Source organism: Polypterus senegalus, chromosome 3 (assembly GCF_016835505.1).
Source record: "Polypterus senegalus isolate Bchr_013 chromosome 3, ASM1683550v1, whole genome shotgun sequence".
Classification (NCBI taxonomy): Eukaryota; Metazoa; Chordata; class Cladistia; order Polypteriformes; family Polypteridae; genus Polypterus; species Polypterus senegalus.
In genome coordinates, this window is record NC_053156.1 from 27,830,183 (window position 1) to 27,952,078 (window position 121,896).

Below are 121,896 nucleotides of genomic sequence, written 5' to 3' on the forward strand. Positions count from 1 at the left end.
ACACCTGGAAATGCATCAACAAGTACCTGGAGCACTTCTGTGTGCCTTATATAAGGAGCCAGCAGACACTACTCTGTGAGCCAGAGTCGGGAAGTGGTGGATGAAACTTACCTGGAGGAGTGGAGAAGAGAAAAAGAGAATAAAAGGAAAAGAATTGTGTTGTGTGTGAGGGCCATGTTATACTTGTGGGGACGGGGAAGACGTTTCCCACGAGAGAATAAAGAAAAGATAAAAGCGTGTGCTTGTACTTGCTCCTCCTGCGTCTGTTGGTGCCCGCCTTGGTGGTCCACAAATGTCAAGACACGACCTGGAAGAACTGAGCCCCTGATGTGACTTTGCTGAGATCTCTGCTCAAAACTGAAAAGAGGACACTGTATTTTTTTTCTTCAGGAGAAAAATGTGACAAGCAGGAGACAAAAGAACCTGCCTCCATTTCATGTTGTTCTGAACCAAAGAGATATCAAGGAGATCTCTTGTTTAATTTTTCATTCCTAGGAGTCAACTCTCCTATCTTTTATCTGACAGACTTTCTGATCTCTGCTACTGTACGTCTACCTTAGTAGAATCTCAGGTTATGTTTCTTATTTCCAACGCTGATTTCAAAGGCCCATGGTCAGTCAGTCAATCAATTATTGTCCAACCCCGCTACAGGGTCACAGGGGTCTGCTGGAGCCAATCTCAGCCAATACAGAGTGCAAGGCAGGAAACAAACCCTGGGCAGGGCACCAGCCCACCACAGGGCATATATATATATATATCCATTCATCCATCCATCCATTATCCAACCCGCTATATTCTAACTACAGGGTCACAGTGGTCTGCTGGAGCCAATCCCAGCCAACACAGGGTGCAAGGCAGGAACAAACCCTGGGCAGGGTGCCAGCCCACCGCAGGGCGCACACACACACACACACTAGGGACAATTTAGGACCACCAATGCACCTAATCTGCATGTGTTTGGACTGTGGGAGGAAACCCACGCAGACTCAGGGAAAACACGCAAACTCCACGCAGGGAGGACCAGTGAAACGAACCCGGGTCTCCTAACTGCAAGGCAACAGCGCTACCACAGCGCCACTGTGCCGCCCCCAAAGGCCCATGGTGCTCGCTGAAATTCTTCAAATGACTGAGGACCCGAGGTTTATCCAGTGCCCCTTGTTCATATAAACTGATAGAGGCATGCGTTCCCTAAATAAAGTAAAAAAAAAAAGTGTCTATTGTCAAGAATTCCTTTGGTGTAAACCTTCACACAAAATAAGCACAGAATATGGGAAGGCTTTATGAAGTTTTTAGACCAATGCTAACCAAACTTTAATATACTGCAACTGGTCCACTATCAGTGCCAAAGCTTGGCATCTGTGACTGGAACTTCATGCTCACTGAGGCTGAAGCTGAGTATCTCGGGTCCTTTTCTCGTTGCCCCCCAGGTGGTTCCACTGTTACGTCAAATCGGGCCCTCAACGTCCCAACAGCACTCACTGGCATGGATCTCAAGATTCTAAATTCTCCAAAAATTTTGTGACAAAATAGTTGTGCAATTCGGGTGCGTGCTAACCTGTGTTATTTTTAAACCCCCTCAACCTCGTTTTAAAGCAGGCATTAACAATAATATTTGGTATGCAAGCTTCCCCTAAATTTTGTTCCTTTCAAGTGTAATTTAGCTGATATCCTGGCCTGGATCTGGTTACACTCGTCAAGCCGAGGGCTTGTATTGCAGGCTGCACAGAGCTCCTTGGGGATACCAGGCCGAATTTCCTTCTTGACAAGAAACAGGCCCTCTGTTAACCCTTTAGATGCTGAAACCTTGACGGAAGACTCGGGCACTGCTGTGGCCAATTTCAGTCCACGTGACCAACCTTCTGCTTCCATTAACTTCTCATCATCTGGAAAGAGTAAAAACTTGAGGTTTTTACCTGCTGACATCCTTACCCCCAGTGTGGCGGTGTGAACCTGATAGAGCACTCAACATTCTGATGCTAGAATCGCATGCTGTGCTTTGGTCTATTACTAGATCTGGAATTTGTCTGTTCATCTAACTGTCTGATACTTACTGTTACAGGGCCTTTCAATGATTAGTCCGTCCATTATGATACTCCTGCTTATCTACTGAAGGGTCATGGGGCAGTTGGGGCAGCCACTGGGCACAGGGCAGGAACAACACCTGGACATGGAGCCAGGCCATCGCAGGATAAAACATACACACACCCTCACATACACACACACACACGCACACACATACACCACAGTCAATTAAGTCATGCCAATCCATCTAACATGCATGTCTGTGGATGGTGGGAGGAAACCAAAGCACCAACAAGAAACCCATGCAGGCTCCATGCAGGAAACACCTGGGATGGAAACCTCAGTCTTCTTACTATGAGCCAGCAGTGTTACCACTGCATCACTGTGCCTCAGGGCCTTTAATGTCTGTCTGTCTATCTATTTGTTATATAGTGCCTTTCACATCTATCTATCTATCTATCTATCTATCTATCTATCTATCTATCTATCTATCTATCTATCTATCTATCTATCTATCTATCTATCTATCTATCTATCTTATCATAGAGTGCCTTTCACATCTATGTATCTTGTGCCCTCTTGTTCTTTCTACCACTGACAGAAGCAATAAGAACTGCCTGGTTCTGAACATAATGAAGACCAAGGAGATGATTGTGACTCTCTGCTGGTCTAAGCTTTGCCTGTTAACATCCGAGGGGAGGACACTGAAGTGTTGCAGACTTCTAAATATCTAAGTGTCTACCTTGATGACAGACTAGACTGGTCAGTGAACACAGATGTCCTTTACAGGAAGGTGCAGAGCAGGCTGTTTTTCCTTAGAAGACTTGGAACATTCAATGTATGTAGTGAAATGCTGTCTGTGTTCAATCATTTGGTTGTTGCCAGTATCCTCCTCTTTGCTGCCGCGTGTTGGGGAAGCAGATAAGAACACAAAGAGGCTGGGCAAGCTGGTGAAGAGGGCTGGCTCGGTGCTGGGTAGGACTGTGGATGCACTTGGACTTATGGTGGAATGATGCATGGGGTGGAAGGAACAGGCCATCGTTGACAATAGCAGACACACTCTACTATTTTTTATTTATTTATTTATTTATTTATGTTTTGTTCTCCTTGCTTTATCTAACAATTTGTAATAATTTCTTGTGATGTGCACAAGCTACTGGACACTTGAATTTCCCTGTTGGGATGAATAAAGTATCTATCTATCTATCTATCTATCTATCTATCTATCTATCTATCTATCTATCTATCTATCTATCTATCTATCATATAGTGCCTTTCATATCTATCTATCTATCTATCTATCTATCTATCTATCTATCTATCTATCTATCTATCTATCATATAGTGCCTTCATATCTATCTATCTATCTATCTATCTATCTATCTATCTATCATATAGTGCCTTTCATATCTATCTATCTATCTATCTATCTATCTATCTATCTATCTATCTATCTATCTGTCTATCTATCATAGAGTGCCTTTCATATCTATCTATCTATCTATCTATCTATCTATCTATCTATCTATCTATCTATCTATCTATCTATCTATTATATCTGCCTCATATCTATCTATCTATCTATCTATCTATCTATCTATCTATCTATCTATCTATTATATAGTGCCTTTCATATCTATCTATCTATCTATCTATCTATACAGTGTATGTATATATATATATATATATATATATATATATATATATATATATATATATATATATATATATATATATATATATATATATATATATATATAAATGAAGGTCTGTGATACGGTTTGCATATTTGTAGCTAGTGATTCACAAAGGGGGATAATGAGTCAAATATCTTATTATAGTTTTTATTTCCTAAGCTTTCGACAATCTGCCAGGAGTCATCATTAGACAGAAATTAGACATACAGAAATCAAAGGTAATATATAGCATGTGAGGGGTGGGGATGGAGGGAAAGACCCACTGTCTCTGATTTGCACACATACAAATTTGACCGGAACACACGTTTAACTGGAACACTGGGAAAGTAACATTCAGGCCCAATACCAAGAGTGCGAGAGAGATGACTGAATCGTGGCTCTCTAATGAAAATGCAATTAACAGACATGTGGGCTTGGACTCAGCTATGCAGGCTTAAAAAGAAGAGCACTCAAAAATAAATACAAAGTTTATTATCAATACAGTACCTTCTGAACTCCACTTTTTTAACTCCCCCCACCCTTACATCTCCCTTTTCTTGTGCTGTTGTGTCATTTTTGGAGCCTGCAGACCAAAACTGCACCCAGGACTCCAGATGAGGCCTCACCAGTGTGTCACAAAGCTTGAGCAGAACCTCCTGTGACTTGTACGCCACACATCAAGGCGCTATATAACCTGACATTCTGTTAGCCTTCTTAATGGTTTCTGCACACTGCCTGGCAGTTGACTTCTAGCTCCTTCTCATAAGGAGTACTCTCGATTTTCAGGCCTCCTGTTGTCCATTCAAACCTCACATTTTTAGATTCATCCTCCTTGGGCAGACATAGGGGATACATCAAGAAGTGCAGACATACTTTAGTAGTTCCAGGTCTGGAATCCTCTACCTATAGCTAACTACCTGAAAAATATGCATAAGTCCAGGGGTACAGGAATTCCGGCGGGTCTCAGATTATGATCAAGTTCTGCTCCTGCAGACTCTTGTAAACCAATTTTGGCCAAATTTACACTGAAAAGTTTTTCGTAATAGTAAATTACCTATAATTCATTTCAGACTTGTTACTAAAATTACTGTGAAGCAGTATTACTGTAGTTTAAATCATGTAGATGTCGCAGTATACATGTACAAGTGTATATATGTGAATTTGATATTGAGTTTGTGGAATATATTTTGTAAATTATATTGTATATTATGAGGGCGGCACGGTGGCGCAGTGGTAGCGCTGCTGCCTCGCAGTTAGGAGACCCGGGTTCGCTTCCCGGGTCCTCCTTGCATGGAGTTTGCATGTTCTCCCCGTGTCTGCGCTCCGGTTTCCTCCCACAATCCAAAGACATGCAGGTTAGGTGGATTGGCGATTCTAAATTGGCCCTATAGTGTGTGCTTGGTGTGTGGGTGTGTTTGTGTGTGTCCTGCGGTGGGTTGGCACCCTGCCCAGGATTGGTTCCTGCCTTGTGCCCTGTGTTGGCTGGGATTGGCTCCAGCAGACCCCCGTGACCCTGTATTCGGATTCAGCGGGTTAGAAAATGGATGGATATTGTATATTATAATGGTTGTGGTGCATGCCTAATATTGTGGCAGATAATATAATAAGGCAGATAATATTTTCTCTTCAAGTGTAACTTTATTTGATTTATTTTTGATCTTAGTGTCTTTGCGCGTTCAAGTATACAAAGTTGGGCTGAAAGGAAGGGCGCTGCGGTCACGTGACAAGGTCCATCGGTGGAGCGCAAACGCGCAGATTGATAGGCGTAATGGGCGCTAAACTGAAGAAAGGGAAAGGTGTTCTTTTAATAAGATGGACATGAGTGCGGTATCAGAGAGATTGTAATAAAGACTCATTAATTTCTGGTCAGAAGGTAAACAGGGTATATCTGAATTTTGTTATATCTACACCTGTGTAACTCATTTATTGTTTAATTGACAAGCTTTATTTTATTTTTTCACGGTGTTTAGAGCTGTAAAAGGGAGAAAGGCAAAGAAATACTCTTCACACATCAGTCGGAGCGTGGTGTCGTCTGTATCAGGAGAAAACTTTACAGGCGCTGCTACAAAACCCAAACTAAACGAATTTAAATTAAACTGATCTGTGGGGGTGTACTGTGTGTCGATGTTATACTTTAACACCCTACAGTCTCTGATAAGGACGCAATACCTCATGGAGCTGAGCAAGGCATAATGATGGCACGAAACTGACGATTGTACGATACGTGGCGTCTCTGCTAAAGAGTTGCTCCTCCGAGTGAATGCGGCTATTCCCATTCAGCAGCCCCCCCTGAGATGCATAGGCCTACTTACAATGCAGGGGATTACACTGCCAACTGAGCGGCTTACTGTGTGATTTTTATGTGCGGCCGCGGGCAACGCCACCCGTGACATCTGGTGACACGCGTGCACGAAAGCACAGCATGAGCGACAACTGTGACCAAGTACATCCTGAGCGGCTCCGGGCCTCGGCGTTCGTGACGGCTGTTCCGTATCCACCTGCGTCAAGACCGAGTCACTCCGTTTGTGAGTAAAAAACAGACTCGAAATCCACATGAATGTGCTGTTGTCGTCGTGTTTAAAAATATTTATTTTCTCTCGTGTCTCTCCACATTTTCCCATTTTTTTTGTTGTTGAGGCCAGATCTTGTTTTGTTGTGCTTTATTTCTTTGTTTTCTCTGTATGGGTTTTGAAGTAAATGGTAAAGTCTTACATTGTTATCACATGTTTGATTGATTAGCATACCACTGTAAGGTTCCGGTTTTCGAAAATATAACTTCTAAATATACAGTATATAATTTTATGTTAAAAACCTGATGTATGATGAGAAATACCTGCGTGCCAGATTTCAAAACCGTGGTTTAAAAAACAAAGCTGCTGTACATGAAGAACAAACAGCGATTGTGTCTTCCGGATATGGAGATTATTATTGTTATAACAACTGTGACGGCCGGCCAGCCGGCACACGTGGATGAGCATCCGGGCCGGGACCGAACATGGACCCTTACTCGCCTGGCAGGCCAGAGGACAGTGTTGTGCAAGTAGCATGAACTCGCTTCAAGTTCAGTTGACACAGATTAAAATGAATACATTCACCTTCATAGTTCACCCTTTAAATTTTGAACTCGTTCATGCTCAGTTCATTTTGTGTTTTTTAAGGAGTGAGAATAAATGACCCATGAATTTACTTTTTTCAATTTTTCATGCCTTATATTAGGCTATTACAGTGTTCTTGAATAAAATACAATAATTCTGAAAACTTTTTTTTTTATTTAAATACACTTTATTGAGTTATACCCAGCAGTAAACATGTATAGGCTAACCATATATGCCAATATCCTCCCAGTCAAAAAAGAAATTAAATAGATGCAAGTATACATATAAACTACCGTTCTATTTTCTATTTGTGTGACACAAATGGTGACTGTGGTGAACTAACCTGTTACACTGACGGTCAAATTACGCTGACGGTCAAAATTCGCGTCACATATTGCATGTCCAACGGGAATAAAAATATAAAGTGGCCTCGCGAAGTACAAGCGAAAGCGGAGCTTCACCGCGTGCTCCTGTCAGAGGGGGTGCAGCTTAAGCACAAACAGGCAGACGCAGACGGTGCTTATTTGATTTGACGTTATTTTTTCCGAATACAAATAAGGGGCAAAACATTTGTACAAAATACATATTTGTGAAAATGCACTATGTGTGCTTTTCGGTTCCACCCCGAAATTACAGGGTAAGGCAAAACGTTTCATCTGGACCTAAACCAGATCCAGAATGTCACCTAAAACTGAAGTAGCTCACGTTCAAGTTCTTCACTTGCAAATGCGTTACGTTAAGTTCACCGTTCTTAGAAAAATAAGCTTGTTCAATGAACATCCATCCATCCATCCCGCTATATCCTAACACTGGGTCACTGGGGTCTGCTGGAGCCAATCACAGCCAACACAGGGTGCAAGGCAGGAACAAACCCTGGGCAGGGCGCCAGCCCACTGCAGGACACACACACACACACCAAGCACACACTAGGGACAATTTAGGATCGCCAGTGCACCTAACCTTGATGTCTTTGGACTGTGGGAGGAAACCGGAGAACCCGGAGGAGAACATGCATATTCCACGCAGGGAGGACCCAGGAAGCAAACTCAGGTCTCCTCACTGCGAGGCAGCACCGCTACCACTGCGCCACCGTGCCACCATCGATGAATGTGCTCTTTTGAATTAGTTCATGCACAAACACTGCCAGAGGAAGACTCATCTTTCCCAATTACACTAGGTGGCAGCACCCCTGGGTTACCCACAAGGCATCAGGGGTACTGGAGTGATTTGGGTCAGCCCTGTTGGTTTCTGTGGGTGCCACCTAGGGGGGACACTGAAGGGATATGTAATCCCTACCCTTTTAAGCACACCTGAACCACAGCGTTGCAACACCGGAAGTGCTTCTTCCAGGCCTGGCATAAAAGGAGCAGTCTCTCTTCAGTCCTGGAGTCAGAATCGTGAGGAGGAGAACAACGGCCACCTACTGTGACGTGTGGAAGTGCTGCGGAGAGGAGAACAGGCACGACCAAGGAACAATGAAGTGTCTGCGGGCTGAATTGCACTTCAGACTGTGACTGGGATTGAAGTGTGGGAAACTCCTACATGGAACAGTTTCACACAAATAAAAATCCTCTTGTTTGGGCACCCTTGTGTCCGAGCCCCTGTGTCTGGTGCTTGGGATGCTGCAACGCCCCTTGGAGGTTACGTGGCATAACATCCCTTTCACGATTCCTTCCCAGGTTGATGGCTTTTCTTATTTTACCCTTGGGTTTAATTGTTTTTTTCATTTGCATATGTACGAGGGCCGCTCAAAAAGTTTCCGTACTATTATATTTTCGTTGGAAACGGCGAAGGCGGTAGGAGTAGTAATTGGGCATTAAAAAGTTGGTACAACGCTGGGAAAATCGCATCACAAATGACGGTGACCATGTAGAAAAGTGATGTGATTTGTTTTTGAAATTTGTAATAAATACAGTTAAAAAAAATAGTGGGAACTTTTTGAACGTCCCTCGTATTTTATTTATTTTGAAAACATCCATCCATCCATTATCCAACCCGCTATATCCTAACTAAAGGGTCACGGGGGTCTGCTGGAGCCAATCCCAGCCAACACAGGGCGCAAGGCAGGAAACAAACCCCGGGCAGGGTGTCAGCCCACCGCAGGGCACACACACACCAAGGACAATTTAGGACCGCCAATTTGGACTGTGGGAGGAAACCCACACAGACACGGGGAGAACATGCAAACTCCACAAAGCGAACCCGGCTCTCCTAACTGTGAGGCAGCAGCGCTACCCACTGCGCCACCGTGCCACCCATGTTGAAAACAGCTCTTGGTTAATTTTGTTTACTTGCGATAATGCGGTAGCCATCTTGTAGTTGTGGTTTCTACTGAACGTGGCCCCGGATGTTTTGTGAATTACGTCATCAGTATGATGGTTTGAAGATCAGCCGAGTTTTCTGTCTTAGAAAATAATACATACTAAACATCCTTTGGTTTGTGACTTCCTACCACAGCTTTTGGTTTACATTTTGGGTTTGATGATCTTTAGAATAATCTCCTGTTTATGAGTCCTTGGTTTTTCTACAACTCTTCTGCTGGTAATCCCATCAATTTTGGTTACATTTTGGTGTCAACCTTAACAGTTCTTAAATTTGCTTAATCCAGCTCAGCATCAGGCAGCTCCCAAATGTGGATGTGGCACCAAGTCCACATCAGGGCCAACTCAGGCACTCACCCACATTGATGCCAGGCCAGGTCCGAGGTGCCAGTTGTATCGACTGCACAGATCAGCAGTCATTTTGAGTAGAGATGGAATGACGAGATGGATTAAAAAAAAATATAACTAAGATTTTATACAAAGCACAGGACTTGAGACAAAAATTGTAAGTAGAAAACCACAATGAGAATGTCAGAAACCAAAAATAGTGAGAAGAACCAAAGCCAAAACAGGAGACGTGGATCCAGAAAAGAGTTCAGATCCAGAGAATGCTCCAAATCATTAGGTTTGGATTAACAAATATGAATGATGAATGCTCAGTGCCCACGGCCGTCTTAACATATGGGCACCATGGGCATTGGCCAGGGCTCCCAGGAGCAAAGGGGCCCACGATGTTTGTCCTGCCCAGGTGTGTTTCTCTTTTTGAGCACACTACTTTGCCCAGGGGCCTATGATGTTGGTAAGGTGGCCCTGTCAGTGCTACTGGCTTATGACTCGTCACGCTGAAGATGTCACTGGCAGGAGATGACGCTGAAGATAGCGTCACCCATAACGTAAAACCTGATGGCACCTCAGAAGAACAAATCTCATTTTAAAAATGCATTGTATTCAAAAGTCAATGTGACAACTGGATTTCTTGACCTCTACCACTCCTGAAGCAAAGTTTCAATTATTTTGTAGAACCCAAAGCTACAAAAATGTAAAATAAACACCAGATTGTGACACCAGTTCACACACATCTCTTTGGTGACGTGAGAGGAAAAACCAGCGCATCCAAAGGACACGGAGAGAGTGGAGAGTCCTTCCATTATGGCCTCCTGTCTGGTTATTGTTACAATACAATTTATTTTTGTAAAATCACACAAGAAGTGCTGCAATGGGCTTTAACAGGCCCTGCCTCTTGACAGCCCCCCAGCCTTGACCCTCTAAGAAGACAAGAAAAAACACCCAAAAAATGGAAGAAACCTTGGGAAAGGCAGTTCAAAGAGAGACCCCTTTCTAGGTAGGTTGGGCATGCAGTGGGTGTCAAAAAGAAGGGGGTCAATACAATCCAATACAACACACAGAACAGAACACAAGTAATCCTCAATACAATATAATGTTACAACTGCAGAGCAGAATTCAACAGTAGATGATATCACATAATACGATTTGGATTTATTTAGAGAGTCCTGGAGACCTCGGCTATCAAGCTCCCTCTCCCTATTGGCCATTCCACAGCTGAATCAGCGCTGGGTCAGCCAATCAGATGAATGGACCCCTCTTTCCCACGATTCCTGCGATCCTCCATCAGGGATGACTTTACCTTAGGCAGGCAGACAACTTGGCAGGTGGGCTTTGGAACCAAGTGCCACATTTGAGTACCGAGAAGAAAAACAGAATAGGGTGCAATCCAGCCAGGATGCCAGTGTACCGCCTCTGGTATGGGCATCTTTTGCCTGCCTTCTAGGCAAGATAGGATGATCTTCATCCTGTTTCTTCTGGTGGTATACCTTTTCCCGGCTGCAACGCCCTACCGTGCACATTGTCCATCACGATAGATAGATAGATAGATAGATAGATAGATAGATGATAGGCAGTATATGACAGACAGATAGATAGAGAGATAGACATCTCGACTAAGATGGAGACAGAGTTTTTGCCCGGGCTGGATGGCTTAATGTAAGAACCACCTGACTGGAAAGACAACCTTCCCAGAATGCTCTATAATCTTCAACCCAACTGGGATCAGTCAATAATAAATGTATTTGGGAGAATGTGGATTCCAGGAATAACTCATATCCCCACACCGGAGGCGGCTTTTGGGGTGTACGGGGCCTAGGGCTGACCAATCTCAAGTGGGGCCGGTTACGTCAAACGCTGTTACTTGTGTGTGTGGACTGTATAAACTTGTGAGCGAATTTAATAAAAATGTTAACATGCAATGACTTTCTCATTACAGTATTCAGCTAAATGTTTGCAAGATGACACGTGGACTTTATCAAAATATAACTGGAGAATACAACTCCTCTTGAACGGGACAGGCGGACCTCAAAAGCGGGGACCCTCTAGGCGCGGAACCTGGGGCCATCACCGCACTTGCCACCCTCATACGCCGCTCTTGCTCCACACAGAAGGTGTCAGTGTACCTCAAGGCTGATCCTTCTCTTCCCATAATGCCTGCTTCTCAGCCTCTGTCATTATTTTTGAGGCCCCTTCCTCTCCTCCTGTCTGGTTTTATTCCTGCCGTCTCCAAAGTCGACTCTCTCTGCGTGCCTGATACACTTTTTCTCCTCCTTATGCGTCTCACACTCGCACTTCCTCTTTTGTTGTGTCCCCAAAACCAAACTGACCAATCAGATTGCACAGAGGGACTGGGCACACAGACCTTAGTGTTTTCTTGTACAGTATAGTAGATTATTGATTTTCCAAAGCGTCTTAATCTGGCAGCCCTGGAAGCAGTGCAGCGTCCGGCTCTGCACAGGATGCCAGTCCATTCTGGGTCACACTCACACACACTCATATTCAATCACACAAAGCCAAATTGCTGTTTTCAGGCCACCCAGGCTACACAACATTGGGATGAGGTAAAAAATATAATATCCAAGGAAGTCTAATATAGACACGGAACTGGCAATCTTCACATAGACAATGGCTGGGCAAGACGCTCAAAAAGTTTCTGCACTTTTATATTTTTGTTGGAAACGGTGAAGGTGAGAGGAGTAGTAAATGGGCATTAAAAAGTTGGTATGGTGCTGGGAAAATTGCATCGCAAACAAAGGTGACCATGTAGAAAGTGATGTAATTTGTGTTTGAAATTCTTAATAAATAGAATTAAAAAAAGTACGGAAACCTTTTGAACGCCCCTTGAATTTGAAGCTGGCACGCTAAAGCTGTTCTAGCAGGACGCCTTCAAGTATGTTAAAGTGCAGCTCAGTCATCTGTAAATACTCCCAGTCCCCAGACCACATTTTGGTGGAGGCCCATCTACCTGGAGCTCCACTTGTGCCATTCCCTTAACATCACGTTCTACCAGGGAAGATATTACAGGAGGCCTTCAGAAAAACTAAAAAGAAACAAAAGAAAAAAACGCTTCTCGTTTAGCCCACAGGGCGCAGAGTTGGCAGCACGCGGCAGAGGCTCACAACCTTGAAGTGAAAGCAGCAGCAGCAACATGTGTTTTAGTTTGGAAATAAAAGAGAAGACTTGATGGGATGTTGTCGAAAAATCTGTGGCCCTTTGTTGTGCCTTTGCAGAGGTCCGTTGGAAATCTTTGCCGAGCAACATTTCAAAGGAATGTGAAGGCTCAGACAAGCATCTGTTTCTGTACACATTCAAGATGTGCTCTTTTCCAGAAGCACCACAAGGTCTTTGGCAGTCAGAGATGGGCACAGAATCCCATGAAATGAAGGGGAGGCCAGGCGGGAGGTGGGGGGCATAAGCTAAAACTCTCTCTGCTGTAGGGATCTCTGGCTTAGCCCTTCAGTGGCTCACATCATATCTCTCTAACAGGCAACAGTTTGTCACACTCGGCCGATATAAATCCTTCACCTCACCTGTGTCGCGTGGTGTCCCTCAGGGTTCAGTCCTTGGGCCACTACTCTTTCTACTTTATATCCTTCCTTTAGGTCAGATTATTCGCAGACATGGCCTTAACTTCCACTGCTATGCAGACGATATACAGTTGTATCTTAGTACAGACTTCCCTCCCAGCCCACTCAATGACTGCATCACTGATCTTAAGCTTTGGATGGAATAACTTAATGGCAATAAAACTCAAGTGTTACTGGTAGGTCCAAACTCCTATTTTCTAAGGCATCCAATTTCTCTGTTTCTGTTGATGTTACACTTGTCAAACCTGCTCCTGTTGTCAGAAATCTTGGTGTTTTGTTTGACTCATCACTTAACTTTGAGCTACACGTTAGGTCTCTCTCCGAAATGTCATCCTATCATCTCCGTAACATTGCCCACCTCCATCCATTTGTGTCCTTTAATGATGCTCAAACTCTGGTTCATTGTCTCATATTCTCTGGTTCACATGTCTCATATTGATTACTGTAATTCCCTCCTCATCAGCCTACCTTCAAAATCTATACAGAAACTCCAGTACATTCAGAGTCCTCTCCCACACAAAGCGTTCTGCTCACATCTCCCCTGTTCTCTCCCAGCTTCACTGGTTACCGGTTCCATCAAGGATTAAATTCAAGATTCTGCTTCTCGCCTTCAAAGCCCTACATAACCTTGCCCCCCTCTACCTCACTCAGCTCCTTACACTCCTTTTCGCTCTCTCAGGTCCTTGAGTAATAATCTCCTTACTGTCCCACGCACCAGACTCTCCACCCTGGGAGGCAGGTCCTTCACTGTTCGTCAACTCTGGAACTCTCTTCCTCAGTCTCCTCAAGATTGCTCCTCTTTCTCCACCTTTAAATCTCAACTGAAAACTTTCCTCTTCTATGAACTTTTGTCTTTTGTGTAATTGTTTTTTTTTAATTTGTTGGCTGGGATTGGCTCCAGCAGACCCCCGTGACCCTGTGTTAGGATATAGTGGGTTGGAAAATGACTGACTGACTGATGAATTTACTCTGTATGCAAAGTGACCTTGGGTTTGTGAAAGGCACTCTATAAATGCAACTTTTATATTTATTTATTAAACTTTTATTATTATTATTATTATTATTAAAACATGAGTCGGTCTTATGTGTGTCAGCAAACGATTCCAGACTAACAAAGTGTTATCTGAGCTCAGAGTTTCTTTTATTTTTCAGGTGCACTCACATATAATGTAAAGAGCACCTACTGCAATAGCCATGTCTGTCTACATGGAGCAACTCGGCTCCCAGTGGACCAAATTTGTTGAAATTGAGCACACTTATTCTTCAAGAAAACTTGTCAGGGTGGGTCAGTTTTCATTTAGATATTTCAGATATAGCACACTATGCATTTTCTAAAATTTTCAAATCTTCCACTGAAGAGAAAACTAAAGGGCTTTGGAGTGGTTGGGCAGGAACAGCTGACAGCCGATTAAAACACTTGGGCAGTAGATTTCACTCCAAGATTTTAACAGGTGGTGCAGTGGTAGCACTGCTGCCTTGCAGTAAGGAGACTCAGGTTCACTTCCCGGGTCCTCCCTGCGTGGAGTTTGCATGTTCTCCCCGTGTCTGCGTGGGTTTCCTCCCACAATCCAAAGACATGCAGGTTAGGTGCATTGGCGATTCGAAATTGTCCCTAGTGTGTGTGCTTGGTGTGTGTGTGTGAGTGCCCTGCGGAGGACTGGCACCCTGCCCAGGGTTTGTTTCCTGCCTTGCGCCCTGTGTTGGGTGGGATTGACTCCAGCAGACCCCCATGACCCTGTGTTAGGATATAGTGGGTTGGAAAATGACTGACTGACTGACTTTAACATGGAGATATACGCATACATGTACAGCAGCAAAAGGAAAAACGATTAACTCTTTTTAGGTCCTGACATTGTATTACTAGTACATATATATGCAGCTGTTTTTGTAAATCAGAAGGTACGTTTGCAGGCGTTCGAACCTGGCATGCTACAGTTAGCACAGACTGGAGAGACTGGCATACGGGCCGTGAAACACGGAAGTAAAAATGGACGCTTCCGGCCTGTGCGCACCACATAGTAAGTAGCTCCATTTTCAATTTTAAGTATTTGGCAGCGATTTTTTAAAAATAGTCACTGCAGTGGACTGGCACCCTGCCCGGGGTTTGTTTCCTGCCTTGCGCCCAGTGTTGGTTGGGATTGGCTCCAGCAGACTGCTGTGACCCTGTAGTTAGGATATAGCGGGTTGGATAATGAATGGATGTATAACACTTTTGTTCTTTATTTAATTTTGCCTAATACAATTTCTTGAATTTGTTAGTTTTCGCATACCCCTTTGGGTATAGAGTGCAGGGTCAGCCATCGTATAGTGACCCAGGACCAATTGAAGGTTAAGGGCCTTGCTCAAGGGCCCAGCAGAGTAGGATCTCTTTTGGCAGTGATGGGGATTCAAACCGGCAAGGATACCAGTGGAGATCCTTAGCCTCAGAGCCACCACTACACCCAAATAATAGTGATATATATATATATATATATATATATATATATATATATATATATATATATATATATATATATTTTTTTTTCCATTTTTGGGCTTCCTAGACACCCCAGAGTTAGAAAAGCTCACAAAATAATTTTGCCCATAAAAACCGAGAATCCAGTACCGAAAGGGTTAATACTCAAATTACTCACAAAGAAAAACAGATAACATGTTACATATTCGTCAACCAGTATTATTAGTGGTAAAGCTGCAATATTGAGGTCGGTCACTAGATGTCACTATTGTTAATAAACGGTCCTACTGAGTAGCGTTTTACAAAGTGAAGGAAAATGCCAGCGAAACTACAGTACTATAAAAGTTATCAATAAATGAAATATGCATAATTTATAGTGCCTTATAACGATGAAAGTTCTCACAGATATATTAACATTACTTTCCAATTCTTTACTTATTTAACTTAAACAAGGAGATTGCGTACTGGCTCTAAAGGAGTAGTAAACGTAATGTAGGAGTAAAGTTGGACAGTTTAACATCTGTGGCAGAGCGACGGGCACTAAGCAAACTCCTGTCAATCATGAAGAATCCACTGCATTCACTTAACAGTGTCATCTCCAGACAGAGGAGCAGCTTCAGTGGCAGTCCTCTGACAGACTGAGGAGATCGTTCCTCCCTCACACTATGCGACTCTTCAATTCCATCTGGGGGAGTAAATGCTAACATTACTCAAAGTTATTGTCTGATTTTACATGCATTTTTATTACTATTTATCTTAATATTGTTTTTTTGTATAAGTATACTGCTGCTGGATTATGTGAATTTCCCCTTGGGATTAATAAAGTACCTATCTATCTATCTATCTATCTATCTATCTATCTATCTATCTATCTATCTATCTATCTATCTATCTATCTATCTATCTATCTATCTATGTAAAGAAGTGGTTCTCAAACTCTGGTCCTGGAGGGGTCTCAGTGGCTGCAGGTTTTCATTCCAACCCTTTTCTTAATTAGTGACCTGTTTTTGCTCCTAATTAACTTCTTTAGAATTAATTTTAATTGGCTTGCCCTTGAAGACTCAGGCCCCTTGTTTCTTTTTCCTTAATTAGCAGCCAAACAATAATGAGATACATAACATGAGCAGCCAACTTTGTCCATCATATAATATCTGAAAATAAAGAAAAGTGAAGGTCTCAGGAATGTTGATCTGCTGAGGTCCCCAAAACATTTGACGAGCGCTCTTTGAAAAGAGAAAACCAACAATTTCAGAAATGTCTACTATTGCACAATGTGAACAGCAACAAACCATGGAATTAAAGAACAAGTTTAATTAATGACAAGACTCGGTGCCTCATTAAGCAACTGGTTGGAGTGAAATTGGTTGGACTTTGAGGCCCTGACTTAGTTGGTCTTCTGTTGACTCACTCACTTCACATTTCATTTCTGTTTAAGGAAAGAAATGAAGCAATTCAGAGGAATGATGAAGAAGTTCAGCGGAACAAATCTTAAAAAACAAGTCAATTAAAATAAATTCAAAAGAAGTTAATTAGCAGCAAAAACAAGGCACTAATTAAGAAAAGGGTTAGAATGAAAACCTGCAGCCACTGTGGCCCTCCAGGACTGGAGTTTGAGACCACTGCTCTAAAGTAAACACATATATGAAGCAACAAAAAGTCAAGACAACATCAAACCCTTTTTAATTAAATAAAGGTTAGGGTTAGGAGCCTGCACTGATATGATGCGTTATCACATCCACCACCCGACAAACCACCTCAGGATCCCAAATTAGGACCTGAGTGCAGCTGGGCTGCTCCACTTGTTCAGTGAACCCGATTGTCTTCCAGCATCGCAGGCTGTCTCTCTGTCTCCTCATCCTTCCTAATCCCCTGGGAGTCTTCACCTGCCAACTCGAGCCTTCCTGGACTTGACCAACAATTAAATGGAAATTTTAGTTTTTTCTTCTATTTAAATTAGAATCTGCTCAAGAATGGATAGATAGGCACTATATGATAGATAGATAGATAGATAGATAGATATGAATGGCACTATATGATAATGAAGAAAGGTAAGCGCACTCCACCACCCCGTGGTCTGGCATGGAATTGCTCTCATTTAGACCCTTTAGCTGCCTCCCATGTCATGTGTGTGACAATAGATAGATAGATAGATAGATAGATAGATAGATAGATAGATAGATAGATAGATAGATAGATAGATAGATAGATAGATAGTTTTTGCCCAGACTGAACACTTTAATTTAAAGAGTGTTGGACTGGAGACATAACCCACCCAGAATGCCCTGTAATCTTTGTCCCGACTGGGATCAGTTGGTAATAAATGGACTAACTGAATCACTGAAAAAAATGTCACACAGTCACTCCCTGTCTTTATGCTTCCATACACAGCAAATTGTATAAGCAGTGTCCCGCACGTGCACTTAGGGGTCACCTGCCCTGGATCTGTCAGGGTGATGGTACCACTCCAGGGCGAGAGGGTGCACTCATGCTAACTACCTCTGCTTTTCCACCCACAGCTCCAAAAAGCCACTGAGTGACCTGGCCATGGCGCCCAGAGCTGGCCCCGCCCCCTTCTGGGCGGGTCCTTATAAAACCGGACTGTTCCTGTCAGCTTCTATGCTTTACCTTTACTTTTTGCTTTATCCTTGTATATACCATGATAGTGAAAAATTAACTTTGACCTGAAAAATACCAAACTCATCCTTTATATGAAAGGGGACAATATTTATAACCATTTAAGAAGCACTAACATGGGGCAGCCTTTCTTTTGTGTAGAGAGCATTGCCTATTGAATTCCAGGAGTCACATCAGCCTGATTATTTTCAGTCGTATTACCAAATGACCTCTCAGGCTGGTGAAGTGACCCTCGTGACCACAACACTTAACTGGGACCCTTGTGATTTACAGCCACATCGCCTTTGCTTTCACAAGTCCACAGTACACAAAGCTCACGCGCCCATTCCGCACATGGTGTGCCCCCTATCCACCCCTCACAGCCCCCCCACCTGGCAGCATGTCTCCCTACCCCCCACCACTTCAGCTATGCTGCCAAATAAAATCCAATCAGTACAATTATTTCCTTCCTGGCTGTGGAGAAGAAAGAGGCAGCTTGGGCAACTGGAAATAAAATCAGCTCTCTTGGTTTTTTTTTTGTTTTTTTCTCTTCAGGCCACCAACCTGTATAGCGTGACAGGAATTAAATAGCATGAATTTAATGAAAGAATGAAGCTTGGTGGTAAAGTCCTGTGTATCTGCACAACACGATTTCTAAGAAATGACTTGATGAAGCCAATGTTGTCTGCTCATTACGTCTGTCCATTTTCTGGATCTGCATTTCCAGCTTCAGAGTTGAAGAGAACTGGAGTCCAGAAGATCATCTGGTGTTAGGTGGACACCAGCTATGGAGGGGATGTCAGTACATTACAGGAAAACGTAATGCACAGGAGGCAAATTAAAGAATAAATGAACATGCCCATCCCTGGGAGGTGGCACCATGTCCAGAGCTGCTTCTCTTCTTGTGCCCGGTGTTGCTGGGATAGTCAGCTGGTTAAAGGAAAGATGGTGGCATTGATGTCTTTAGGATGATGAAGAAAACTGAAGAGCCCAGATAAGGGCCTGGTTTTACTGAGCACAGCTTCAAGATGGAATTTTGATTTTGAGAGGAGTTATATACTCGTGCTGCACACTGTGCAATTTTGCCACCCATAAAACAAATAAACACCATTTTCTATAGTAATATAGTAATTGCATTTGTGTTTACTGCTGCATAAGTGCTGTAGAAAACAAGCAACCTTTCACTTATATATTATTAGGACATTAGAACAATCTGGATGAGAACAAGCCATTCATCCCAACACAGCTCACCAGTCCTGTCCACTTAATTCTTATAAACTAACATCAAGTTGAGTTTTCAAAGTCCCTGAAGTCCTCCTGTCTGCCACACTACTTGGTCACTTATTCCAAGTGTCTGTGGTTCTTTGTGTAAAGAAAAACTTCCTAATGTTTGTGTGAAATTTACCCATCACAGCTTTCCAACTGTGTCCTTGTGTTCTTGATGAACTCATTTTAAAATCACTGTCTTGATCCACTGGACTAATTCCCTATAATTTTAAACACTTCAGTCAGGTCTCCTCTTCATCTTCTTTTGCTTAAACTGTAAAGGCTCAGCTCTTTTAATCTTTCTCTTATAACTCTTCCCCTGTAGCCCCTGAATCAGCCTCGTCGCTCTTCTCTGGACCTTTTCTTGTGCTGTTATGTCCTTTTCGTAGCCTGGAGACCAAAACTGCACCCAGGACTCCAGATGAGGCCTCACCAGTGTGTTATAAAGGCTTGAGCAGAACCTCCTGTGACTTGCATTCCACACATCAAGGCGCTATATAACCTGACAGTCTGTTAGCCTTCTTAATGGCTTCTGAACACTGTCTGGCAGTTGATAGTGTCGAGTCCACTACGACTCCTAAATCCTCCTCATAAGGCGATCTTTCGATTTTCAGACCTCCCATTAGCTTTCTGTTATGAATACCCTCCTAATCAATCTTTATTTTATTTAGCATTGTTCTATAGTACCTTCATTACAGATCACTGTATAATGAAAATCTGGAGTGTGATTCTTCACAAAATGTCATAGCTGGTTTTCATAGCAGTGGATTGCATGGTAGCACAATGCTAAACACTGCTGTCTCACAGATCCAGTGTCATGAAATCGAGTTTTCCCCAACATCAAACAAATGTGAAGTTTCTATTCAAGCAAGCCAGGGTCTTCCCCTCCATGTCCAGCAGAGCCTCACCTTAACGCAGCTAGGCTTAGCTTGAGCAAGTTCATAAAAGGGGAGCTGGAAAAACAACTACAAATATCTTTAAAAATATACCAAAAACCCAACTAGAGAAGGGATGACCATAAACCTTTGGCTTATAGGAAAATGCGTAAATTAAGAAATGCAAGATTTATTAATGTTATGTCAGTGAACTGACAAGGTCATTTTTGAGAGAACCAGGAGAGGCCTGAACAGGCAAAAAAGTCTCAGAACTTGGAGATCAAAAGAACAAGATCATAACTAGAGTGTGAGACAAAACTGAGGTCAAAAACAAAGTAAGTGTTCAAACCAAAATATAAGTAACTGGCAAAGGTTTAAAAGAGTTTGGATGAGGAAATGTACATACAGTTAAACGTTTACACTGTAGCACCAATTACCAATGGGTCACAAGCTCTGAGGCCATGCAACTGGCAACATGAGATGTGAGCCTAACGACGAGTTAGGAAAATGGAGGTGATCATCAAGAATTCAAAATGGAAGACAAAACAAGCCAAAAAAATACACATCTCTCTATTATAAAAGAAAATCTTGAGACGAGACTATTGCCAAGAGATTTTTTCAAGTCCCGCCCTCCTCTCAACCATTTCTGGTTAACGGCCCACGCCCATGGCCCTCTCACCTCTCATTCATGTGAATGCTTTTGTCAGACACAGTTCCAGGAACTGTGCTCTCAGCTCTTATAAAATTTTTACGTTTTCCTCACTTTAAGTTCCCAAGAAAAGAAGACTTACAGTTAGGTCCATAAATATTTGGACAGAGACGACTTTTTTCTCATTTTGGTTCTGTTCATTACCACAATGAATTTTAAATGAAACAACTCAGATGCAGTTCAAGGGCAGACTTTCAGCTTTAATTCAGTGGGGTGAATAAAACGATTACATAAAAATGTGTGGTAACTAAAGTATTTTTTTAACACAATCCCTTCATTTCAGGGGCTCAGAAGTAATTGGCCAATTGACTCAAAGGCTATTTCATGGGCAGGTGTGTTCAAGTCCGTCGTTATGTCATATCAGTTAAGCAGATAAAAGGCCTGGAGTTGATTTGAGGTGTGGTGTTTGCATGTTGAAGATTTTGCTGTGAACAGACAACATGCGGTCAAAGGAGCTCTCCATGCAGGTGAAAGAAGCCATCATCCGAGAAGTTGATACAATATTACGAGTGGCAAAATCTACAGTTTGGTACATCCTGAGAAAGAAAGCAAGCACTGGTGAACTCAGCAACGCAAAAAGACCTGGAGGTCCACAGAAGACAACAGTGGTGGATGATCACAGAATCATTTCCATGGTGAAGAGAAACCCCTTCACAACAGCCAACCAAGTGAACAACACTCTCCAGGGGGCGATCGATATCCAAGTCTACCATAAAGAGAAGACTCCATGAAAGTAAATACAGAGGGTGCACTGCAAGGTGCAAGCCACTCATAAGCCTCAAGAATAGAAAGGCTAGATTGGACTTTGCTAAAGAACATCTAAAAAAGCCAGCACAGTTCTGGAAAAACATTCTTTGGACAGATGAAACCAAGATCAACCTCTACCAGAATGATGGCAAGAAAAAGTATGGAGAAGGCGTGGAACAGCTCATTATCCAAAGCATACCACATCATCTGTAAAACATGGTGGAGGCAGTGTGATGGCTGCCAGTGACACTGGGACACTCGTGTTTATTGATGATGTGACACAGGACAGAAGCAGCCGAATGAATTCTGAGGTGTTCAGAGACATACTGTCTGCTCAAATCCAGCTAAATGACGTCAAATTGATTGGACGGTGTTTCATGATACAGATGGACAATGACCCAAAACATACAGCCAAAGCAACCCAGGAGTTTATTAAAGCAAAGAAGTGAGCAGGCATTTCACTTGTTGAAGACTAAACTTCGTACGGAAAGGCCCACCAAACAAACAGCAACTGAAAGCCGCTGCAGTAAAGGTCTGGCAGAGCATTAAAAAGGAGGAAACCCAGCATCTGGTGATGTCCAGGAGTTCAAGACTTCAGGCTGTCATTGCCAGCAAAGGGTTTTCAACCAAGTATTAGAAATGAACATTTTATTTCCAGTTATTTAATTTGTCCAATTACTTTTGAGCCCCTGAAATGAAGGGATTGTGTTAAAAAAATACTTCAGTTGCCTTACATTTTTGTTCAACCCACTGAATTAAAGCGGAAAGTCTGCACTTCAACTGCATCTGAGTTGTTTCATTTGAAATTCATTGTGGTAATGTACAGAACCAAAATGAGAAAAAAGTCGTCTCTGTCCAAATATTTATGGACCTAACTGTATTATGTCTAAATCTTATTGAAGAATTTCATCCCGAAGGTTTAACAACAGAAGAAATGAGTACACAGGCTATGCTAGCACTAAGAAACGATGAAGTCAAATGACATCAAATTGGTTAAATGCGTATCAATAGACTTCGCTGAAACAGTTGGTGGTGATCATGTGGAACATGAAAACATCAACTTATAATATCCCGTAGAATATCTACAGCCGTTAACACCATCCGGTTTCCATCGGCCGAATTACCACTCAAAGAAGGACGTATTGTAATGTTTTTGTGTAAATTATGTCTGAGTGATGGGCTATGCAATGGGACAAGATTAGTTGTATTCAAAATTGGTGGAATAATTCTGACATGTAAAATTTTAACAGGCAACAAGAAAGGTAATGTAGTACATCTCCCGTGGATAATATTAGACAAGAGAGATGATCTTGAAATGCCATTCGTATTAAAACGTTTACAGTTTCCCATTAGAATAACTTTTGCTATGACAATTAAGAAATCACAGGGACAAACATTTGAAAAAGTCAGTTTATTTATTAGAGAGAAAGAAATAATATTCACTCACAGGCAGTTAGTTATACGTTGCGTTGTTACGATGTTAATCCAAATACAGAATCAAAATTCAATGCGATATTTACACAGTTAATTCTAAAAATTGTTTTTACTGACATTTTACAGTAAAAGTGTAAGCTTCAGAAGTATGTGTGTATTAATTTCAAAGCCAAACTGAATGAAAACGTATAACGCAATGAATACCTTTAACATAACATGAAACATAATTTTCTTTCAATTTATTACGTTTTACTATTTTTTACTATGGTTAATTACTACCATTATGTAAAACAGTTAGTTCAATTAGGCATATGTAGCAATTCCCATGAAAATAACAATCTGTTTAAATTGTACATCCGCTTCCCCATACGTGACTGGCAGAGTCGCAAAGTGGCTAGTGAATAGTGCCCACACGGGAGTTGGCAAGCGAAGTGAGCAGGGGGCAGAGCCCACTAGTCTCCAAAAATATTAAAAGAAACAAACTAACACCAAACTAACTGATTTAGAAAGCCTCCAAAATGAACTACTGTATGTGCCAAAAATTATACAAATTTATTACAAAACTTATAACAATGAACAAAAATAGTAAAATATAATGAAAGGCTCAAAACACCAAGAAAGGCGTAAAGTAGTTGCCTAAAAGGCAATCCTAAGAAAGTGAGTCCCAAAATGCAAGCCACAAATTAGAATCATTTAAATGAAGCACAATAAATCAAGTAAACCAGAATACATAATACTCACAGAAACTCCTGTAAATGAATGATTCCCAGTTCCTGAGCCTTCTCAGTTAATTTACATAGCATGAGGGAGGGTTTGGAATGTGGTGATGTTAGGACAGACCCACCTTTTGGGGACCAGGAGCAGATGTACACTTAAAGTGACAGTGCACAATTACAATCAAGTCAGTGAACTGCCATCTTTAGGTTTTCTTCACAGATGTTCTATGGGGTTCAAGTCGAATCTTTAGCTGGGACACTCAAGGACAGTCAGAGACTTGTTCTAAAGCCACTTTAGCGTTGTCTTGGCTGTATACTTCAGGTCATTATCATGTTGAAAGGTAAACCGCCTCCCCAGTCTTAGGTGGTGTGCACACTGGAAGTGGTTTTCTTCAAGGACCTCTCTGTATTTGGTGGCACCCAACCTTTCCTTAATTCTGACCAGTCTTCCTGTCCCTGTGAAGATCAATGCAGAAAAGACCAAGGTGATAGCTACAGATGGATCACAGGATGCTATCTATCTTGAAGGAGCACAAATTGAACAAGTCCAGGAACTGAAACACTTGGAATCGCTGGTCAGGGAGAAATCCACAGCAGAATCAGACAGGCCATTGCAGCATTTGCCTGAGTTAAATGGTGAATTTCTAAGAGAGGAAACATAGCCAACAATGCCAAAGTCTACCTCTTTTGTATGCTTATCCATCTGATTCTCCTCTATGGAAACATGGACCCTGCTCCAAATGGACCTGAACAAACTCGAGGTATTCCAATTGTGATCCCTACACGTCTCACTCTGTGATCATATTGCCAATTAAACCATCAAATCAATATATGCGTAGCACCCAACAGTAGAAGAATAAATCCAGCTATGGAGACTGAGGTGAGTGGGATGGGCTCAGACTGTCTAGTGTCTAACCCTTTGGAGGCATCCAATCCAACAAATTGCACAGAAGAAAATGTGGACCAAACTAGTGCTAGAAGATCTGAAGAACCAGTGCCTCAACCTCAGCCAGGCCAGGACTATTACCATGGATCATAAAGCATGGAAAGGCGTGATGGGAAAATCTAAAATCCCTACCCACAGCAGTGTATGGTTTTGCATGGCCAACCCCCTTTTCCAGCTGCCAAGTAGGATCCAAAGAAGAAGAAGAAGAGTAGCGTTATAACTTAGTTTACTTATCAATGAAGATACAATTGTTTCAGTGGTCTTTCTGTAACCATGTTGTTTCACGTGTGATGCGGTGCAAGAGTCTGGTCAGTCTGCATAGTTTCAATGGACATCTCTGTCACTTGTGTTCCACCATTTCAGCTTGACTTATCTTGATGTCTAGTTATGGAAGAAGTCAAGCTTTTTATAGTTCCTGTCCCCTACTTCTGGACCTGAAACACCCTCATTTTTAGGCCATTATTGGACCACAATTTGTGCAGGAAGTGACATGCTTCAAATAAAGAATAAACCAATAGGTTTTTTCAGCAAAAATGATCAGGACTACTTGAAAATGTAAAGACCATATCAGCAGACCCCTATGGTTTACACCTTCATGGGATAAGTGTGGTCAAAGTTACTGCTTTCCATAACAATTTGAAAAAATCAGGAGTCTGTAGTGTAGGCACGTGAAGGGTCATTTCATCCTACTTCACGACTGCAGATCACAAATACACTCATAGTTTTGATATTTGATTCTTTAATGGTGGGTCTAGACCTCGAAGAGCCACTTACAGAAGGTTAAAAATGAGAAACTTCAAACATAGGCAAGTGGGATATCATTTCATCAGTTATTACAAATATGGTATAATTTTTTAGTGATGATCCTTTACTAGGGACCTGCTACCTATGGACCGCAATCAAAGAGTGAAAAATAACACATTTCTAGTACAATCAGGAATATTTCGACTTTAAACATCAAGACAGGAGTAATGGTTGGGGTGCCAAACCAGCAGTACCCTGTTCCAAACTGGCAATTTTGCAAAGAAAAAGCCCAAAAAGAAACACAAATTAGCGGGTACGCCGTGCCGTCAACACACTTTCTCAAACTTGAAACAGGTCTTGGCAGCTGAGGGCTCCGTCTCTCTGCTTGCTCTGAGGTCAAAAGAGGACCTCCTGGCTTTGTTCCTTCACCTTTATGGTTCCTAGTAGGGTGGGGCCAATAATGTCCTTTGGGAGAGGGGCTACACTTCCTCTAATGGTGATTGGTCAGATCTGTGGATTAAACAGCAGATACCGTTAGTGACAGCGCCCCCTCTGGCCTCAGGGTGGCATTTGTCGACTTACCAGAGCCGTCGAAGTGATCTCGATGCACACATGGGTGACAATATTTAAATATTTAAAAAATTTGACGCTGCTATTCCTGTTTATATTGCAGTTCTACCTCATGAATGAAATTGTTACATTTCTTATGTACTGTACACCCCAGATTAAAAATAATTATGCTTTCCATTTATATAGTGCTTTTCTCTCTTTTCATAGTGAGTGGGGAGCCACTTCAACTACCTCTAATATGTAGTATCCACCTGGATGATATGACAACAGCAGCCATCATTGTGCCAGTACACTCACCACACATGACCTATTAGGTACTGAAGGGGTGACAGAGAGAGCCAATTAGAGACAGGAGATGATTAGGGGGGCAGAATGACTAGGACCTTGGTGGGCAATTTATCCAGGACATCGGGATACACCCTGCTCTTTACAAAGGATGCCCAGGGATCTCAGGGATCACCACTGAGAGTAAGGACCTCAGTTTTACATCTTATCTGAAGGACAGCATTATTTTTACAGCACAATGTCCCTGCCACTACACTGGGGCATTGAGATCCACTTTCAATCCATGGGGAAAGGACCCCCTGCTGGCCTCACCAACACCTCTTTCAGCAGCAACCCAACCTTCTCCTAGATGGCCTCCTGTCCAAGTACTGGCGGGGCCCAAACGTGTTTAGCTTCAGGTGGGTGACCTCTTTTGAAGTGCATGTGATATGGCTGTTTTGCATTAAAAATGCATTACATTTTCTCATTCCAACAGATGGTGTATCAAAAACATCTGTAGTACTGAAATAACATCACTACTAATATTTGTGAGGTTCCATCTTTTGGATTGAAAAAATGCAATGCATTCTATTACCGCAAATGTTTATGATGCACCATCTGTTGGAATGACAGAGACATAACAACTCAATAGACACACAAATACACAGACACTTACCCTTTAATTAAGGTGAATATTCTGGGTATATCTCATTGATGGTGGTCGCTGTATATTGGATTTGATTTGCATCTTACAGGAAGTGGCCTTATTTATTTATTTGTATGCTTGTTTGTTTGTTTGTTTGTACTAGGGTCCATCATATTCTAGTTACACCACAGAATGGTGTCCCACCCTGTGCTCCATTATCTGGTTTTTGAATTGCACCTCCAAATGATAGAAAAGAGTTCCCCTTCCTAATGAAAGAGGTGGGCTTTGTCAGCCTTTAGGACCCCTAGTGGTCCTACCAACCAAAGTCTGTGTTTTTTTTTTCTCACTGGCCATTTGACCACCGCATTGGACATTTAAAATTATAACAAGTAGAGACTTAAAAAGTGAGTGTAGTTAATAGTAATTTATGTAAATTATATTTATTTACCTTTAATTATTTGTATCTGTCTATTCATTATCTCCATAGTTATTTTTGTTTCTATTACTTCCTTTAAAAAACTTCGAGCTACTCTTCTTGTATGAAACTTTGCCATCTAATTAAAGGTTGTTGTTGCTGCTTCCTATGAATCCGCCTTGTTTGAGTCACATTTTATCAAAATGATAACACAGCACAGCGATTCACAGTAGACCACCAATGGTCTGTTACCATAAGCTGAATGGCCTACAAGGTGACGGTGACTCCACTGGAACAAAGTGAAAGATAAAGAGACACCCAGTTAATAAAGTCTGTAGTGAAGAGTGGCAAATTCTTGTGCTGTAAAGGCCACATCTCCAGGGCTTGTTCCCCGAGAGTGTCTAGCTGTGGACCACCACTGCTCTGCTCCTGTGAGGAGGTTGTCGCCTTACACACTTATATGTTACTCATAACCTCTGGTTACACTCTGGTTAAGTGTAGACTTGGGGGAGGAGCATGTGACTCGAGTCAAGTAAATCAGGTGACAAAAGCCTGCAATGCAATTGGCTGTCCAGTACAGCTACTGAACGGCAGAGCTGTGGAGGTCTGCACCTGGACCCGCCTCCTTTTACCTAAAACACCCACCCCCAGTTTCTTCAGTCTGTGCATTTTTAAACCGCTGCTGGGGTTTTGAGGGAGAGAGCAAAAGATACTGACTGGGAGAGAATAAAAAGCTAACTGCTGTTATCCATTGAGGAGTTCAGTAGCACCAGGTAACTGAAGCTTAATAATTAATTTGCACGTCGTAATGAGCTGTGTGACAGTAGAGACAGACAGACACACAGACCACCACAGTCTACTGGGCTCCACATGTTTGAGAAGTGCCTCTGTCTGCTATAATATCTTTGTGCTATTTTAACTATTGCCTCACTATATGACACAACAACAATAAGTAGAGTTCAGATAAGCATTGTTGTCCATGGTCATATAAAGTGCTAAAACGCTATTTTGTCATGGTATGTTAAATTTTAAATTAGACAGCAATGTTAACTTTTAGTTAGTTGTTTGGATGTGCAGTCAGAAGGTGGTTGCTGTGCAGCCCTGTCCGTACTTTACTGGTGTCGTTAGGCAGATTTGCTAATTTGGGTGTTTTGAGTACTGAAATTAGGCTTTTCATTATATGCTCTCTTTAAAAGCACTCCTTGTGATGGAGATCGACGCATCATTTCCTTCAAATGTACAGTTTACCGTTCATGTTATCATGAATATGGCTGCCAATTCTTTCAAGCTGACATCGACTCCTGCACTTATCGTTGCAATCCTGAACAACAGAGAGCACACACAGCTCCTGCCACAACACATCGTTCACGTTTACCACTCATCCTATATGTGTGATCTGACGCTACAGAAAGGCTCTTCCTTCAAATCAGGTTATGTGTATTTTTAAATGTGTAATCTGCTCGGTGCACATGTGACACATGTTTATTTAACTGAGGTTTTTAGGAGACTTTTTGACTTCATAAACAGAAGCTCCAGGTTGACAGGGGCACCTATGATATCAGCAGTTCAAAATCTCCACCCCTATTGGAGCTCCGCCTTCACGAGACATTGGATTGGTTTCGAAATATGACACTCAGTGAGCTGTCTAATTGTTCCCACCTTCTTTTAAGCCCAATTCATTCATTGTCTCCTGCCGTAGATATTATACATTTGGCTCCTGCGAGACCACTTTAGACATGCTGTACTAACTCTGCGTTCCTAATGAACAGTTTTGGGATGACAGGAAACAGCTCTAAAACTTTAATGTTATGAAGTGTCGCATGCACGGGATTGTACCATTGTTGAATAGCGTGCCGTTATACTGTGTATACTAAACCATCCCTTACCACCATTAATTGTATTTATGCTATACAATGCCAACCCTGTGGCATGATTTACAGTACATAGGGGAAATGAAAAATAATGTCAAGGCTAGGTGCACACAACATCTCAGATTGATTGAGAACCAGCAGAAGCAGACGAGGCTATACAGGCATTTTGCACAGAATGGCCATATGCCGCAGTTCATTCCACTGGAGCATGAGACATACTGGAACAAGACTCATTGCTTACAGAAAGAATTAGAGTCTTAATATCTTTTTTCCCAATGGCCTAAATGACAGATAATATGACCAAGAAAAAAAGATTTTAGGGTCCTGTGTTGTGTGCTCATCATAAAATAATTGATTTAAATCATTTTAATTAATAGTGAAGTGAGTGAACCAGTGTGTTGCCAGTCTAGGCTGGTATCCCCTACCCTAAGCCTAACCCTAAGCCTGCTGAAATTCACTGGAGGATGTTGGTGTGTGCCGATCAGTAGGCTGTTTGGGTACCCATCTTGTGATACCCCAAGTCATAATGCACTAAGTCCTGTGGCAGCTCCATAGCTGATGTCCAAATGTTCGGCAACAGCAGACAACGTAATCCTTTGGCCTTCTCTGATGAATGCATTCACCACATTGATGTTGGCCTGTGTGTGCAATGCTGATGGTCGACCACATCCAGCTTTATCAGTTATGCTTGTTCTTCCTGCTTTAAATCTTTCCACCCATCCATAAACTTTGCATTTAATTAAAGGGTACATGTCTGTGTGTTGATGGATCTGTGTGTCCGTCCAGCTGAGATGTCTCTGTCATTCCAACAGATGGCGCATCACAGACATTTTTAGTAATTAAATGCATTGCATTTCATAGACATTTTTAGTAATTAAATGCATTGCATTTGATAAAATGGTAAGTGTCTGTGTGTCAGTGGATCTGTGTGTCCGTCCAGCTGTTATAAATCTTTCTCTTGTTATATCAACAGATGGCACATCAAAGACATTTTTTATTAATTAAATGCATTTCGTTTAATAAAAGGGTAAAAGTCTGTGTGTCGGTGGATGGTGCATTACAAATATATGTAGTATTGCGCTTTATTATGACAAGCAATATAATATATATTCCTATTTCATCCTAGTAGTAACTTAATAAATAAACAAATATTAGGTGGTACAGACATGGACAAATTTGTTGGTACCCCTCCAGAAAAAAAAGAAGAACCCATAATTGTCTCTGAAATAACAAAAGCAATTGGCCCCAAGTCATAATGCACCTGTGTCCTGTGTAGATCCATAGCTGATATCCATGATATCCAAATGTTCGGCAACAGCAGATAATGGAATCCTTCGGCCTTCTCTGATGAATGCATTCACCACGTTGATGTTGGCCTGTGTGCGCAATGCTGATGGTCGATCACATTGAGCTTTATCAGTTACGCTTGCTCTTCCTGCTTTAAATCTTTCCAACCATTCATAAACTGTTTATTGAGTCCCGCTGTTTTCACTTCCCTACTGAGTCAACGTCCTTCGATGAATTTCAACAGATTTCATTCTCTCTGCCCTAAAAAATTTCACTACACTGCATCGTTCAACAATGGTGAAATCCTGAAGCGGAGCGTCCATGTTCATTTGATCTAAGATGCTGCCCAAACTACCCATAAGCCATTGCAAACATGCAGTATTGTGTCAGCCTCTATCCGTTGCTGTTACTGTGTAATTTTCAAATTGTTTTTACGTTTTGATTTACTCTCATAACAATCACTGCCATACGTTGTGTCTCGACGTATTTCCTTTTGTGTGTCACAGTGTCTTTTTTTTTTTATGCTTTACTAGCAGACCTCGTGCGCTTCACTGCAGCCGCTGTAGCTGGAATAATTATGTATCTACATGCGACTTATAGAACTTCTTTATATACAACATTTTTGGTTTGTCCTCCTGGAGCCAAAATATATAAATTTTGTCTGTGACTAATTCGTGAACATGCTACATAAAAAGTAGAAACGGGAAAAGCGGCAACACCGCCGGGAACACCGGCACACCATGTCTACTAAACACTAAGAAACACTAAAATACTATTCAGTAAGTACTGCGTCTAGTAAACAGTAAATCAGTAAAGGAGAGAGGACTAAACACTAAGGAAAAAGAACGGCAAGACCACGTCAGCTGCGGAGCTCAACTCAGAGCGAAATGAAATGAATGAAATGACGTGAAGGGGTTGGATGATCACGTGACTCCCCCACCTGCCTTAACTCTCCATCCCTCTACAAACACACAAATACAGTCTCTCGGATCCCAACTCTCCTTTATATATAGATTGCTGAAAACAAATTTAATCTAACCCTAATTTAAATAATAATCTGGGGTAATAAATCTACATAACTAACCCTAACCTAACCTGTCATGTTTTAATTTTCTAATCTGGTGAGCACTGGAAGCTCAATCAACTGACTCAAACTCTTTATAAAAATCATCAACGGCTGCATAAAGACTCTGTTGATATCCTCGTTTGCGCTCCATAAGAACCTTCAGTGCCAGGATATGGTCGATGGTAGACTTCTTAGGCATAAAACCAGACTGCTCCAGCCGGTAGGTGAGCAAGTGATCACAGATCCTGTTGAGCACGACCCTAGCAAGAACCTTACCTGGCACCAAGAGCAGTGTTATCCCCCGGTAGTTACCTCAATCCAGGTGATCCCCCTTCCCTTTTCCAGTAAATTGGGATGACGCCCCCAAATGAAAGCAACAATTTCTTGCAATGCCAGGAGGACAGCCTTTCCACCAGCCTGGAGAAGTTCACCCCGGATACCACAGATCCGTGTAGCCTTCCCTACCCTCAGCTATTCAAGCTGCCCTGTGAGACATCCTGAGACTTTGTGGGATTCCCTCGAGGTTGCTGGAAATCATGGCCGGCCTGTATACTGGTACTGTGGGTGCTGTGCAGCGTGGATCAGAACCTCTATGTTTTTCCCAGTTGATTCTGAGGTTCATCAGGGGTCTGTTTTTGCTCCTACTCTGTTCAATGCTTGTATGGACTGGGTGTTGGTCAGGGTCGTGGGGTCCAGTGGCTGTGGGACATCTGTTGGTGAAGAGAGATTCACTGATCTTGACTTTGCAGATAATGCTGTGCTCTTCACTGAGTCAATGGAGGCTGTGATCGGGGCTCTCGAGAGACTGAGCGAGGAGTCTGAGTGTCTGGGCTTGTGAGTGTCCTGAATACAAACCAACATCCAGGCCTTTAATGACCTCTTGGGCACGGCCATCAGCAATGTGTCTGTCTTCGGAAAGACTGACGACCTCGTCGAGAGGTTTACTAGCCTTGGCAGTAACTTTCATGTCTCTGGTGACTCTTCCTGTGAAGTCAGTAGACGGATTGGGAGAGCGTGGGGGGTCATGAGGTCACTGGAAAGGGGTGTGTAGCACCCTTAATATCTATGCAGAAAGATGAAGATCCAAGTCTTTACAGTCCTGGTGCTTCCTGTGTTTCTATATGGTTGTGAGACATGGACGCTATCCAGAGACGAAGACTGGACTCCTTCAGTACTGTGTCTCTATGGAGAATCCTTGGGTACCGTTGGTTTGACTTTGTGTCGAATGAGCAGCTGCTCACAGAGTTCCTGCATTGTGTGGGAGCATCAGTTATGGCACTACGGCCATGTGGTGTGATTCCCCGAGGATGATCTGGCCCACATGAACCGCGCTGCTCGACCAGGCAAAGGGGACACCACATAACATCTGGCTGTGGGAGGGTGGGACTGGACCGTGTATCTGCCTGGGGGGTTGCCAACCAGGATCTTGAGCTGTTTCATCATGTGGTGTGTGTGGCAACACCCTGTACCAGTGTATGCTCCCCAACCTGACCTGACCTGAGAACTGGGCATAAAGTGGAGACCATCAAGGGGCTCACACAGCCACACTTGCCCACACTGCGCCATTTTGGTGTCACCCACTGACCTAACAAGCTTGTGTTTGGGTTGTGGGTGTGAAAGCCATGGCAGACACAGTTGTGCCCAGTACCTTTATTTTATATAGTATCTTTCATGCCATGAAACATAAGGTCATTTACAAAGCCAGCAAGACCGCCACACTAAGCAGCAGGAAACCTGCAATACTTTAAAATTTTGGAAATAATTAGCCCCTATTGTGGCTTAATTGTTCATACAGAAAGGTGTTTTTCCACTTACATTTCATCAATTAATGTTAAATGCACACAGATGCAGTGCCATTTTACAGCTTTTTATTTTATTTTATTTAATTATAGCCTGCTATTAAAGCTTCCTGTCTGCTTTGGAGTTGACTTCATGGCAAAAAAAAAATTGCACCCCTTAGTTGCACAAAATGTTCTACACACACTATTAACAATATGGGCGCCCATTCAACTTCTGTTTTCAAGACCGTCAAGTCGAGTGGCTTTATTGACATAACATTCATAAGTCATATTTGCAGTATACAGTGGCACACGACTGCAGTGCAGCAAAAATGTAAAAAACCGGACAAGTGAGAGAGGTAAAGAACTGTGCTCTGCTACCCACCGTAGTAAAAGGTCTGTCCGTGTGTCCGTCCAGCTGCTATATCTCTGTCATTCCAACAGGTGGCGCATCACAGACATTTTAGATAATTAAATGCATTGCATTTAATAAAAGGGAAAGTGTCTGTGTGTCGGTGGATCTTTGTGTTCATCCAGATCACACAGTATCTGTCATTCCAACAAATGGCGCATCACAGACATTTTTAGCAATTAAATGCATTGCATTTAATAAAAGGGTACTTGTCTGTGTGTCGGTAGATCTGTGTGTCTGTCCAGCTGCTGTGTCCCTATCATTCCAACAGATGGCACATCACAAATATTTTTACTAATAAAATGCATGGCATTTATCATTCCAGTAGATGGTACATTACAAATATTTGTAGTATTGTGTTTTATTATAACAAGCAATATAAAATATATTCCAATAGATTTCATCTCATCTTAGATGGGGAGTAAATTAATAAATAAACAAATATTAGGTACAGACATGGACAAATACGTTGGTACCCCTCCACAAAAAAAAAAGAAGATCCCACAACTGTCTGAATTACAGTACTGAAATACAGTAACAAAAGTAACTGGCCCCCATCACCATTTATTCCATAGTCGGCAATAATCAAACTTTGCTTTAGAGTTTTGATTCAACAGAATATTTTGAATGAGAACACAAATGAAAATGGTATGGACAAAAATGCTGATGGGACCCTTAACCTAATATTTTGTTGCAAACTGCTCCAGCCATGATAGGTTTGACACAGAGACATTACAACTAGATGGACACCAGGCAGACACACTGACACTTGTCCTTTCATTAAGGTGGACTAGATGTGCTGCCCATCTAAGAGGTGTTGAAATCTATAGAATCAATCTAGACCTCGGTGTTAATGTTTGCAGGTACACATGTCGTAAATGGGTGTGTGGGAATTGTTTGAATTTCATGATTGCATATGGCGCGGAACTGACCTCTCTGTACTATTGTGTCCTCTGCCTCTCCTTGAATTCAAAAGAAACACCACCAGGCACCAAAATATGGAGACTGGACAAGATCGGAAAAAAGTAATGTGGTCACTGATTACGACCGCATGGAAGTATGTGAATGAATATAATGTTGCATTAGTGCCACAATGTTTTCCGAAATTTACTATACAGGTCATAAAATGCATTATTCCCAATGTCATATATACCTATGTCTCTGCTTTTTTGTCAGTGCGGCTTTGGCATCACGGTCCAGACATACTAATGTATACTAATTCAGAGGAACACTCAGGAATAAAACTGAATAAGAAAACAAAATCATATCCACAATCATTCCCAGTCACACACACCACTCACACCAATGCATTTTGATGTGCCATCTGTTGGAATGACAAATGCAATGCATATGTCTGTTAATGCCATTTGGTATACAGTATGATTCATAAAACAACAACAACAACAACAGCAACATTTATTTATATAGCACATTTTCATACAAATAATGTAGCTCAAAGTGCTTTACATGATGAAGAAAAGAGAAAAAAGACAAAATAAATAAGGCAACACTAATTAACATAGAATAAAAGTAAGATCAGATGGCCAGGGAGGACAGAAAAAACAAAAAAAAAATAACTCCTGACGGCTAGAGAAAAAAAATAAAATCTGCAGGGGTTCTGAGGCCACGAGACCACCCAGCCCCTTCTAGGCATTCTACCTCACATAAATGACCTCAATCAGTCCTCATGGTATTCAGGGTTCTCATGGTTCTCATGATGGATTAAAGGACTTCCGGCCTTTAATCCATCAATGTAGGGCCATTTTTAATTATTATTAAGGACAGTATTAATGATTGTGATACACCATCTGTTGGAATGACAAGCACAATGCATATGTCTCTGTTAGGTGCCATTTGGTATGTGATTTGTAAATGTAGTGTTAATGCTTTTGATGCACCATCTGTTGGAATAACAAATGAAAAGCATATGTCTCTGTTATATGCCATTTGTAATGGAATTTGTAAAAGCCTTGTTAGTGTTTGGGATGTGACAAATGTAATGTATTTGACTACTACCAATGTTTGTGGCGCACCATCTGTTGAAATGATAGAGCAGTAGCAACCAGATGGACACAGACAGACACACAGAAATGAATCCTTTTATTAAGTTGGATAAACTGTAGATAAACAATCTGGAAAGAAACAGCAATACCAGACCGGTTAAGTCTGCAGATGATACCAGACTAAGTGGAAAGGCAGATAATGGAGACAAAGCAGAATCTTCACAGAGGGGCCGCACACAGGCTTGGGCAGATGTATGGCAGATGACATTTAATGTCAGTAAATGTAAAGAATTACACATAGGAAGGAAAAATGTGAGGTTTGAATACACAATGGGAGGGCTGAAACTTCAAAGCAATGGAGTGGACTGGTCATTGCTCACAACTAGATGGTGGACAGAAGCCATTAAGAGGGCTAATACGATGTTATGTTATATAGGGCCCCTGATGTGCAGAGTACAAGTCAATGGAGGTTATGTATGTTAAAAATACATTTAATTTTATTGTATTGCATATGGCAGCACAGTGGGGCAGTGGGTAGCGCTGCTGCCTCGCAGTTAGGAGACCCGGGTTTGCTTCTCAAGTCCTCCCTGCATGTAGTTTGCATGTTCTCCCCGTGTCTGCGTGGGTTTCCTCCGGGTGCTCCGGTTTCCTCCCACAGCCCAAAGGCATGCAGGTTAGCTGCACTGGTGATCCTAAAATGTCTCTAGTGTGTGCTTGGTGTGTGGGTGTGTGTGCCCTGCGGTGGGCTGCCACCCTGCCCGGGATTTGTTCCTGCCTTGCACCCTGTGTTAGCTGGGATTGGCTCCAGCAGACCCCCATGACCCTGTGTTAGGATATAATGGGTTGGACACTGACTGACTGTATTGTATATTCAGTACATTTTGGACACTACAGCAATAAATTGCTCTCACTTCTATCACTATCCTGATGAAAAATGAAAATAATCCAAGGAAAAATGATGCTGTGAACTTAGCGAATGCTCACTGACAACTAAATTAAATGGCAGGATCTCAAAGTTCTCTAACTGTATGGCTCCAAGATCCATCTGACGTCAGTCTGTCAGGTGAACCTGTCTTTGAACATTAAGAAATGTTCAGTATGTAGAAACATTCCTTAACATTCCCAGGGAAAGTACATCGTCTTCGGCATCCAGTGCTTGGATTAGCCCCCCCACTAGTGTCCTTCACTTGGCTCCAATCCGGTGTTGAACAAAACAACTCTTATTAAACAACAGTTCTTTTTTTCCCCTTACTTAAGTCTTTTCCTGTAAAACCTCTTACCACCAAACCTCATAGGGAATCCCCTCACTTTGAATGAAGACTTAAAGAAGCTTCTTAAAAGAGAATGGGAACAAACATCCGTAATGAATCTGATACTACGTGTGCTTCACAACAATATTACAAAAAACAGACATAGCAGCACAAGAGAAAGTCCAGACAAGAGCAAAGAGTCTTATTCAGGACCACGGAGAGAGAAAACATTAATGGAAGCTAATGGAGTATCAGAGAAAATGGAAGGAGACCCTACAAAATGTTGGGGTCTCCCAGAGATCACCAGTTATTAGCTAAAAAGGTAACAAAAAAAAGCAAAATAACAGTTTAGTTTGTTAATCTTTTTTTTTCTCTCATGACCCAATCTTGCTTTCATGTTTCAGCCAGCATTTCTGCTCCGGCTAGGGTTCAAATCTATGTGTTTTGTCTAATTTTGTATCATTTATTTGTATTAATATTTCTTTTGTTTGTTATGTGTTTATTTGATTATGCTGCATGTGTTTTGTGGGTGGTTCCCCAAGGGGCGGGGCCACCTGCCAGTCACCGCCAGGGACTGCCCTCCTCACTCTTGATTGGATGGCCCTCCCTAGTTCCTGACTGGTTCATTTTGAGTGGAGTGTTTCTTGTCTTTAACTGTGCCTTTTGCTTTCTGAATTCCTGTGCTCTGTTTTCGACTTCACCTTTGGGACTATATCTGCTGTGGATTGACTTTCCTTTTCAGGCCCTTTCTTTGTGGTCTTAGGAGCTTTGTGTACAGTAATGCCTCCTCGATCGCGGGGATTGCGTTCCAGAATCCCCCGCGATAGGTGAAAATCTGTAAAGTAAAAACCATATGCTCATATGGCTATTTTTAGATATTTTAAGCCCTTATAAACTCTCACACACTCTTATAAACATTTCCCCCACAGTTACACAGCATAAACCCTTTGTATTCTCTTAGATATTAGGTAAGATTCATTAAAATTATGTATGTAACCACATTGTTTATATGCAGTAAAACTTAAATATTATTTTAAAGATATTGAGTGTCTCCGATATCACATATGTTACAGCCATTACGACAGACAGGCCACCAGCAATAAATACGTACAATGCAAGAAAAATTGTATACAGTAAAATGTGTGTACAGTGACACTAAATGTACGTACGTGTACTAAGTTATGTAAGTAGAAAATTAATTAATGGTTACTCACCAACAATGACTCGACGGCTTGTCCGATAACGATGAGTTTAATTTTACTGCACAACAAAGGAGAGCGTTACAGCTCTTCTAAAGGAACCTCGTCAGGCGACTGTGCAGCACCGCCGTTGTTCTTCTTCAATCCAAATCCCTAAAGCAGATTCCATCCAGACTACCGCCTTATTACGTCCACTTACAACTTGTTTTGCGCCCTGGCTAAAGGACACTGCCGCCGTAGATCTTATATTCTTTTCCTCCTTTTTAAATAAAAAGAATCGTGGACTCATTGATGCCGTAATGACGTCCTACAGAGGTGTAGCTGTTCCCTTCCTTCAACATATCCAAAACTTTTACCTTTTTGGCAATCGTTAACATCTTCCATTGGCGCTTGGACACGGCCCCAGAAGCAGTAGCAGGAGCAGATCGTTTTGGAGCGATAACGAAGGGCTTCACTATGCACAAAGATTTGCCCAGAGGGGACTGGGTGGTCTCATGGTCTGGAATCCCTACTGATTTTATTTTTTTTCTCCAGCCGCCTGGAGGTTTTTTGTGTTTTTTCTGTCCACCCTGGCCATTGGACCTTACTTATTCTATGTTAATTAATGTTGACTTATTTTTATTTTTTATTGTGTCTCTTATTTTTCTATTCTTCATTTTGTAAAGCACTTTGAGCTACATTTTTTTGTATGAATATGTGCTATATAAATAAATGTTGTTGTTGTTGTTATGCACAAAGATAAACACAAAAGAGCCCAAAAGTTAACTCTTAACACAGCGAAACACGTTGATGCTGAATGAGCGAGACAAGACTTCCTGGTTAACGCCGCGGAATCGAATTCGGCACTCCGTCGCTGTGCCAATCAGTACACAGGAACTTAATCGCGTGCTCTGATTGGGTAGCTTCCCAGCCACCAATAGCGTCCCTTGTATGAAATCAACTGGGCAAACCAACTGAGGAAGCAAGTACCACAAATAGAAAGACCCATTGTCCGCAGAAATCTGCAAAGCAGCGAAAAATCTGCGTTATATATTTAGATATGCTTACATATAAAATCCGCGATAGAGTGAAGCCGTGAAAAGCGAAGCGATATAGCGAAGGATTACTGTATTGTCAAAATGAGCCATTTATTTAAAAAGATTTTTCAAAGCCCCTTTTTGTATCTAGTCAGGGTTTTGCTGGTATTTCCCCCACTATAGGGCAACCTTTGAATTGCTTTTGAGACTTCCGAGTCACGACACTTGCCCTTCTTAGTGTCTGTGATACCCAGTCAGATGGGGAGAGGGGAGTCCCCACTTGGAGTCATGGGGCTGGGGGGCGCTGGGAGATTTGACACTGACGTCATGGCGGAGCAACATCAATTGCTTAAACAACTTGCGGCAACCAATCGTGAGACAATTTGCAAGTGGAGCCATTCACATTAAATACAATGACGAGTCAAGACCCCATGTGACGCAACAGCAGCATCCCGCATCCCAGAAATGAGCCATAATTTAATAAAGCGTGGCTGCCTTTTAGGTAATGTCGGTTAGCACTTCTGTGGCTCGATGAGGGTCCAGCAGTCACAGGCCCTTCAGGACACAGAGACTGAATGTCGACTTCCAGTCACTTATATGGAGTAGGTGGGACTTGTAGAGACCCCCAGAGGGGTCATCATTGCTACTATTAGGACTCCTCCTCCACTCAGTTAGTGCATGTGCTGCCTCACAACATGTCTTCATGATGATCTGAACCTCCAACACACTCCTTCAGCGCACGGGCATAACAGGCCAATGGATGACTGCGGACTCCCTGACCAGATTATCAATGCCACTTTTCTTTCAGTTGGACCCCGTATCTGTGGCACACGTCTTTCTTATGCCATCCAGTTCCAACCAGCTGGGAAGCCACAGGGCCAGAGGGCCGACTATGGAGGACGGGCGGCTCGCTAATGAACCCCAGCAGCTCTCTGCGGTGCGCCTGCCAGCACAGGCACCTCCGGGCTCGCCTTGCGCTCGGCCTGATGTGGGGTAATTAAGGATCACTTCTGCGGTCTCTTTGAAGCCGCGTCTTTTCATTTTCCTCTCGCCGTCCCCACCCACCCACGCATTGAAGGGTCCTCGCTCCTTGACGCGTGCTCACCAGATGAAACGAGGAGGCCTTCCTGGATAACTGGGCTCAAGGACTCTTGGCCCTGCTCTTTGAAGGCCACATCCTTCTTGGACAAACGCTATACCAGACTGCCATACTTGATAGTGGTGGACCTTAAAAGGCGGCTACTGGATGGCACATTTAGCCATTTCTACATGACTGCAGGCCTGTGGTGCTGCCTGAGGCTTCAAATGGCGGCTTTTCATGTTTCTGTTTGATGTTACACATCTTGAACGCGTTTTTGGGCCCTGAAGTTCATTGACAGGTCTCTGCTTCTTCTTCAACCTATAAGAGAAGTGGCAGGCAATCCTTTTATATACAGCACCTTTAAGAGCTGTCTGGCAATCTGCACTTCATTACAAGTCTCGACCAATCTTTCTATATAGTGCCTTTTACACCTCCCATTAGACATTCACTGGACCCCTCAAAGCTTATGATATACAAAAAAATGCGGTAAAGCTCCAGTCCAGAATGAACCGCAGAAGACCTCCAGTTTGTGGCTGTTGGCTTTCACACAACTTGAAATTAAGAGCGCAAATGACACAGGGGGTTGGATGTGCATCCCGGGCGAGAGGAGGGGATGGTTCCTTATCTGAACAGACAGATGGACATCCCAACCAGGATAAAGGAAGGAGCCAGACCCGGAAGTGATGGACGGACATACCACCAGAAGAAGAAGAAGACGTCTTGGGACTGGGGACTCTTTAGTCCTCTTTAGTGACCCTGAATATCAGTGCCCAGTATGGAACCGGTAGGGCATGCTGGGAATTGTAACCCTGCTAGGGTCCCTGGATGCCGCGTAGGGGCTCCCTACAATAAGACTTTCATATGACCTGGAAGTGTTTCCACCAGGCAGGCACCCTGGTACCGGAATTACTCAATAAAAGGGGACTGCACTCCCTGGTCCAGTTGAGTCGGAGCTGGGAGGGAGGAAGGCGACCCTCGACCTGGAGGTGAGTGGAATGTTGGATTGTGGAGAGAGAGATTACTTGAGCTTGAGATCCAAATAAACCTTCCATTATTTGAACCCAGGACTCTTTGTGTTTTCCTGTTTTGGGGGGGTTTGGAGCTCGCTGACGCCCCTGAATTATATCACAAGAGCCAAGTTGTGAAGGTGCTATATAAAATGGTCGACTAATTGTGCAGCTTTTACATCTGAGTCTCATGGGGGCTGCTACTTGTGTGGTTAAAGTGCCTCGCCAATGGGACGCATTACAAGAGGCGCCATAAAGAAATCAGTAAAAGATATCGAGGAAGTAAAGCATCGAGATCCACGTTGCCGCGTTTTAGCCTGCTGTGCTGCCACGTGCTCAGCTTCTGCTCACATTTACTCATCCGTTTATTAAATCAGGAACAAACCCCTCAACAGAGTGCCAAGTCCATCACGAGATGAACACAAACACACAGATGAGGGGCCAATTTGGCATCGCCAGCCCACCCAACCTGCATGACTGTGGGGGGAGGAAACCCACACGGACACGTGGAGAACATGCAAACTTGAACCCCAGGCAGGAGTGCTACCACCTAGCCATGGTCACATTTGTATTGTATTGACCTCCCTTTTTTATTGACACCCACTGCACCCCCAACCTACCTGGAAAGGGGTCTCTCTTTGAACTGCTTTTCCATGGTTTCTTCCATTTTTTTTGGGAGTTTTTTCTTGTCTTCTTAGGCTGGGGGGCTGTCAAAAGACAGTGCCTGTTAAAGCCCATTGCACCACTTCTTGTGTGATTTTGGGCTATACAAACATAAATTGTATTGTATTGTATTGTGTTGTATTGTATTGTATTGTATTGTATTGTATTGTATTGTATTGTATTCTGCGGTGGGCTGGTGCCCTGCCCGGGGTTTGTTTCCTGCCTTCCACCCTATGCTGGCTGGGATTGGCTCCAGCAGACCCCCGTGACCCTGTAGTTAGGATATAGCGGATTGGATACTGGATGGATGGATGTATTGTATTGTATTTACATTTTCTATTAGTTTGCAGCACTTTGTAATGAGATGTGGTCCTTATCGTCCCCCCATTCACTTTCCTCCTGGTCAGGGCTGATCCTTCCACTTGCGCTCCAATCAGCTGCAACTTTAATCTCCAATTCTGTGCCCTCCTGCTTTTCAGATTGCCAAGTCCAGTGGGGCAGGGTGACCACAGTCAGATGGGATGCCAGCCTTATGATGGCTGCCTAAGATAACAGCCGCCGAGTAACACAGCAGTGAAGTCCTCTGGCTCCCTCTGCTGGCGTTTTGGACACGTAACATTGTACTGGTAATTGAAGCCACCTGTAGCAAGGCGTTTTAATGTTTAATGTCTTTTTTTTTATTCTATAATTCTATACAATCAAGTCATACTTATATAACAAATAACTTCATAGTCAAAATAGAAAAGATGAAAAGAAAAAAAAAATCCGAAATTAAAAAAAAAGAAAGCAGGCTCAAAAAGAGGCAAAACCTAAAATGTCTTAATGCTTAGAATTACATCCCGATGAGTCGAAACAAAATTATTTTGAAGTCTAAAATTTAAATAGTCCAGAATTTAAATTTCAAAAAATTCATTTTTCGCTTCATTGGTTGCACATTCTGCGTGCGTAATCCCCCAGAAACCACCAGGCTGAGGTTGGCCACATTTTTGCCCATTGTGCTTATTCAGATTTTCCAGTCCACCTTAAAGTCTGCTGTGTTTTGCCTATTTAGCCCAGCAGATGTCGCTGAAAGTTGACTTTTGAGCATATTGGGTTTAAAAATTGCAAACTTTCACGTCCTCATTATAGTGGTTAAGGCTTTAGACATCACGCCCTGAGGTTGTGGGTTCAAATCCCACTACTGACACCACTGTGTGACCCTGAGCAAGTCACTTCACCTGCCTGTCCTCCAATTGGAAAAATAAAAGTAATATATCTCAAACGTCACCTTGGATAAAGGCATCTGCCAAATAAATAAATAAATCTTAATGCTATTGCCTTATCTTTTCTTGTGCACACAGTCAACCAATAATGACAACATGGGGCTGGGAACACACCCGTGCCCCACTGCAAATGTGTAGAGCGACAAGAAATTTGGCTGTGGATTTTTTTGATCTGTAACCCTCTGTATATGGCACTTGTAAAGATGTGCTCAACCGACTTAACACGCTGTGGCAGCTTATCACAAACATTTGAGGTAAGAAATTACATTAATACAAATGTTTGTGATGTGCCACCTGTTGGAATGACACACTGACACATCCTTTCATTATGATGAACTAACTGTGCTGCCCGTCTAAGACGTGTTGCAATCTACATAATCAATCTAGAGCTCAGTGTTAATGTTTGCAGTGAACCATCTCTTAGAATGTATTTTTAAATTCATGAACTAATCAAATGTATTGCATTTGTCATTCCAACAGATGGTGCATCACAGACATTTATTGTAATAAAATGCCTTACTGTAAATGTTTGTGATGTGTCATCTGTTGGAATGACAAATGCAACACATTTGTCTCTGTTATATGCCATTTGTATGGGATTTGTAAAAGCAATGTTAATGTTTGTGATGTGCCATCTGTTGGAATGACAAATGCAATGCATATGTCTCTGTTATATGCCATTTGTATGAGATTTGTAAAAGCAATGTTAATGTTTGTGATGTGCCATCTGTTAGAATGACAAATGCAATGCATATGTCCCTGTTATATGCCATTTGTATGAGTTTTGTAAAAGCAATGTCAACGTTTGTGATGTGCCATCTGTTGGAACGACAAATGCAATGCATATGTTTGTGATGCACCATCTGTTGAAATGGCAAATACTTCTTAACTGGATGGACACACAGATGATTATCCTATTATTAAGATGGATGTATTGGTATTTTTAAGGCTGTTAACTGTATTCTGTGTTTTACTCCTTTTTAGCTGTGTTTGCCTACAAGTGAGAAGCACCTACTGCAGTAACCCTGTCTGTGTGTCTGCCTGACTGCATGGAACAACTCGGCCTCCCCTGGAGAAATTTCATTGCAATCTGGCACACTGATTCTTGACATGAATGTATCAAGACAGTTCAGTTTTCATTGAGACATCTCAAATACACTCACTGGCCATTTTATTAGGTACACCTGCTCAATTGCTTGTTAACGCAATCATCTAATCAGCCAATCACAGGGCAGCAAGTCAATGCATTCCGGCCAGTAGACGTTGTCAGGACAACCTGCTGAAGTTCAAACCGAGCATCAGAATGGAGAAGAAAGCTGATTGAAGTGACTTTGAACGTGCCATGGTTGTTGGTGCCAGACTGGCTGGTCTGAGTATTTCAGAAGCTGATGACCTTCTGGGATTTTTATGCACAAACATCTCTAGGGTCAGAACTGGTCATCAACAACATGAAAGTAGAGATTCATCCTGCCTTGTATCAATGGTTCAGGATGGTGCTGGTGGTGTAATGCTGTGGGGGATATTTTCTTGGTACAATTTGTGCCCCTTAGTACCAACTGACCATCGTTTAAATGCCATAGCCTACCTGAGTATTATTGCTAACCATGTCCATCCCTTTATGATGGCTCCTTCCAGCAGAGTAACATGCCACATCACAAACCTCCAATCATCTCAAACTGGTGTCTTGAACATGACAAATAGATCAGCTGTAGTCAAATGGCCTCCACAGTCACCAGATCTCAATCTAACACCTTTGGGATGTGGTGGAGTGGGAGATTCACATCATGGATGTGCAGCGACTGCGTGATGGTGTTATGTCAAAAGGACCAAAATCCCTGAGGAATGTTTCCAGCACCTTGTTGAATCTGTGCCATAAAGACATACGGCTGTTTTGAAGGCAAAAGGGGGTCCAACCCGCTACTAGCAAGTGTCTATACAAAGTTTCAACATTTCAAAACCTCCCATCGAAAAGTGCTGCCGAATCCACATACTTGTCTAAGAGAGAAACATTCTGTTGTTGTTCTTTATTTTGCCTTATACAATTTCTCATATTAGGAATTTGTTAGTTTTCACATACCCCTTGGGGTCAGAGCATAGGGTCAGCCATTGTACAGCAACCCCTGGAGCAATCGCAGGTTAAGGGCCTTGCAAAGCAGGATCTCTGTTGGCAGTGACCGGCAACCTTCGGGATACCAGCGCAGATCCTTAGCCTCAGAGCTACCACTCTGCTCTTCTGTGTAACATCAACTAAGAATTAGTTTACTATTTAAATTGTCCCTTGACAATGATTACATTAGCTTTTTCACCTCTGATAGCTGCTAGTGATGGCAAACAGATCCCCAGTACAGGAGGATGACACACCAGCAGGATGCGTGCACAGGTAGGAGCTCTGGGCCAGGAGCTGTTTCTACACACGTGGAGCGGCAGTCCTCTGTTGGCAAATCCGGCTTGGTGTGTGCAGAACACTCGGCATCAGCACATTGTTTGTCCTTCATGAAATCTTTCCAGCTACTTCACCGGAAACAGAGGAGAACCAGTGCGTCAGCATCTCATGCCTCCCGATGCTTTAAGTTGTAACAGGAATGTTCAATGATCTTCACGACTAGTAAAAGTTAAAAAAAAAAATAAAAAATTTGGCAACAAAAACCAAAGGTTATCTAGATTATCAGGTTATCAATGCGTCAATTGCGATCGACCGGTAGATCGCAAAGGTAGTGCAGGTAGACCGCGTTGCATTCAAAAAAAATTTTTTTTAACGTTACTTTATCATATATCCTCCCTATGGCATTTGCCACTTGATTGACATACAGGGTGGCCAGTCTGAGATCTCCTTTCTCCTAAGACACTGGTCATCACACGCACGATCAAACACGCGAGCTACTGCAAAACTCTGGCTGTGATCTAGTTAGCCTTCCAATTTATATCGACTGAAGAAGGGATTTATCAAAAAATGTTTAGGGAGGGTATAGGCTTTATGTGGAACTGGAAGAGGATTTTTTTTCTTACAATGTCACAATCAAAGTGCGTTTGTCTGACATCTGCAGTTCGATCCCCGATGAGGGGTGCAGTGGAGTGTGTACGCCTGATGAGCCCAAAATAGGACGAAACACGTGTTGCGTACTCTTTGCATTATTTGACAGTTAACTATGTAACATTCTATGATCTGCTTCTCGCAACTGAGAGGGCACCCATGGTGGATGTTTGCTGACTTGCAGACCAACCACACGCGTTACCTGGTAACCACCCATACAATCAGATTGTGATTTAGACTTTGAATGATATATATATATATATATATATATATATATATATATAGATAGATAGATATATATATATATATATATATTGTGAAGGATGGCCGGCCATTTATCCCGGCCAATACCCCCAAGCTGCCAGGTGGAGCCCTCCTTGCAGCATGGAGGTCCCCAGAAGACCAGCAGGGCATCATGGACAATGGAGTTTTATGCAAAGCCCTGCTGGATGCCGTGGGGGCCACAGGAGGGAGCTGCAGGGAGGACCGAGGGCTTCTTCGTGCCCTGTGACCCGGAGGTTCGTCATAGGAAGAGCAACGGACTTCCGGGTTGAAGAAAAGAACCTTTACCTGACCCGGAAGTGATTGAGGATCACATGGATTGGCGATTGAGAACACTTCGGGTCAGGGATTATAAGGACTGTGGGAGCTCCCAGACGGCGAGCTGAGCTGGGTGGAAGGGTGGCAACGCGTCTGGGAGCTGGAGGATTGTGTATTAGTAGTTTATTGGTGATTTATATGAGTATTGTGGTGAAGAGTGTGCTTTGTGCACTGTGGACAGGGGTTCAAGGGAGCGAGAGTGCCCCCTATCGTTCACAATATATATATATATATAATTTTTAATGTAGGTAGATCATTTCGACCTGGTCATTTTAAAAGTAGCTCACAAGCTGAAAAAGTGTGGGCACCCCTGATCTAGATAGACATTGTCACACACATGCTAAAGGGCCTGAATATTAGTAATTCCATGCCAGACTAGGGGGTGGCGAGGTGCACTAACTGTCTCTCTCAACCACTTACAGACTATTCTTGGGAAATCTCACCTGGTTCTGGCACCTCTGATGATGTCACTTCCGGCTCAGGTGCTGCCAATGACGTCACTTCCTCCACTTGCCTTTAAAGCCACCATCTTACCTCCATATCATTAGTTCAGTTGTGGACTCCGATCTGTAAAGATCTGTGATTTATTTTCAACCTTTTGCAGTCAGGACATAATATAGAGGTGGCTGCTCCAAACCTTCTTGATGTCTTTATGTGATATTTGTGACAGTCTGAATGATGTACCCTGAGGTGTGTAAGGTAATCAACGTTTACTGAGTTCTTACAAAGGACTTGCTGAGTGGCTTTGCAGCTCTCTTTAAAAGTGCTGTCTGCCCCTTGAAAAGTGACAATGTGAAATGTGACCATCTCCTCCTGCAGGCCTTTGACACGTCATCGATGTAGAGCAAAGCAAGAGTGACAAGAGATCAAGCATTGCTTAATCTACTGTAGATACTACAGGGTTTGGACGGGCATTCCGACCAGAAAAGGGGGGATCCTGACAGGCAGATGGGCATACCAACCAGGAGAGAGGAAGAAGCCAGACCTGCAAGTGAGCGGATGACCAGAAGGCCCACCGGAAGATGTCCCTGTGGACTCTTTATTCCCCCAGGATGGTAGATGGTAGTAGCCCTGGATATTTGGTGCCCAGTACGGAACCAGTAGGGCATGCTGGGAAGTGCAGTCCAGCAACACAGCCCTGCTGGGGTCCGTTGGTGGCACAATGGAGGCGTTGCAGGAAGATGTGCTCCCTAATAAATGGGAGTACAGTATGACCCGGAAGTATTCCCATTGGGCAGTAGCCCTGGCACCGGAAGTACTCCTGGCTCTTTAAGGGACGGCACTCCCTTATTCAGGCGAGTCGGAGCTGGGAGGAAGGAAGGCAACACACGACTGGAGGAGGGCACTGAGATGGTGAGAAGAAAAAAGAAAACCTGTGTTTGTACTTTGGCAACTATGTGGAGGTATTGTGTGGAGTAAACCTTCCATTATTTGAACCCAAGACTCTCTCTGTGTTTGTGTGTTGGGGTTTGGGGCTTGCTGATGACCCAATTCCATCACACTACAAAGATATTCTAACATGGCCTGGACACATTTGTTTGTACCCCTAGAAAAATATAAAGTGCTCAAAAAAATGAAAGGAACACTTTGAAAACACATCAGATCTCAATGGAAAAACAAATCATGCTGGATATCACAACTGCTATGGACTGATATGGTAATGGGTTAGGAATGAAAGGATGGCACATCATCTGATGGAAATGAAAATGATCAACCTACAGAGGGCTGAATTCAAAGACACCCTGAAAATCAAAGGGAAAAAATGATGTGGCAGGCAGGCAGGCGAGTCCATTTGGCCAAAATTTCATAGCAGCAACTCTAAATCATACTTAGTAGTTTGTATTGCCCCCTCACCACAAGCTTGTATGCATGCCTGACAACGTCATAATGAGATAACGGATGGTGTCCTGGGGGATGTCCTCCTAGATCTGGACCAGGGCATCACTGAGCTACCTGAACAGTCTGAAGCGTCGGATGGACCGAAACATAATGTCCCACCCAGAAGTGTTTTATTGGATTGAGGTCAGGCGAGTGAGCGTGGGGGGCAATCATTGGGATCAACTCCTTCATCCTCCAGGAACTTCCTGCATACTCTCGCCACATGAGGCCGGGCATTGTCGTGCGCCAGGAGGAACCCAGGACCCACTGCACCAGTATAGGGTTTGACATTGGATACAAGGATTTCATCCAGAAACCTAATGGCAGTCAAAGTGCCGTTGTCTAGCCTGTAGAGGTCTGTGCATTCTACTATGGATATGTCTCCCTAGATACTGACCCACCACCAAGCTGCTCATGCTGAACGATGTTACAGGCAGCATAACGTTCTCCATGGCTTCTCCAGACTCTTTCATGTCTGTCACATGTGCTCAGGGTGAACCTGCTCTCATCTGTGAAAACTAGAGGGCGCCAGTGGTGGACCTGTCAATTCTGGTATTCTATGGCAAATGCCAATCGAGCTCCATGGTGCCAGGCAGTCAGCACAGGGCCCACTAGAGGACGTCGGGCCCTCAAGCCACCCTCATGAAGTCTGTTTCTGATTGACATTCACACCAGTGGCCTGCTGGAGGTCATTTTGTAGGCTCTGGCAGTGCTCATCCTGTTCCTCAGATAGGAGCAGATACCGGTGGTTCCTGCTGATGGGTTAAGGACCTTCTACGAGGGGCCCTGTCCAGCTCTCCTGGAGTAACTGCCTGTCTCCTGGAATCTCCTCCATGCCCTTGAGACTGTGCTGGGAGACATAGCAAACCTTCTGGCAATGCCACTTATTGACGTGACTGCCATCCTGGAGAATTTGGACTACCTGTGCCAGCTCTGTAGGGTCCAGGTATCACCTCATGCTACCAGTAGTGACACTGACCGTAGCCAAATGCAAAACGAGTGACAAAACAAATGAGGAGGGAAAAATGTCAGTGGCCTCCCTCCACCTGTTAAACCATTCATTCCTGCTTTGGGGGTCGTCTCATTGTTGCCCCTCTAGTGCCCCTGTTGTAAAATTCATGAATACCAAAGCAGCTGAAACTGATGAACAAGCCCCTCTGCTACTTAACTGACCAGATCAATAGCCCAGAAGAGGATTACCTATAAAGAGAAGGACAGAAATTGAGCAGGAGAGCAGAATCGGGTCCATCCAGTGAAAAGAAGGAGAATCGGTTGGAATGCCCAACAGCACAGCAAACTGCATGGCGTTTCAAAGGTGGATCATCGCTCTGGGGGGTCCTGAGGCAAAGTGATGGATCTGTCAGTAGGAGGGAGCCAGGCTCAGAGCATTCTCCTTACTTAACATTCAGAGGTGGCTGAGATGAATGAGGAGGCCTTGAGGTTACGCAGGGGAGATGAGACCAATGACGTGGTGGCCGAGTTGGATTTTGTGTTTCACACTCAAGCAGCTAATGTGGCCCAATGTCCATTCATTTTCTGAACCCACTTCTCCCAATTCGAAGCAGCAGGGTTTGACTGATTAGTATTTTCTTTTTATTTAAAATTTCCAATTGTTGGAATTTTAAAAATATCACTTTAATGAGCAAAAAAAAAACCATAAAGTTCATTAAGACATTATCCTTACTTCAGAGAGTATACAATAATACAAATGACCAACCAGATCTTTATATTGGCTGCATTATTAATCTCAGGTTTATATAGCGCCTTTCACAGTGATGGAAGAAAACTTTTTTTTTTTTTTTGGAAGATACCCGCTTCACTTGTACCCGACTGCTCTCTCATTATCCACAGAACGGGGCTGGGGGCAGTGGGGTTGCCAGGTTTTATGACTTAGGGCTTAGGGCATTGGACTGAAACCCCTTAAGGCTGCCATGTTAGTCCTCCTATGTCAGCTCCATTTGCTTGGTTCCAACTGTACTTGTAAAGCCCCTTGGATGGAGGCCTCTGTCAAACATACAGTCATTATAAATTCCTCTGCCAAGGTACGGACATCAATCAAACAAGCTACCAAATCTACACGCTCTTCATGCTGTGCAGCCTGGTCATTCTGAACCACCCATCTTATTGCCAGCGGTACAGGCTGGATCCTTGTAGAACTGCCATTGTGATGCCCAAATTAAGATGGGCGATTTCTACACTGAAACATGAAATGTAAACGACATCCCATGAATATGGCGGACCACTATCCAGCCAGCAAGGGTTTCCTTTACTTTTTTAAGATCACAAAAAGTTGAAGCTTATTCTGGCAACACTGGGTACAAAATGCAGGGACCAAGTTTAGACATGGTGGCACGGTAAAATGACACAGCGCTAGTTAGTCATGTAAGTTGCCCTAACATGGGAAGAATGTGCAAGTTCTACAAAGAAATGAAGCCAGGGTTTGAACCCATGTCCTTTAATGGATTATAAAAATAGACACGTAACCCTGGGGCCTACTTTCCAAATTGGTTCTGCATTAATTCTGATGATGATCCATTTTTGAAATTCCTACAAACTGAAAATGTAGGATTTCAGGTTACGTAACTTTCATGTAAAGGCGCCATATAAAGTACGCATCACAGTACCTGATGGCCTTGTCTCAATTCTTAAATCCCTTTTGAGCCAAAACAGTCCCCACCCACTAAAGACTAAAAAAAAGGGAGTGGCTTGTGAGGTTACAGCTCATTAGCCTAGTCTCCACCCACTAAAGACTGAAAAAAAAAGGAGTGGCTTGTGAGATTACAGCTCATTAGCCTAGTCTCCACCCACTAAAGACAGAAAAAAAACCAGAGTGGCTTGTGAGGTTACAGCTCATTAGCCTAGCCCCACCCACTCACTGGTTTTCTGTCTGTAGTGGGTGGGGCGAGGAGGAGGAGCTTATTTTAATAAGCTTCTGTTTCTACTTCTTGTGTATTGGATCAAACTGGATGATCCCCAATAGCACCCCCTTGCTGGATACATAAGAAGACCAAATGTGCATACTGGGAATAGCAGAGCATCTGCCTGACCCGGGCTGGAATCCTTCCCATTTTGTTTTTTAGTAATCCATCTGAAAAGTACATAAGGTAACATTCTGCTGCCATTTTTCTCAAGTACTCACTAGTCAGGATTTTGGGCAAGATGGACAGTTACACAGGTTTCTTGATCTCTGTCAGAAGATGAGGGAATCAAATTTTGTAAACATTTGGCTGTCATTACTGCTATTCTCTATCTGTGCGCCGGTTCCGTGGAAATTGAGGATTCTGGATTTTCATTTGGATTTGAAGTTCCAGCTGCCTTCTTGATGTAGATATGCAAATGTTAGAATAAAATATCAAACGTGTCTTCTGGGTTCAGGAGCTGGCAGATCTGACCCCCCCCCCTCCCATAAGGACCCCTATGCACAGCTTCAATGGGGGCGACAGCAAAATGAGGTTTATAATGTCAATTATGGCGACACAAAAAGGGAAGAGATGTCTAGACTAGGACTGGAGGAGCAAAGTGAAACTGAACAGGTCCACCATGGCACCACCTAGTGCTCTTCAGTTCTGTCCTTACTCAGTCTCATGCCATTGCTGGTGCCTCCTGTGCCCACCTCCACCGAGTGATGGCACCTGCTACTGTTCGTGATGTTTAAAAACCTTAAAGTACATAAAAGAATTAAATCTGCTGCCAGTCCAATCACCTTCTCCAATTTGACAGCTTATGCCTCTTGATGTGGCGGGGGGGCTGTCACTTTCCAAAAAATAGTAAACGCTCAGAAGTCACTCAGGATGCTGATGTCAGCAAACTCCTTGCGATACCGATGGGCATAGAGTGCCAGGAGGAAGGACCATTTCAGGGAGATGAAGCTCCACACACAAGACAGGTAGTAGCTTGTTGGATCTGTGATACCTGCAAAGCAAATGTTAAAAACAATTAGGTGGTCTCACACCCATAAATTCCACCCCATCCAAACAAGTGTGGCTTTGCTGGTATGAGAGCCAGATGTGAAATTAAATCCCGCTATTGGCTCCCTGCCTTGTGACTCCTCAATCGGTGGCCTGATTGGTGAGCTGTATAGTACAGTGGGGACTGTGTGACAGAGATGGAGGCCAAGTGACAACACCAGGAAACACCAGGTTGATTCTTAAATGTATTACAATCCAGAATTTATGGATTCATGGCAAACTGAAAATTTAGGACCTTGAGTTATGTAACTTTCATGCAAAGGTGCCAAATAAAGTAAGCATCATTGTGCCTGATGGCCTCGGCTCATTCTTAAATCCCTTATGAGCCTTTACAGTCCCCACCTACGAAACAGGAGTGGCTTGTGAAGTTACAGCTCATTAGCCTAGCCCCACCCACTCACTACTAACGTAAAGTACCCTATAAATAAAATTATCATTATTATTATTATTGTTATTACTGTCTGTAATGGGTGGGATAAGAAAGAGGAGCCTATTTCAATACGATTCTGTTTTTACTTCATGTGTATTGGATCAAACTGGATGATTCCTAATAGCACCCCCAATATCTGATGGACACCAAATGTCCACACTGGGAATAAAGGCAGACATCTGCTAGGCCAGCTCAGGACCATTCAGCACACAGAAAACAAGAGGGATGACACTCTCTACAGAGCCTGCTGACAGTAGAAACAACCATTCATGGAGCTCCTGGGAACAATGCAGTTATCCTAGCTTGTAACTGAAGGTGGTCATCATATAGAGAATGAGATTCATTGTCCAGGATAATCAACAGCATCTTAAATGACCTCATGATCTACCACTTCTTCCAGTAAGTCCAGTCTGACTCCCAAGATAGCCTTTTTTATCAGTTTATTTTGTCTGTTTGCATCACCTTCACTAATGCCATTTCCCCCAGCACACTACAACAACATTTATTTATATAGCACATACATCCATCCATTGTCTAACCCGCTGAATCCGAATAGGGTCACGGGGGTCTGCTGGAGCCAATCCCAGCCAACACAGGGCACAAGGCAGGAACCAATCCTGGGCAGGGTGCCAACCCACCGCAGGACACACACAAACACACCCACACTACCCACACACACACTAGGGTCAATTTAGAAACACCACTTGATGGTGAAGGTCATGTGGACTTCTGGCCTTTAATCCATCAATGGCTATGGCATAGAAAATGGCACTGGCTGCTACAAGCTGGAAGAAAACATGTAAGGGTGGCCTGCATACACCAAACAACCTCAGCCTCCTCAGTAAACAGAGCCGACTCTGATCCTTCTCACAAACTGATGGCCTCTGTGTTGTTACTCTACTCGTCTATCTATCATATAGTGCCTTTCATATCTATCTATCTATCTATCTATCTATCTATCTATCTATCTATCTATCTATCTATCTGTCTATTTGTCATTGTCAACTGTTGGCTTTATTTTTGGTATTAAGTATACTCAGAGACAGAGAAAACAAGTGTGTGCTGGGAAATTATCTACTGGGCCAAGCAAAACTGTCAATCCTCAAAACCAGGAGGAACAGAGAAAAAAACTCAAAGACCACTGATGTGCTCTTGATGTTTAAAGTGCTGGTAAAGTGCCGATTGAAGGTGGAATTCACTTACCATCAACTCATTGGAGACATGCAGACCTTCTGTGATTTATGGGGGCTTGGGGGGGCTTTGTGTTCTGTTGAGAAGGGCAAGCTGGTGACTGGGTGGTGACTTCTTTAAATGTCCTTCAAAATATTTATATACTGGATGATTGAAAGCTCAGAATAGGAGACTCCTGGGAAATACAATGCTGTGTGTATAATGGAGAGCGATGTACGGAGTATGAGACGAGTACAGGGGGAGTAATGGTGGAGTAGAATGATTATGAAATGTGTGTTTATTTATGGACAATTATTTATTATTTATGTGTGGATCAGGAGGCATGTATAAGGGAATAGTGGGTTAATGATCAAATTATGAATTACATATTTAATATGGAAATTCTGTACTTTATGTGTGGAGTAAGAAGCGTGCACGGGGCAATAGTAGTGGAGTAATGCAACATATTTATTAACTGCATACGACTGCTGTGTTCATGTTTTTTTTTTTGGTCATTGCACGAAGTAAAGTTAAATTTTAATATTAAAATAATCTATTAATATGCAGAGTGGGAGGAGTGTAAAGGGGGAGTAATGGTGGTCTTTGTGTTATAATGAATTACCATTTGATTTTCTTATTAATGTGCGGAGTAGGAGGAGTGTAAAGGGGGAGTAGTGGTGGTCTTTGTATTATAATGAATTGTTAACTTTTTGATTATATTATTTATGTGCGGAGTAGGAGGAGTGTAAAGGGGGAGTAGTGGTGGTCTTTGTATTATAATGAATTGTCAACTTTTTGATTATATTTATGTGCGGAGTAGGAGGAGTGTAAAGGGGGAGCAGTGGTGGTTGTCTGATACAGACTTTTTTGTTAATATCCTGAATATTGGGATTGTTTGTCTTATGACTGTATATTTTGTTATTGTTCATAATAAAGGTCATTTAAAAAAAAAATATCTATCTATCTATCTATCATATAGTGCCTTTCACATCTATCTATCTATCTATCTATCTATCTATCTATCTATCTATCTATCTATCTATCTATCTATCATATAGTGCCTTTCACATCTATCTATCTATCTATCATATAGTGCCTTTCACTCTATCTATCTATCTATCTATCTATCTATCTATCTATCTATCTATCTATCTATCTATCTATCTATCTATCTATCTATCTATCTATCTATCTATCTATCTATCTCCTTCCTGTTTTCACTGTGCATGCTGGGTGTTTGCTCTGGTGCGAGTGGCTGTGTTGGACTCTGAGTGCGGTGAGTGTTGTTTTCCTAATCTTTATCTATTTTTTCATTCCTTTTTTCACTATTCTGTCATGCTTTTGAACTATTATTGAAAGGTTTTGAGCGTTGTTTTTACTGAGTGACGTTTTGGCCACTGCAGCCGGAATGGCTGCGAATTTAGAGACCTTGAGCCACCGTCACGGGATAAAACTTCTGTTAGAGGAGTTTGTCCCGTTGGAGATGGCGGTCTTAGCAGTCGGTCAGGTGGTCGGTTGTGAGAATATTAAATCGGCTTCCAGAATGAACGGCTGTATTGTTTTATTCTTAAGTTCAGTAGATCTGGTCTCAGTAGTGGTGGAAAGAGGTGTCGTTATTTATGGATCTTTCGTACAGGTAACTCCGCCGGACACCCCAGCACGCAAAGTAATTATTTCAAATGTACCGCCGTTTATAAAGAATGAAACTATTGAAAAAGAGCTGGAGCGCCATGGCAGACTTGTTTCTAAAATTCGTTTTATTCCATTGGGGTGTAAATCCCCAGCGTTAAAACATGTTCTGTCTTTCCGAAGACAAGTTAACATGGTTTTGAATAGAATGAATGAAAATCTAAATATTGCAATGAAGTTTAAAGTTGATGGATTTGATTATGTAATCTTTGTGTCTTCGGATGAAATGAAATGTTTACGGTGCGGGAGTGAACTACATCTGATGAAACATTGTCCCGAGAAAGAAAAAGAAAAACGAGGCAATGAACCTGAAGTTCAGAAAAAGTTGGAAGGTGAAGTTCAAAGCCGTCCTGTAGTAGCTGGGAGCCAAGAGATCGTAGACGAGTGGGAGGCAATGCCTCAGGGGGATGAGGAAAAAGGTAATCCAGATGAAAATGAAAGTGGTTTAAATACAGAGACCTCTTTAACAGTACAGGGCAGATCATGGGGAGATGTGGATGTGGAAGAGGAGGATGGAAATATTGATATTGAGAAAGACGGCGAGTTTAGACGCCCAGAGCGGAAGAGGCATGGGATAGAAGATGGTGGTACAACAAAAAAGCGGATGAACACGAGTCGGGGATCGGGCGGAGATGCCGCTGATCCTCTGTTTAATGCTAAGGGGGCTTTTGCAGTTCTTGCAGAGACGGTTGATGACGGTTCTGCCGTGGTGAGCGCAGGGGAGGAGGGTGATGGAGAAATGTCAGATTATTCAACCATCTTAGACTCACAGGATTTAAGTGGCAGAGGCGGTTACAGCGCCCAGAGCGTTAAACAGTTTCTACAGGAGAAGGGTGAATGTGGCAGATTTTTTTCCCGATGTGAATCTGTTTATATCGTCAGTGGGTAGTTTGAGAAAAGACAAAACCATAGCCACAATATTTAACATCAAGGAGCTCGTGAGATTAAAGAATATCACGAATAGGTTGAGGAAACAGGCTAAAAAATGAAAAGAAACATTTTTAGGAATTTTCTGCCGTTGTATCTGTGGTGGTCGCTTGGTTTGGTGCTAAGTTGCTGTTTACATTTAATCAGTATGGCGAACTTGAAATTGGGTAGTTTAAATATTAACAGCGGGAGGAATCCAAGCAAGAGACTGACGCTCTTTGGGATTCTAACCCAAAAAAATCTGACAGTCACTTTTCTACAGGAAACCCACGAGACAAACCAGTGGGAGTGGAGCAGGGACTGGAAGGGGGGCTGCTTCTTCAGCAATGGGACACAAGTCAGTGCAGGGGTGGCGGTCTTGTTTTGCAGTGGTTTTCGAATGGAGGATCATAATGTGCAGGAGGTGGTGAAAGGGAGGCTACTGAAAGTAAAAACAAAAGGAAATGGCTGTTCGTTCACTTTTATTACCCTTATCAAGCGGGGTCATTTTTGCTAAATCGCTTGTAATTCAACCTCTCCAAATTAGAATCTTTGCTGTTATTGAACTATCTGGAGTATAAACACATGTTTGGTCTCTTTGTAAAGGTAACATTCTCTAGTTTCACCCTTAGTAGTCAGAATCACTGTAGGTGTGACTGATCAAAAGTTATGCACATTAGAACTCACAAAAAAAATGAATTTTTTTGTTCTCGCCTAGGTTTTTTTTATGAAAATAAAGGAAAATAAAGCTGCAGTAGGTAGGTGGGGACAGAAACACACTATGGACCAACAGAATAACTTGTTGACTACTCACATTTCAAATTTGAAAAGAATACCTGTAAAAATGACATTTTTACACCAGTTTTTATGTGGGCATGCCCAGGGGCTTTTTAGAGGGACCATTATCCACATTTTGGAACGTATGGAAAAAGTGTAATAACTTTTGAATGCTTCAACCCACAGATATCAATGAGGGCTCTACTGAAAGCTTACACCTAAAGGAATCTATATCTACACACAGTGTCACTCTATTAGTTATGGAAATTCATATTCCATAATAAAAACAATAAAAATACACATTTCAATATAAAATATTTAAAACAAGTCTTATGGGCTAAAAAATATATATATATATATATATTTTATTTTTTTTTTTTAAAATGCACACAAACTATATACATTTTTTACAAACTGTTACAACACAGCTCAGCGTTTTTCCATGTGCCACTGATTGTAGCAATCTAGCAGGCAGAAAGCACAAGGGCGTGTCACATGTCGCTCTCTGCCATTAGACGTCTCCTGGTACGATCGATCACTGTCACGCCGCGTACATGCATCTATTACTTAATCGAAAGTGTATTTACGTATATCTGTACTTTTATCCATATTTAAAATGCGAAAAAACTTGGTGAAATCACAATAAACAACCACGCACCACGTCTGCAGACTGGCACAAATGCCAGCTTCGCGCAGCTCCAATCGGTTTTGTTTACAAGTTGGTATGGCAAGTTACATATCGGCGTGCTCAGCTGCTCATTGGCTGTAAGTTTGGAGTGTCACTCACAGCATCCAATCAAACTAGTAGATTCTACGAGGGTTTGGAGTTGTGCATCATCGTTCAGCTGTCTGTGACACTCGTTGGCTATGCGAGGTGCCAGTCACCCCCCAGACCCCTCGTAATTGGCCAACTTAGGTGTCAATCAGAAGCTAACACTTCCGTGTAACATGCTTTAGCGTGGTTATTGCCGACAGAAACAAATTACGTCTGATATGATCCATAGAAATGAAAAAAAATGTCGGAGCTAGTCTCGAGTTAAAAAACGTTTTCTGGAGTTTTTGTCCCTTTGAGGATCTATCATGTGTTTTGGACCTAATCGTTTTACTGGATTATATTCCCTGGAGCCTTACGGACAGAATGAGATCAATATTGCTCGGAAATATTGATGTTTGACTTGCAGAGAGCCTTCAAAGGTAGGAAAAGTCAGCTCTTAAAAGTATTTACTTCTCTGTAAAAAAGGCCTTAGTGTCAGTGCTGTGGTTGTTGTGTGTCAAAATGGTTTATATCATCGGAAAGACGAGACTCTGAATTTTCATTTGATGTGTAGTGTGTCGAGGTGCATGACAGAGGGGCCTGCACACACGGCTGTGACATGATTGTGACGTCGTAAAATCGTCGTTATGTACCGGGACCGGTACGTGTGCATGTTAAGGGGATACTGTATATGCACCAAATAATGGGAATGAAAAACTTGATTTTTAAATAAAGTATTGGCAGAAGTTTTAAGTCCCTGAGGAAGTGGTGATATTGGGTGGGGATTTTAATTGTACCCTTGACCCTCAGAGGGACAGAAATAACAGCCTGGAGCCACGGAGATAGGAAAGGATAGTGGGGGAGACGGGGCTGGTGGATGTGTGGAGGAGTGAACATGGAGACAGCAGCAGGCAGTACACATGGGGAAAGATAACTAGTGAGACCCTTTCAATGGCGAGGCTCGATAGATTTTACACCTTCAAGCACCTATTGGGTCTATTTAAGGAATGCTCCATTGTCCCCACTGGTTTCTCAGACCACAGCCTAGTGGTTTGTACAGTTCTATCGAGCACCTACAAGCCCCGGAAGCGCATACTGGCATTTTAATGTACACCTACTACAGGATCAGCGATTTAAAGACATTTTAAATTATTTTTATAGAGGTTGGAGGGGTTCGAGGAAGGTGTTCACCAGCTTACAGCATTGGTGGGAAATGGGGAAGAACCACATTCGATCCTTGTGTCAGCAATATACCAGAAATGTCACACGGTCGTTACAGTCAGAAATGACACAACTGGAGGGCAGAATATCTCAGATTGAACAGCTATTAGGGAATGGCTCAGATGAAACACTTACAGAGAGTCTCAAAGCAACAAAGAGGGGCTCTCACATTTACTAGACACAAAAGCTCAGGGGGCTCTAGTGAGGGCTCGCTTCCAGCAGTTAACACAAATAGATGCACCAACACAATATTTTTTTGGTCTGGAAAAAAAGAATTCTCAAAGTAAAATTCTACACTGTGTGACTAAAGCTAATGGTGAAAAGACACAGGACTTGGGTGAGATAAGAACAGAGGTCTGAGTGTTTTATGAAAAGCTGTTTTGTGCTGAAGGATGTGGTGGTGACGAAAACTTAGTCATTTTTAGAGGACTTACCACAGCTTCCTGCAACTGATGCCACCGAGCTGAATAAAGAGCTCAATAAGGCAGAAATTTCGGCAGCAGTGAACAAACTTCATAATGGAAAAGTCCTTGAGATAGATGCCATTCCAATTGAATTTTATAAAGAATTTTGGGATGTTATTGGCCAGGATTTGTTAGAAGTGTTCAAACACAGTGTTGAATCAGGTGTGCTACCTCAGAGCTGTAGAAGGGCCGTGATCACACTTCTGCCTAAAAAAGGTGACTTGTGCCATATTAAGAAATGGAGGCCTGTGTCTTTACTTTGCGCAGATTATAAAATCCTGTCAAAAGCCTTAGCTAACAGAATGCACACAGTGTTAGTGAAACTGGTGCATCCGGATCAGAGCTATTGCATCCCTGTGTGGTGTTATGGGTCCACAGCTCGTTGAGAAAATGCCATTCATTTTAAATAATCACCGCACCCGAGGCAGCTTCGTGAGGGGGGGCGATGTTGTAGCGAGCCGCGGGGCAGTCGTCGATGTGGGCGTTTCTCACCGTGTGCACAGGTGAGGAACTGCCCACATTCGTGATTGCTCCCGTGGCTAATGCTACAGCTGTGATGGCCCCTCATGTTTTAAAAAGAAGCGCGTGTCGGTTTTGCGGGGAGGTGTAAGAAACGATCGGAGAGAAAAAGGAAAGGAAAGAGGACGGAGGTTACAGGGAGCGAGGAAGCATGCGGTGCAGGAGAGACAGACACGTGGAGCGTGTGTGTGGTGAGCGCGCGATCGAGCGCTCATGGGCAGCTGCAAGGAAGCTCGGTGTTAGGCCGACACCCAGGTGCTTGAGTTGAGGTTGCTCCCGCTGAGCGACCATGTAGCGGGAGTGATCAGGTGAAAGCGACGGGCCGCAGAGAAGCCGCGGAAAGGCAGCGGAAGTCGGGAGGCTTGGTGGAGGAGTCCCCAACGTGGGCGACCTGGCCGTTGGTGGAAACCAAGTTCTCGAGGCTGGGATGAGTGCCATACCGGAGCCAGGGATCGGGAGGTCTCCAGTCTCGTGAAAGTGTAGAGGAAGGCAGCTGCAGAGAGCGTCTTGCCTGCTGCTTGGCCCATACGGGATAAGCAGGTGAGACGCTAATAGACGATGCACCGGATTTGTTTGTTGTTTTAAGACTGCTTCCTAGAGAAGATTTTAACCTCTGGTTTTTAAAGGATTGTTTTTTTGTCTAGTGTTTTAACCTCCACGTTCTTTTTATGGATTATTTATTTAATGAACATTGAAACTGCACGATTTATGGAACACTGTTTTTGTTGACTGTTTTTTAAATAAAAGCACTTTTGCACTTTCTACCTTCCCCTTGCTCAGTAATTTGCCTCCATTGACTAGCTCACTCGGTTACATTATCGACGGTGTTGGGTTCAAGTGCTTCCAAACCTCAAAGGGAGCGTGGAGCCAGAACCCACATCGTCACACCCTGAGAGATCCATTTTTAATAACATTTTCTTAGTCAGAGATATTATTGCTGCAACAAAACTGTTCAATTTTAGAACAGGATTTATTTCAATTGACCAAGAAAAAGCCTTTGATAGGGTCAGACACACGCATCTATGGAACACTCTCAAGGCCTTTGGATTTGGGGAACAATTTATAAAGTACATTCGGCTGTTGTATTGTGACATTTCTGGTATAGTTAAGGTCAATGGTGGTTTATGTGCGCCTTTCAGCGTCCAAGGAGGAGTCCGACAAGGCTGTTCGCTATCAGGGATGCTGTACGCCCTCGCCTTAGAGCCATTCTTAGTCAACCTGAGAAAAGTGCTGACTGGTCTCTCCATTCCTTACTGCACTGGGAATCCTGTAAAGGTCACGGCCTACGCAGACGACATTGTTGTTTTTATCGCAAATCAAGAAGACTTTGATAATGTCACAAAATGTCAAAGGAAATATGAACTGATTTCCAATGCTAAAATAAACTGGAGTAAAAGCAGTGCTTTGTTAGTTGGAGACTGGGCTGGATATAAGACGCCGAGTTTACAAGAAGAGCTGCAATGGAGCACTGAAGGGATTCTCTACCTGGGAGTACATCTAGGAGATGATCACTATGTGCAGAAGAACTGGGATGGACTCTTGGAGAAAGTGGTAGCTCGGTTGGCCAGATGGAAATGGATACTATCCCAAATGTCGTACAGAGGTCGGATGTTAGTAATTAACAATCTGGTGACTTCGAGTCTGTGGCATCGGTGTATCTGTCTGGAGCCTCCACCACATGTAATTCAGAAGATTCAAGAGAATGTGGTTAATTTTTTTTGGGATGGTCTTCACTGGTTGAGGAGGGGCGTATTATACTTGCCACTTGATGAAGGTGGGCAAAGCATTATGGACTTGAAAGCAGAATTATTGCCTTCCGCCTTCAGTGCAAAAACCGTTATACTCCACAACGACTGAGCCCTGGATGAATCTAGCACTGCTCTTTTTTAACCAAGTGGGACAAATGGGATTGGGCAAAAGCTTAATATGGTGTCGTCTTGAGAAACCTGAGACCTTACAAGTACCAGACTTTTACAGGAGTCTTTTTAAAGCTTGGCAATTTTTATCAATTCAAAGAGACTGTGATGACCTCTCATTGTTTTGGATTCTAGAAGAGCCCATTGTGTTTAATCCAAATATCTGTACCACAATAGGACAGTCTGTAAGCTTTATTTATAGTCTATGTAGAAATAACATTACACAATTAAAACATTTAATCAACTGGGAGGATTTTAATTGGAAAAGCCTAGAAACCGTAGCAGCAGAGACAAAAGTGCACTCAGTACGGCTTGTGGGCAATTTCTTAACGCAAGTTAAAGCATCTCTAGGAAGTGAAGTAAGGACACTCCTGCAGGACACCTTTAAAGACCAGCTGAAGCCACCCGAAGATCCGACTTTCACTACACTTGTGGTGTCTCCAGTAGGTGATTGGGACACTAGTGACACCAACAGACTACTTGTGACAAAAGATCTGAGAGACTTGTCCTTAAACACCATCAAAGGAAAACAGTTCTACAGGATCTGCGTAAAAGTAAAGAACCAGGATCAACTGAAAGCACTGAAGGCCGACACACCCTGGAGGAAGAAGATTGTCATTCCTGAAGGAACACTGCTAGTCTGGACAGCACTATATAGACCACCATTGACCAGTAGGGTAGGGGGTTTACAGTGGAGGATATTGCACGGTATAGTTGCTGTGAACTCCTTTCTATCAGTTATTTGCCCAGGGGTTTCAGATACCTGCCCTTTCTGTGGGTTGAGGGAGATGGTATTTCACTGTTTTATGTTTTGTGAGACATTGGTTTTTTTTTTAATGATAAAGCAGTTGATTGAGGGTCTGGGGGTCTGTTATAATAGGATGGTGTTTGTGTTTGGGGTAAAGAGCTAAAAAAAACCAAATACAAATATTAACCTGGTTACCTTTATTTTAGGACAGGCGAAACTGGGAATATGGAAAACCTGGAAAAATAAGGTTAACGGAGCAGGCACCACAGACCCCATAGTATTATTTAAAATGACTTGTAAAAGTAGAATAGAAGTAGATCTGAATTTTTATAAATCTATCAGAAATCTTTCACAGTTTAAGGATAAGTGGTGTGTAAATAATGTACTGTGTAATTATGACAATGATGAACTTTACTTTGCATTTTAATTCGAATGTAATTATTAATAGAATATGTATGAGTAGAAATCTATAGAGTATTGTAATAATTGAGTGGAATTGTGGGAATGGAAGGGATGAATGAAGGGTCAAGGGTTTGGGTGGGTATTTATGAAATGAGTAAGGCATGGACTGGGGTATTTAGAAGTTCAAAATGTGACTTTATTATGTTGTTTTTGTTTTTTTTTTCTGTGGTTAGATTTTGTGTTTTTAATGAATTTCATACTGAATTTAATAATGGTGTTTTTTTTTAAATAAAAATCTATCTATCTATCTATCTATCTATCTATCTATCTATCTATTATATAGTGTATGTCCATCTATCTATCTATTGTGATGTGAAATTTTGCATTCAAGTTGAAAAATATTTTGTATGTCTTTATTTGTAACTTAGACAAAGCAATATAATGCTAGTGTTACATTATTGATAATAACAGCAATGGTTTGATGGTTTAAGAACCCCTTCCCCCTTTTAGGACTGGGTCTCTTTGAATTTTACGACAGGATTTACAGGAAGTGCCTTAAACCAGTTTGTCAAGTGTTTCTCTGCTAAAGTCTCTCAACCCCCACAGGAAAGCCAGGCTGCCTAACTGTCAAGCTTTACCTTAAGATATGGTTTTGGGGGCAGGTGTGAAGATGTTCTATTCCCCCATTGGTCTGCAGTATGGCTGTTTGGAATTGTCTTGTATCAGAAGCCTTTAAGTACCATGGCGCCCTAATGGCTGTAAGGGTTGGACAGAGAATCTATCAATTTGCTCACTCCCTCACTCTCTCTCTCTTACCAAATGATGAAAGAGCATCTCACAAACCATGAACTGAAAAGGACAGCACAATGAAGAGCACAGCTCGGCAGCCATACTGAGACAGGCATGCGGCCTGTTCTGAAGAAAGCTGACCACCAATGATGCTTTAACTAGAGACTTTAAGTAACAAACAAGTCTGTGTACTGCCTGAAACTACCCATCACCATTTAATCAGGTTGTATGGTTGCCAATATTCAAATGTACTTTGCATATTGTTATTATTTATGAATATTATCAATAATACATTGTTTAAATTGTAACTTAACTCCTGCTTGTCTTTTACTACACCTAATTGCCTGAGGTTATACAAGTAGGAGGGAAGGTGGGGAGAAGTTATATACTATAATACCTTAAACAGTGGTAAGTCTGGGAGATTTGAGGCATTCTGACAAAGGCTACTTATTAATAATACAAAAGGGGAAAGTACAGCAATATATTACTCTACCAAGACAAACCACTATCTATCTAATTGAAGAGTTTCTATAGAAATCCAAATTTCTCCTTTGGGGACAAAGTTCTGTCTGTCGTTATTGCTACACCGATGCCTTTATCCAAAGCAACTTACGACATCTGAGATACAATTGGTTACATTTCTTTCGTTTTTCCAATTGGTGTGACTTGTTCAGGGTCACCACAGAGTCAGCATGAGAATCTGAAGTCAGAACCTCACGGTTTGAAGTCTTAAGTCTTAACTACAACACCACACTGTCTGCCAAGAGAAGAACTGGGAAAGGTCCAATAGAAATAATTCACCGCTTGGCCCATTGTCTAGCCAGCCACTTCAGAAAGTATTCTGACCCCTTTATGTTTTTTTTTACATTGTGCTATGTTGCAGTCATTTAAATTAATTTTTTCTCCATATCACACAGCACTCAATACCCTTTTTTTGAATTTTTTATTGCAGATTTATTAAAAACACAAAACTGAAATCTGCAACATATGAAAATGTAGGAAAGTGAAGGGCTGTGAATCCTTTTTGATGGCATTGGGCTGAGGGCACAAGGCGGTCTCCGTCTCTTCATGAGCTCACAAGTCACGGGTGCAGATGACAATGAATGCTAAAGCACAGCAGGTAGGTCAGTTTAGGGTACCCCCGTGTGCTTAATGATCAGGTGACGTTGGTTTACCAGCCTCTAACAGCTAAGAAATCTTAAGGATGATCCCAATTGAAACTATGGAGTCGGGCACAGTGTCCAGTTAATGACCTCATTCTGATATTGGGCAGAGGACAGAGACAAGTGTCCATTGTGTAAACCACCAATCAGAAAGAGTCTTAGCTGTATTACCAAGGGAAGGTGGCTGATGTCTGGAGTGCTTGTTTCCCACGAGTGCCCTCATTTTTGTCAACTGGGCAAGACAGTGCCATCGCAGGAAGGACTTCATTACTCAAAGACTCTGAAACAAATGACCAAGTCATGGAGTTGAAGCAGAAACTCTGACAACATTGAAGAAGGATCTGGATGAGATGTTGGAACAGCTGAGCTATTAGCTAAACAGACGAGCAACAAATGGACTGATTTGTCTCCTCGTGTTTGTCAGACTTGTTCTGCTTTTTTATGCATTGGATTGTGTGGCCTGTCCTATAAGATACAGTGCTGTCGTTGTGCTTGGCTGACAGACAGCGTAAATGACAGCATAAATGACATAAATGACAGTGTAAATGACGCTGGGCCACTACTGAACAGGCACCACAGGCTACCCTTGTGTCCACTGACCCCAAGTCACGCAATACACCACTAAGGTAAACGGCCCGGAGCAGCAAGGAAAGTGAGGTTACCCTCCGCTGGTAACTGGGGAGGGTGACAGTACTAAGGTGGGAGGTCTAGAAGATCAACCCCAGTCCCTAAAAGACTAACTAGCAGGCAGCTGGTTTGTACTTCATGTGTTTTGCTTCTGTGGCGTAAACTGAATACCAACCACATGTGTACTGCTGGTGACTTTTTAAAGGTGGATGAGTGGTATACATATGCACAAGCAAGACTCACTCTGGTGCTTGGTGATGGCAATAGTGAGGAAGCTGATGAAGGCCACCACAGCAAAGACAGAAAACAGAACGCCGATGAAGAAGAAGAACTTGAGGCCCTTCAGCCATGTTCGCCAGTAATCCTGGATATACATGATGTGTGTGATCAGTGCCCACAGAGCCAGGACCCCTAAAAATGGAAAAGAGAGAAAGAGAGAGAGAGGGGGCATCATTAGAGATTTGTACTACAACTGTACAAAAAAGGTTCAAAAGGAATGATGCGGCTGCTCATCAAACCAACAACTTGTTCATTATTACTTTTTATAACCTTCAAGAAATTTTCTTCCCCTACCAGTCCTGACTGTACAGAAAACATACTACAGAAAAGTCACAAGTTTTTGGTTCCTCCACCATCAGTCGCTCACTCGTATCAGTCGAGACCCTAAGAGTATGGTTCCTCCTGCCAGTGATCATGGAAATGTTCAGCTCTAAAACACCTTGGAAATTTAGGCAAAATGGCGATTGACACGTGTGTGCGCTAGGACAACAGCTTAAGGTGATGACAGTTACCCGCCGGACGAAGCAGGGCTTGTCGCTGTGTGCTGATTCCTTCCGTCCTCCTCCCGCTGCAGAATGGAAGTCTGGCTACAATTCCACCTCTGACGTCACTTCCCGCTTTCCTGGACCCTCCCCTTCCTGCCTGGTGGCCATATGACCAGCAGTTCAGCCATCTGGGAGTTACAGTCAGGTCCATACAGTAAGTATTTGGACAGTGACACAATTTTCATAACTTTTCATAACTCTTTGTACCACCATCAATAGGTTTGAAATGAAGCAGTCAAGATGTGATTGAAGTGCAGATTTGAAGTTTTAATTTAAGGGGTTTATCAAAAATATATGATCCGTTTAGGAATGTCTGCCATTTTTATACGTGGTCTCCCCACTTTCAGGGTCTCAAAAGTATTTGGACAAACTACCATAATCATAAATATAATTTTCCATTTTCCATACTTGGTTTGTTAATCCTTTCCAGTCAATGACTGCCTGAAGTCTGAGCCCACGGCCTTCTCCAAGTGCTGTGTTTCCACCCTACTGACGCTTTGCCAGGCCTTTACTACAGCTGTCTTCAGGTGCTGCTTGTTCGTTGGACTTTCTGCCATCAGTTTTGTCTTCAGTAAGTGAAGTGCGAGTCCAGTTGGGTTGAGGTCAGTTGATTGACTTGGCCATTGTGAAATCTTCCACTTGAAAAGCACTTGGTTTGCTGTCACAGTATGTTTTGCCTCTTTGTCCATCTGTACTGTGAAGAGTCATCCTATCAGTTCTGCAGCATTTGGCCGAATCTGAGCAGACAGGATAGCCACACTGTACACATCAGAATTCATCCTGCTACTTCTGCCAGCAGTCATATCATCAATAAATACCAGTGACTGACTTCCATTGGTAACCATGCATGATCTCTGCCTATACCATGTTTCACAGATGATGTGGTATTCATCAGATCATGAGCTGTTCCTTTTTTCTAAATACTCTTCTCACTCCAACAGTACAGAGTAATGGTGACTGTGGAAGAGAAGGGAAAAAGTGAGTGCAGGCAGGGTGGAATAGGTGGAGAAGAGTGTCAGGAGTGATTTGTGATAGAGTGAAGGTATCAGAGTGACAGAGCTGGAGGTGGAAGTTAAAGGTAAGCATTGGGTGTGACGAGGATGGATAGGATTAGAAATGAGGACATTAGAGGACAGAGCTGCCAGGAAAGAGGCTGAGTGTAAAGAAAAGGAGCCTAAGAAAAGGTTTAAGGATGTGGTGAGAGAGGACATGGAGGTGATGGGTGTGACAGAACAAGATACAAAGGACAGAAAGATATGGAAGAAGACGATCCGCTGTGACAGAGCAAGATGGAGAGGACAAGAAGAGATGGAAAAAAAGTGATCCTCTGTGGCAACACATTAAAGCTGAAAGAAGAAGACTCTTCTCTATCCATCATTCTACAACCCCAATTTCAATGAAGTTGAGATGTTGTGTAAAATGTAAATAACAACAGAGTACAATGATTTGCAAATCCTTTTCAAACTATACTGTATTCAATTTAATATACTATGAAGACAAGATATCTATTGATGTTCAAACTGATAAACTTGTTGTTTTGCAAATCTTCACTCATTTTGAATTTGATGCCTGCAACACATTCCAAAAAAGCTGGGACAGGGGCAGCAGAAGACTGGGAAAGTTGAGGAATGTTCAAAAAACACCTGTTTTGAACATTCCACAGGTGAACAGGTTAATTGGAAACAGGTGTTTGTCATGATTGGGTATAAAAGGAGCATCCCCAAAAGGCTCAGTGGTTCACAAGCAAGGATGGGGTGAGGTTCACCACTTTGTGAACAACTGCGTGGGCAAATAATCCAGCAGTTTAAGAACAACGTTTCTCAACATACAATTGCAAGGAATCTAAGGACTTCATCTACTGTCCATAATATCATCAAAAGATTCAGAGACTCTGGAGAAATCTCTGTACGTAAGCGGCAAGGCCGAATACCAACACTGGATGCCCGTGACCTTCGATCCCTCAGGCGGCACTGCATTAAAAACCGACATCATTTTGTAAAGGATATTACCACGTGGGCTCAGGAATACTTCAGAAAACCATTGTCAGTTAACACAGTTCGTCGCTACATCTACAAGTGCAAGTTAAAACTCTACCATGCAAAGCGAAAGCCATATATCAACAGCACCCAGAAATGCCGCCAGCTTCTCTGGGCCCAAGCTCATCTGAGATGGACTGACGCAAACTGGAAAAGTCTGCTGTGGTCTGACGAGTCCACATTTCAAATAGTTTTTGGAAATCATGGACGTCGTGTCCTCCGGGCCAAAGAGGAAAAGGACCATCCGGATTGTTATCAGAGCAAAGTTCAAAAGTTAGCATCTGTGATGGTATGGGGGTGTGTTAGTGCCCATGGTATGGGCTAACTTGCACATCTGTGAAGGCACCATCAATGCTGAAAGGTACATACAAGTTTTGGAGCAACATATGCTGCCATCCAAGCGACGTCTTTTTCAGGGACGTCCCTGCTTATTTCAGCAGGACAATACGAAGCCACATTCTGCATGTGTTACAACAGCGTGGCTTCGTAGTAAAAGAGTGCGGGTACTAGACTGGCCTGCCTGCAGTCCAGACCTGTCTCCCATTGAAAATGCGTGGTGCATTATGAAGCGCAAAATACGACAACGGAGACCCCAGACTGTTGAGCAACTGAAGTTGTACATCAAGCAAGAATGGGAAAGAATTCCACCTACACAGCTTCAACAATTAGTGACCTCAGTTCTCAAACGCTTATTGAGTGTTGTTAAAAGGAAAGGTGATATAACGCAGTGGTAAACATGCCCCTGTCTCAGCTTTTTTGGAACGTGTTGCAGGCATCAAATTCAAAATGAGTGAAGATTTGCAAAACAACAATAAAGTTTATCAGTTTGAACATTCGATATCTTGTCTTCGTAGTGTATTCAATTGAATATAGATTGAAAAGGATTTGCAAATCATTGTATTCTGTTTTTATTTACATTTTACACAACGTCTCAACTTCATTGGAATTGGGGTTGTAGTACATATTGATCTGAGTTTCCTTTGTCCAAAGAAACCTGTTCTAAAACCTGACTATATTTTGAAAAAATGCTTTCTGACAAAGTCTGATCTCTCCTTCCTATACTTGAGGTCTACCAGTGGTTTGCACCTTCTAGTACTCCCTCTGTCTTTACTTTCATGAAGTCTTCTCTTGATTGTAGACTGTCAATTATAGGTGTTCCTCCTGGAGAGTTATCTTGGTTTGGCTACCTGTCGTAAATTTGGTCTCCTTCACCAAGGACAGAATTCTGCAATCATCCAGCACCGTTGTCTTCTGTGCTTAACCAGACATTCTGGTGTTACTGAGCTCACCAGTGTGTTCCTTCTCTTTAGGAATCTACGAAATGGTTGACTTGACTGACCCTTAGGTGTATCTGCTCTCTCTCTGATGGGTTTGTACTTGTTTTCTCTTCCTACCGATGGCCTGTTTTTATTTGCATGCACAGCTCTTTGGACCTCATATTGAGAGTTCACAGCGACAGCTTCCAAACTCAAATTCCACACATGGAATCAACTGCAGACCTTCTATCTGCTTAACAGTTAATGAAATTATGAGGGACCTGCTCACACGTGGCTATGGAACAGCTTGTCAGTCAAGTGTCCAAATAGTTTCGAACTCCTGAAAAGGGGTGGGTTAGGGGGGCATGTATAAAAATGGCTGTCATTCCTAAACGGCTCATATGTTATTTTAGTTAATCCCTTTGAATTAATGCTAAAAGCCTACACTTCAATCATTTAATAATTTCTTCATTTCAAATCCATTGTGGTGGTGTATGGACCCAAAATAATGAAAATGGTGTCACTGTCTAAATACTTCTGAACCTGACTATAGTTCTGTTTGGAACTTCCATCTAAAAAGGATGTTTCCTAAACTTGTTGCATTTCTTCTGTTTTGTGCAAACCTCCAGTCATACGGCGTCACTAAGGTGGTGCCCCCTACCTTTTCACTTTGTTGCGTCTCCGTTTACACTGTATTAACATGGACATATTTCTAGCCTTGACCCACAAGATTAGTTTTGCTCTGAGACGATGATCGGCAAATGCTTACTTGCACATGCTTAAGAAAAAAAAAATTGGATGTGAGCGTCACTAGGCTTCATGCCCTAGGAACCGAGTTACCTGGACTATTCTCTAACATTTCAGTAATTATTTACCGCTCTGATCTTTCAGATCACAAAATAGGTTATTACAATAACAATTGATGAGAAAAACTCAAAATGAATTGGAAAATTACGGTATTTGAGAGGTCCTCTAGAGTGCCTCTTTATCTTGGATGATTTGCCTCAAAAACTAATCAGCACATCGTCATCTCATAACAGACTTAAGTTTTGAGATTGGAATTTTTCTAACCAGACCGTCCTCATGAAACTGTGACACACAGACATAGACAGACACATGCCCATCATCAAGACATCAATGTTTTCAGTATCAGAGGACCCTAAAGTGTCGAGATCCAAGGAAAATAAGAGATCGAAATTTTTGACGAATATAAAGCTTTCGCTCCTCCCCCATAGACGATAGGTTAGGGTGGAGAAGGTTCCAAAGCAAAAATAAAAAAATTGGGAGTGGTCTCCTCTAGAGTTTCTCGAATACTCAAATATGGGGATGGATATCTGAGGAGTAAATCACAAGACAATGATTATATTTTTATATTATGTACATTAAAGAACCATCAACAACAAATCAAATCCAATCAATAATATATTGAATAATTATTACACTGTGTGCACAATTATTAGGCAAGTTGTATTTTTGAGGATTAATTTTAATATGGAACAAACACAGTGCTATCAGTCAATCCAAAATGTTAATAAACCTGAAACCTGAATGTTTCACAACGGAAATGTGAGTGTGAACATCATCAGGGGAATACATATGTGCACACAATTATTAGGCAACTATTAGTGTGCAGATTTATTATGCAACTAAAGGAAAAATGAAAATTTTCCCATCTCACTTGTTTATTTTCATCTGTTATAGTGAGAATAATAAACAAACACCTCAAAATTTACAAATAAACATCTCTGACATTTAAAAAAAAATCAATCAATCAATCAATGACCAATATAGCCACCCTTCTTTCCAATAACAGTCATAAGCCTTTCCATTCATGGAGTCTGTCAGTTTCTTGATCTGTTGACGATCAGCTTTTTGTGGAGCAGTGACTACAGCCTCCCAGACACTCTTCAGAGAGGTGGATTGTTTTTCTCCCCCGTAAATCTAGCGTTTAAGAAGTGCCCACAAGTTCTCGATAGGGTTTAGGTCAGATGAGGAAGGGGGCCATGTCATTATTCCTTCATCTTTAAGGCCTTTACTGGCTGGCCACGCAGTGGAGAACTTCGATGCAAGTGATGGAGCATTGGCCTGCATAAAAATCATGGTCTTTTTCCTGTATCACTGTTTGAAGAAAGTGTCTTCGAAAAACTGGCAGTAGGTTTGGGAGTTGATTTTGAGTTCATCTTCAATGCAAAAGGTCCAACTAGCTCATCTTTAAAAATACCAGCTCATACCAGTACCCCACCTCCACGTTGGAGTGGAGCTCTGTGCCCATTACTGATCCACAGGTCCATCCATCTGGTCCATCAAGAGTCACTCTCATCTCATCGGTCCATAAAACCTTTGAAAAAAATCTGTCTTCAGATATTTCTTGGCCCAGTTTTGACGTTTCAACTTATGTTTCTTGTTCAGTGGTGGTTGGGTTTCAGCCCTCCTTACCTTGGCCATGTCTTTGAGCACTGAACACCTTGTACTTCTGGGCACTCCAGGTAGGTTGCAGCTCTGGAATATGAAAGTACTGGAGGATAATGGGTTCCTGGTAGCTTCACGTTTGATTCTTCTCAAATCTTTGGCAGCTAATTTGCATCTTTTGTTCTCAACACGTTTCTTGCGACCCTGTTGACTATTTGCAACAAAATGTTTGATGGTTCTGTGATCACACACCAATATCTTAGCAATTCCAAAAGTGCTGCATCCCTCTGAAAGACTTTTTACAATTTTTGACTTTTCAGAGTCAGTTAAATCTCTTTTTTGGCCCATTTTGCCTGAGGAAAACTAGCTGCCTAATAATTCTGCACACCTTGATATAGGGTGTTGATCTCCTTAGGCCACACCCTCCCTCATTACACAAATACACATCACCTGACGTGCTTAAATCCAATAAGCATTCAAGTTAATACAGCTTGGAGTTGGAATATACGCATTAAAAATGATGATATGGTCAAAATACTCACTTGCCTAATAATTGTGCACACAGTGTATAAAAGTAAAGTTGATGAAATCGGACTCTGCAGCTGCATGAATAAAAGGTAAAGTACCACTTCCGGTTACCAGAAATAACTCAAAAGTTGACAGAAATCTACGTTTTGTACCTAATACTTGTATGCAAAATGTGGTTGACGTAATTGAAGGCGTACTCAAGTTATCGTGTTTACATACTGTCATGCACGAGCGCATCGGGAGCAGCTTAAAGACCTGACGCGTGTCGTGACAAGTTGTGCCAGGGGACAATGGCGGCGTAATAACCTCTCTCTCTCTCTTCCCACGGAAAAGACGAAGCGCCGCCGACATAATCCTGCCGGACAACCAAAACAACAACACTTCCGGGTTCCTTTTTTCCCTCTGGTCCCACACCGATGACGTCCGCTACCCATCTACCTCCACGCCTTCCCAGTATTCCACGTTTCTAATTTCTGGTCCGGCTCTTTATATTGTCTATCCTCCCATCCCTTATTTGTCTTACGATTTCTTGGAAAACATTTGGATCTTTTGAGTTACAGTATACAGGGCTAAACACCCCAAACCTTGACCTGTTTTATCTTGTTTATTACAATGCACACACACACACACACACACACACGCACACACACATAATTCCAAAATGGTATTTTTTAGATACAGGGAGGTCTAAAACATTGAGATTCATCCAAATATTAAAAATACAATTTTTGGATGATTCCAATACTTTTCCTTCTGAAACGATCAGACTCGACACACTTAAAAAACGGTTTGTGGCAGCCACCCATATAATTTCCTAGGCTGCAATGGTTTTGAAGTCAAGACGTAAGTGTCTTTGATGGAGTCCAAAACAAGACTGATGACTGGTGGAAAAATTGTCAGCTTTAAATTCCATAATCCGAAGTGACATATGGGGAACACGAAGTGATGGGTTTCCGATGTCATGACCGGAAGTGACATCTTCAGGGTTGATTCACACAGGTTTTCCCATTTTTGGTCTACAGAGGTAACAGAAGAAGGTTTAGCGCACACCGCCACCCTCTGGCCTGCAATGGAATTACCTTCACTTGGTCCACACGCTCCCTCCTATTCGCACATCTGCGACATCCTATACTTCATATACGAGAAATTCAGGGAGGTCTAAAACATCAAGATTCATCAAATCTCAACATAGAATTTTTGGACAATTACAATACTTTCCGTATACTTCGTATACGAGTATATAAAAACACAAAATCAATTATTTCCAGATCTGGGAAGTGACTAATGAAGAAAAAGAAGTGCTAAGCAGGTGCATCGTCGATCAGTTTTGGTGGCGTAACCGTGACAAGCTCATGTTAGGGTAGGAAATTCAGGTGCCATGGAATAGGCCTCAGCCATCAGGAGTGCTACAGATGATGACACCTGCTCTCATGTGGCAAGGTGTTACCGTTTTGAGTCCATGCATGTTGCTCTGAAGCCCGTTGCTGTTTTTTATTTAAATGTTTCTTCACTAGAATGTAGCAGGTTTGTACTGATGGGCGACATCAACAGCAATCAATGATTGATTACCTACTTCACCAATGTGCTAGAACAAAGCAGCTTGTGCTGTTGTGATAACATGATAATTATGTTTGAATACTAACCCTCACCTATTCTGTTTCTTTTCTCGGTACCCAAATGTGGCAATTGGTGCCACGGCCCACCTGCCAAGTTGTTTGCCTGCCTATGGTAAAGTCATCCCTGATGGAGGATCACAGGAATCATGAGAAAGAGGGTCCTTTCATCGGAGCAACGTTTCAGCCGTGGCATGGCCAAATGGGGAGGCAGCTTGATGGATGAGGTCTCCAGGACTCTAAAAATATCCAAACCTAATTATGTCATATCATCTACTGTTAAACCGTACTTCTAAAATTTTTATTATTATGCTGTCTTAAGGAATTGTTCTGTTCTGTGTATTGTATTGTATTGACCCCCTACTTTCGACACCCACTGCACGCCCAACCTACCTGGAAAGGGGTCTCTCTTTGAACTGCCTTTCCCGAGGTTTCTTCCATTTTTCCCTACAAGGTTTGTATTGGGAGTTTTTCCTTGTCTTCTCAGAGAGTCAAGGCTGGGGGGCTGTCAAAAGGCAGGGTCTGTTAAAGCCCATTGCGGCACTTCCTGTGTGATTTTGGGCTATACAAAAATAAACTGTATTGTATTGTATTGTATTGTGTTGTAATTCTGAGAGGGCCTTCTAGCTCTGTGAGGAGGATTACTTGTGTACTGTTTTGTGTGTTGTATTGATCCCGTTTCTTGACACCCAGTACATGTCAAACCTACCTGATTTCTAAATTTAGGACCACCAATGAATAATGGCTGGTGAGATTTCCTACAGAGTAGCCCACTGAATGGTGTCCACGCAAATGCTGATTTCAGTCTGTAGTGAATCTTTTGCAATAAAAACTTTCCTGCTTACTCAATAAATACACTACTTTCCGTAATGTTTGGGACAAAGACACATTATTCCTTGATTTACCCCTCAAACAATTCAGACATTGTGATTAAAGTACACATTGCAGACTTTCATTTAAGGTGATTTCCATACATTTTGGTTACACCGTGCAGAGATGACAATGCCTTTTCTTCAGGGCACCATAATGTTTAGGACACTTGGTGTCACAGGTGTTTGTGATTCTTCAGGTGGGTTTCATGGCTTCATAGGATACCTCAGCTTGCTTCTACCCTTTGGAGTTTGTAGCCGCCATTGTTCAACGTGAGGACAAGAGCTGTGCCAATAAAAGTCAAAGAAACTATTATAAGGGTGAAAACCAAGAATAAAACCATTGGAGACATCAATAAAACCTGAGGATGAGTGACATCAGCTGTCTGGAATATCATGAAGAAAGAAAGAACAATCTGGGAAGCTCAGTAATCACAAAGGGACTGGTAGGCCAAGGAAGACCTCGACTGCAGATGACAGAAGAATCCTCACTATGATCCAGAAAATGCCCCCAACGTCTGTCCGACAGATCAGAAACCGTCTTCAGTGGGCCTACATGTGTTTGTATTAGAGACGACTACCAGCAAAAGACTTCATGAACAGAAACACAGAGGCCACACTGCAAGATGCGGACCATAAAAACAGGGTGGCCAGCTTACAGTTTGTGACAAAAGAACTTCAAAGAGCCTGCAGAATTCTGGGAAAAGGCCTTGTGAACAAATGAGACAAAGATAAACCTGAACAGAGTGATGGTGAGAGCTACGCGTGGAGACCAAAAGGAACTGCCCAAGATCCAAAGCAGACCACCTCATCTGTTAAACATGGTGGTTGGGGGTTTAACAGCTTGGCATGTATGGCTGCCACAGAGACTGGCACACGTCTCTCCATTGATGATGGAACTGCTGAGGCAGACGCACAATGAACTCTCAGATGTGTAGAAACATCTGATCTGCTTAAGTTCCAAACTCACTGGATGGCGCTTCATCCTCCAACAATATAATGAGACCAAACACACTGCTGAGGCAACACAGGCATATTTTAAAGCTAAAAAATGGAAAATTCTTGAATGGCCAAACCAGTCACCTGATTTAAATCTAACTGAGCAAGCCTTCCGTATGCTGAAGAGAAAATGTAAGGGGACAAGCCCCCCGAAACAAGCAGAAGCTGAAGATGGCTGCATTAGAGGCTTGGCAGAGCATCACCAGAGAAGATCTTCAGCACCTGCTGACGTCTATGAATCGCAGACTTCAAGCAGTCATTGTGTGTAAGTGATATTCGGCAAAGTGCTAAATATGATGGCTTTAATAAGATCTGCCATTGCTGTGTCACAAACATTATGGTGGCATGAAATTGGGGGGCTGTGCAAAACATGTTTAGAATGTTGTCATTTCTACATGCTGTGACCAAAATACATGAAATCCCCTTAAATGTAAGTCTGCTATTGCACTTGAATCACGATGGCTGAGCTGTTTGACTTGAAATTTTAAAATGTGGAGCAGAGGGGGAGATCAAGGAAAAATATGTCTTTGTCCCAAACATTATGGAGGCCACTGTATGTGTGTGTGTGTTTGTGTGTGGAGTCGGAGTGACAACGATGAGTTTTAGCACCATAGCAACAGCTTTGCCCGTCTCCTGCCTTTGCATGCTGAGTCCATAAATGCCTTCATTTGTAAAAGAAACTGCCTCATTGTAGGACCAACTACTGTGAAACCGGCTGCAAACATGAAGAAAGATAACACCGCCAGCACCACGGCAGCCCATAATTATTTAAAGGATCAATTTACCAACTATTGACAAATGGAAGTTGGCTTAAAACAGTAATGTACGCAAATTAAATGTCTCACATGTATTGGTGAGGCTCGCATTAAAAATATAAAGATGTGGCTTGCTGGCACTAAATGACCAAACCTTAGATGTCTGCACACGACAGGTGATTGTTAATCTCTCTGTAGATGGCTTATGTGGGGGCTCAAATAGATGGCTAGCAGGGGGGATAGCCTTACCTTCAATGCTACTTTAATAAGCCAGGCTGAAAATGTACATCAGGGAGCCCAAAGTGTCAAAGACCACCACCGGTCTTCAAGTAGAAAGAAATCACATCACAGGAAAGTGGCTGTGAAACTTCACATACTGTACATCAGTCAGTCTGTTCATATGCTGAAGTATTCATTAATAAAAACGACGCTGTAGCCTAAAATCGATGAAGAGTCGTAATACACTAAAAGCAAAAAGCCACATTTACAAGTTCTATCTATCTATCTATCTATCTATCTATCTATCTATCTATCTATCTATCTATCTATCTATCTATCTATCTATTAAATAGTGCCCTTCTATCTATCTATCTATCTATCTATCTATCTATCTATCTATCTATCTATCTATCTATCTATCTATTAAATAGTGCCCTTCGATCTATCTATCTATCTATCTATTAAATAGTGCCCTTCTATCTATCTATCTATCTATCTATCTATCTATCTATCTATCTGTCTGTCTGTCTGTCTGTCTGTCTGTCTGTCTGTCTGTCTGTCTGTCTGTGTCTTTCATAATTTTTTTATTTGTCCTAAGGGGAAAGTTAGCTACACTAATATATACTTCATATTAGAAACATTAGAACACTCTAGACGAGAACAGGCCATTCAGCCCAACAAAGCTCACTGGTCCCATCCACTTATTTCTTCCAGTCAAATTTTGAAAGTCCCTAAAGTTCTCTTGTCCACCACACTACTTGGTCACTTATTCCAAGTGTCTATTGTTCTTTGTGTAAAGAAAAACTTCCGAATGTTTGTGTGAAATTTACCCTTCACAGGTTTCCAACTGTGTCCCCGTATTCTTAATGAACTCATTTTAAAGTCACCGTCTCGATCCACTGCACTAATTCCCTTCATAATTTTAAACACTTCAGTCAGGTCTCCTCTTCATCTTCTTCTTCTTAAACTGTAAGGCTAAGCTCTTTTAATCTTTCCCCCATAACTCATCCCCTGTAGCCCTGAATCAGCCTAGTTGCTCTTCTCTGGACCTTTTCTAGCGCTGCTATGTCCTTTTTGTAGCCTGCAGACCAAGATATCACACAGGACTCCAGTGTGTTATAAAGCTTGAACAGAACCTCCTTGGCCTTTTACTCCACACATCAAGGCGCTATATAACCTGACATTGTTAGCCTTCTTAATGGCTTCTGAACACTGTCTGGCAGTTGATAATGTCAAATCCACTACGACTCCTAAATCCTTCTCATAAGTTGCACTCTCAATTTTCAGATCTCCCATTGTGTATTCAAACCTAACATGTTTCCTTCCTATGTGTAATACTTTACATTTACTGACATTATATTTCATCCGCCACAAATCTGCCCAAGCCTGTATGCTATCCAAGTCCTTCTGTAATGACATAACGGATTCCAAATTATCTGCTAATTCACCTATCTTGGTATCATCTGCAAACTTAACCAGCTTGTTACTTATTTTCCTATCTAAATCATTTATACATATTAAAAATAGCAGCGGCTCCAGCACTGCCCCCTGCTGGACACCACTCTTAACATCAGCCAATTCTGATTTGGTTCCTCACACCATCACCCTCTGTTTTCTGTGTCTGAGCCAATTTCTATACCCATCTAAAAACATCAGCCTGATATACTGTCACACACGTGCGCATGGGAGGCAGCTAAAGGGCCTGAATGAGAGTAATTCCATGCCAGACCAGGGAGGGTGGAGGAGTGCACTAACACTTTCTCTCACTTCTCTGCAGGTACGAGAAATTCCGCCTTTCCTCAATGACACCACTTCCAGTTCCGGGCCCACTGATGATGTCACTTCCAGTCCCAGCTCCAATGATGCCACTACTGGTTCTAGCCCTACAGGTAACAGCACTTCCTTCGCTATCCCTTAAAGCCGCCATCTTTTTCCTAGCAAATCAGTTCTGTTGTGTACTCCAGTTTGTGCACATCTGTACCTTATTAATTTCCATTTTTGCAGCCAGGAATTATATACGGTTGGCTCTTTTGTCATGTTTATGACTCTATATATATATATGTATATGGCGACTGTGGTGAGAGTGGCTCCATGTTCCTTCACTTTGTAAATGGTCAGAGGTTGCAGATAACTGGATCCTGGTTCCAGAGTCCTGAGCCACATCGATAGACTTGGTACTCCAATACTGGTGGTACAGTGAAAGAGATCGATCACATCTGGAGGTTCTTACAAAACTGCAGGGCCTACAGAAGTACCCAGTTTGTGAATTCTGACCACAGACTTGTTGTGGCTAATCTGAAGATCCAGTTTAGGTCTAGAAGGCTACCACCAACTAGGAGATCGAGGCTGGACCTGGCCAGACTCCAAGATCAGGCTGTTTCAGATGAGTTTGCATGCAGATTGTGTGAGGAACTTGCAGACTTAGGTGTGACTGCCGATCCTAATGTGACGTGGGAGACCTTCCATGATAAGACCGTGAAGGATGCTGAGGGTTGTGTTGGTGTTACTGGTGTTCCCAGAAGGAGGTGTTTCATCTCGCGGGGCACCCTGGATATCATCGAGAGGAGTCACAGTGCACAACTTGATGGTAACTCTGGTTTGTACCGGGAACTGAGAAGGGCAGATAAAGAGGTGTTTGTTAGAGGAATATGTGAATAAGTGACACACTATATATTGTCTAGTGACCCATGTCCTGCTTACAGAAGAATCGAAGCATTATGCACATCCAGATCTTACTTGGAGAGTCGGGAGATGGAACAGTCCTTACGGGTGACACTGAAGTTGTCACCCGCTGGACTGGTTACTTTGAGCAGTTGTTTAAAGCTGATCCTCCGGCTAGGACGATGGATATCTCTGCGTCCACGGTCCTTGAGGCTGATCCTCCATTTAGCTGTGAACCACCTAATCGCACTGAGACTGCAAAGGTGGTGAGCCAGCTGAAGGTACGCAAGGCTGCAGGGATCTTTAGCATCTGGGGTAAACTTCTCCAGGCTGGTGGTAAGGCTGTCCTCCTTGCATTGCAAGCAATCTTTGCTTCCATTTGGGAGATCTGCATCATCCCAACTGACTGGAAAAATGGGACTTGTTATCCCTATCTGGAAAGGGAAGTGTTATCTCCTGGATTGTGGAAACTACAGGGCAATAACACTGCTCTTGGTGCAGGGAAAGGTCCTTGCTAGGGTCATCTTCAGTAGGATCTGTGATCACTTGCTGACCTTCCAGCGACCGGAACAGTCTGGTTTTACGCCTAAGAAGTCTACCATCGATCACATCCTGGAACTGAGGGTTCTCATGGAGCGCAAACGTGAATATCGACAGAGTTTCTTTGCAGTTTTGTCGATTTTCATAAAGCGTTTGGCTCAGTTGATAGAGTACTATGTCTCTTTGGAGAATCCTTGGGTGCCGCAGATTTGACTTTGTGTAGAAGTGCCAAATGAGGCAAATTACCTGCATTTTGAGGGAATGTCAGTTGCAGCACTATGGTAATGTAGCATGATTCTCCAATCGTAATCCGGCTCGCAGGTTCCTCATTGTTGAAGACCTGAGGGGCTGGACCAGGCCAAGGGGACACCCATGTAACACCTGGCTGTGACAGATAGAAAAATAATATGCGCGAAAAATAACGGTGAGAGACATAATGCGTGAGAAAAATCATGTGAAATAGTTCACACCAGAAAAATCAACAGTACCGGGCTGTATAGTGAATATAAATGTTAGGTATGTTAGGTAGAATGCCCAGAGGGGACTGGGCGGTCTCGTGGTCTGGAACCCCTACAGATTTTATTTTTTTCTCCAGCCTTTGGAGTTTTTTGTTTTTCTGTCCACCCTGGCCATCGGACCTTACTCTTATTCTATGTTAATTAATGTTGACTTATGTTTATCTTTTATTGTGTCTTCTATTTCTCTATTCATTTTGTAAAGCACTTTGAGCTACATTTTTTTTTGTATGAATATGTGCTATATAAATACATGTTGATTGATTGATAAATGTTAATTTTTATCTGACCCTCACAAACCCCCTGAAACCTATTTATGAACCTTCTAGGGGTCCACGGACCTCAGGTTAAGAACCCATGCTCTAGAGGAATCCTTAAATTCTGCAATTCATTCTGAATTCTTCTCATTAATTGCTATCGTAATGACCGTTTTATGATCAAAAAGATCAGCATCAGAGCAGTGAATAATTCCCAAAATGTTATTGAATAGTTTGGGGAACTTGGTTCCTCAGGCGCAAAGCCTACTGATGCTCACATCCTTTTTTGTCTGTTTAAATGGGCTGAATGACTGATGACAAGATTGAAGACACCTGTGGTGACTTCTTCTTCTTCTTTCGGCTGCTCCCATTAGGGGTTGCCACAGTGGATTATCTTCTTCCATATCTTTTTGTCCTCTCCATCTTGTTCTGTCACACCCATCACCTGCATGTCCTCTCTCACCACATCCATAAACCTTCTCTTAGGCCTTCCTCTTTTCCTCTTCCCTGGCAGCTCTATCCTTAGCATCCTTCTCCCAATATACCCAGCATCTCTCCTCTGCACATGTCCAAACCAACGCAATCTCGCCTCTCTTACTTTGTCTCCCAACCGTCCAACTTGAGCTGACCCTCTAGTGTCTTCATTTCTAATCCTGTCCATCCTCATCACACCCAATGCAAATCTTAGCATCTTTAAATCTGCTACCTCCAGCTATTTCTCCGGCTTTCTGGTCAGTGCCACCGTCTCCAACCCATATAACACAGCTGGTCTCACTACCGTCCTGTGACAAACATTAAAAATCATCTGCCTGCCTGAAGGATCTCCACAAGATGATTACCCCTTAGAACTTCTAAAGGGCTCTAATAATTTTGTCACTGGCCACTTTTGGATGTCTTCGTAGAATAATCAGGAATTGAATTCTTTTCATTGGCATCACTGCGAAGCCAAGAAAAGTGTGGGTGGATGACAAAACATTTTTTTAATTTCAGTACTTTATGGGAAGAATTTTTTTAATAAGATGAAAGGGTACTCATATTTTGTAAAATGTTATTTTGCATATGCTGCAAACTTCCCCGGTATACTTAGATGGATTTTAGTGAACAGAGGCAAAAATTGAGCATAAAAGAAAAAAATCCTCTACAACCACTCACCCTAATATGCCTGTCCATGGGATGCCCAGATAGGACACATGCTAACAAAGAGAGGGTCTCAGCAGCCAGGCTGGGATCCAAAGAGATGGCAGTGCCAACCACAGTGCTGCCCGGGATGTTACTACCATGTAATAACTTGGGATAACCGCCCTGCCACATCGCCCATCCCATCCCATCTCATAAACGCATCCTACTAGCTAAACCATCTTTTTTGTGCGGGCCTTTGGAACTTTGGGGTGGCAAGGCTGTTTATTCCCCCAATGATGATTAGCAGTAATGCCAGTTAACTTAAAGCCTTGTGAAAAGCCTGGAACTGAAAATAACCAAATCAACAAAATAGCACCTCAGTTCTGTCAGCTGACCTCTCACTTGCCTGACTCAGGTTTATTTTATTTCATTTTTTTTTCCTCCTCCAAAAAAACACTCAAAGCACATGACTGCAAAATTAGAACAGATAAACCAAGCGGAGCTAATGTGGTGTAACTCATCGGCTAGAAAGTCTGATGTCAGCAGAAGTGATCTTTTCGGACATCTCAGCGGGTAGCCGACTATAACATGACTTGGCAAAAAAAAAATATAAGAGCTGTGTCAAGACTTGAGGAAGGACATGGCGCCACAGTAGTGTGTCAAAGGTCCTGGCATCTGTCCTTCTGAAACTGGCTCAGTTAGCCCACACTGACTTTTAATTTAGCAGGATGTCTTGAAACCGAGCACTGGTTTAAGTGTCCGACTCAGCTGAGATGGGATTACAGACAAGCATTTGGACATTTTATAAATCCTCTCCACACACACACACATTTCAAACTTACTGTATGTGTGTTACTCTTGGTAATTTAGCTCCTCAAGCTCCAATTACATTTGTTACCCGTACCATTTAGAATTGACTTTAAAATACTGCTGATGGTTTACAAAGCCTTCAATAATCTCGCTCCATCTTATATTTCTGACTGCCTCTCACCTTACACTCCAAATCGTAACTCTTCTTAGAATTCCAAGAGCTAAACTTAAAAGAAGCGGTGAGGTGGCCTTCTGCTGTTATGCCCCTAAAATCTGGAATAGCTTACTGATAATATGGTGGAGCACTTGAAAACACTGTATGGCCTGCAGAGGGCGCTCCTGCCACCCAAGCCTGACACAAGTTCCACACACACACGCGCTCTTTTATTATTTTTCTCTTTCCTCGTGGCAAACGCCTTTCCCCGTTTTCCCACCTGTACAGCAGAGTTCCAAAGCTCAAACAGAGTACTTTTTCTTTTTTTCTTTTCTTTTCTGTCTCTGTCTCTGCCCACCTCCACTCCTCCCAGCAAACTTCGTCCTCCACCTCCCAACTCAGGCTCCCGGAGTAGTAGCGACTGGCTGCTTTTATAGGGCAAAGAAGTGCTCCAGGTATCTAACGACCTTCTTCTGGGCAGCAGTTCCGGGTGCTGCCACACAAGGTTCACCAGTACCTGTAGTGTCCACTGAACCCATCAGGGCTGCTTCAAATTCCAACTCCCCAGGAGCCCTGTGGGAGTCCGAGGCACCGCTGCAACCCAGAGGTGCTGCCCTCTAGGGTCTCGGGTGGGTTTAATACTCTGAATATGCTCTCTTTCCCCCAGTCCTACCACTATATACCTGTAGGTGTCTTGGCTGGGTACATCACAACTGCTAAAACCCTATTATTTGAACATGGCTTTCTCATAGCTACATGTTAGTGTATCCCTGTTAAGCAGTATGTGCATTGAATTATCATTTTCATCAAAGCTCTGCAATCCCTAATACTCTCTGCTGTTCTTTTTCCGTTTTTTCTATGGTGGCGATCTGCACCACCACCACCTGATCAGGGCACCATGCAGACCCTACATTAATGGACTGAAGGCAGTACCCCAGAGGTCCACATCACCATCATCATGAAATTATTTCACATGAAGCCAGAAAGCCACGAGGACTGATTGAGGTAACTGACGTTTGGTGGGATGCCTAGTGGTCTTTGTGTGATCTCATGGCCTCAGAACCCCTGCAGATTTGTTTTTTCTCCAGCCCTCTGGAGTTGTTTTTTGTTTTTTTCTGTCCTCCTAGTCATCAGACTTTACTTTAGGTCTTTGTTATTTATTATTGCCTAATCTTATTTTCATTTTTTATAAAATTTTTGTTCTTCATCTTGTAAAGCACTTTGAGCTACGTCATTTGTATGAAAATGATGCACCAACATTGATGGACTGAAAGCCAGAAGTCTACGTGACCATCATCATCAGGTCCTTCCATGAAAACCCTAAATACAAAGAGGACTGTTTGACTTATGTTAGGTAGATTGCCCAGAGGGGACTGGGCGGTCTCTTGGTCTGGAACCCCTACAGATTTTATTTTTTTTTTGGAGTTTTTTTTGGTTTTTCTGTCCACCCTGGCCATCGGACCTTACTCTTATTCTATGTTAATTAATGTTGACTTATGTTTATCTTTTATTGTGTCTTCTATTTCTCTATTCATTTTGTAAAGCACTTTGAGCTACATTTTTTTGTATGAATATGTGCTATATAAATAAATGTTGATTGATTGAAAATGTCAACTAGGAATACAGTGCAGAAGGACTGAAAAATTCACTTACAATAAAACTGATAAAAGTTAAGTAGCAACAAGTCAAAGAACTGCCATGAAAAGCTCAGTGGGGACTGGGGGAGTAAGTATGGGGAGGAAAAGTTTCTGGAAACTGAATGTGCAGAGTTGCACGTTTAGTGGGAAGTTAGAGAGAGAAAGAGAAAGCCTGGAAAATATACGGTGGTCCAGATCTAATTATGCAATTTTCATTATGCTATAACTTATTAAGTTTATTACATAGAAAAACACCCGAAAAATTCAGAACCATCGAGAAGTGTGCGAACTGACGACATGAAGAATCGTCATTGCGCCGAACTGGAATCGTCCCCGCATAAATCAAAGTCATCCAGACGATCTGGATCTGCATAATTAGATCTGGACCACCATGTACAAGAGTGGAGAGGACATGTCACTAGAAAATGGTGACACAAACTGTACTACAAACAACATGGGAAGAGCATTTACCAATGTAACGTCTCTGGGGTAATTTAGGGCAGAGTAGGACTGTCCAACTGTGCATTTTAAATACACTGGTGACTTCCTCACTCTTTTCCAATTCAGGAAAAATATACTAATTGAAAGATTAATATAAAAATGTAGTGCTGATTCCCGGGTCCTCCCTGCGTGGAGTCTGCATGTTCTCCCCGTGTCTGCATGTGTCTTCTCCGGGTACTCCGGTTTCCTCCCACAGTCCAAAGACATGCAGGTTAGGTGCATTGGCGATCCTAAATTGTCCCTAGTATGTGCTTGGTGTGTGTGTGTGTGCGCCCTGCGGTGGACTGGCACCCTGCCTGGGATTTTGTTTCCTGCCTTGCGCCCTGTGTTGACTGGGATTGGCTCCAGCAGACCCCTGTGACCCTGTAGTTAGAATATAGCGGGTTGGATAATGGATGGACGGATGTAGTGCTGAGGGCAGAAGAGAAGAGTCTGAGAGGACACGTCACTGGGAAGTGCAAATCCAATTCATAAAGCTGCAAGACAATTTAAGGAAGACTGCAGAGGGTGTTAGGAAACGTGTGAATGGCAAGGAAATGTCTGTGGGGAGAGAGCGGGGGACACACTGGAGCAGAAAGTCACTGGGAACACAGCCGGCATGTTAGTGGGAAATGAGGGGGAGGAATACTTGGCTCACTGGGAAATATGCACAGTGGATATTCGACTGGGAGCTTTTAAAATAGAAAACAAAGACAGCCTTAGTATCGTCACGAGATCCACAAGCCTCTACACTGTACATACAACCAACATGCAACACGCCATCACTCTTTTATTTGAGAGCAAATGGTTTGCTATGCAGGCTTTGCCTCACAGTTAAGTAGTCTGGGGTTTGCATCTCACACGCTTCTTGCCTGGAATTTGCATGTTCTCCCCGTGTCCATTGGAGTTTCCTCACACAGGCCAAAGTGGTGGAGAAAATCTTTTAATAATCCGCTAGCATCATGGACATCAGGGCCAGTTTATACTTCTGTGTGATTTTAGGCTATACAAAAATAAACTGTCTTGTATTGTACTGTATAAATGAAAGGCCCGTGTGTGTGCGTGTGTGGGTCCGCTCTGCTCATGCTCAACCACAGCCACTAGATGGCGCATGCAGGCACTTTTACCATTTTTGGCGTTTGCATGCACCTCACTTCTCACTACGAAAGATCTGTGGGCAGCAAACGGCATCACACAGCAACAAAGTTGTGCTAATGACACCGATGAAGAGACACAACGTCGCAATGATGCAAACGCCATGGCACTACAGCATGCATGTGAAACAGCTCAGCAATGGCGGGCAAAGCTTGTCTATCTGGAGGTATTTTCTTAAGACAAAGATTAATAGGACTTGATTTGTTTTGAACCTTTTTTTGGTAAAAATTGAGTTATGTGTATGGAATGTTCTTTGATTTTAATAAAATCAATAAAATAATAAAAAAAAGAGTAATAGAACTCATCTGCCAGGGATAGATACATCTAAGATATGGCATCGGCAGGGTCTTCTTATGAAAGCCAGTGGGGCAGCAAGCACAGGTGGGTCCACGTCCTCTGCACTGGGGTAGTAATTCTTAAAAGTTAGCTAATGCCCTTCCAAGTTCACAAATAGATTAAAACTTCTAAGGGGTCTTTGGGTTGTGTTTTTGTCCTGAAAACCACACATAGCTAGTTTTTAATATTTAGAAATGATTTGGAAAAGAATATAAATAACAAGCTAGATGGATGAGCAGATAATCTTGACATCATTGAATCATCACAGAGAAACTTGGACAGCAGACAGGCTTGGGCAGATTTGTGGCAGACGAAATTTAATGTCAGTAAATGTAAAGTGTTACATGTGGAAAATGAAAAATGTCAGAACTGTACACACAATGAGAGATCTGAAAATCAAAGTACGAGTGGTGGACTCGACTCGACCAACTGGCAGACAGTGTTCAGAGGCCATTAAGAAGGCTAACAGACTGTCAGGTTATATAGCGCCTTGATGTGTGGAGTACAAATCCATGTAGGTTCTGCTCAAGCTTTATAACACACTGGTGAGGCCTCATCTGGAGTTCTGGGTGTGGATTTTGTATGCAGGCTACAAAAAAAGACATAGCAGCACAAGAAAAGGTCCAGAGAAGAGTGACTAGGCTGATTTCAGGGCTACAGGGATTGAATTATGAGGAAAGATTAAAAGAGCTGAGCCTTTACAGTTTAAACAAAAGAAGATTAAGAGGAGACTGAAGTGTTTAAAATTATGAAGGGAATTTGTCCAGTGGATCGAGACGGTGACTTTAAAATGAGTTCATCAAGAACACAAGGACACAGTCGGAAACTTGTTAAGGGTAAATATCGCACAAACATTAGGAAGTTTTTCTTTACACAAAAAACGATAGACACTTGGAATAAGAGACCAAGTAGTGTAGTAGACAGTAAGACGTTAGGGACTTTCAAAACTCGACTTGATGTTTTTGGAAGAAATAAGTGGATAGGACTGGCAAGCTTTGTTGGGCTGAATGGCCTGTTCTCATTCAGATTGTTCTAATGTTTCTAATATGAAGTATATATTAGTGTAGCTAACAGAGAAGAGCGACTAGGCTGATTCAGGGCTACAGGGGATGAGTTATGAGGAAAGATTAAAAGAGCTGAGCCTTACAGTTTAAACAAAAGAAGATGAAGAGGAGACCTGACTGAAGTGTTTAAAATTATGAAGGGAATTAGTACAGTGGATCGAGATGGTGACTTTAAAATGAGTTCATCAAGAACACAGGGACACTTGTGAAGGGGAAATTCCACACAGGGAACCACAGACACTTGGAATAAATGATCAAGCAGTGTGGCAGACAGCAGGCGCACATGCACGTGACGGTGAGGCCTGTCTCAAAAGCTTCATCGGCTTCCTGTGGTGCTAAATCTATATTCTGTACCTAGTTCTTGTATGCCCTAAGTGAAAGTGTAGTCAAGTTATCTTGTTCAAACACGCAAGCAGACATAATTCCAAAAATTGTATTTTCAGACTCAGGTAGGTCTAAAACGTCGAGAATCGCCAAAACCACGAAATGGATTTTTTGGACGATTACAATACTTTCCCTATACAGTGGAACCTTGGCTCACGACCGTAATTCGTTCCTAAACTCTGGTCGTAACCCGATTTGGTGGTGACCCAAAGTAATTTCCCCCATAGGATTGTATGTAAATACAATTGATCCGTTCCGGACCGTACAAGCTGTATGTAAATATATTTTTTTAAAGATTTTTAAGCACAAAAAAAGTGAATTACACCATAGAATGCACAGTGTAATAGTAAACTAAATGTTAAAACACTGAATAACATTAAGAAAACCTTGAACAGAGAAAACTAACATTGTAAGAGTTCACGCTACAGCCTTACGAACTGCTCGCTGTAAACACTTTTTTTAATGAGTTTTAAGCACAGGGAAAAAAATGAACATTTGACTGTAATTTATACAAAAACTAACCATAAACAACCAAGAAAACTAACGTTGTATGAGTCGAGTTCTGGTATGAAGGAAGTGAGGAGGAACTGAGTGGAGAGGAGATTACAGTTTTGAGGTAAAGTTTGTGACGATGCGGGTTCGCTGCATGCGCTTATCTCGCTTCCGGGAGCCCTTAAACCCGTCACCGTCGGCAATGTTACCAATGAGCACGACAGTGAGGCACTACAATGGAGCAATAGGATGGTGCATAAAAGTCCCAAGTGCTTTTATTAAAATCAACAAAACAACAATCAAAAACAAAGTCCAAATTAAATAAAGTGCAGTGCTTTCAGAATCCTTCAATAAATAATTAATCCCATAAAAACAGAAGTGAAGTGGAGGTTAAAATCCAATAGAAAAAAGTCTTCATTAAATACAACGAGATTAAAACAATGCTCGAAGCAGTCTCTTTAAAAACAAGCCCGGTGCATTCTTTAACTGCTTTCTCTTGCTCGCTCTCTCTTTCCCTCTCTCTCTCTCTCTCTCTCCGCTTGCTCGCTCGCTCTCTCTTTCCCTCTCTCTCTCTCTCTCTCCACTCTCTCCCTCTCTCTCTCTCTCTCTCCTCGCGCTCGCTCTCTCTTTCCCTCTCTCTCTCTCCCTCTCGCTCGCTGCACAAGGAATGCACAGGGAGAGACTGAACACGTGCGGAAATCATCGCCGCGTACAAACCGGAAGGGAAACTGGCTTGTTCGTCACCCGAGTGTGTGGTCGTGAACAGATACAAAACTTTGGCAAACTTTTTGGTCGGAACCCGATTTGTACGTGTTCAGAGACGTTCGTAACCCGAGGTTCCACTGTACTTCATATACTGTACGAGAAAGTCAGGGAGGTCTAAAATGTCAAGAGATCTTTGGATGATTACAATACTTCCCCTATACTTCGTATATGAGAAAGTAAAAAAGAGAGAACAGAAATCAAGCTGTAAGAACAACATTGGGGTGGAGAGGCAAAACGAGTCAGCCAGCCAGCCAACCAGCGAGTGTGTGAAAGGTGGGGCAGCAGATGTCCCTGCGATGGAGAGAAGGATCGGTGCTCTAGGAGTGGAGCATCCCCACTGATTTGTTGTTGAGGAGTGGGTATGATTAAGGTACGCCTAGACGAATGAGAAGTAAGACCCCACGCAGTCTGGCTGGCGGCGCTCGGGGTGGTGGTGGGGGGGCTGGTTGGTAAAGAGGCGAGGACCGCGGCTGCCAGTGTCTCCATCAGCTGATTGAGTAATGGGTGAGCTGGGGAAATGAAGACAAAGTTGCACTGGGCTTGTCTGTTGGAACAGGAAGGGCCCAAAGTCTGTTGCTTTTACTCTCATTTTACAAAGTAGCTTTTAGCTTTTAACTTCATAAACCGACGCTGTTTTCTAAGATTATTTATTTCTTGACTAGCCGTGCCCCACGGGTCTTTCCACCTATTAGCGAAAAAGGACGCCGAGGAGAGCCCCGCCCGGCTCCCCACTCTTGACGTCACGCTTCCCCCTCTCCTCGGCCTGCAGCCTCAGTCTCAGATTAGTGCGATTATATCATTCCTGCAAGTGGACTCTGATACTTAGCGTGATGATAGAAGTCGCAAAATCAACTGGAATGTTCAAGCAAATTATAGAAAAAAACCCGATCTTAACCCTTTAAGTAGTCCTCTCGTTCGCTAGCTAAGTGGAGGTGAGGTACACCCTGAGGCTGACGTGTGAGTGAGGAGGGCCCTGCCGCCCTCCCCTTGGCCCGCTGCCGGTCTCTCTGAGTCCCACAAATAAATCGGTCCCGCAAGTGAACTATGATACTTATGGCTAAGACAGAAGTCGCAAAATCAACCGCAGTGTTCGAGCAAATTATAGAAAACAACCCGATCTAAACCCATTAAGTAGTCCTCTCGTGAAAAGCGGACAGACAGATGTTTGAAATGAAATCACTGGGCACTTATAGCACCTACCCCTTGCTATGTGTGTGTTGTGTCCTCATCTGCTGGCTCATCTGGTTACGTTATCGACGGTGTCAGGTTCAAGGGGCTCCCCAAAACACAAGTGGAAGCGTGGAGCCAACCCGCACGGTCACACTGGGCCCCCTCTCGCTTCTCTCTGGCCATTAATTTTCCAACATTTGTTTGAAATCCCCCCTCAACAAATCACTGTCTGTGCCCCCCATGCTCTTGTTGTAAGGGAAGAATGAAGACATGGCAGCCATTTATGGCCTGATGGCCAATCAGGGCAGGGCAGTGTTTGGCTGCCATGTGCATACATCTGGAGCAAGAATGACAAACTCTTGAACTTGTAAGCCATAACATTCTCAGACCGAGACGCTTTCCATACAGAACTAACAAAGGCAATATGAAAACAGCTTCGCAGGAGCACATGACTGCCGTTCCGCCATGACAGCTCTACAGATGTGTGTGGGCTGCACCGGACTGCACTGTTGAGTGCCTGCCAGCTTGAGCCTCGTGTGCCAACTTGGTTACATGCAGAGCAGGCTCCTATCCTGCTGCTGGCTGACCTTCCCAGCTGTTCTCCACGTGATTTCGCAAAAGAGTCAGCGGGATGTTCTTCTTCAGTAGTGCTGGCACTGCTCCACAAAACTCAGCTTCCTGTGTTGCAACTCGCTCTCTCTTAAAAAAGACCCCAAACCAAGTCACGTCAGCTTCCTCCTTCAGACCCGTCGTGATCAGGCAAGGCCTAAAAATGCGCGAGTCAGTTTGTGAACAGCACACCACAAAGTGTAAAGTCACACGCGGGAGGGCTGCACACGGTGGCTGACAGATTTAGGCAAGCAGCCAAAATGGTTCTCCTTTGTACTGGCCCTACAGGAGATGACCTTCTAATTTAAAACTACAGTGGGCTCTGTCTGGCCTCCTCTCACCATGAACTGGTCTAAGCGCATTTGAGAACGCGGAGTACTTCAGGCTCTAAGCAGCTTTCCCATCTTACACAGACATATGAATTATTAAAGCAGCACGACCAGCAGCTCTGAGGTCAAAAAGACAAAACTGCTCATCTCATCTCCCTCTTCGGGCTGGTCACCAGCGACAGGAGTACTCGTCGCATAACATCATTACGACAAAAAATAAAAAAGACTAGGAATGAGAAGGAATGAAACAAAGGGGTATTTGTATATAGCGCCTTTCCTAGTGCTTACAATTTCCAAAGAATCAGGACTTAGATGCCTTTGAAAGTGAGCGCTGTGCAAGCCAACAACAAACCTCATGGTGTCAGCTTCATCCAAGTGTGTGCTTGTCTGCATATGTGTGTGTCCATCTGGTTGATATGTCTCTGCTACCCAACAGATGGCGCACCACAAACAGTAGCACTGCTTTTATGAACCCAACATCAACTGGCAGATAACAGAGAAATAGCAACTGGATGGACACGCTGCACTGCAATCGTTAACACTGAATACGACAAATAGAGAATAACTGCTGGACGAATAGAAACCAGCTAATCGACCTTAAAAAAATGACAAGCGCCTGTGTGTCTGTCCATTTGCTGTGTTTCTGTTATCCAACAGATGGCGCACCACAAACATAGCAACCAGATTGATACACTACATTGCAATAATTAAGACTGAATTCATCAAACACAGAAATAAGCTTATCTGCCTTAAAAAAAGGACAAGCACCTGTGTGACTGTCCAGTTGCTGTGTTTCTGTTATCCAACAGATGGCGCACCACAAACAGTAGCACTGCTTTTATGAACCCAACATCAACTGGCAGATAACAGAGAAATAGCAACTGGATGGACACGCTGCACTGCAATCGTTAACACTGAATACGACAAATAGAGAATAACTGCTGGACGAATAGAAACCAGCTAATCGACCTTAAAAAAATGACAAGTGTCTGTGTGTCTGTCCATTTGTTATGTTTCTGTTATCCAACAGATGGCGCATCAGAGACATAGCAACCAGACTGATACACTACATTGCATCCGTTAAAAGACTGAATTCATCCAACACAGAAATCAGCTTACCACCTTTAATTAAAGGGAAAGTGTCTGTCTGTTACGGCCGAACAAAGGCCTAGGGGTATATAAGTAGGCCGCACACTAGTGAGAGAGGGGGACAAAATACAAAAAAGAAACTTAAACCAGCTAAAAATTAGAAAACAAAAACAAACTCAAAAAGAAAACCCCACAAAATATGGAGCCAGTTACATACCCAAATTGAAGCAAGGCAGGACAACGACACTAACTTAGCCATCTAGATAAACAAAGTTTACACAGCTAAACAAACATCGCCCACACTTAACACCTGGATGGCGAGCTTACAACACTTACATCTCTTTTAACAAGCAACATGCCAGACCATCCAACCCTAACTCTCCATACCTTGCTCTGTTAAATCCAAATCCCTCTATTAAAACCCAAATCCAACCATCCATTTTCCAACCCGCTGAATCCGAACACAGGGTCACGGGGATCTGCTGGAGCCAATCCCAGCCAACACAGGGCACAAGGCAGGAACCAATCCCGGGCAGAGTGCCAGCCCACCACCGTAAAACCCAAATAAGCTTCTTTTTATAACTTACTGGCTGTCCTCCATGGCTCCCCCCGTGTAGTAGTGAAACAGGACAAACTTTAAAAATTAATAAGCAAAAAGGTATCGCTAGCTAAGCAGAGGCAAGGTACACTCCAACACACTGCGAGAGGTAGACCAACTTGAACAGAGCCTGGTGCATCATGAGTTAGGAGGGCATGCCACTCCTGACATCACACTTCCCCCTCCCCTCGGCCTGTAGCCTCTGTCTCGGATTAGCGTTAATATATCACTCCTGAAAGTGAACTCTGATACTTAGCACGATGAGAGAAATCGCAAAATCATCCGGAAAGTTTAAGCAAATTATAGAAAAAAACCCGATCTAAATCTGTTAAGTAGTTCTCTCGTTCGCTAGCTAAGCAGAGGTAAGGTATACCCCAAGGCTGGAGTGTGAGTGAGGTGGGCCCCACCTGCTACCCCCTCCCCTTGGCCCACTGCGTGCCAGACAGACAGAAATCAGCTCATCCACCTTAATAAAATTAGAAGAGTCCTTATGTTTGTGTAACTGTGCATCTCTCCAGTTTCTCTGTTATCCAACAGATGGTGCATGACAGGCAATGCATTGCTAATATAATCAAATAATTCATACATAAATGTGTATAAAAAATGATATGCTTAAACATACTGATAATTCATATTCTACGACACTGACATGTTTGAAAGAATAAAGTATGACAACATACATACTTTAAATGCATAATTAAAAAAAGACGTTAAGAATCAGATGAATGAGAATTGTTAGCCTCGTTCCCCGTGAATGATTATGTTTGCAAATCAAATGAACAAAAATTGTGTACCTCATTCTGGGCTGATTATTCAATTAATGAATCAAATTAACAAGAACCATTTACCTCATTTTGTGGTAGTGGTTCAGGTTTGTCAATCAAATGAACAGGAATTGTGCTACTTGTTCTCGGGTAATGATAACATTTGTGAATCAAATTAATGAGAATCATGTACCTCATTCTAGGGTAATAATTCAGTTTTGCAATGAAATGAATGACAATCGTGTACCTCGTTCTGGGGTAATAATTCAGTTTGAGAATCAAATGGACAAGAATTGTGCTATTCATTCTCGGGCAGTGATTCAGTTTGTGAACCAAATGGATGAAAATCATTCTCCTCGTTCTGGGGTAATGATTCAGGTTTCAAACCATATGAACAAGAATCATGTTCCTCATTCTAAGGTAATGATTCAGCTTATGAATCAAATGAATAAGAACCGTGTACCTCATTCTGGGGTAATAATTCAGTTTGCGAATCAAAAAAAACAAAAATTGCGTTCCTCATTTTGGGATAAAGATTCAGTTTGTGAACCAAATGAAAGAAAATCATTCTCCTCATTCTCAGGTAATGATTCAGCTTGTGAATCAAATTAATGAGAATTGTGTACCTCGTTCTGGGGTAATAATTCAGTTTGAGAATCAAATAAACAAGAATTGTGCTATTCATTCTCAGGCAGTGATTCGATTTGTGAATCAAATGAGTAAGAACCGTTTACCTCATTCTGGGTTAATAATTCAGTTTGCAAATCAAATGAACAAAAATTGTGTTCCTTATTTTCGGATAAAGATTCAGTTTGTGAACCAAATTAACGAAAATCATTCTCCTCGTTCTGGGGTAATGATTTAGGTTTCAAACCACATGAACAGGAATCATGTTCCTCATTCTCAGGTAATGATTCAGCTTGTGAATCAAATGAATGAGAATCGTGTACCTCATTCTGGGGTAATAATTCAGTTTTGCAATCAAATGAATAACAATTGAGTACCTTGTTCTAGGCAAATTATTCAGTTTGCAAATCCAATGAACAAGAATTGAGTTCCTCGTTCTCGGGTAAGGATTCAGTTTGTGAATCAAATCAATGAGAATTGAGTACTTTGTTTTGTTCTGGAGTAATGATTCAGTTTGTGAATCAAATGAACAAGAATCATGGATCCTCGTTCTCAGGTAATAATTCAGTTCATAAATCAAATGAACAAGAATCGTGCTCCTCATTCTCAGGTAATGATTTTGCTTTTGAATCAAATGAATGAGAATCGAGTACCTTGTCCTGGGCTAATGATTTAGTCTTGCAAGTCCAATGAACAAGAATCATGCTCCTTGTTCTCGGGTAATAATTCAGTTCATAAATTAAATGAACAAGAATCATGCTCTTCATTCCGGGGTAGTGACTCACAAAGCAAATTAAATGAATGAGAATCGAGTACCTCATTCTGAGCTAAAGGTTCAGGTTTGCAAATCAAAGGAACAGGAATTGTGCTACTCATTCTCAGCTAATATTAATATTCTATAATTCTATAATAATAATATTCTAACCCTAAATCCAAAGAGGACTGTTTCATTTATGTTAGGTAGAATGCCCAGAGGGGACTGGGAAGTCTAATGGTCTGGAATCCCTACAGATTTTATTTTTTTCTCCAGCCGTCAGGAGTTTTTTTTTTTTGTTTTTTCTGTCCCCCTGGCCATTGGACCTTACTCTTATTCTATGTTAATTAATGTTGACTTATTTTGTTTTCTTATTGTGTCTTTTATTTTTCTATTCTTTATTATGTAAAGCACTTTGAGCTACTGTTTGTATGAAAATGTGCTACATAAATAAATGTTGTTGTGTAATAATTTAGTTCATGAATCAAATGAACAAGCACGTGTGCATAAAAGTAAAGCTGAAAGCACATAACTGATAGAAATTAGAAAAATATTTTTATATGGTTCACTTTTTGTAGTTGATATGTTCTGTATATAAAGAAAAATACAAGTATTAGATTAATGGGGAGGGTTACATCAGGAAGGGCATCCGGTGTAAAACTTTGCCCAATCCATATGCGGACAGATGATCTGCTGTGGCAACCCCTAATGGGAGCAGCCAAAAGAAGAAGATAATGTTTATATATTCTTTTTAAAATGTGTCCATTAACCAATTGTACAAAACAAATAATTGATAAATTAAAATGTAATGTGCTGTTATGTATTTGTATGATGAACAGGTGAATCACCAGTGACAGAGTTCTTGTTCACTGATATTGATTTGGCTCAAACTCGACAAAATCATAAGTGAATGGATGAGAGTCATGAATATTAGACCTGCAGTACTTGCACATGGCACTTTAAACATCTCCCAGCAGAATGAAAGATGCTGACAACATCACCGATGCGCTACAGCACTCCTGCTGAGCTCCATTGAATTGATTCACTCGTGCCTACAAATCGATCCATATGACTCACTGAAAAGTGTCGCTGAAAAAGTACCAATAATTTGTGAAGCCAAGTCAGGGTAATGAACATGAAAACTCTACAAAGTCTATGATCTGCCCTGCATTTTGAAACCTAATTCCTGCATTTGTAAAGCAGAAGTTCCAACCACTGGGCCACAGTGCTGCTTCTTTCCATTATCAGATCAAGCTTCATGTTATAGCGTGACTTTGACGGCGGGCATTACTTTATGCCTTTCTCAAGCCTTGAACAGGGGGCACACAGACACAACTTAGCTATCAGCGTCTGACTGGTAAACACACCTGGAGGTAACATGTCTGTTGTCACATCTGTTTGGGCAATGCCTTCCTCACTGAAGTCAAATTCCTAAATGATTTGAACATGGGGCACCGGCATGGCACTCATAAAATGCCCTAATGTGTCCAAGCGGGTGCATGTAGTGACCATAATTAAATGAGGCACCCTGGACTGCTCCAAGTGGATGTGATTTGTAATTCAGCCATTACCCTCACACTCTCTTGTTCTTTGATTCTGACTCTCCTGACTCTCTTCTCTCTTCTGACTCTCCTCTTTGTTAACGTAACCCAGCAATGCCACGAGTGCCATGCACAAATGTAGACAAAAATGTATGTCATTACCAATTTCCTGGCGTGAAAACTGCAAAAACTCTGAGCGTCCTCTTTGTCATCATGGACCACAGAGTGTGGAAATGGTGGCCAGTTGCCTACATTGACATTGCTCTGGTAGTCCTCTGCGCCCACAGAACTGCTTTGTAACTGAACCGCTATCAAATCTGTTTTCTAATATCTCCAGGTGGAAAGGTTAGTTGGCGCTTCAGTGAACTCCAGCTCCTGGTGACTCATCAGTTTTATCTTCATCACAACAGAAACCCAGACATGAAGTCGACTGTGATGAGCTGCTAGTAGGCCTCAGGCTTCTCTCCTAATCCTTTTTTTTTAATGTTTGACGAAAATTCAATGGGCGGCTCTCCTAAACTGACACAAACAGCAGTTTGGCAATACGTGGGCTCGATTAAACAGATTCCAGAGAAAAAAACAAATCCTTCAAACTCAAAGTACAAACTGTCAACAAAACAGTCACTGAGTCTGAGGAGTGAGCTCCTGTACAGCACCCAGGGTGTACGTCAGCTTGTGTCACTAACATCTGAGGTGGCACATGGGAACCAGAGTACACTGAGCACAAGACCCATGCATTTCTCGTGGTCATCTCTTCTCCATGTGTTCCCAAGCTCAGTGGGTGGACTTTCATTTATGAAGCTACACAGCACTCAACATTGAATTCCTTGCATTTCTGGAGGTGTGTAATCTCCAAGACCATCGGAGCTTGGAGTCCTGGAATATGTCTAGATCGGAGTTTCTTAAACTTTACCTAATGGGTTACCGCCATTGGGTCGCTAGTTACTGTTGTATTTAATGATAATGGGTCATGGATGGTTTACGAAGTGGGTCACTGTGGGTTGATTAAGCAAATGACACTGCTCTGATGATCATCCTCAAGCACAAGCCACCGCACAGTCAATCGGCTGGGAATTCAACAACAACAAATGGGGCACAAAAACACCAGAAAGTGTAAGATTGGGTTGTGAAAAAACAAAAGCACATTAGAGGGTCAGCTTAGGTTGGATGGTTTAGGAAATGAAGTCAAAGAGGCGAGATTACGTTGGTTTGAAAATGTACAGAGGAGAGATGTTGGGTATATTGGGAGAAGGGTGCTAAGGATAGAGCTGCCAGGCAAGAGGAAAAGAGGAAGGCCTAATAAAAGGTTATGGATGTGGTGAGAGAGGACTTACAGGTGATGGGGGTGACAGAACAAAATGGAGAGGACAGGAAGATATGGAACAAGATGATCCACTGAGGCAAGCCCTAAAGGGACCAGCCGAAAGAAGAAGAAGAAGTTATCTACGAGAAACTAAAAAGATATTAAGGAGATCTAATTTTAGATTTTTTATTCCTTTGGGAATGAGAACAACCAGATTCTTACCAAAACTGCAGGACATGTCCCACTCTGACAGACTCAAGAGGATTAAACCTGCGTAATCTCGAGCAGAGGAGACTGCATGGGGACCTAATCGGGTCTTCAAAATCCTCAACGGCATTGATAGAGGAGAACGAACAGAATTATTTCATCTTAATGGTGAATTGCATACTCAATGACATCAGTGGAAATTAAGGACTGAATTAAGGTTGGACAGTTTGGAGACCAAGTCAAAAAGGCGAGATTGCGCTGGTTTGGACAAGTGCAGAGGAGAGATGCTGGGTATAATGAGAGAAGGGTGCTAAGGATAGAGCTGACAGGGAAGAGGAGAAGAGGAAGGCCTAAGAGAAGGTTTATGGATGTGGTGAGAGGAGACATGCAGGTGATTAAGATTTGAATTGGGTGTAACGGGGATGGACAGGATTAGAGATGAGGACATTAGAGGGTCAGCTCAGGTAGAATGGTTGAGAGAGAAAGTCAGAGAGGCTAGGTTGCTGGATGTAAGGAGAGAAGGTTGTTAAGGATAGAGCTGCCAGGTAAGAGGAAAATGGAAGGCCTAAGAGGAGGTTTATGTATGTGGTGAGAGAAGCCATGCAGGAGATGGGTGTAGAGAACAAGATACAAAGGACAGAAAGATATGGAAGAAGATGATCCGCTGTTGCAACCCCCAACGGGAACAGCCGAAAGAAGAAAAAGGTTGTGGATGGTTTTCGAAGTGAGTCATGGTTAGTTGATAAAGCAATTGACATTGCTCTGATGATCATCCTCAAGCACAAACCACCGCACAGATGATCGTCCAGGAATTCACCAATAACGAATGGGACTGAAAGACTCTAAAAAGTGTTAAGACTGGGTCGCGACACAAAAAAAACATAGATGCACAGTGGCCCTTACTGCACCCAGACTTCAATCACTGGCTTACGTGTTGATATACGGCTCAATGCCGAGCCATGGAGTGCTTCAGCCAGGTGAGATTCTGTCACTTCAAGTGTCCCTGTACTTCCCCCAGCTAGAAAAAAGTCCATCTCTCAGCCATTATCTAAACAAGACCCCAGATGGACCAGAGTTTAAGCTGTTTTCTTCTACCTGTACAAAGCTAAAAACATGGGTTTATGAGATTTGCAAATCATTGCATTCTGTTTAATTCACATTTTACACAATGTACTAGCATTTTTGGAATTGGGGTTCTACTTGGGGGTCCTCATCGGTGACAGGTTGGATTGGTCTTGTAACAGAGAGGAACTACAGAAGAAAGGGCAGAGTGGACACTTTTATCAGGAGACTGCACTCCTTTAATGTAGGCCGTGACATCCTGCTCATGTGCTACAACTCTATGATGGCCAGTGGGGTGTGCTGGGCTGCCAACATCACTTTATGAAAGGCCCACCGAATTAACAAGCTCTTTCAAAGGGCAGGCTCAGTTACAGGTCACGCTCTTCAGGAGGAGGTGAGAATGAAGACAAAACTGAGTGCCATTATAAACAATGATCTTCAACCCTTTATCGCATTCTGTCTGTTTCATTTACAGAATTACAATGGATTCTTTTTTGTTTTTTTTTTATTTTGACTTATTTTTGTAAAGCATCATAAATCATGCTTGTTTTCTTTATGTGATGCTCTATTTAGCATGACATCACTGCTGTGCTTCTACTCTTGGCAGAAAAATAACATTTTCAAACTCTCTTACTCCAAATCAGGGCAGACAGTGGCCTATCCTGGCAGCATTTGGATACACGGTAAAAACCTAGATGGGGTAGCAACTCCCACAAGGGGCCATTTTTTAACTGCCCAAAAATTTACTGGGCTCATTTTACAGATGTGGCAGGAAAACCCAGACACACTGGGCAAGAGCATGCAGACTCCATATAACATGAATAAATACAGCCTTATTTGAACAGTGAGCAAAGCACATTACAAAAGCAAATAAGAATACAATACTGAAAAAATTATGAATACAGCATAAGCACAGCTACAGCCACGTAAACAAAGAACAGAAAGTGACTTCAAGACAAATTCACACAAGCGTAACTAGACTACAGATAAATATGGAACTGGATAGAATTGCCAAATTTTTCCCACAAAGAATAAGAGCGGTTGCAATCCACTACTACATTCTGCTCTATTGAATATCAGTGCTTTTAAATATAAACCTGGGGTACAATCTGAGCAGGTCTGACCTCATCTTACTGCCACCTACAAGACTGGCATTGACAGCTGCAGCTCTCTGTTAGCCAAGGCAGCCATTCTAACATGTGTGTATGGAGGCTGTTGTTTGTTTTTATTATATTTTCAGTAATACTTATATATATTATTGGAGCTTCAGTAACAATTTAATGTTTGCCTTGGGGACAAAAAGATGGATGAATGGATGGATGGATGCTATCTATCTATTATATAGTGTCTATCTATCTATCTATCTATCTATCTATCTATCTATCTATCTATCTATCTATCTATCTATTATATAGTGCCTTTCCTATCTATCTATCTATCTATCTATCTATCTATCTATCTATCTATCTATCTATCTATTATATAGTGCCTCTTGTATCTATCTACAGTGCATCCGGAAAGTATCCACATTTTGTTATGTTACAGCCTTATTCCAAAATGAATTAAATTTATTTTTTTCCTCAGAATTCTACACACAACACCCCATAATGACGTGAAAAAAGTTTACTTGAGATTTTTGCAAATTTATTAAAAAGAAATAAATTGAGAAATCACATGTACATAAGTATTCACAGCCTTTGCCATGAAGCTCCAAATTGAGCCCAGGTGCATCCTGTTTCCTCTGATCATCCTTGAGATGTTTCTGCAGCTTAATTGGAGTCCACCTGTGGTCAATTCAGTTGATTGGACATGATTTGGAAAGGCACACACCTGTCTATAGAAGGTCCCACAGTTGACAGTTCATTTCAGAGCACAAACCAAGCATGAAGTCAAAGGAATTGTCTGTAGACCTCCGAGACAGGATTGGCTCGAGACACAAATCTGGGGAAGGTTACAGAAATATTTCTGCTGCTTTGAAGGTCCCAATGAGCACAGTGGCCTCCATCATCCATAAGTGGAAGAAGTTCGAAACCACCAGGACTCTTCCTAGAGCTGGCCGGCCATCTAAACTTTGCGATCGGGGGAGAAGGACCTTAGTCAGGGAGGTGACCAAGAACCCGAAGGTCACTCTGTCAGAGCTCCAGAGGTTCTCTGTGGAGAGAGGAGAACTTCCAGAAGGACAACCATCTCTGTAGCAATCCACCAATCAGGCCTGTATGGTAGAGTGGCCAGACGGATGCCACTCCTTAGTAAAAGGCACATGGCAGCCCGCCTGGAGTTTGCCAAAAGGCACCTGAAGGACTCTCAGACCATGAGAAACAAAATTCTCTGGTCTGATGAGACAAAGATTGAACTCTTTGGTGTGAATGCCAGGCGTCACGTTTGGAGGAAACCAGGCACCGCTCATCACCAGGCCAATACCATCCCTACAGTGAAGCATGGTGGTGGCAGCATCATGCTGTGGGATGGAACTGGGAGACTAGTCAGGATAAAGGGAAAGATGACTGCAGCAACGTACAGAGACATCCTGGATGAAAACCTGCTCCAGGGCGCTCTTGACCTCAGACTGGGGTGACAGTTCATCTTTCAGCAGGACAACGACCCTAAGCACACAGCCAAGATATCAAAGGAGTGGCTTCAGGACAACTCTGTGAATGTCCTTGAGTGGCCCAGACAGAGACAAGACTTGAATCTGATTGAACATCTCTGGAGAGATCTTAAAATGGCTGTGCAGCGACGCTTCCCATCCAACCTGATGGAGCTTGAGAGGTGCTGCAAAGAGGAATGGGTGAAACTGGCCAAGGATAGGTGTGCCAAGCTTGTGGCATCATATTCAAAAGACTTGAGGCTGTAATTGCTGCCAAAGGTGCATCAACAAAGTATTGAGGAAAGGCTCTGAATACTTATGTACATGTGATTTCTCAGTTTTTTTATTTTTAATAAATGCAAAAAAGTAAACTTTTTTCACGTTGTCATTATTGGGTGTTGTGTGTAGAATTCTGAGGAAAAAAATGAATTTAATCCATTTTGGAATAAGGCTGTAACATAAAATGTGGATCTATCTATCTATCTATCTATCTGAAGTGGAATCCCTGGGCTAAAGAAGAGGTGCCGTCTGGCCAAGGTGCACTATGCAGTGTACTCCTCTACTGCGCTCCTTGTTCATAATCCAATGTGCCAACAAAAGATATATCACTCAGCCAAGAACCTTTCCACCAGGATATTTTTACGTGCTATTTGAAGAGAGAGCGCTGCATGCCAAGGCTGAAGTAGTCCAGTTAATTCTCATAAAGATTGTTGGCTCAATCACTCAATGGGCTGTCAAATAAGAAGTAGTCTCACTGAAGCCAGACATATAATATCTACGTTTGGAGACAACCATGAGTGAATTTTGTTTAAAAGTGGGTGGGAACAACTAGATGGCTCACTGAGTGTCACATTTCTAAACCAATCCTATGCCTCATGATGGTGGTGCTCAATGTAGTGCCGGTGATTTTGAACTGGAGAGATCAAGGTCTTCTCGTTAATCTGAGAGTCAAGGGAAAACCCTTTCTGTAGCATTAGATTACACATTGGCATTCAATGGCATCAGAGGACGAATGGTAAACGTGGCGATGTGTCGTTGCAGGGGCTGCGTGTGCTCTCTGTTGTTCGGCATTACAAGAACAGAGAAGGAATTGATATGAGTTTTTAAAGAATTGGCAGCCATATTCATGAAAACATGCTGACAGCACAACTTCAAGGTCCTTCAAATTTCGACTTGATGTAATATTGGAGAGTCAATGTGAATACAATGGACACGCTTGTTGAGCTAAGTGGCCAGTCCTCGTCACAACTGGTCTAATGTTCTAGGTGTGAGGCAGCAGTGCTAACTCACTTCTGTGCCACCCTAATAATGCCTGAAAACATAAAACATGACACATGTCACAAAAAGCAACACAAACTTCAGAATGGAAAAAAGTTAAACTTCTGTGGGCTGGGCCTCTTAACGGCAGTGGTGGTGTAAGCGTGCAGACGAGATCACCGCTGACACTTCTCAGGCCAGTCAGAGGGCACTGAAGGTTAAAACAAATGCAGCATAAAAACCGTTACTTCCCCAAAATATGCTGATCTGTTCCTAACAGTCCACAGAGGGTCACAGTGGGCATTAGACTGTGTTAAGAATTGTTGGTATTTAGTACTTGAACGATAATCTCTGTAAATTTTCTTATAATGGTTGTGTTATGTGTATTGTAAGCAGCTCCCAGACTGATGTTACTTCAATATGTTGATCTCTTTTGTAAGTCACTTTGGAAAAAAGTATTTGTTAAGCAAACAAATGAAAATGTAAGCACCCAACGAGTCAAATTCCTTATATGTGTAGACCCATTGGGCTCATCGAGCAGATTCCATTTTAGTGATAAAGCAGAACAGGAACATCTCACCTCACCTCGCCTCATTCTCAAGCCCACCTAATCAAATTCAGGTGTCTGGGGAAGACAGAACATACCCCGACAGCAAGGCAGGAACCAGCCAATGAGCTACTGATCCATCGGAGGGTCCACTCAAGCACACAATCACTCCGAGTCAAACTGGAGTCGCTGCACAAGATCAAATGCACGTTTTTAAGAAATGGGAGGAACACAGGAGTACATAGTGTAAAAATATCAGGGTGGAGTGGTGGCTCTGAGGCTAAGGATCTGCGCTGGTATCTGGAAGGTTGCTGGTCCAAATCCCTGTTACTGCAAAAAAAGGGATCCTACTCTGCTGGGCCCTTGAGAAAGGCCCCCAACCTGCAATTGCTCCAGAGGTGCTGTACAATGGCTGACCCTGTGCTCTGACCCTAAGGGGTATGTGAAAACTATCAAATTCCTAATAGAAGCAATTGAATAAGGTGAAACAAAGAACAGACTGGTAGATGCAAACCTATGATCCTAAGTCTGTTAGGAAGTGGCACTGGCCATTGTGCCACCCTGCAGAGCAACAAAAATGAACAAAAAAACTAAAACTAATCAACTTGAATCTTCTGCTGCAAGCTTGAGGTTTTTATGTTGTTTAGCTCAGCATTAATGCCTGCACATCTGCTGGAATAAGAATAGAACTCTGTATATAATTCATTATTTCACCAAACATCTAACCACTGAACCAACTTCCGTCAATTCACAGAGCTCATCCCAAGGTGTTGATATATCTCAGAGCTAAAGGTGTATCTTGTTTGAATCTTCTTCTTCTTCTTCTTTTGGCTGCTACTGATAGGGGTTGGCACAGTGGATCATCTTCTTTCATATCGTCCTGTCCTCTGCATTTTGTTCTGTTACACCCATCTCCTGAATGTCCTCTCTCACCACATCCATAAACCTCCTCTTAGGTCTTCCATTTTCCTCTTACCTGGCAGCTTTATCCTTAACAACCTTCTCTCATTACACCCAGCAACCTAGCCTCTCTGACTTTCTCTCTCAACTGTCCTACCTGAGCTGACCCTCTAATGTACTCATTCCTAATCCTGTCCATTCTCGTCACCCCAATGCAAATCTTAACATCTTTAACTCTACCACCTCCATCTCTGTCTCCTGCTTTCTGGTCAGTGCCACCGTCTCCAACCCATACAACATCGCTGGTCTCACTACCATCCTGTAGATCTTCCCTTTCACTCTTGCTGATACCCGTCTGTCACAAATCACTCCTGACACTCTTCTCCACCCATTCCACCCTGCCTGTACTCTCTTTTTCACCTCTCTTCCACAATCCCCATAACTCTGTACTGTTGATTCCAAGTATTTAAACTCATCCACCTTCATCAAATCTACTCCCTGCATCCTCAACATTCCTCTGACCTCCCTCTCATTTACACACATGTATTTTCTCTTGTTCCTACTGACCTTCATTCCTCTCCTCCCTACAGCATATCTCCACCTCTCCAGGGTCTCCTCAACCTGCTCACTACTCTTGCTACAGATGTCATCAGAAAACATCATAGGCCACGGGAACTCCTGTCTAATCTCATCTGTCAACCTGTCCATCACCCTTGCAAATAAGAAAGAGCTCAGAGCCGATCCCTGATGTAATCCCACCTCCACGTTGATTTCATCCGTCACTCCTACCACAGACCTCACCACTGTCACACTTCCCTTGTACTTATCCTGTACAACTCTTACATACTTCTCTGCCACCCCCGACTTCCTCATACAATACCACAGCTTCTCTCGAGGCACCCTGTCATATGCTGTCTCCAGTTCCACAAAGACAAAATGCAACTCCTTCTGACCTCCTCCATACTTCTCCATCAACATCCTCAGAGCAAACATGGCATGAAACCATACTGCTGCTCACTAATCATGACCTCACTTCTTAATAACTAACAAAAAATGCAGAAATTGCATAAATAGTATTGTTATATACATACATTTTTGCTTGTTTTATGGGTTTGTATAATTGTACGTTTCATTTCCAAAGTCAAACTCATGACTGGCTTGATAATGTTGTATTTTATTGGTGCAATGCCATCTTGAATTTGGTCATATCACGTTTCTGACATCACAAGATGCGAGGCGAGGACCACTTTATGCCCTCGGTTATTTTCTTATTCAAACAGGTCCTGATGATAGAATTGTCATTTTTATGACTTGTCTCTGGGTTTGACCTTTTCTTTATTTTTTTCCCCTTGGCAATAATCACTAGGTTCTGATTGTTTTCGTGGATTGGACTCCTCACTCCTGATGTTTTAGAAAATTAGAAAGATTTAGACATAAACAGGCCATTTAGCCCAACAAAGCTCGCCAGTCTTATCCACTCAATTCCTCCAAGGTAACATCAAGTGGAGTCTGGAAGGTCCCTAAAGTCCTACTGTCTGCCACATGACTTGGTCACTTACTCCAAGTGTATGAAGAAAATCTTCCTAATGTTTGCGCAAAATTTCCCCTTCACATGTTTCCAACTGTGTCACCGTGTTCTTGATGAACTCATTTTAAAATAACAGCCTCGATCCACTGGACTAATTCTCTAAAGTGGAATTTGACCCTATCTTTTGACCTGGTCGTTTGGCTTCCTTTTCATCTCCTGACCACATTGCTCACAATAATCCTTGGGAACGACGCGTGTCCAATTACAAATGGTAAACAGTTACATAGGAGAGAATTTGCTGTGTAGGTTAAGGGACCGTTGCGACCAATTATTTATTTAAAAACATTTTATTGTTTCATTACCATCATCGGTGATCATGGTGATCTGGACTTTGCTTTTTATTTTTCTTCTTCTTATTTTGACTGCCTCTAAAAATAATGAAGGAAGTGTTTTCATGGTTTCAGAGGTCAAGGAATCTAATACTCGTGTTTTGATTTAGACATTCATTTTGAAATACCGTACATCATCCCGAGGTGCCAATTTGTTTTTTTACTATTGGCTCTGCCATTGTTTGTGGTTGGTAATGCAGGGATGCCAGGTACTTGCTAAGCAAGATGTCTGGGAGTGTAAAAACAGGTGACATAATTATCACAACAATATAAAGGTCACTGTCATACACTCCGTTACGGTGACTAATGGGTGGAGTGGTGGCTCTGAGGCTAAGGTTCTGTGTTGGCACCTGAAAGGTTGTCGGTTCAAATCCCATCAGGGAGCTGATTCCGCTGGGCCCTTGAATAAGGCCCTTAACCTGAAAATTGCTCTGGGGGATCTATACAATGGATGACCCCTTGCTCTGTCCCTCAGACATCATGCGGAAAGACAGCTTTCTCTCAGGGATTAACAAAGAATATCAAATCAACAAAAAACTGAAACTATAATGTCATCATATACAGTAATGTCAGGTTACAAATTGTTTTGTGTTCTTTGACTTTGATTTTCATTTTGCATTTTGGCTTAGGCTACGTGAAATATTCCAGTTTTTGACTTTGTTGCTACATCCCTCGATTTACAATTTCACCTCACGTCCTGGTCTTTGTTTATTTGGATCTCATCCTCCCAGTTTCGACCTTCACTCGTTTTTCCTCTTAGATTCTGACTCCATATTACTTAAAACTGCTGCTGCCCACAAAAGTAGCCTGTAAAATATGCAAAAGAGTATTTAAAAAAATTGCGTTTTTTTATCATTTAAACTAACTAACCCTTCACCAAAACCGGTAAACAATAAATAAGAAATAAATAGAAGACAAGTTTTAACTGCTTATAAAAATGAATCCTAACAAAGCCACAATACTTTTCAAAAGTGTGAACGTGGATGGTGAGGTCGATGGTGAAGAAATGGAGGGCATCAATGGGACAAAGCAATCAGGGTGGTTGTGTTTCAAAGTGTGTCCACAAATTGCTCGTATTTGACAATTTAAAGGCAACTGTTTTGTTTTTTTTGAAGCAACCCTGCTTTGTCTTTGGGTTTGAAACCCAAACAGTCCAAAGTGTAGAAGCTGCATTTAGCGTTAAAGTCATTCCCATCTTTAACACATTATACTGCTGGACCATTTATTATTGAGACGCTGCAGTGTTGGTCTATGCCAGAGGTCACTAACAGGCGGACCTCGGTCCGCATCCGGACCGCAAAGCTGTCTCATACGGACCTTGACTTACAGCCAAAACAAAAGGTTATCATTTAAACATGATGGGGCGCTTCTATTTTTATCCGGCGCAGCTTTTGTAATCTTTACAGTAATGGTGAGGAAATACACAGTATACGCGCTAAGCCATTTCACGTGATACCTCTCATCCAATCAAGTCTGCGGATTCTAGTCGGTGAACGTTGTTTTACGAATCCATGTACGCAAACAGAGGAGGGATTTTTCAGAGATACGGTCGAAAAGAAGAAAGATAGTGAAACGTGTGTTAGAGGCAAGGTCAGGAACCGAAACGTTCGAAAGAAATGTAGCGATAAAAATAAAGACTACTGAGAGATACTGTGAGACTGTGTCTATGAGAATGACTCTGACTCCATTCAAGCCCAGGTTTAAAACCCTGGCAGGACAAGCTAGAGCTCAATTCTCTCACTGAGCAAAAAAGTGTGGCAATGAATATAAGAGGGGAAGAAAATGGGCATTTAAACCTGTTACATTGTTAAGATGTGTTGAGATTTTTTATCTGTGAAATTGGTTGAGACTTGAGTCAAAATGTGAAACAGAAAAGGGGAAATGTTAAGCTTTTTCTCCATTCCTTTTGTATTCTTCTGAAGTTTAGCACTTTATTTAAGCATGCACAGTTTTCATAATTTATTTTTGTCTTATTTTGAAGTGCAGCCCTACTTTTGTTTATTAAATTAAAGAAGAAATTATACACTGACAGAACAAAAAAGTACATATTTGCAGTCATACATAAATGTTCAGTTCTGTGTTTGAAAAAAAATATTGTCAAAAGGATTATGAATTGTACTAAACTAATTTGATTTGAAAGTCTAGTATTAATTACATGCAGATGTTGATACAACTACTAGGCTACTTAAATAGACATGATACTAAATAGTTAGACAACATGATCTTCAGACGGACCGGACCTTTGCTTCAAGAAATTTTCTCTGACTGGACCTCGATAGATTTTAGTTGAAGACCCCTGGTCTATGCATTAGTCATAAATGGAGCAGTCTGCTCTGCTCACGCTCAAACACAGCCACTAGATGGCGCAGGCAGGCACTTTTACATTTTTTTGACTCTTGCATGCACCTCACTTCTCACTGTGTGCAGAAAACGCCACCACACAACAACAATGACATCGTGGTAATGACACCGAAGAAGAGACACAACGATAAAACGAAGTTAACGCAGCGGCTCAACGATGTGCAAATGAAACGGGGAAAGGCTTCAAGTTTTCACTAAACACATTAGAGGTATTTTCTCAAGACAAAGATTAATAGGACCCAGATGCCAGTGATACAGCTAAGATATGGCACTGCCAGTGTCTTCTTACGGAAGCCAGCGGAGCAGAGCAGAGATGGCCATAATAGGTTACCCGTCTAGCTCTGGCGTTGTGTTCGGTTTTGTGTATTATCTTTACTCCGTTTTTTGAAACTCATTGCACACCCAATCTACCTGGAAAGGGCGTCTCTCTCTCTCTCTCCCTCTGAATTGCCTTTCCAAAGATTTATTTCATTTTTTTCCCAACAAGGTATTTTTGGTAGGTGGACAATTCTTTTTTTGTCTTTTTAGGTAGTCAAGGCTTGTGTCAAAAAACAGGGCCCATTAAAGTCCATTGAGGAATTCCTTGTGTGTTTTTAATTGTTGTGGTCACCAGATATACTAAGAATATTCTCCATTTTGGACTGTACATACAGGTGCATCTCAATAAATTAGAATATCATCGAAAAGTTCATTTATTTCAGTACTTCAGAAAGTGAACCTCCTATATTATATAGATTCATTACACACAGAGTGATATATTTCAAGTTTTTATTTCTTTTCATTTTGCTGATTATGGCCTACAGGTAATGAAAACTTAACATTTAGTATCTCAAAAAAATGAGAATATTACATAAGACCAATAAAAAAATGTAATACAGAAATGTTGGCCTACTGAAAAGTATGTTCATGTACATACTCAATACTTGGTCAGGGCTCTTTTTGCATGAATGAGGCGTAGCATAGAGGCGATCAGTCTGTGGCACTGCCAAGGTGTTATGGAAGTACAGGATGCTTCATCTCGTCTGTATTGTTGGCTCTAGTGTCTCTCATCTTCCTCTTGCTAGATTCTCTATGGGGTTTAGGTCAGGCGAGTTTGCTGGCCAATCAAGCACAGTGATACCATGGTCATTAAACCAGGTATTGGTATTTTTGGCAGTGTGGGCAGGTGCCAAGTCCTGCTGGAAAATTAAATCAGCATTTCCATAAAGCTTGTCAGCAGAGGGAAGCATGAAGAGCTGGTAGATGGCCGTGGTGACTCTGGACTTGATAAAACACAGTGGACCAACACCAGCAGATGACATGGCTCCCCAAATCATCACTGACTACACTGGACCTCAAGCAACTTGGATTCTGTGCCTCTCCACTCTTCCTCCAGACCCTGGGACCTCGATTTCCAAATGAAATGCAAAATGGACTTTCATCTGAAAAGAGGACTTTGGACCATTGAGCTGTACAGTCCAGTCCATTTTCTCCTTGGCCCAGATAAGATGTTATCTCTGGTTCAGGAGTGGCTTGACACCAAGAATGTAGAGACAGTTGTAGCCCACGTCCCTGTGTGTGGTGTCTCTTGATGCACTGACTCCAGCTGTGGTCCACTCCTTGGAAATCTCCCCCAAATTCTTGACTGGGCTGTGTTTCACGATCCTCTCAAGGCTGCGGTTCTGCCTGTTGCTTGTGCACCGATTTCTGCCCCATTTTTTCCGTCCACTCAACACTCCATTAATCTGCTTGGATACGTCACTCTGTGATCAGCCAGCTGCCCCTTTGTGGCTTAGCCTCCTTGTGGAGGGTCTCAATGGCTGTCTGTCTTCTAGACGACTGTCAACTCAGCAGTCTGATTGTGTGGCCTACTGAACCAGACTAAGAGACCATTTCAAGGCTCAGGACCCCTTTGCTGGTGTTTTGGGTCAATTAGCTGAGTGGAGTGGGACACCACGACTTGACAATATTGAACTTTTTCACAATATTCTAATTTTCTGAGATACTGAATTTTGAGTTTTCATTAGCTATAAGCCTTAAACAGTAAAATGAAACGAAATAAACGCTTGAAATATATCACTCTGTGTGTAATGAATCTATCTAATATATGAGTTTCACTGTTTGAATTGCATTACTGAAATAAATTCACTTTTCAATGATGTTCTAATTTATTGAGATGCACCTCTATTATCATGCTTGACTGTATCAAATGCTGCACTGAGATCTAAATGAATTAACATGCGGGATTGCCCAGTATCTGCTGCTACAAGCACATCATTAGTTACCAGAATCAGAGGAGCTGTGCTGTGCTCTCAAACCATACTGGACGTTTTCCATCAGCTTATTACAAGGTAAGAAACTAGTGAGTTGGGAGGCCATGACATGTTCAAGAACTTCAGACAGAAAAGGTAAGTGGGTGAGAGGATGATAATTGGGCCGTCTTAACAGCAATATAGGCCCCCGGGGCAAAGCAGTGCACTGAGGCCCCTACCTACACAACCACTCACAGGAATAAAAATGTAAATTTATATATATAAATGTCAACATGTGTGTGTATGTATGTACGTTCCAGCATCACGCCCGAACGGCTGGAGCGATATTCATGAAACTTAGGGTCGACTAAAAATACTGTAGGGTGAAATCAACCCTAACCCACCCCCTTCTGGGTGTGATCTTACAGTCTTGTATGCATGTTATCATCCAGGTGACGCTTGGGAAGACCACCAGAGGGTGAACTGCAGGTGACTGTCAGCATTCTTTATGTCTGAGCGCCACCGCACGCCCCTGTTGCTTTTCAAATTAAATAGAGTTCTACGCGTGCAAGTGTTTGTGTCTGTCCGGCCCGGAAGTGAGACGTAGAGTTGGGGTGAGGGCTCCAGCTCCGAAGACACGCAAGCGAGGCCCGCACACTAGGGCTGTTCGATATAACGATATATATCGGATGACAATATGAAAACGTCTATCGCTGCACATTACGCTATCGTTTGTTTCGTGGTGTCGCAAAATAAACTGTTTACGGCAATATTTTTTTCATTGTTTTGATGGCCACCACGTGGATGCAGACACACTAGCATGGCTGATGAAGACGAGGCAACACCAGGTAGCTCCACACAGAAGGACCTTGTTCCTAAACGAGGGGCTACCTCTGTAGTATGGAGATGGTTTGGATTTGAAGAGTCTGACACGGACCAGAAAACGGTACTGTGCAAATTATGCTGCAAACCGATCGCTACCACAGACTCCAACACGACAAACCTCTTCTATCACCTCCGCAAAAAGCACGTGAGCGAGCATGCAGAGAGTTTACAACTGAGAGGCAGGCCACGTAGGATATTACAGTTGTAAAGGTACTATTTAAACGAGCGTGTTAAAAGCTTGGAAGATTAATTGCTACCAAAACAATTTGCTTAAGGCATAATTTTCCCTGCAGCGTTTGCTGTCAGCGTTAATCTTGTTAAAATTACGTTTACGCCACAACTGCATTAACACGGCAAATCTCGTTACCGCGGATCGCCCCGTGCTTGGGGCTGGACGGCATCAACACGTTAGCACCGTCCAGTCCCACGCACGGGCGATCAGCTGTAACTCATTAACGGAGATTTGCCACACTACGATGTGCAAATTAACATTTTACTAGAATGTAGCCTAAAAAACATTATATTTAATATTATATTTTTAAGGGCGGCACGGTGGCGCAGTGGTAGCGCTGCTGCCTCGCAGTTAGGAGACCCGAGTTCGCTTCCAGGGTCCTCCCTGTGTAGAGTTTGCATGTTCTCCCCGTGTCTGCGTGGGTTTCCTCCGGGCGCTCCGGTTTCCTCCCACAGTCAAAAGACATGCAGGTTAGGTGGATTGGCGATTCTAAATTGGCCCTGGTGTGTGCTGTTTGTGTGTGTCCTGCGGTGGGTTGGCACCCTGCCCAGGATTGGTTCCTGCCTTGTGCCCTGTGTTGGCTGGGATTGGCTCCAGCAGACCCCCGTGACCCTGTATTCGGATTCAGCGGGTTAGAAAATGGATGGATGGATTATATATTTAATATATTTTTGTCGTAAGCCTTATTGCTGCTACAGTTTGAAGTACAATGTTTACATTTGGTTTTGACAGTTAATGTTAGACTTGTATTTATTTTGTTTAAAGGGTTTATTGGCCTTATATAGTTTAGTTGTTAGTGCTTTGATCCTTTTATATTTAATATATGTTGTGAGAGTTATTGCTGCTACAGTTCACATTTTGTTTATGTCAGGCATTTTATATAGCAGTATTTTATATTGGGCCTTTAGTAATTTGTTTTTGAAAAGTGTTTTATATTTGATACATTAACATTTTATGTTTACATTCTAAGTCAAACATTTGCTCAAATGTTCTAAATAAAAGAACAGAAATAATTACAAGTTGAGTACTTCTCATTTTTGATTTTTTTAATTTAAATGAAAAAAAGGAGTGGTGATTATATAAACTATTCACTGAATACAAAGAAAATGTACTATATCGTGATATCGGGATATGAAATGAAATATCGGGATATAAGATTTTGGTCATATCGCACAGCCCTACCGCACACCGGCAAAAGGAAACCTCCTAAGAAAGACAGTCGCTTAGCTGCTAGTGCACAAACAATGCGAGCACGTCGGCAACATGAATCCTTCTAGCAGAGAGATGCCCAGAGTAGTTCTGATGATTTCAATACTTTCTAGGATCGGCTTACACAGTTAGTATAAACTGGATGATAACATACATACAAGACCACAAGACAAGGACATTAGTGAGTCTTTATTGTTTGTTAATTTATTTTTATTGTTAAAGTTGTGGGTTTTTTAATTATGTTTTTCTCAAACAATTAAAAAAAAAAAGCACTGTTTTTTCCTCCTGGACAACGCTGGGTATTTCAGCTAGTGGTTGATAAAATTAAACATATATTTATTGTATTGGTTGTAAGAAAGACGCTATATAGCACCCGACCCCACATAGATTAGACACGAGAGGCATGGGTAAAATTAAATAAAATTAATTTTCTTCGTCTGTGGGCTACGCCTTCCCCGTACCCACAAACACAACATAGTCCCAAACACACAGTAACATAATTCTCTTATTCCTTCTCCACCACTCCTCACCAAGCTTCATCCTCCTTCCACCCAACTCTGGCCCCTGACTCTTTATAGTTCACCCGGAAGTGCTCCAGGTGCTTGATCCCTATTTTGCGGCTGTACTTCTGGGTTTGACGAATTGGTTGCCCACACAGGCTCAGGAGTCCCAAATACAGTGCCCCCTGGCGGTACCTGTGGGACCCAACAGGGCTTGCACCCAACTCCAATTCCCAAGATGCCCTGCGGGAACCTGAGGCTCTGTTCCACCCCAGGGTGGTGGCCAACTAGCGTTCAGGGGAAGGTATTGCAATGTCCATGGCTGCTCCCCCTGAATATAGTGTGCAGGGGCGTCCCCGCTGGGTAAGGACACCAAGCCCCTGTCACAGGTACTTCCAACAAAGTCAGTGTTTAAACATTAAAAAACAGCAAAGATTAATCAACACAAATGTTTGAGCAATATAACATGAGCTTTGAAATACACGATTGCACCATGGGGCTCCCTGGCAATTGCCCAGCGTGCCCCTGCGTTAAGACGGTCCTGTCAGAATACCAACGTCACAACCAGACATCTATTTCCAAATGCAATTAAGGGTCATGAGATACAAGTTCTCTCGTATGTCGCGTTTCGACTGGCTCAATTCGATACGACTTAACTTGCACCTCAAGTTCAAAATGTTAATGTTAATTATTCTTACCTGGATTTGCTAATAGGTCAGCATAATTTCTCAAAAGCATTTTAACTGCAAGAAACAAAGCACTTCACAGAAACTCAAAATGAACAACAGGCTTATTACAAGCTAAGTAACTAGTAAATTGGGAGGCCATGATATATCGGCTGCAATTAAGGGTCGCTGGAACAAGATTATCCACCAGTCTATCACAGGTCCCACCCAAACCCATTCCTGCTGGGCCAAATTACAGTCACCAGACAACCTAACTTGCACATTTTATGATGTGGTTGGAAATCCAGAGGAAAAGGGAGAGCATGTAACAACACCACAGAGATGGCGACCCTCTCAGGATTTGAACCCCGTCCCCTGGTGCAGCAATGCTAATGACATGGCCAGCCACAATGGCTGCCTAATATATAAAAGCAGAATAAAAAAAGAACTTTTTACCATTTACAGAGAGCCAGCTCATAATGCAGCACATACCACCAACCACAAAACCATAAACCAATAGCAAAAGTCATAGAAACCCCAAATGAGCCAATCGCAAATGAGCAGCCATGCTGATGAGCTGGTGGCTACAGAGGAAAGGGAAATGAAACCTTTATAGGGGACGACTGGAGGTTTATTTTGTCCACACTGGTGTTTCCTTAGCTGTCCTATGCTATTATTTGATCAGTGGCCCACTGGACCTTGGCTGTTGTTATATATTTTGGTGTCTGTATGCTCTTGATGATAATGCGAGGTGCCCTGTTCAGAATGAAATGCGGCCCAGTTAATGAACAAGCAGTTATCTTTAGACAGCAGCAACTGTTATGGAGCTTCCATGTGCCAATACTTTCATTGTCAGTACTCCTTTAGAAATAGAACTTGAGGTAATCATTAATATCTTTATCTAAGGAGAACCCTGGACCTTGGTCTTCTTGGTATTAGACCCAAGTACTCCATTAATAAACTGCCAAAGTACAGGGCCCGTCTCTATTGATCAGAATTCACAAGTGGATTCGGCAAAACATGAGGCAATACCACAGAAGTCAGTTGAATGAAGAAATCCACCATCATCTGACATATGCAGGTGTAGCATTAAGTGGGTCGCCTGAGGAAGCGAATTTTCACAATTACATCAAGATGGAAAATCGGTTTACAGAGTACCCAACCACCACAGCCCCTACGTTCCTGCACACAGATGAAAAGCAGACAACGCACAGGAAGCTCCTCGAAGCACTGCACTCACGTCACAGCCTGTGTGTAAGGGGAGATCCAACGAGTCAAGTGTAAGGACAAGGACACGGACACCTGTGTCCTGTCACATGAGAATTACAGTCATCCACAATGCCATCTGTCTTCTTTCAAGACATGTTGTACAGACGTCAGGAAATGGACGGCCAAGACCGGTGCTCTTTTCCCAGATCAGGCCACCAACAAAGCAAAACACCCTATTGACATTTGATACTAAGTGGCCATTATTTTGAGATCATGTTAGGTGAAAGGTTTGTCAGAAAATGGAGCCAATCCCAGACAGCACAGGGCGCAAGGCAGGAATAAACCCTGGGCAGGGTGCCAGCCCACCTCAGGGAACACCCACACACCAAGCATACACTAGGGACAATTTAGGATCGCCAATGCACCTAACCTGCATGTCTTTGGACTGTGGGAGGAAACTCACACAGAAATGGGGAGAACATGCAAACTTCAGGCAGGGAGGACCCAAGAAGCGAACCTGGGTCTCCTAACTGCGAGGCAGCAGCGCTACTCACTGCGCCATCATGCCGCCCTACTAGACAAGTGGGACAGCCAAGTTGATTCCAGCCACACGTTCACCTCAAATTAGTCCCCTTCAGGGTACATCATGCTTGTGACAGGCCAGCTACCGGACATCATGTCAATGTTTATAATCTGAGGCTGGTGCCGTAGAAGTCAATGAGACTGAGTGTGGGTTTCTAGGCTCTCCCCTTATCTTTAATTTTTTTTTTTACCTCTGGGGTACTTTGGTTTTCCTCATATATCGCAAAGAAATGCATAATGGATTAAGTGGGGGCTCTAAATTGGCCCAGTATGACTTGAGACACACTGGCATCCTACACCCAGCTAGTTCTATCCTTGCACCTAATGCTGACAGGTTACACTCCCACCCCCTGTAACCCATTAATCAGACTAAATGGATTTTTTTACAATGTTATGTTATAATCTAAGGCTTTGGTTTCACAGGTTTAGCTAGCCAACAATGAAAGGCACTATATAAAAGAAATGTTATACAGCCAGAAACAAAAAAAAAATTCACAGCCAGGTTTTGAGGAGCATTAGGCGCCAACTGATCGGGCTCTAGGGTAGGTGACTTCAGGTACCCCATTACTTGGCAGAGACCACCTTCAATAAAATGGAAGCAGGTAAGCCGCTGCTAGTGCTGGAATGAGTGAAGGTGCAAAAAAGGAAAGAAGAGTGTGTATCTGCTTCTTCTATGACCAGTTTTTCTTTACTGTGGGGCAGACATTGCATACATTAATATAAATGTAAGTGTTTTTCAAGGACTTGCCCCTTTTTGATCCACAATGTTATATTTCATGAGCATAAATATGTGTGGGGTGGCACCGTGGCACAGTAGTAACACTGCTGCCTCGAAGTAAGGAGACCCGGGTTCGCTTCCCGGGTCCTCTCTGCGTGGAGTTTGCATGTTCTCCCTGTGTCTGCATGTGTCTTCTCCGGGTACTCCGGTTTCCTTCCAAAGACATGCAGGTTAGGTGGATTGGCAATCCTAAATTATCCTTAGTGTGTGCCCTGCGGTGGGCTGGCGCCCTGCCCGAGGTTTGTTTCCTGCCTTGCGCCCTGTGTTGGCTGGGATTGGCTCCAGCAGACCCCCATGACCCTGTAGTTAAGATATAGCGGGATGGATGGATGGATAAATATGTGTCAGTTCACAAAATTCATGGCCCCGAAATGACTGTACCCACTATTCCGGGCACAGGGAGCTCTTTCAGATCAAGCATGGCTCAGTTTGAAGCTAAAGCAGCTTAAAGACAATTCCCTTCGCTCGACCTACAATTGATTTTGGCCTGGCATCTGGCACTGCCCAGGCTCAAGTCAGGTGCCTTCTTCCCTGAAGAAAACAGATGTGGAAACGAAATGTACTTGGAACTGTACAATCCTGCCATATCAAAAGTATATTTCTTCTTGCATGCCATTGCAGCTAATCTATGGCTGTAAACATGTGGCTGTAATGGAGATTGATTACAGCCGTAGCTCAAGTGGTGACAAACAGGCTTCTGAGAGAGGCAGGCTGATGTGCCACCTGCCACTACATCCTGCAGTTATAACGGTCTCAGATGCAGATGGAGTTAGAAAACAGTTCAACTGGTGTCACTTAGATATTTGGGACAAATGAACTGGAGGGTCACCTGCTTATGTGGCGCAGCTCAACTGGTCTCCAGTTAATATTAAGTTAGCACCAGTGCCACAAATATAAGTCTGAGTCCTAAGGATTGGATCCTGCCTTGTGACAGATATTGCTGGAATAACACATTTCTGACAATGGATGGCTCCGATGGTATCATGATTATATGCTGTAATATGACTGTCCTCTGACACAGATAGAACGTCACACAGGTTTCTGGGGCGCATACTCTGGAGTCCCACATATAAACATATTTCATAGCTCTATTAGTTCTAATGGTGCTGAACTGCTCCTATGACCAAATTGGTTTCAACTTATTTTTTTTCTGGCATGGTCAAACCTAAAAGATTCAGCAACTCTATTGCTCTTTGGTTCAGATAAACTGAACCGGACTGCCACCTTCAGCTCTACAGTAGGACAGATTAGTGCCAGACAGCCTTTCAGGAGAGATAAGTTTTAATGCCACCTGTGGGCATTTTTGTACAAGTACCTAATGGAGATGGAACAGATTAACTGGTGTCAGATACATTTCAAGAAGGGCTAAACAAATTCTATAAGGCGGACTAACAAAATGCCTAAAATGATGGTAGAAATGTTTCTGAGATGCAGAAAATGTGGGGTTACCTGTTGACACTATCTACCTCTGCCAGAAATCAGAAACATTTCTTGAAAAAAGATAAACTCTTTAAAAGAAGCTGTAGTGCAAGATGCCCTTTGGTACTGGTGGCTTAAAAAGAACTGCAGATGTGATGGCTGATAGGATCATGAGATACTGGAACTGAAGTACCAACTGCTGACACCTTCTTCTATTCCCTGATCCAGATGGATGCTTTGGGAAGATCAAATGGTGCCAGACAGAATGCTGAAGCATCCAAACTGGTGGACCACCTGATGGGTACCACAGTTCTACTATTGTGTGGTGCAAATGAGCTGGCACATCATCTCAGCTGGCACCAGGAAGGTTTTGGGGACAGATGGACTGGAGTGCCAGCTGGTGACTGACACCCAGTTCTCTGACAGAGCTGACCTCTCTGAACAGCTCCGTTTGTCGCGACACGAAGCGAGATCATGTCGGAATAATATAGGACAATAGTTTTGCTTTCTTTTTAATCATAAAGTGAAACTATACAACATAACCGCCGATTTTGTTTACGATTGAAACATCACGGGCACGTGTGGACAAGTTTATGTAACCAATTTCTCGTCTCCCTGGCCTGGCAAAAATCGAAGCTATAGCTTACTGGTTCCCAGCAATCAACTGGGATCGCGCATCTCCTAGGCCAACCTTACCTGACAATCCCCCCATCGCTGCCGTCCACGGCTGTTTGAAGGCTATGTTCCAGGCGAGGAAGGCGGAGAAGCCCACCGCTATTCCCACGGCGGCATATCCAACGCTCAGGTACCTCCGGTTAAATCCCATGGGGGAAGATCTCCTCAAAAAACAAATAGATGTGTTGGAGTCAAGTGATGTCAGGGACGCGAAATAATAACTGCAAGGGTGTATGCGGGATGTCCACCCTTCCGGCCCGATAGAGCCTGGCTCGCCTGCCGAGAGGATAAGATCTGCCTGCACAGTGAGATCAACCTCCGCCTGTCACGAAGCCTCCGGCGAAGCAGTAGGAGGTGCAGAATCAGACACTGTACAGCAGTTAACGGAGAGATGCAGCTCCGCCCAACGGGGGGAAGATCTTAGCGGAGAAGGTACTCGTTGATTTGCTTATGAATGTGGTCCCGCCTTTCGAGGGCAGAGACAACGATCCGGGAGCCCCCTGGTTTGTTTAGATGAGAAGCTTCGACCTAGGGGTTGGCGCCATAGTTAGGGTAGTCGCTGCAATGCCTCACAAAGAGAAAGAAGTGTAGACAAGGCGGTGCAATACTGCAGTGATGCGAGCTGACATCGCTCGGGAAGTTTTAAGAGAAGTAAAGGTAATCAAGAAAGCGGAAATGCGCTGCTCTTTCAAGGACTGTTTTCTGACTTCTTCAAACATGTTTGGAATAGAATGCTAAAACTGCCTCTGATGTGTTCGCCAACCAATGGTAGGGCCACATTTAGGCAGAAAGCTCCGCCACTCCGTTCTGAGGCCTCTCATTGGCCAAACGAGTCACTTAACCACGCCTCGTACCGAGTGGAACGACACTGTGGGTGGGGCTGAACTTGAAGTTTGGTGCGTCACGTGTTTCGTCTCATTTTTGGACGCGGCGACAGAGCTGCTATCACGCTGGCCAGTTGAATATCGCCTTTCAGTTTTAATAATCCGTACGCAGTTATTAAAAAGTGCAGGCATTTGAAATTACATTTAGCGAAGTGTACTGTGTGTGTTGCTGCGGCTCAGGCTTGTTCTTGTTTCCGCCTTACACTACTATTGGAGGCAATTGGATTAACGTGGGTTTGATAATGGGCAAGATTAAAGATTGCATGGCTGTTATCCTTATCATGCAGGAAAGGAATCTGCATTTATTACATCTGGACTGGATAAGATTAACGGATGTAAAATGTATTGCAGCAGTCTAATTGAGAAAAATATCGCTGATACATTGAATACGCTTAAAAAAGCGCATCCTTAATATTAGCCTCACTTTGTTTGCAGGTTACAGTTCAGACCCCATTAGATCTAAAACACTGCGAGGTGGGATTGAGGCAGAACGCTGAAGGTTGCAACCAGATTATGGTGCTTTGTGAAGGTGTTGAACCCTATCAGTGTTTGACCTGTTTTGTTGCATCACAACCTGTAATTAAAATGGATTTTTGGGGAGGTTAGCACCATTTGCACCGTTTACACAACAGGCCTACCACTTTGAAAGTGGAAAATATTTTTTATTCCGACATAAACAATAATAAAAACAAACAAAAAAAAATTATAAATCCAGAGTGTGCATAGATATCACC

The 121,896-nt window shown here is 42.6% G+C and overlaps 1 protein-coding gene across 1 annotated transcript; it reads right to left on the reverse strand.

The window, feature by feature from the left end:
• Window positions 1-51,136: 51,136 nt before the first annotated feature.
• LOC120524954 (heme transporter hrg1-A-like) lies at window positions 51,137-120,985 on the reverse strand. The gene is made up of 3 exons (XM_039746858.1): window positions 120,300-120,985; window positions 66,638-66,805; window positions 51,137-52,763 (listed from the first exon to the last, which is right to left on the reverse strand). The coding sequence occupies exons 1-3, from the start codon at window positions 120,427-120,429 to the stop codon at window positions 52,627-52,629; spliced, it is 435 nt and encodes a 144-aa protein (XP_039602792.1). The 5' UTR covers window positions 120,430-120,985; the 3' UTR covers window positions 51,137-52,626.
• Window positions 120,986-121,896: the final 911 nt, after the last annotated feature.

Excerpts from the sequence above, each read along its gene's own strand:
- LOC120524954 (XM_039746858.1), bottom strand. The coding sequence starts at position 120,429 with ATGGGATTTAACCGGAGGTACCTGAGCGTTGGATATGCCGCCGTGGGA. Across the intron at positions 66,806-120,299 it reads AGCGATGGGGGGATTGTCAG|GGGTCCTGGCTCTGTGGGCA; the intron begins GTAAGGTTGGCC and ends TTCCATTTTTAG. Across the intron at positions 52,764-66,637 it reads TGCCATCACCAAGCACCAGA|GTATCACAGATCCAACAAGC; the intron begins GTGAGTCTTGCT and ends TTTGCTTTGCAG.